A 142,205-nucleotide genomic window follows, 5' to 3' on the forward strand; every position below is an offset into this window, starting at 1 on the left:
AGGGTACAAAATCAACTTACAAAAATCAGTTGGATTTCTATACTCTAGTAATGAACTAACCGAAAGAGAACTCAAGAATACAATCCCAGGGGCCAAACCTGTGGCCAAGTGGTTAAGTTTGCACACTCCACTTCGGCGGCCCAGGGTTTCGCCAGTTCAGATTCTGGGCACGGACATGGCACCACTCCTCAGGCCATGCTAAGGCAGCGTCCCACATAGCACAACCAGAAGGACCTGCAACTAAAATATACAACTATGTACTGGGGGGATTTGGGGAAAAGAAGAAGAAAAAAAGAAGATTGGCAATAGATGTTAGCTCAGGTGCCAATCTTTTAAAAAATAAAAAAAGAAAAACACTTTAGTGCTAAAAAATTGCTAACCATCATATGAGCCCTCAGTGAGTCATAATCTTTTTTGCTGGTGGAGGGTCTTCTAAAATGCAGTTTCTGCAAAGCGCAATAAGCACAGCACAATAAAACAAGGTATGCCTATATTCCATGTTCTCCTTTGTTAACTTACTAGCAATAATTCTTTGTTTTGTTATTTTAGTGATTACTTTAAAGTTTATAATATACATTTTAAACTCATCAGACCTACTTTCAAGTAATAGGTAGGCACATCATGTATCGCATAAGAACTTTATAACATTATACTTTCATTTCTGCCCTTCTGGCCCATATGCTATTGTTATGTATACTTTACATATGATATGAACCCCACAATACATTATTACTTTTTTCCAGCTTTATTAAAATATTATTGACATATAACATACAGAAGCTTAAGGTGTACAATGTGATTTCATACATGGATATATTGTGAAATAATTACCGCAATAAGGTTAGTTAACCTCTCCATTCCCTCACATAATTACCATTTTTTGGGTGTGTGATGATAGTATTTAAGATCTACCCTCTTAACAGCTTTCAAGTATATAATACAGTATTCTTAATTATAGTCGCCATACTGTACATTAGATCCCCAGAACTTATTCATCTTACACCTGGAAGTTTGTACTCTTTGACTAATCTCTCCCCATTTCCCCCACCCCCCAGCTCCTGGCAACCACCATTCTACTCCCTATTTCTATGAGTTCAGCTTTTTTAGATTCTACATGTAAGCGAGAACATACAGTATTTGTCCTTCTCTATTTGACTTATTTCACTTAGCATAATGCCTTCAAGGTCCTTCCATGTTGTTGTAAAAGGCAAGGTTTCCTTCTTTTTTTTTATTGGCTGAATAATATCCCATTGGATATATGTGCCACATTTTCTTTATCCCTTCATCTGTTGATGGACACTTAAGTTGTTTCCATGTCTTGGCTACTGTGACTAATGCTGTGATGAACATAGAGATGCAGCTATCTCTTCAAGATAGTGATTTCACTTCCTTCAGATATGTACCCAAAAGTGGGATTGCTGGATCATATGGTAGTTCTCTTTTTAAATATTTTTTATTGAGTTAATGATAGATTACAATCTTGTGAAATTTCAGTTGTACATTATTGTCTGTCAGTCGTGTTGTAGCTGCATCCCTTCACCCATTGTGCCCACCCCCCACCCCTCCTTTCCCCTGGTAGCCACTAATCTGTTCTCTTTGTCTACATTTTTAAATTCCTCGGATGAGTGGAGTCATACAGAGATTGTCCTTCTCTATCTGGCTTATGTCACTAAACATAATTCCCTCAAGGTCCATCCATGTTGTTGCAAATGGGACAATTTTGTTCTTTTTTATGGCTGAGTAGTATTCCATTGTATATATATACCACATCTTCTTTATCCAATCATGAGTTGATGGGCACTTAGGTTGCTTCCATGTCTTGGCTATTGTAAATAATGCTGCAATAAACATTGGGGTGCATGGGACTTTTGGAATTGCTGACTTCAAGCTCTTTCGATAAATACCCAGTAGTGGGATGGCTGGATCGTATGGTAGTTCTATTTTTAATTTTTTGAGGAATCTCCATACTGTTTTCCATAGTGGCTGCAGCAGTTTGCATTCCCACCAGCAGTGTGTGAGGGTTCCTTTTTCTCCACAACCTCTCCAACATTTGTTACTATTAGTTTTAGATATTTTTGTCATTCTAATGGGTGTAAGGTGATATCTTGGTGTAGCTTTGATTTGCATTTCTCTGATGATGAGCAATGATGAACGTCTTTTCATGTGCCTATTGGCCATCCATGTATCTTCTTTGTAGAAATGTCTGTTCATGTCTCCTGCCCATTTTTGATCGGGTTGTTTGATTTTTTGTTGTTGAGTTGTGTGAGTTCTTTATATACTATGGATATTAAGCCTTTGTCAGATGTATGACTTGCAAATATTTTTTCCAAGTTAGCAGGGGTTTTTTTTGTTTCAATCCTGTTTCCCTTTGCCTTGAAGAAGCTCTTTAGTCTGATGAAGTCCCATTTGTTTATTCTTTCTATTGTTTCCCTTCTCTGACAAGACATGGTGTCCAAAAAGATCCTTTTAATACTGATGTCAAAGAGTGTACTGCCTGCATTTTCTTCTAGAAGGCTTATGGTTTCAGGTCTCACCCTTAGGTCGTTGATCCAGTTTGAGTTATTTTGGTGAATGGTGAAAAAGAATGGTCAAAAACTGGCTTTCCAGTTTTCCCGGCACCATTTGTTGAAAAGACTTTCTTTTCTCCGTTGTATGCCCTCAGCTCCTTTGTTGAAGAATAACTGTCCAGAGATGTGTGGTTTTATTTCTGGGCTTTCAATTCTGTTCCATTGATCTGTGCACCTGTTTTTGTACCAGTACCATGCTGTTTTGATTACTCTAGCTTTGTAGTATGTTTTGAAGTCAGGGATTCTGATGCCTCCAGCTTTGTTCTTTTTTCTCAGGATTGTTTTAGCAATTCGGGGTCTTTTGTTGCCCCATATGAATTTTAGGATCATTTGTTCTATCTCTATAAAGAATGTCATTGGGATTCTGATTGGGATGGCATTGAATCTATAGATTGCTTTAGGTAGAATGGACATTTTAACTATGTTTATTTTTCCAATCCGTGTGCATGGAATGTCTTTCCATCTCTTTATGTCGTCATCCATTTCTTTCAGAAAAGCCTTGTAATTTTCGTTGTATAGGTCTTTCACTTCCTTAGTTAAATTCACCCTGAGGTATTCTTTTTGTAGCGATTGTGAATGGTATTGTGTTCTTGAGTTCTTTTTCTGTTAGTTCGTTATTAGAGTATAGAAATGCTACTGATTTATGTAAATTGATTTTATACCCTGAAACTTTGCTGTAGTTGTTGATTACTTCTAAAACTTTTCCAATGGATTCTTTGGGGTTTTCTATATATAAGATCATGTCATCTGCAAACAGTAAGAGTTTCACTTCTTCCCTCCCTATTTGGATTCCTTTTATTCCTTTTTCTTGACTGATTGCTCTGGCCAAAACCTCCAGTACTATGTTGAATAAGAGTGGTGATAGAAGGCATCCATGTCTCGTTCCTATTTTCAGGGGGATGGTGCTCAGTTTTTGCCCATTGAGTATGATGTTGGCTGTGGGTTTTGTCATATATGGCCTTTATTATGTTGAGGTAGTTCCCTTCTATGCCCATTTTGTTCAGAGTTTTTTTTATCATAAATGGCTGTTGGATCTTGTCAAATGCTTTCTCTGCCTCTATTGAGATGACCATGTGGTTTTTATTCCTCAATTTGTTGATGTGGTGTAGCACATGGATTGATTTGTGGATGTTGAACCATCCCTGTGTCCCTGGTATGAATCCCACTTGATCATGATGTATGATCCTTTTGATGAATTGCTGAATTCGGGTTGCCAAAATTTTGTTGAGAATTTTTGCATCTATGTTCATCAGCGATATTGGCCTGTAGTTCTCTTTTTTCATGCTGTCCTTGTCAGGCTTTGGTATCAGTGTGATGTTGGCCTCATAGAATGTGTTAGGAAGCGTTCCATCCTCCCTAATTTTTTGGAATAGCTTGAAAAGGATAAGTATTGAAGCCTCTCTGAAAGTTTGGTAGAATTCCCCAGGAAAGCCATCTGGTCCCAGGGTTTTATTCTTTGGGATGCTTTTGATTACTGTTTCAATCTCTTTCCTTGTGATTGGTCTATCCAGATTATTTCTTCTTGATTCAAGTTTGGGAGGTTGTAAGAGTCTAAGAATTTATCCATTTCTTTTAGATTGTCCATTTTGTTAGCATATAGCTCTCCATAGTATTCTCTTATAATCCGTTGTATTTCTGTGGAGTCTGTTGTTATTTCTCCCTTTAATTGCTAATTTTGTTTATTTGAGCTTTCTCTCTTTTTTTCTTTGTAAGTCTGGCTAAGGGTTTGTCAATTTTATTTATCTTCTGAAAGAACCAGCTCTTTGTTTCATTGATCCTTTCTACTGCCTTTTTCGTTGCAATAGCATTTATTTCTGCTCTGATTTGTATTATTTCTCTCCTTCTGCTGACTTTGGGCTTTGTTTGTTCTTCTTTCTCCAATTCAGTTAGGTGTAGTTTAAGATTGCTTATCTGGGATTTTTCTTGTTTGGTAAGATGTGTCTGTATTGTGATGAATTTACCTCTGAATACAGCTTTTGCTGTATCCCATATGAGTTGGTATGGCATGTTATCATTTTCATCTGTCTCCAGGTATTTTTGGATTTCTTCTTTAATTTCTTCAATGATCCATTGCTTGTTCAATAGCATATAGTTTAATCTCCACATCCTTGTGCCTTTCTCAGCTTTTTCTTGTAATTAATTTCTAGCTTTACAGCATTATGATCAGAGAAGATGGTTGTTATTATTTAAGTTTTTTTAAATTTGTAGAGGCTTGCCTTGTTTCCCAACAAGGTCTATCCTTGAGAATGTTCCATGCATGTTTGAGAAGAATGTGTATTCTTCTGTTTTTGGATGGAGAACACCATATATGTCTATTAAGTCCAACTGTTTTAGCTTTCCATTTAGCTCCACTGTTACTTTGTTGACTTTCTGTCTGGATGATCTGTCCATTGATGTGAGTGGGGTGTTGAGGTCCCCTACTATTATTGTGTTATTTTTTTAAAGATTTTATTTTTTTCCTTTTTCTCCCCAAAGCCCCCCAGTACATAGTTGTATATTCTTCATTGTGGGTCCTTCTAGTTATGGCATATGGGACGCTGCCTCAGCATGGTTTACATGAGCAGTGCCATGTCCATGCCCAGGATTCGAACCAACGAAACACTGGGCCACCTGCAGTGGAGCGCACTAACTTAACCACTCGGCCACGGGGCCAGCCCCTATTGTGTTATTTTTGATATCGTCTTTTGGGTTTGTTAATAGTTGCTTTATGAACTTGGGTGCTCCTGTGTTGGGTGCATAGATATTTATAAGCATTATTTCTTCTTGATGAAGTGTCCCTTTGATCATTATATATTGTCCCGCTGTGTCTCTCTTTACCTGCCTTATTTTGAAATGTTTTGTGTGATATAAGTACTATGATACCTGCTTTCTTTTGTTTGCTTTTAGCTTGGAGTATTGTCTTCCACCCCTTCACTCTGAACCTATGTTTGTCCTTGGGGCTGAGGTGTGTTTCCTGGAGGCAACAAATTGTTGGATCTTGTTCTTTAATCCATTTTGCCACTCTGTGTCTTTTTATTGGAGAGTTCAATCCGTTTCCACTGAGGGTGAGTAGTGATGCATGAGGGCTTAATGCTGTCATTCTCTTGCTCGTTTTCCAGTTTTCCTGTGTGTCCTTTGTTTCTCGTCCTGTGTGTTTTAGCCTACCCATTGAGTTTTGCAGTTTCTTATGCTTGGTTTCTTAGATTTTTCCTTATTTGTGTTTTGTGTCTCTGTTCTGTTGTTTAGTTTAGTGGCTACCCTGAAGTTTGTATTCAGAATCTCGTGTATAACATCGTCCATTTTCTGGTGGTCTCTTACTTCCTTAGCCTAGACCAATTCAGTCCCTTTCCTCGTCCCTTCCTAAATTATTATTTTCATCTCTTATTCCAACTTGTGTTGTGAGTTTGTGGTTAGAGTGATAAGATCGTCTTTGCTTTGGTGATTTACTTCCCTTTATCCTAATACTAAAGTTGAATATTTGCTATCCTATTCTGATTCTATCTGTCTCCCTACTCTGTGTTTTGTGTTCCCTTTCTCCCTTTTTTTCTTTTTTCAGGTATGAGAACCTTCTTGAGGATTTCTTGTAGTGGGGGTCTTGTGGCTACGAAGTCCCTTAGATTTTGTTTGTCTGGAAAAGATTTAATTTCTCCCTCATATCTGAAGGGTATTTTTGCTGGTTAGAGTATTCTTGGCTGAAGATTTTTGTCCTTTAAAGTTTCAAATACATCATTCCAGTCTCTCCTAGCTTGTAAGGTTTCTGTAGAGAAATCTGCTGAAAGTCTGATAGGGGTTCCTTTGTAGTTTATTTTCTACTGGCTTGCTGCCCTGTGTATTCTTTGTCATTCATTTTTCCATTTTTACTACTATATGCCTTGCAGTAGGTCTTTTTACATTGACAAATCTAGGAGATCTGAAAGCTTCCTCCACACACATTTCTCTCTCAATCCCTAGATTTGGGAAGTTCCCTGCTATTATGTCATTGAGCACACTTTCTGCTCCATTTTCCTTTTCCATGCCCTCAGGAATTACAATGATTTTTAAGTTGCGTTTCTTCATTGAGTCTGCTATTTCTCAGAGATTTTCTTCAGTTTTTTTAATTCTTAGTTCTCTTTCTCCCTCTGTCTGCAGCCATTCAACCTGTCTATCTTCGATTATGCTAATTTCCTCCTCTGTGGTGTCTACATGGGCATTCAGGGAATCCGTATTCTGTTTTATCTGATCCATTGTATTTTTCATCTGTAGTATTTCTGATTGATTCTTCTTTATAGTTTCAATCTCTTGTGTGAAGTAACTCCAGGACTCGTTGACTTGTTTCCCTATATTTCCCTTTACCTCATTGAGTTTTTTGATGATAGTTATTCTGAACTCATTTTCACTTACTTTACCTATTTCCAAGTCCTCAGGACATAATTCTGTTTTTATTGTTTTCCTTTTCGACTGGAGCTTTTATAAATTGCTGGATGGTAGAGGAGTGGTTTTTGTGCATGATGCTATTATTTGGTTGCAGTTACAGCCTGTCACAACTAGATGGGGGGGGTCGAGAGCCATGCCTTCTGAGCCCTCCGCCTTCAGCCACGATGGTGGTGCACAGCGCGGCAGGTTGGGGGAGGAGGGGAACTTTCTCTCACACGCAGACCTGGATTCTGATCAGCTCTCACTTTCTGATTTCCTGGGGCCCTGGCTTGATGGGGTCCCCCCACACGAAAGTTTTCCCCCATTAGAGGGTTTCCACTGCATGGGTGGTGGGAGTCCTGGACAATTCCATGGATGCGTGGCCCCTCCCCCACTCCTTCCCTCACCCATGGCTGCAATCCTAGTCTCTGGGGGACAGAGCAAAGTTCTCTCTTACCCCATTGCAGCTCCTCCAAGGGGGGCTCCAGCCTCTCCATCCTCTGTTGTTTGGCTGCTGTGGGTCTCTGACAATTTCTGTTATTAGGATTTGTTTTTTGGTTGGAAAGCAGTTGCTCTTTTTGGTTGTAATTAGGAGGGGAGAGAGTTCCGGGTGAGCTCACTCCGCCATGTCGCTGACGTCACCTTTTTAATTTTTTGAGGAATTTTCTATAATGGCTGTACCAATTCACATTTCTACCCACAGTACACAAAGGTTCCCTTTTCTCCACAGCCTCACCAACACTTGTTGTCTCTTGTCTTTAGATAATAACCATTCTTACAGGTGTGAGGTGATATCTCATTGTGATTTTGGTTTGCATTGCCTTGATGATCAGTGATGTTAAGCATCTTTTCATGTACCTATTGGCCATTTGTATGTCTTCTTTGGAAAAATGTCTATTCAAGTCCTGTGTCCATTTTTTTTAATCAGATTGGTTTTTGCTATTGAGTTGTATGCTGCCACAGTGTGGCTTGACAAGCAGCACTAGGTCTGTGCCCAGGATCTGAACCTGCACACCCTGGGGTGCCCAAGCTGAGCACATGAACTCAACCACTACACCACCAGGCCAGCCCCAACCATTTTAACTGTACAGTTAAACCAATTTTAACCAATTTTAACTGTACAGTTCAGTAGTCTTAAGTATATTGACATACTTGTGAAAAAGATCTCCAGAACTTTTTCATCTTGCAAAACTGAAAATCCATATCCATTAAACAACAACTCCCTTTTTTTCCTTTCCCCCCAGCCCTGGTAACCACCATTCTACTATCTGTTTCTATGAATTTCACACTTTAGATATCTTATATAAGTGAATCATAGAGTATTTGTCTTTCTGTGACTGAATTATTTCACTTAACATAATGTTGTCCTCAAGAAACACCCGTATTGTAGCATTGAACAGAATTTCCTTCCTTTCTGAAGCTGAATAATATTCCATTGTATGTAAATACCACATTTTGTTTATGCGTTCATCTGTCGGTGGACATTTGAGTTGCTTCTACTTCTTGGCTGTTGTGACTAGTGCTGCTGTGAATATGGGTATGCAAATATCTCTTTGAGAACCTGCCTTCAATTCTTGTTTGACATATACTCAGAAGTGGGACAGTTGGATCCCCATATGGTAGTTCTATTTTTAATTTTTTTGAGGAAATGCCATACTATTTTCCATAGCAGGTGCACCATGTTACAATCCCACCATCAGTGCACAAGGATTCCAGTTTCTCCACATCCTCACCAACATTTATTATTTGTTTTTTTAAAATTATTATTATTATAGGAGCTGGCCCCGTGGCCGAGTGGTTAAGTTCCTGCTCTCCGCTGCAGGCGGCCCAGTGTTTCATTGGTTCGAATCCTGGGTGCGAACATGGCACTGCTCATCAAACCATGCTGAGGCAGCATCCCACATACCACAACTAGAAGGACCCACAACAAAGAATATACAGCTATGTACCAGGGGGCTTTGGGGAGAAAAAGGAAAAAAATAAAATCTTTAAAAAAAAATTATTGTTATTATAGCCATCTTAATGGATGTGAGGTAATATCTCATTGTGGTTTTCATTTGTATTTTCTTAATGATTAGTGATGTTGACCATCTTTTCATATGCTTGTTGGCCATTGTATATCATCTTTAGAGAAATGTCTATTCAAGTCCTCTGTCCACTTGCTAATTTGTGTATTTTTTAAATTGGTGTGTCGGTATCTGGTCAAGTTCCTGCTTTCCATTTTTGGAGGCATTTACCTAGGAGTGGAATTATGGGGTCATATGGCAATTCTATGCTTAACCTTTGAGGAACTGCCAAACTGTTTTCCACAGCAGTATATGAGGGTTCCAATTTCTCCACATCCTCACCAGCACTTATTTTCCTTTTTTTAAATTATAGCCATTATGATGGGTATGAAATGGTATCTCATTGTGGTTTTGATTTGTATTTCCCTAATGACTAATTATACTGAGCTTCTTTTCATGTGCTTGCTGCCCATTTGTATGTCTTTGGAGAAATGTCTGAGTCCTTTCCCCATTTTTTTTTTTTTGAGGAAGATTAGCCCTGAGCTAACATCCACCACCAATCCTCCTCTTTTTGCTGAGAAAGATTGGCACTGCACTAACATCTGTGCCCATCTTCCTCTACTTTATATGTGGGACGCCTGCCACAGCATGGCTTGGTAAGTGGTGCATAGGTCCGTGCCCAGCATTCAAACTGGTGAACCCTGGGCCACTGAAGCAGAGCAGGTGAAGTTAACTGCTATGCCACCAGGCTGGCCCCCCTTACCCCATTTTTTAGTTGGACTGTTTCTCTTTTTATTGTTGAGTTTTGTTATATATCCTGGATATTAAACCCTTCTCAGATATATGATCTGCAAATATTTTCTCTCATTCTATGTATTTTCTTTGCACTTTCTTGATAATGTCTTTTGATGCACAAAAGTTTTTAATTTTGATGAAGCTCAATTTATTTTTTCTTTTGTTGTTAATACTTTTCTTACAAAATCCAAGGTCACGAAAATTTAACCCTGTTTTTTCTTAAAGAAGTTTTATGGTCTTGGCTCTTATATTTAGGTTATTGATCTACTTTGAGTGAATTTTTGTGTATGGTGTGAAGTAGGGTTTCACTTAATTTTCTTTCATGTGGAAATATAGTTGTCCTAGCACCATCTGTTGAAGAGACTCTTCTTTCTCCACTGAGTGGACTTAGCACCCTTGTCAAAAATCAACTGACCACAGATGTATGGGATTATATCTGGACTCTCAATTCTTTTCTACTCATCTATATATCTGTCCTTATGCCAGTAACCCACACTATTTTGATGACCATAGCTTTGTATCAGTTTTGAAATTGTGGAGCATGAGTCCTCCAACTTTGTTCTTTTTCAATATTGTTTTGGATATTTAAGGCCCCTTGCAATTCCTCAAATATGAATTTGAGGCTTGGCTTTTCCATTTGTGCAAAAGAGACTGTTGAAATTTTTATTGGAATTGCATTGAATCTGTATATCACTTTGGGTAGTATTGCCATCTTAATAGTATTAAGTATTCCAATCAATATAGGATGTCTTTCCATTTGTTTAGGTCTTAATTTCTTTCAGCAATGTTTTGTAGTTTTCATTGTACAAATCTTTCACCTCCTTGGTTAAATTTATTCCTAGGTATTTTATTCTTATCTTAGATGCTATTTTAAATGGAATTGCTTTCTTAATTTCCTTTTGGGGTTATTTATTGCTGGTAAATACAAACACAATTGATTTTTGTAAGTTGGTCTTATACCCTACAGCTTTGTTGACTTTACTAGCTCTAATGCTTCCTTGTGAATTCTTCAGGATTTTCTACATATAGGATCATGTCATCTACAATAAAGATAGTGTTACTTCTTCCGTTGGAATTGGATGCCTTTTGTTTCTTTTTCTTGTCCAATATCTCTGGCTAGAACTTCTAGTGCAATGTTGAGTAGCAGCAGTTAACATGTGCGTCCTTGTCTTGTTCTTGATCTTATGCATACAGCTTTCAGTCTTTCACCATTGAGTATGTTATTAGCTATGGAATTTTCATAAATACCTTTCATCATGTTGAGGAATTTTCTGTTTCTAGTTTTCTGAGAATTTTTATCATGAAAGGATGTTTGATTTTGTCAAATGCCTTTTCTGCATCAATTGAATTGATTTTATGTTTTTTCCTTCATTCTATTAATGTGATGTTTTACATTGACTTTCATATGTTGAACCAGCCTTTCATTCCTAGGATAAATCCCACATGGTCATGGTGTATAATCCTTTTTTACATGCTGCTGGATTTGGTTTGCTACTGTTTTGTTGAGGATACTTGCATTTATCTTCATAAAGGATATTGACTTTAATTTTCTCTTCTTCCGACATCTTTATCTGGTTTTGGTATCTGCCCTCAAAGAATGACTTAGAAAGTGTTCCTTCTTCTTCTGTTTTTTGGAAGAATTTGAGAATGGTTGGTGTTAACTCTTCTTTAAGTGTTTGGTAGAATTCACCAGTGAAGCCATCTGGTTCTTGTCTTTATTTTTGGGGAGGTTTTTGATTACTGATTCAATCTTTTTACTTGTTATAAGTATATTGAGGTTTTTCATTTCATCTTTAGTTGGTTTAGGTAATTTGCATATTGCTAGGAATTTGTCCATATCATCTAGGCTATCTTATTTGTTGGTGTACAATTGTTCATAGTATTCTCTTATGATCCTTTTTATTTCTGTAATGTTGGTAGTGATGTCTCCATTTTCATTTCTGATTTTAGTTATTTGTCTTTTTTTTGGTCAGTCTATCTATAGGTTTCTTCATTTTGTTGATATTTGCAAAGAACTAAAGTTTCGGTTTTATTAATTCTATTGTTTTCTGCTCTGTATATCATTTATCTCCACTCTAATCATTATTATTTCCTTTCTTCTGCTGGCTTTGTGTATAGTTTGCTCTTTTTTTCTAGTTCTCCATGGTGTAAAGTTGGGTCATTAAGATCTTTCCTCATTTTAAATACATTTACATCTACACATTTCCTTCTGAGAACTGCCCTCACACCATCCTATAAGTTTAATTATGTTTTCATTTGAATTTCATTTTCATTTGAATTTATCTATAAGTTTTTTTCTAATTTCCCTTTGACTCATTGTTTGTTTAAGAGTGTTAACGTCCAAAAAAATTAAAAAAAAAGTGTTAACGTCCACATACTTGTAATTTCTTTTCAGTTTTCCTTGTTAGTGATTTCTACCTTTATTCCATGTGGTCAGAGAAAATACTTTGTGCGGTTTCAGTCTTTTAAAGTTTGTTGAGAACTATTTTGTGGTCTACCTTATGCTCTAGCTTGGAAAATACTCCATATGTACTTAAGAAGAATATGTACTCTGCTGTTTTTGAGTACAGTACATATTTCTTTTAGGTTTAGTTAGTTTATAGTGTTGTTCAAGTCCTCTACTTCCCTATTGATTTTCTGTATAGATGTTCTATCCATTGAAAGTAGTATATTGAGGTCTCTCAACTGCTATTGTAGAACTGTCTATTTCTCCCTTCAATTCCTTCAATTTTTGCTTCATATAATTTGTTGCATATGTTTATAATCATTATATCTTCTTGATAAGATTGGCCCTTTATCAATAGTTAATGATCTCTTTGTCTCTTATAACAGTTTTTTACTTAAAGTCTATTTTGCCTGGTATTAGTATAGCTGCAATCCCCAGATCTCTCTTGGTTACTGTTAGCATGGAATATCTCTTCTATCCTTTCACTGTCAACCTATTTGTGTCTTTTCACCTAAAAGTGAGTCTTTTGTAGACAGCACCTAGTTGGATCATGTTTTTATCCATTCTGCCAATTTCTGCCTTTGATTAAAGAGTTTATTTACATTTAAAATAATTACTCATAAGGAAGGACTTAATTCTGCCTCTTTGCTATTTTTTTCTGTATGTGTTACACTTTTTTTGTCCTTCATTTTCTCTATTACTGCCTTCTTTCGTATTTAGTTGATTTTTTGTAGTGAACCATTTTGATTCCCATCTCATTTATTTTAGTTCATATTTTGTAGATAGTTTTCTTTGTGGTTATCATGGAATTATTTAAGATCCTAAATTTACAAAAATCAATTTTGAATTGACAACAACTTTAATAGCACACGAAAACTCTGCTCCTATACCACGCTACCCCCCTTGTTGTTGTTGCTGCACCAAATTACATCTTTAAATTTATTGTGCCCAATGCAGACTTATAGTTACTTCTTATGCATTTGCCTTTTAAATCGTGTAAGAAATAAAATTTGGAGGGGCTGGCCCTGTGGCCGAGTGGTTAAGTTCGCGCGCTCCGCTACAGGCGGCCCAGTGTTTTGTTGGTTCGAATCCTGGGCATGGACATGGCACTGCTCCTTAAACCATGCTGAGGCAGCATCCCACATGCCACAACTAGAAGGACCCACAATGAAGAATATACAACTATGTACTGGGGAGCTTTGGGGAAAAAAAGGAAAAAAATAAAATCTTTAAAAAAAAAAGAAATAAAATTTGGAGTTACAAACCAAAATACAATAATACTGGCCTTTATATATGCCCATGTTTTTACCTTTACCAGAAACCTTTGTTTCTTCATATGGCTTTAAACTGCTATTTAATATCCTTCATTTCCATCTAAAAAATTCACTTTAGCAGTTTTTATAGGAGAGGCCTAGTGTTATCAAACTTCAGCAGCTTTTGTTCATCTGTGAATAAGTTAATTTCTCCATTTTTGAAGGATAATTTTGCTGGATATAGAATTCTTGATTGACAAGTTACTTCTTTCACTTTAATTTTTTTATTGAGATATAATTGACATATAACATTGTGTAAGTTTAAGGTGTACAACATTTTGATTTGATGCATGTGTATATTGCAATATGATCACCACCATAGTGTTACCTAACACTTATATCATGTTACATAATTATCATTTCTTTCTTTGGCGAGAACAACTAAGATCTAGTCTCTTGGTAACTTTGAAGTTTATAATACACTATTGTTGACTATAATCACTATGCTTGATGCTTGCATTAGTTCTCCAGAACTTGTGTATCTACTAGTTGCAAGTCTGTACCCTTAAACAACATCTCCCCAATTCATCCACCACCACCCCCAGCCCCTGGTAACCACCATTCTACTCTCTGTTTCTGCAAGTTCAGATTTTTTGGATTCCACATATAAGTAATATCATATAATATTTGTCTTTCTCTGTCTGACTTCTCTCACTTAACATAATGCCCTCAAGGTCCATCCATGTTGTTGCAAATGGCAGAATTTCATTTTCTCATGGCTGAATAATATTCCTGTGTGTGTGTGCGTCTGTGTGTGTGTGTGTACCACATTTTCTTTATCCATTCATTTGTTGATGGGTGCTTAGGTTGTTTTCATATCTTGCCTATTGTGAATAATGCTGCAATAAACAGAGTACAAATATCCTTCACCACTGTAAATATATCAGCTCATTGCCTTCTGGCGTCCATGGTTCAGATGATAAATCAGGTGTTAATCTTATTGAGGATCCCTTGTACTTGACAAGTTGCTTCTCTCTTGATGTTGTCAAGACTGTCTTTCAATAGTTTGATTATAATATCTCGGTGTGCATCTCTTTGAGCTTATTTTATTTTGAGTTTGTTGAACTTCTTGAATGTGCAGATTCATGTCTTCCATCAAATTTGGACCTTTTGGCCATTATTTCTTCAAATATTTTTCCTGCCTCAAATATTTTCTCTTTCTGAGACTCCCATAATGCATATGTTGGTCTTCTTGATGGTGTCACAGATCTCTTAGTCTCTGTTCACTTTTTCTCATTCTTTTTTGTTTCTGCTCCTCAGAGTAGATAATTTCAATGGCCCTATCTCCAAGTTCACTGATTGTTCTGCCTGCTCAAATCTGCTCTTAAAACCTTCTGATGAAAGTTTTATTTCAGTTAATGTACTTTTCAGCTCCAGAATTTCTCTTTGGTTCCTTTTTATAATTTATCTCTTTGTCAGTATTCTCATTTTGTTCATACATCATTATCCTGATTTCTTTTAGTTCCTTGTCCATAGTTTCCTTTAGTTCTGAGCATATTTAAGACTTTAAATATTTAAGTTCTTTTGAAGTCTTTGTCTGGTAAGTCCAATATCTGGGCCTCCTCAGGGAGAATTTCTGCCAATTTATTCTGTTACTTTGAATGGACCATACTGTCATGTTTCTTTGCATGACTTCTGATTGTCACTGAAACCTGGACATTTGAATACTATAATGTAGTAACTCTGGAATCTGGTTCTCCCCCTCCAAATGTTTGCTGTTTTTTTTTTTTTCAATTAAATCACTGATGTGTAGTAGCCTATTTGTTTAGTGACTTTTCCAAACTATTTTTGTAAAGACTGTATCTTTCTTGTATGGTCACTGAAGTGTCTTACTCATGTTAGCTTGTGTTCAGCTAATGTTTTAACAGAGATTTCCTTGAACACCAGGAGCTAAATGTAGAAAGAAAAAAACCACTTCTCCTAGTCTTTGCAGATTGCCTATGTGCTACGGCTTTTCTTCAACCAAGCCTGCACTGATCCTAGGGACTAGTCCACCATAAAGCTTAGGGTCTTGTCAGGTATTTTCTGAGCATGTGTCTTGCCCTGGGCATGCATGTAGCCTTCTAAATTCTCTCTTACACATGGATGATTATGAATGCCCTGGTTTCCCAAAGAAACTCTCCGGGCTTACCTCCAGCACTTTAGGCAGTCTGTGTTAGTCTACTAGAGGACTGCCATAACAAAATGCCACAGAGTGGGTGGCTTAAATAACAGAAATTATTTTCTCACAGTCCTGGATGCAGGAGTCCAAGATCAATATCTGGCAGGGCTGGTTTCTCCTGAGTCCTTTTTTCTTGGCTTGCAGACGGCTGCCCTCTCACTGTATTCTCACATGGCCTTTTCACTGTACATTCACATTCCTGGTGTCTGTACTACTTCTTCTATGGACACTAGTCATATTGGATTAGGGCCCACCCATATGACCTCATATAACCTTAATCACCTCTTTAAAGGCCCTATCTCCCAATACACTTATGTTAGGGATTGGTGTTCAACATATACATTTTGATGGAACACAATTCAGTCCATAACAGCAGTTGATGGTGTGACTCAACTATAATCTTTTGCCCCAGGCATCTGTGGTTGTTTGCCTTACAGTGTTTTCGAGCAATGCCCGCTGCTTTTCCAGCTTCAGTGAGTTCTAAGTTCAGCAAAACAGAGACAAGTGCCTGTGTCATTCCTTCAGGTAACCCCTGTATAGGTTAGAGCAGACATACACAATAATTTGTGCATAAGGTCTGCTCTGCTCCTCTGGCACCAGGGACCAGGGGCCCAAACTAAGAATCCAAGTTTCTGTCTTCAAGCTTGCTGCTAAGCCAGGGAGTGGGTGGGAGAAGGGAAAGTAGAAACCCCACAAAGCTTTCCACTACTTTTAAGTTGCTGTTTTCTTGATTCAGAGTTTATTTGCTTGTTGTAAACCTTTTGACTGTTTTCCAGAATTCTACTAAGGTTGGTTCTAACAGTTACTGCTTGTTTTTTTATGTTTCTCTAGGGGGATGGGAACTTGAAGCTGCCTACTCTGCTATTTTGCTTACATCACTCAGTTATGTTTAAAAAGTATTTAAATAATAAAGGGGGAAAGTCATAAATATTTACCTATGTGGTTATCATTTTCAGTGCTCTTCATTCTTTTGTGTAGATCTGGACTTCCATCTGGGATCATTTTCCTTCTGCCCAAAGGACATCCCTTAACATTTCCTGTAATGTTAGTTTGATGGTGATGAATTCTTTTAGCTTTCGTATGCCTGAAGACATCTTTATTTCACCTTGTTATTTGCACTGGGTATATAATCCTAGGTTTACCATTTTTTCCTCTCAATATTTTAAAGTTGTTACTCTACTGTATTCTCACTTGCATTGTTTCCAATGAGAAATTTGGTATCATCCTTATCTTTGTTCCTCTGTAAGTAATGTCTTTTTTCTCTAGCTATCTTTAGGATTTTATCTGTATCACTGGTTTTGAACAATTTGATTATGATGTGACATTGTTTTCTTTATATTTTTGTTCTTGGGATTGAGCTTCAGATATGAGTTTATATTTCTCATTATGTTTGGAAGTTTTTGGCCATTATTCTTATATTTTTCCATATCTCTACCTCACTTTGTGAACATATGGAATGCAGGTAAAATAACTTTTTTAATGTTGTTCTCCACTAATTTTAACATCTATGTCAGTTCTGGGTCAGTTTTGATTGATTATTCTCATGATGGATTGTGTTTTCCTGCTTGTTTGGATGCCATACATTGTGAATTTTACCTTGTTGAATACTGGTCATTTTTTATTCCTGTGCATGTTCTTTTTTAAAATTATTTTTTATAATCTTTTCTTTTTTCTTTTATTTATTTATTTATTGCTGAGGAAGTTTTGCCCTAACATCTGCTGCCAATCTTCCTCTTTTTGTATGTGAGCCACCAGAACAGCATGGCCACTGAGAGACAAGTGGTATAGGTCTGTGCCCAGGAACCGAAGCTGGGCTGCCAAAGCAGAGCGTATCGAACTTAACCCCTAGGCCACTGGGGCTGGCCCTCCTGCACATCTCCTTGAACTTTGTTTTGGAATGCAGTTAAGGTCCTTGGAAACAGTTTGATCCTTTCAAGTTTTGCTTTTATGATTTGTTAGGTAGGTACAGAGTAATGCTCAGTCTACCGCTGATTATTTCCCATTACTGAGGCAACGCCTTCCTCAGGACTCTACCCAACGCCCTAAGAATTATGAGTTTTTTCTGGCTGGTGGGAACAGACACTATTCCTGGCCCTCTGTTAGCGCTAGATTCTATTTCTTCTAATCCTTTTGGATGTTTTTTTTCTTTGGCTTTGGGTAGTTCCCTCATAAGTATGTACTAATGAGTACTGTGCTGAATACTCAAGGGAGAACCTCTATAGATCTCTGGCGATCTCTGTGCACAGCTTTCTCCTCTCTGGTATTGTCTTTTCAACTTTAGCTGCTTTGGTCTCCTCAAACCCTTAGCTCTATCTGCACAATTCAGGAAGTCCATCGGGATCTTCCTCAGTTCCCTGCCTTTCTGGGCCACTGCCCAGAAACACAACAGTGAGCTGAGATGATCGTAGGGTTCACCTTGTGTCTCAACTCTCAGTGATCACTGCCCTTTGTTGTCCAACATGTAGTAACTTGAAGACCACTGTTTCATGTGTTTTGTCTGATTTTTGTTGTTTTTGTTTTAGGTGGGAGGGCAAATCTGGCATCCCTGTTGTTCCATCATTGTCAGAAGTGGGAGTCCCATTCCAGAGATTTTGATACAGATTATATTTTTATTTTAATTCAGTTTAAAATATTTTCTGGTGTCCATTGAAACTTGCTCTTTGACCCATGGATTATTTAGAATTGTGTTGTTTAATTATCAAGTGTTTGGAGATTTTCCTTTATGTTTCTGTTATTGATTTCTAGTTTAATTCTGTTATGGTCAGAGAACATACTTTATGTCAATCTTTTTAAACTTATTAAGGCTTGTTTTATGAGCCAGAATATAGTCACTATTGAACATCTTCACACTTCAGTTTCCTATTTCAGCATACCCCTTCTCATGTCACACCTCGCACTTCAAATGTCCCACTTCCTGCTTTCCACCTCATGCTTCCCATATCACAAATGTAATAACCTTATAATAGTATAAATGTATTTATCCTCCCCACAACCCAGCTTTTGGTGGTGATTATTATATCTTTTACTTCTATATTTGTTATAAACCCCACCTCACAATGTCTCTACTATTTTTATTTGAAACAATCAGTTCTTAGAGTAAATCATGAAAAAACAAGGTCTTTTATATTTACTCAGTTACCATGATGGTCTTCATTCCTTCCTATAGTTCCAGATTTCCATCTGGTCTTAGCTCATTTTGGTCTAAAAGGCAAATTTTAACATTTCTTGTAGTGCAGTTTTACCAATGATGAATTCTCCTAGATTTCATTTATCAGGAAGTGTCTTGATTTCACCATCATTTTTGAAGGATATTTTTGCAGAAGATAGAATTTTGGGATGACAGGGTTTTTTTCCCAGCATTTAAAAGAAACTGTTTGTCTTCTAGCATGCCTTGTTTCTGATGAGAAGCTGCAGTTATTCTTTTATTAGTTTTGTAGTTTGTTCAGGTTCATGAATCTTTACATTATTTTTCACATTTGGGAAAGTCAGACATTATTTTAAAAATATTTCTTTATGCCCCAATCTCACTTTTCCTTATGGGTCTAGTTATACATATGGTAGACTATTTTATATTGCCTCATAGGTCTTTATGAGGTAATTTGCACTGATCTGTCATCAGGTTCACTGACTTTATTTTGCTGTATCTAATCTGTTGTTAAGCCTATCCAGGGAATTTTTTCAATTATTTCATTTTTTAGTTTTAGCACTTCTGTTACTTTGTTACAACTTCTATTTCTCTACAGATTCCTTATCAACTCACTGGGACCATGTTTTCCTTTAATCCTTTGGACATATTTATAATAGTTCCTTTAAAATCTTGGTTGGCTAAGTCTAAGAGTTTGACCATCTTGGGTTCATTTATATATACTGCTTTTTTCTTGACTATGGATCACACTTTTTTGTTCCTTTGTATGTCTAAATGATTTTTTATTGAATACTGTACATGTGAACAACACTCTGGATTCTGATATCCTTCCACAAGGCATATGGATTCTTTTTTTTTTTTTAAGATTTTATTTTTTCCTTTTTCTCCCCAAAGCCCCAGGGTACATAGATATGCATTTCAGTTGTGGGTCCTTCTAGTTGTGGCATGTGGGACGCTGCCTCAGCATGGCTTGATGAGCGGTGCCATGTCCGCACCCAGGATTTGAACCAGCAAAACCCTGGGCTGCTGAAGCAGAGCACACGAACTTAACTACTTGGCCACGGGGCCAGCCCCATGGATTCTTGTTTTAACAGGCAGTGTACTTACTGGCTGATGACCTTACACTTATTTAGGCTTCGCTTTCTGTTTTGTTTTTAGAGATCAGCGGAGAGCTTAAAGTGTTTCCCAAGCCCCTCTAACCTGGTAAGATTCAACCGCCAAACTCTTTTCCTGTGGATCTTGTTATGCTTTGATTTTAGGCTTTATTAGGGCAGATCTAGAGTAGGTCTTACTCTAGAATATGATCATTACCCCAAGTTGTAACCTTTCTGCCGTTTCAGCTAGATGCTAAGGATGTTAAAGATGTGTTTACAAGAATTCCCCTAGCAACACTCTCATTCGAGGGCTGCTCTAACTCTAATATCTCTATCCTAATCTTAACTCCATATAGTACCTGCTTTCTGGTAAGCCTCAGGTGGTCTTACTCTGCATATATAGCCCAGCTATGTTAGTCAGAGTTCTCCAGAAAAAGAGGTCCAATAGGATATATTTATCATTATCATTTTTAGGAATGGTGCACACAATTCTGGAGGCTGAGAAGTCCCAAGATCTGTAGTCAGCAAGGTGAAGACCCAGGAGAGCTGATGGTATAGTTCCAGTCCAAGGCCAAAGGCCTGAGAAGCAGAGAGCCAATCGTAAGTTCCAGTCCAAGTCCAAGTCTGAAGGCAGGAGAAGAATGCTGTCCCAGCTCAAAGACAGTCAGGCAGAGAGAGAGAGAGACTTACTCAGGCTTTCTGTTCTAGTCAGGTCTTCAACAGATTGGTTGAGGCCACCCACAGTGGAAAGGGCAATCTTCTTTATTCAGTCTACCAATTCAAACATTAATCTCATCCAGAAACACTCTCATAGATACACCCAAATATAACGTTTAACCAAATATCTGGGCACCCCAGGGCCCAGTCAAGTTGAGACATAAAATTAACCATCACCTCAGCCTTCAGCCATGGCTTTGTGGGGGATTCACACATAGACTTCTGGAACCCCCCCTTTGCATGGTGCCTTCCTTTCCCTTGCACTGCCCCATGGTTTCCAGCCATTTCAACTGTCTTGAAGTCTGATCTCTGCCTCCTCAGCCCAGTTGGATCTCCTTACTCTGCTCAGACTCTCACTTTGTGCATAACAGTTGGGAAACTGTGCCCAAGTAGAGGAGCTAGGTGATTTGGGGGCTCACCTCATGAGTTTCCTTTCTCTTAGGATCGGTCTTGTGCTTCCTTTTGTCCTGTCTGAAAGTAGTTACCACAGAAATTTTGTCCATTTTTATAGTTGTTTATGGTGGGAGGAATAACCTGGTACCACTTAATCATTGCTGGAAAAGTGGTTAATTTACAGCTCCTTTTATAGGGGAGTATACAATTGGGTCATCTTTTTGTTATTGATTCTTAGGGGTTCCTTATAAATCCTAGTTACTAATCCTCTTTTGGTTATATGAGTTCATTTTTCTTAGTCTTGGCTTATCTTTTTAGCTGCCCATGTTGTCTTTTCCCATACAGAAGTACTAAATTTTAATGTAATAACATTTATTTATATTTTACTAAACGATTTGTGCTTTTTGTGTGTCCATTTCCTCAGCTTCTGAACACTGAGCCTTGAACAGGCTCAGGGCTCAGACTTCTCTATCTACATTAATACCCAAGTAATCTAATCTTGTTTCTTCTGTACACTGATGGCTTTTATACCTAGCTCCTCCTCTGAATGCCAGCCATATACAATAGTTTAAAGGACCCCTGCTGAGCTAGATACTATCTTTCTTCTCTTATTACCCAAGTTTCCTGAATGGGAAGTCTGCAGTCACTGCCTCCATTTCCTCGTTGTCCACTCACTGTTCAGCCCACAGCAGCTTGGCTTTTGTCCTACTATTCCACTGACTGATACTGTTGAGATTTTTTCTTAAGCAACACAGCCCACTCCCTTTTCTTTTCAAATCAAGTCTTAGGTGAAATCACAATATATTAAACAGATAGAAGCAGCAGTGCCTTGGCAATAGCTTGGGGAGGATAAGAAATGCTCACTTTTCTCATCTCTCCAAGTTGCTCCAGAGGCACCTTTACTGAGCCCTGCTTATCTTTCCAACCTCTCTATTCCTGCAAACATCCTAATCTCCAGCCATACTGAACTATTTGGAGACTCTTGTATCCTTTCCATCTCTGTGCTTCTGCACAATGCTCGTTCATCTGCCTTGAACTTGCTTTAGCCAGTTCTCTTGGCTCAAGTAGCACCTCCCAGCCCACCTTCCTCTTTATCATTCCTTCTTTTTTTGTATCTCTATTATCACACTTAACCACACTGAATTGTAACCTTCTATTTACACATCTGTCTTCCCTACTAAAGTGAGAATTTCTATAGATCAGAGACCCTGTCTTTTCTCCTTTAATCTCTTTAATGTATTATCAACAATGGAATGAATAAATCAATGAATGAATGACAGAGGAAGCTGAGCTAGGCCAAAGTCAGAATTGGGAGACCACCAAGTTTTTAAAAACAGTTTATTAAGATGTAATTCACATACCATACAATTCAGAGGGTTGTACAACCACCACCATAATCTAATTCTTAAAAATTTTTGTACCCCACAAAAGAAAACTCTACCATTTAACAGTCACTCTCCATTCTCCTACCCCCAACACATTCCCCAGCCCTAGACAACCACTAATCTACTTTCTCAGACGACCAAACTGAACATAGGTAAATTGACCACAAATCCTCAACATCTACCCGATTTTGGACGATAATATGAAATTTGGCAGATAGTTGCCCCACTTTACCAACTTGCACTGCAGAAATTTAAACTTATACTGCAGTTTCAGGTATGATCTACTTTTTATTAGACAGATCGGGAGTTTATTAAAACTAGATCCACATTTAACAAAGATGGTTTGGGTTGGTCTTGCTTACTCATTGTTGCTTTTGAAGTAAACCCCCTTTAGCTGGTTATAGTTTTGGCAGAAAAGAGGGTAACTGAAAAGACTCACAACCTCTGGTAGCAATTGTGAAAAGTGCCTGATAACTAGAAAATACCGTGGATTAAGCATTACAGGAGTGTTTATTTTTGGAGCTTTTATTTTTAACGCGATTCTTCCACAGGCTCACCTGTGGACGGCTTCTGTGCGGGTGAACACGCGGGAAACCTCCAGAATCAGAACTCGGTGTTCCAGGAGGCCGCATTTTTCGAATCGGGTCGGGCGTAGCTCGCGGCCAGGCTGCGGCGTTTCCCCTCGCGGCCGCGCATCCAAGTCGCGTGCGCAGTGACGCAGCCGGCGCGCGGTGACGCGGCGCGCGGCGCGGTGCACGCTGGGATATTTAAGTCTTCTCCGCGGCGCGGAGCCGCGATGTCTCCGGCGGCTGCGGCGGCTGGAGGAGGCGACCGGCGGCGGCCGATAGCGAGTGTCAGGGAGGCCCAGGGCCGGGGCTGGGGCTCCGGCGGGCCGGCTGGGGCGGCGCTCCTCGGGCTGTCGCTGCTTGGCCTCGTGCTGTACCTGGTGCCGGCGGCGGCCGCGCTGGCCTGGCTGGCTGTGGGGGCTACCGCGGCCTGGTGGGGGCTGAGCCGCGAGCCCCGAGGTTCGCGCGCTTTCTCCTCGCTCGTTCGGAACGCGCGGCGCCAGCGAACGCTGCTCGTCTCGCCTCCGGCCAAGTCGGCAGTAAACGGAAATCTCCTAGAGCCGCGGACGCTGCTCGAAGGACCCGACCCCGCTGAACTGCTCCTTATGGGCAGTTACCTGGGCAAGCCCGGCCCCCCGCAGCCTGCCCCCGCTCCGGAGGCCAGGGACCTGCGAGAGAGGCCTTGCCGCCGCCCACCCGTCCGCTCCCCGCCGCCCGCTCCCTCGGCGCATCGCGTTCGCCACATTCACCCCTCTCTCCCCACCCCTCTTCTCCGATCCCCTAGGAGGCCTTCCCACCGGTAAGATACGCTGACCCTTCCCCAGACCCTCCTTTCTGTCGACTGGCTTTGAACTGAGCACTTGACCTTTGAATCCGATTTTCTTTTTCATTAAGTCCAAAGTGGCTTGTTTCGTTTTGTGCTCTTTAAACACCTTGGTGGGTGTCACCCATCTCCTGCCCCCCTTTAACCTTTGGAAGGAGATGTAATGGCAAAGCTGTTGCCTTCTTTGCGGTTCATAAAACTGTCTACATTTCAGTACAGTAGAGATTTAGCAGTATACTGGTAAACCGCTAAAATACCCCTACTTCGGGTGAAAATATCTTTATCTTTCCAGTGTATTCACATAGTATGTTTTGTTAATATTTTTTTTCTTTGGACCAATAAGAGAAATTCTATCCGCCGAACTCCCAAGAAACACCTCTTTGATTGGTAAAACTTGATTGATAAAGATGTTCAAATTAAAGAGACATTTTCATTTAGTCCAGATAGCTGAGTGATACAAGAGAACACAAAAATTTGGTGAAAATACTAGATTCTTGAAAAATACATTTAGTTGAGAAGATGAACATTTAGGCGTTAAAAATGTTTGACTTTGGGTGTGTATTACTGATGACTTGGCATGAAAGATTGAAGGATTTGAAAAGCTCCCCCCTGCGTGTCCTAAAGCACACTTTTCTTCCATTGTAGTTTTACGTGTGTGGGCAAGGTTTTCAATTTCCCTCTCAAATTGTTGAAGTCCATTGTAGAGACAGCTGTTAAGCAGCTGCCGCTTTATGCCCTTAGATGGAATGGGGGAAAGTTGCCATAAAAAGACTGGTTCTGTGTTGCTTAGAAATAAGTTTAAACTCTCCGGAAAATAATCTCAACCCACATGGTTCTTTCGTTAGTCATTTAAATTTTCTGATATTCTTTTAATCCTTCTTTGGTTCCATAACGTGTCTCGTTCTCCACAGGGATTGTGGGACTTTATCAAATCGGTTTGTAATAACACCTCGAAGACGATATCCAATCCAGCAGCCCCAATATTCCTTTCCGGGGGTGCTTCCCACCGTGTGCTGGAATGGTTGTCACAAGAAGGCTGTGCTCTCTCCTCGGAATTCCAGGATGGTGTGCAGCCCAGTGACGGTGAGGATAGCTCCTCCCGACCGCAAACTGACTCGTTCTCCAAGGTGAGTATAATTGTTGGGAGAATTGACTCCTGTTTTGTCTACTTTATTCTTCTGTGGTGGTTCCTCTGACAAAACAACTTATAAAGCAAAAAAAAGGAAGTAGCTGCTTATCAAATGAGAAATCCCAAATTCTAGTTGAACTATCTTTTATTTTTTTGCTTTTTGCCTTCAACTGTAGCTTTAATTACTCAGGGCAATTTCTCTGAGTGTATAAATTATACTTTTGCTTGTTGATTAGCTTCTGATTTCCAGTGACTGAAGTCTATGCTATATGGCATGATAATTAAAATATCTTAATGCGAGAATCTTGTCTTTCATTGCAGACCAGAGCAGATGATCAGCTCAACACTGTCCTCACCATCAAGTAATGCCCCAGACCCATGTGCAAAGGAGACTGTACTGAGTGCCCTCAAAGAGAAGAAGAAAAGGACAGTGGAGGAGGAGGAGGACCAAATATTCACTGACAGCCAGGAAAATAAAAGAAGGTAACAGACCCAGCAGAGTACTACACCAGCTTCCCGCATGGACTGCTGGGGTTTATTGAGCTAGAGATCACTCCCAGAGGGACACAGGGGCCAGCTGCAGGTGATGAGCTTTAGTAGGGTCCCTTCTTTGGCTTTCATGGAAGAGCTTGGTAATAGGGCTTTAATGCTGTTTATTTCCTAATGCACAGGTTAGATGAATTTTATAATTTATCTTTTCCATAAGTACTAGAGATAAGCCAAGAAGTCTTAGCCACTTTAGTCTTGTACTTTTGATGGAAATGTGTTAAGTTTTATTTTTGAGGGAGAATGCTGAAAGTCTTCCCCCACAATCTTGTGTTGTTCAATTATTTGGGTAATCACCAGTTTAAATGACATAATTGTGCTGAAGGGAACGCTTGGCAAAGAAAAGTAAAGATTAGAGCATGGTGGATTTGTCAGTAATGAGAGTAAAACCAATTTCATTATTTGGTTTTCTTTAACTTAATGAAAATGGAGTAAACAATCTGTTTCCTAAGTTTGGAAAGAGAGGAGGTTAAAGTCACTAATTAAGCTGCAGAATTGCTTGTGGCTTTCCAAGAAGTCAGCTAAGGATTCCGCTCATCTTTTAATTCAACACATTGAGCAGCCACTACATGCCAGAGCCTATTACAGGTAACTGGATAGAGCAGTGGACAAGACAGAGTCCTCACAGGACTTGTTGAGGGAAAGAGACAAAAAAAAAAAAAAAAAAGATAAAATAAACAAGGTCATTATAGATTATAGGTGTATGGAGATAAAAAAAAAACCAGGGTGATATAACCAAGGAATGAGAAGGGGGCTTCTTTGTGTAAGGTGGTCAAGGAAGCCTCTCTGAGGAGACAGTGGATCCGACAGGTTCAAAGTTGACCATCTTTGATACTGTAGGTGACCAAATTAAGTAGGGAAATATTGATCAGTGCAAGTGCATTTATGTATCATAGAAAGATCAGGTGGTGATGACTAGGTTATGATTTACAAGTGAGCCATTTGAGCTAATGTCAGCTAGCTAAGCAGGAGTTGTGGGGAGAAGAATAACTATTCCTGTGTTGTTAGGTTCTCGTGTTCTCCAGGATGCTAATTTTTCTTGATCCTAGTCAGCCTATAACTGAGGATTCTGTAATATCTTTCCCATTATTGGAATAAGCAGTGATTATGTGCACCATGCGTAGACGCTTCTATGTGGTATGTAAAGTTTTTCCCTGACAGATTTGCCTTATTGACCTCCAGAGCACTATGGAATGTGTGGGTTGGTGCCTAAAGTGTTTCATTTTTAATTGTGGATGGTAGGTTAAATTTGTGATTGTAATACTTTGGTGAGAAGTTAGCAAATAATTGTTAACCTGAATAGTTCAAAAAGTCTTGAAGTATTTTCATACTTTCCTTATTGCCAGGACAATCTTAGAATAAATTTACCTTTCAGAATCTTTGGGATTTGAAGCAACGTTTTCCTTGTCTAGCATGAAACCTATGCTCTACAGAAATAGTGAAAGGTCCCAGGAATGTGACACTATACTTTAGGAAAAAAAGTCATTCAATTGAGAGTTTTTTGATTTGTCACAGGCGCCATGATAGCAGTGGGAGTGGACATTCAGCGTTTGAGCCCCTGGTGGCCAATGGAGGCCCTGCTTCCTTTGTGCCTAAGTAAGTAAGAGTCCATCTGGATGGGAGAGACTGTTTGGGAAAAGGTCATTATCAGAGTTATTGACCTGGAGATTTTCCTTTGGTTTTTGTGTTGCTTTATTAGTTCAGGGTCAAAGCTTGGAAATGAGAGAGGAACATTTTCAGTAATTTGCCACAATAGTTATCTTCTAATTCCTTTTAATATTTTTTCATTAATATGGATAAAATATACTAAGGCTAAGAGGATTTGTAAATTTATTTAATATATGAGTATATAAACAGAAAGAGCACAAGGTTTGTGCAATGGATAAAATGCAACAATATGAAATTTAAGATAAATGTTAAGTTTCTACGTTCGAGAAAGAATCGAATGGAAGGGAAAGTGGCTCAGAAATATGTTTGAAAGGACTTGGGGTAACTTACATGCTTAATTTGAGTCAGCAGTATGATATGGCTGCCAAAAAAGCTAATGTGCTCCTAGTCTGTGCCTAGAAGAACAAAGACTAGAATGAGGCAGGTAAGTGGTAGTCCTGCTTTCCTTAGTTGCCTCAGATTGTCCGTGGGATGTTGCCTTTGGCTCAGTGTACTACACTTGGAGAGAGGAAATACACAAACTGAAATTCATTCTCAGTGAAGTAACTAAGGTGTTAAGGGGGGTGATGGTGGCTGAGGGAGTTTTGAAGGTGTAGAAGTACTAGCCCAGAGGAGAAAAATCTCAAGGGAATAAGGAAACAAAGGAGGGAAGGATATTTGGTCTCCAAAAACTGAAGGACTGTCACATGAAAGAAGGAAGACAACTTACTTGGTTCAGCTCCATGGGCAAAAGTTGGAGGAAATACATTTTCGTTCACCGTAAGAATAAAGTGGTCCGTGGTGGACATCCATCACTCTAGGAGACAGTGAGTTGTCTGCATTGTAACAGAGCGTGGATGACTATTCCACAGGAAAGATATGGGGAAGTTCTGTTTTAGGTGGTGTGTTTTGACACATATACACCTGTGAAACCTTTACCGCAGATAATGAACATAACTATCACCTCCAAAAGTTTCCCCATGCCCCCTAGTGATACCTCCTTCCAGTCCTTCCACCATGCCCAGGCATCCTCTGATCTGCTTTCTGTCACTATAGATTAGTGTGCATTTTCTAGAATATTATGTAAGTGGAATCATACTTCTAATTTTTAAAATATTTGGCTTTCCCTTTCTGACTTTGGTCAGATATATTTAGCCAAATTGTTAACAATAAAATTCAGAGCAGTATGCCTTTTTATTAAGTTTATTTAAGAAACTTAAATGTAACCGTGAATGAAGCCTTAAAAGAATGTTGCCTTCAATAGCACATCTAACTATGTTTTTCCCTTTTTTAGGCCTGGGTCTCTGAAGAGAGGTCTCAATTCCCAGAGCTCAGATGACCACTCGAATAAGAGATCCCGCACCTCCTCTGTGAGCTCCTTGACAAGCACGTACACGGGTGGCATCCCTAGTTCCAGCCGCAATGCCATTACCAGTTCTTACAGCTCGACTCGAGGTTTCTCTCAGGTTCGTTCACCCTGTGGGCTGGGAGAAATGGGTTCCCAGCGTTCATTCATTGATTAGCCAGTGTTTACTAACCACCTTCCATCTGTCAGATGTTGGGATTACCTCTAAGCTAACAGAAGATACAAATCGTTGAATGATAACTGTAGACAAATGGGCAGAATAGAAAGCCCAGAGAGTAAATCCCTGCATCTGTGGAAACCTGATGCAAGACAGAGCCATGATTGCAGATAAATGGACACAAGATGAATAATTCAATAAATGATATTAATTTGAAAAGGTAGATCGAGTCCGGATTGCATTGAGTCATAAAAGAAATTCATCCTATAGGCATTGAGAATTTAGTGAAAGTTTTCTAGACGAGAAGTGGTTGTAATTTTTTTTTGGAAAGAGAATTTGGTATAACATAGGGAACCGAGCACCCTTTGCTACCAGACGGACTTGGGTTCAAATCTTTTCTCCAACACTTAGTAGCTATAGGGCCTTGAGCAGTAAATCACTTAAACTCTCTTTTTCTCATCTCTAAAGGATTGTTGTAAAGATTGGAAGTAATGTTTGAAAAGTGCCCATTACAGTGCTTGTCGGTAAGTGGGTACCCAATATATAGTAGCTAGGAAAAAATAAAGCATGTGTGGAGGAAGATTTTCAAGGCGAGAAAAATTTTGAGATAAGTTAATCAATCCAGAAGGCTCTTACAGTAATATAAATGAAATATGAAGGCCCAAGACAGAGCAGTTGTGGGAATACAAAGAAGAGGATGATAGTAACCTTTACCCTGAGCACTTATTCTATGCTAGGCATTATGCTGTGCACTTTACATACATTTATTCATTTAATCATCACAACAGACCTATTAAGTACATACTCGTTATCCTTATTTTCTAAATCTTTTTATTTTGTCGAATTTCAGATGTACACAAAAGGAAAGAAAATATCATGATGAACGTCCATTTAGCTTCATAGTTAACAGTATTTTGTCAGTCCTGTTCCATCAGCGTTACTCCCCCCACTCTCCCGTCCTGCCCCCCATTTGTTTTTGCTCTTCTGTTTTAAAGTAAATTGCAAATGTCATTTCACCTATAGGTACCTCAGTGTATTTTTAAACTTTTTTGTGTGTCTGAGAGGAAGATTTGCCCTGAGCTGACATCTGTGCCGTCTTCCTCTTCTTTGTACATGGGATGCCTCCACAGCATGGCTGATGAGCAGAGCAGGTCCACACGCAGGATCCAAACCTGCGAACCTGGGCCGCCGAGGCGGAGGCCTTGCAGCTTTAACCACTCAGCCATGGGGCCAGTGCCTTAAATGTTTTTTTTTTAACATTAATAACCACAATATCATTATTCCTCTTAAACAATTAATAATGATTCTTTCTATTAGTTAATATCACCCCATGTTCAAATTGCCCTTATTACCCCAAACTATCTTATTAGTTACTTTGTTTGAATCAGGGACCAAAACTCAATTCATTCCATTTGGTTCACTTGTCTCTCAGGCTCTTTTAATCTGTGGTACTACTACATCTCTTTTTTTCATACTTTGGAAAAAACTGGATCATTTTGTTATGTAGAATTCCCCACATTCTGGATCTAGTTTGCGTCATTATGTTGTCATTTTAGCATACACTCTATCCCCTGCTTTCTCTGTAAATGGGTAGTTGGACCCTGAGGCTTGGTTACATTCAAGTTCAGCTATTTTGGCAGAATGTTGTGTAGGTGGGGCTGGGTACTTCCTGTTGCATCACCTCAGGAACACATGATGTCTGGTCACTTCCCTTTGGGGATGTTAATATTGATCACAGCATTCAGGCGATGTCCGTCTGATCCTTTCATTTAATTTTCCTGTGAGCTTTTCATCTGATGATTTTAGCAGCCATTTATCATCTTTGCCTAGGTCCATTGTTTGCAAAACAATCGTTCCCTCTGCATTTTTAACTGAAATTCTGTATAGAAGAACATGCCCTACCTGTAGGAATGACGGGATAATAAGAAGGCATTGATTCTGTAGCTACCTCCATAGTTGGCCAATGAAGGTTTTGCTGCTGTTATTGATTGTCTTTATGAATTTATGAACTTTTGTAAAGTTCATGATCCTTAATACATGATCCGTAATACATTGTAGTTGTTCTTTTTGATGTGCAAACTTTTCTAACTTTGGCCAGTGGGAGCCCTTTCAAATTGGCTCCTGTATCCTTTTGACCTCAGTAGTCTTAGATAGCTTCATTGCTTTTTGCCCCTCGCCCCCAAAATCCTTCTTGTACATTTCCAACCCAGACTTATGTTGGCTATTTCTTCAGATAGCCTTGGTTTCTTTCAGTTCGAGATGATATTTAGAGACTACCAGCTGGATTCTAGGAGAGTTAAGATATACATATCCTCTAGAAAGAGGACTCTAAATCATTAATTCTTATTGATATTTCAAATTCAGATTTAGGATTACAGAATTTTTTACATAATTTCTTTGATTTTATATTTTTATGTACTCTTATACAAAAAAATGTTGGTTCATATTATTTGCTTGATCCTAGTACACACAATTTCAAAATAACAATGTAGTGTCATTATTAAAAGTAAGACTTAAGAAATCAGCTTAAGAAGTATTTGTAGTTCATTTTGTTATTAGTGTATATCCCTCTACAGATACTGAGAATGTACAATCAGAGTATGTTTTTTAAAGTAACATGAATTAATTTGTTCTCAGTTGGTTACATGACCGCCTTGATATACAATGAAGTTCATTTGTTCAGTAGGTTTCAACATTTTAGGGATTTCTATGTTTTTCTTTTTGATATAGTTTGTTTTCAGTTATGTAAAATACTTAAATTGTTCCAAAAGACATGTAATAAAACAAGATAGACTCGAAGTCCAATTTCTTCTCTTTTCACTCCACGTTGTTCCTGTCTTCTCTATTTTTATTTTTATTATCCTTCCATTGTTTGTCTGTTTTTTTAAACTATGTGCAAATCAGTGTCCATCTCTAAACCCCCACCTTCTAATATCTCAGGTTGTAATACATACAAGTTTGAGCCTTGCTCTTTTCACTTACTGTATACTAGAGGTCACTCCGTAGGCAGTATATATAGAAATTCATTCTTTTTCTTTTTTTTTTTTTTTTCCAGCCATGTGGTTACTCTTGTCCTCTATTGGTAAACAGTGGGTTGTTTCAATCTTCAGCTCTTACAGATAGTGCTACAGATAATACTTTGGTTCATATGTCATTTCACACTGTGGCCATTGTACTTCTGGGATAGATTCCTAGAAGATAGATTCCCAGGTCAAAGATTAATTGCATGTGTAATTTTGCTGGATATTGTTAAATTCCCCTCTTTAGAGTGTGTACCACTTAGTGTTCCCACCAGCATGGTTTGAGAGTGACTGCTTCTCTACAGTCTCAACCAACAAATTAGGTCGTCATACCATTGGGTTTTTATCGGTTTGACAGGTGAGGAATCGTATTTATTTTGTGTCTCTTCAGTGAGTTTGAACAGCATTTTATATGTTAGAAAAACATTCCAAATGAACTACAGATTTAAACTGTACAAGTGTTTGTGAAAACAGGCTTCTCATGCATTGCTGGTGGGACTGTCAGGTGGTACAGTTCTCTAGAGGGCAGAGTGGGAGTACTTACCAATGTTAGAGATGCACATGCCCTTTAATCCAGCAGATTTACTTTTAGGAATTAATCCTACACATGTACTCAAAGACATATACAAGGATGTTGATTGTAGCATTATTTTAATAGCAGAAGCTTGGAAACAATGTAAATGTACCTTTTCAGGAGGCTGGTTGAGTAACTAACTTACAGTATTTCCAGTATTTCCAGTAAGTTGAAATACCACGTAACTATTGAAAAAATAAGGCAGCTTAATGGGCATTGATGTGAATGATCTCAAAAATACATTGTTATAAAAACAAGGTGCAGAACCACGTGTATAATGTTCTCTGTTATTTGTGCTGCTGGTTTCTTTAATCTTTTAATGTGCATGGAATACTTCTGACAGGATATATTGGAAGCTGGTAGTAACTATTGAGATAGGAGGGAAACTTAATTTTTACTGTATGCTCTACTTGTTGGAATTTGTAACATGTGCTACAAGTATTACCTTTCCTCGTTTCAAAATTTTTTAAGTATAGATAACTGTTAAGTAAACAGTAAAATCCCCCTGTCCTGACTATCCCAGTCTCCATCTCATAGGTACCTATTGTTAATATTCCTACTGTGTGCATGAACATAGTATAGAGAGTTTTTGGACTGTTTTACACAAATGGGATCATGGCATATGTGCTTTTTTGCCATTATTTTAATCATTATATATTGCATAACATTACATGTCGTGTAACCTGTCTTTTTTTAATGGCTTTTTTTTTATTACATTATAAGTCTGGGAAAGCAAATATCATAAGTGTATAGCTCCGTGTAACTACCACCCAGGTCAAGTAATAAATCATTTTCAACACCCTAACACCCTTCTCATATCCACTTCCACTCACTACTCCTTCCCTCCTGAATATTAGCACCATGTTTAGTTTTCCCTGTTTTTGAACTTTATATAACGTTGGGCTTCTTTCACTCAACATTTTACTTGTGAGATTCATCCATGTTGTTGCATGTAGCAGCAGGTCTTTCATTTTCAATGCTGTCTACTGTTCTGTTATATGAATATACCACAATTAATTTATCCTACCATTGGCCAATTGGCTTTCCAGTTTGGAGCTATTATGCATAAGGCTGCTATGGACATTCTTGTATAAGTCTTTTGCTGCACATATATAATGTATGTGTATGTTCAGTTTTAGCAGATGCTGTTGAACTTTTTTTTAAAGTGCTGTTTCTGTAGATACTCCTGCCAGTGCAGTATGAGATTTTGTTCCTGTGGTTACATGTCCTCACTAACATTTAGTGTAGCTAGTCTCTTTAATTACCCATTCCAGGGGGTGTGAATTAGTATTTCATTGTGGTTTTAATTTGCATTTCCCTGATTAATAGTGAAATAAAAATATGAACTGTTCATTGACCATTTGTACATCCTTTTTTACAAAGTGCCCATTCCTGTTTCTTGGCTGTTTTCTATTAGATTGTCTGTCTTTTTCTTACTGATTTGTGTAAGTCCTTTATATATTCTAGATACAAGCTCTCTGGGAATTATGTGTGTTGCAACAAATAAGTGTCCTACTCTCTGGCTCACCATTTCACGCACTTTCAATCTTTTCACTTACAGTTAATGTATTTGGTGTACTGTTTAGGAAATTTTTGCCTGCCTAAGGTCATGATGATATTCTTTTATGCTACCTTCTAGAAGCTTTATTCTTTTTCCTTTCACATTTGGATCTGTAATACATCTGAAATTGATTTTTGTGTATGGTGTGAGGTAGGGATCAAAATCTGTGTTTTTCCATAAAAATATCTGTTTGACTTAGCAACGTTTATTGAAAGGACCATCCTTTCCCTATTGCTCCACAGCACTGCCTTCGTCATAATTTAAGTGTCCATAGCTGTGTGGATCCATTTCTAGATTCTGTTCTGTCCCATTGGTCTGTTTTTCTACTCTTGTGCCTGTCTTTTTTCCACCCTATGCCACACAGTCTTTAAGTTTTGATATCTAGTAGAATTAAGTCATCCAACTTTCTCATTTCTGTCATTCCTCTTCAGAATTGTCTTGGATCTTAGCCCTTTGCATTTCTGTATAATTTTAGAATGAACTTGTCAATTTCCACCAAAAAAAAAAAAACTTGCTAAGATATTGATTAGGATTGCCTTTAATCTGCCATTATTTTGGAGAGAACTGACATTTTTACAGTATTGAATCTTCCAATCCATGAACATGGTATATCCTTCATTTATTTACATCATCTTTAATTTCTCTGTAAAGTGGTTTTTACATAGCTTTAACAAGTTTATTCATAGGTATATGTTTTTGCTGCTATTATAGATAATACATTACAAATTTGACTATTGCTGATGTATAGAAATACAACTAATTTTTGTATTCAGAAAATTTGCTAAATTCTGAATATTCATCTGTATATTCTTTAGGATTTTTGTGTGTACATCATGTTGTCTACAATAATGACAGGTTTTTTTCCTTTCTTTCCAATCCTTATATTGTTTGTTTATGCCTTGTGGCACTTGGACAAGACCTCCAGTACAATAAAGTAGGCCTCTGTCCTTGAGTAGAAATGATAGGAAACATCCTTGTCTTATTTTTCCTAATCTGAGAGGGAGCATTTTCCATGTTTTGTGTTACATATGACATTTGATGTTGGTTTTTTGTAGATAGCCTTTATTGGATTAAGCAAGTTCCTTTTCTAAAGTTGTATTGCCAAAAGAACCAATTTTAGAAGCCACTCTATTATGTGTTTTTCTATTTCTTTAATTTCTGCCCCTATAGATATTGTTTTCTTTTTCTCTTCACATTTGATTTTCTAGGATTTCTTTCTGATTTTAAGATTTTATTTTTCCTTTTTCTCCCCAAAGCCACCTGGTACATAGTTGTGTATTTTTAGTTGTGGGTCCTTCTAGTTGTGGCATGTGGGACACCACCTCAGCATGGCCTGATGAGCGGTGCCATGTCTGCACCCAGGATTTGAACCTGGGCTGCTGAAGCGGAGCATGTGAACTTAACCACTCAGCCACGGGGCCGGCCCCTCTTTCTGATTTTTTAATTTGGATTGTTAGATTACAGTTGTTTGTTCAGCCTTTTCTCCTTTCTGATATATGCATTTAGGTTATGCATTTCCTGTAAACTCAATTTTAGCTGTATCCCACAAGTTTTGAAATAGAAGTACTTTTCATTTTTATTCAGTTCAAAATATTTTCTGATTTCCTTGTGATTTCTTTGACCTCATCAGTTACTTAGGAGACCATTGCTTAATTTCTAAACGGTTGGGAACTTTCTAGTTATCTTTTCGTTACTTGTTTTTCAGCTTAATTCCACTAGGTCACAAGATGTACTCAAATCAATCCTTAAAATCTTTGGAGATGTGCTTTATGGCCCAGCACATGTTTAGCTTTGGTAAATGTTCCAAGTTCACTTGAAAAGAAATTTTATTATGAAGTGCTCAGCTGTGGTTTATCTTCCTTGGCATTTGTTGTGTGGCTTGATGTCTTTTGATGATTTTGAAAAACTCTCAGTTGTTCTCTTCAGATACTGTTCTGCCCTATTTTCTCACCTGTCTCTAGTATTCCAGGACACATTAGGCCTTTTCATTGTGTCCCATGTGTGTCTCTTCTTGTGTTTTCCATTATTTTGTCTCCCTAACTTCAGTTCTTCTGTTACCTAATTTACTAATTTCCTTCAGCTTTGTGGAACCTGCCATTTAACCCATCTATTGCATTCTTAATTTCAGTTATTGTATTCTTTTTTTAGTTAGCATTTGTCTGCCAAGATTCTCCATGTTGTTGTTTAATTCTTATAATAAACAATTACTCTAAAGTCTTGTTCAATAACTGCAGTGTTTGAATCTTCTGTGGTCTGTTTCCCATTTCTGGTTTTTCTTCTCTTGGTTATTGATCAAATTTATCGTTATCTTTTTATATGCTTGATTTCGTTGTTTTGTTTCTCATTTTCTGTCGGATATTGAAAAACACATGTAACAATGACTTGAAGCTCTGAATGATGGTGTCTTCCTCCAGGGAAGGTGCTTTTGCCTCTGGGCAGCTAGGATGGGGCAGATTGCCTCTGTCCAGTCGGAACCGACGTGATTGTGAGTCGGTTGTCAGTTGTTGTCAGGGCTAGTTTATTTCTGATTTGCCCTGTATTCTAGTGTGTAGCCTTTGGGATCCCAACCAAAAGCCTGAGGTGTTTATTAGGGCCTCTCTACTTTGGAAAGCCCTGAATTCCAGTTTTTGTCTTTCTAGCCTTGTGAGACTGCCAAAAAGTTTTCTCAGCCTCTTAGCTGCAGCTTTTACTTTTGGAATTGGCAATCACCATGAGGGAAAAAGTCAACCGGAATGTGGGGCTTACCTCTTGGCTGCTCTTCTCTGTCTTGTCTCCACAAGGCCTCATTGCCTTGGTAGCTCTTCCATACCACCATACCTTCAAACAGATGTATTTCGTGTTTCTTCAGCGTTTTCTGCTTGTCCGCAGCAGGAGGGTTGGTCTAAAACAACATAATCAGCCATTGCCTGAAACATGATCACATTTTGTTCTAAGCACCATTCCTTCCAGGGGAGCCTGTGATCTACTGCAAGAAATACACACACTGACACTAATGCTGGTGGGCAGTCTATTGTGAGTACTTACCGGTCCCCTATTGATGTGTGTTATTTAAGTATATGCTAAATTCTCACAAGTAAGTCTTAGGAAGGGGAGATTAACGTAATATGAAAATTTGTTATGTTGAAGCTTCTCTTTGAAAGAAATGTGCGCTGAAGTAGTGAATATCCCCAGTAGTCAATATAGATGACAGCCCTTATATTTGGTGCAAGTGGTAGTATGGATAGGTGCAAGTGGTAGTATAGATATTTGACTTAATTGTATTTTTCCGGAGGAACACTAGCAAAGACCCAAACTACAGCGGCTCAAACCAAAAGTTCTAGCTTTGATATTATAAAATCATTACAAATGTTAGACTGGTACCAATTCTAGGAAGTGAACCCTCCTCTGACCTCCTTGTGCATGGCATTGATATTTCCATGTGTCTTATAAGACTTGTCATTTTCCAAAGTAGGAATATTTACCATGGCCTTTAAAACTTTAAACCTCTAGCTTGCGTTTCTGACCTTGTCCTTTATTATTCCTTTGTATATACCCTATATTTAAGCCAAACCAGAAAATTGATTATCTTCTAAGAGCACTTAATAACTTTTCTGCTTCCTTCTCTTTGCTTGTTCTCTTCTCCATCTGGAATGATGTGTCCATCCCACTACAGGTCCGGAAAGTTTGTCTTTCTTCAAGTGTTTTTTGCCAAATCATGAAGAGCCATCTCAGATGTCACCTTCGTCCTTTATTGATTCTTCTAAACAAAGTCTGCGTAATCTGTTTCTTCTTGGGCTCCTTTTTAGAGACCTCTTTTATCTTTTGGCTATTATAGTCAATTTGTATACCATTCTATCTCTTTCCAGCTTGTAAATTTCTTGATGTTGGGAATGGTCTTGCTTATCTATGCATTCTTTGTAAAGTATAAAGGTGTAGTGCCTGTGTGAAGTAGAAACTCGACAAAAACTGAATTACAATCCAGAACTAAATGGGCTGCTAGACACATGGACTGTTTCTTTTTATGACTTGCCTTGTTGTAGTCTTTGCCCACTTTTCACTTGATATGTTTACTGTATGTATATGTAATTGCAAGACTCCCATTTTTACATGTTAAGGATATTAACTCATCACTTTAATTGAAAACATTTGCCTTTTAATTTTATTTGTGGTTTTGTTTTTGTTTTGGGGTTTGTCTTCTGCCCATGTAGATTTTATTTCTCTTTTATGGAAACATTAGTATGGTTGAAAATTCAAATGGTACAAAGGGTATACAATAAAGTCTCCTTCCCGCGTGGCACTATTTTTATATGGAAAGGTTCTTAGTTTTTATGTAACAGTCTGTCTGTTTTCTTTTGCTTTTGGAATAGAAAGTCGTTTTCCTACCCCAAGTTATTTAACAACTTCTATTTTTTTTGTATAGTTCTTTGTTTGTTACACTTGTTACATGTAAATCTTTAGTATACCTGGATTGTATGTATGTACAGTTCTGTGAAGTAGAGATAAAACATTTTTCCCCCTAATTATTGAAGCAGGTTGTCCTCAACCCTGGCTAAACATTGGAACCCCTTGGCACTTGGTTAAAAATGGAAAGTGTGAGGCCCAAGCATTTGTTGTTTTTCAAATGCCTGTTCTTCACCTAAGAATAACATAAAAAACTGTTATTAATTTCAGCATTTTTCTCAAGGTCATTCTGAGCCTTTGGTTTTCTGATATGGAACTGTTCTACTGTCTTACCACTTGTCTTTGATTTTAAATCCCTCTTTTCCTCTTTTGAACTTTATTAAGTATTGTTGTCTTCCTGTGCTTAAGTGAGTAAGAAATCAGTAGAGGCTTGTCTAGGAAAAATGTCTACAGTGATAGTTTAGTATTTTTGTAATTAGGTTAAAGACTTATTGAAACTCTTTGCAAAATGCTTGCTGTTTCTCAGTTACTTTGCTGCTGGGCCCCTATGAAGGAGGCAGAGATGAAAACAGACACTCTGCTATCAAGGGACTCAGCCTAATAGAAGAGACAGATGTATGGACAGTTACACTGTAACAATAAATACCATAGATGTTGCAAAAGTCATAAATGTCATGATAGCATATTTTTAAAAATGAATAAGGTAAAACTGGAAATTTAATGAAAACAAGACTAAATTAGATTTACTGGCTTATCTTCACTGGAACAGTTTCTTAATTTATTTTTATTATTTCCATAGGCAGTATAGAGTAAATGTGCCTGCATCGTAGCTCTAAACCATTATGAATGTAATATTCCACTTTTTAGTATATGCAAAAAGTACGTTCATTCCTTCTACATTTATTAGTTAGCATTCCATTACTGTTTCAGACTTTTTTTCCCATAGCTAATACTGGCAACTGACTTCTTTTTCCGGAGCATTTCTTCACAAAGAAATATTTTTTAGTCACTTAAAAGGAGACTTTATATGCAGTGATGACCAGAACCATAAAATTATATTGCCCGAGCGAGCTCCAGGTTTGCTTTCACTTCATCCCCTTGCCCGCTCCTACCTGCCAGGGCCGAACTGGCCCACCCCCTCAGAACGGCACGGCAGGCCTGGGAGCCCAACCAGTTAGCAGTCATCAAGTGAGACGAAAGACACCCCAGACTGTCCCCCACCTTCCGCACGGGGGAGCTCCCTGAGCCTTTCCCCCCTCCCCTCTCCAAGGTTAAAAGCCCGGAGCCGACGCCCCACAGGCCCGGGGTCCGGGCCCAACCTTGGGGCGGGTGGTGTGTGCAGAAAGTTCTAGTCAGGGTTAACTTCTGGCTTCGCGCCCTCCTCCCTACCGCCGCTGTCCTCCTGCGATTCCAGGCCAGCCTGCATGCCCCCAACTGTTCCACAGTCCTGGGCAGGGCAGGAAGCTGGCATGGCCGCCGGCTGGGCAGGCGCCACTTGGCCGGGCCAGTTGCTCTCTGGAACTCGCGCGGCACCTTCGTGCTGAGTCGGGTTCCCGGGTCTCCCGCCCGGTCACCCTAAGTGGCTTTCCCCCACTCTGTCCGTCGTGCTCTCCCCGGGAGTCTCCCTGTCTCTGCCTGCCCTGTCAGCTTTTCACCTCCTTGGTAAAAAAATATATATATATATATTATATTGAAGGTGGAATGCTAAACTATCAAAACTAGAGTCAGTCATGTTACTTTTATTTGACTTTTTAGCTGTGGAAGGGAAGTGGTCCCAGTTCATCACCCTTCTCAAGCCCAGCCTCATCCCGATCCCAGACTCCAGAGAGGCCAGCAAAGAAAATAAGGTAATCAGTTATTATTTACTGTGTGGATTAATGAGAGGTCAGGAAAGGAGGGAAATTTACTTGGCTCTTAGCCTTTCTGCAACTCTGATTTGGAGAACCAAAGAAATTTATTTCCAGAAGGATGGTGAAGTAGCAACGTGAGTGGCTCTCATCTCTTCTAGTTCTTATGTACTGGCTGTAGAGGCCTCTGGCTCTTTTCCTCATACTGCAGTGTGAGTGACGGGGGTGTGAGAGTAGAGGCCACACAGAATAGACTGAACAGAGTGAATAATGTCAGCGGGCAGTAGACTTCATGTTTTTGAGTCTAGCCGACCCTTTAGGTACATACAGTCAACTAGAATGCCACTCTAAGGGACCAGATCTGTGACTAGAACTCTCAGGAACTTGGCAGGTTGTAAGTAAGGTTTTGAAGATGATTGTTTTGTGCTTGTTTTACGACAGAGGTTTTACCGTGGCTTCCATGAACTGCCTCCCTTCACTTCTGTAGGTTTTCTTTTGACTTTTTTAATTTTTTGTCCTGGCATACTGAGATTGTAAATCATGGTTGTACTAGACTTTGGCCAGTTGGTAGTTAGGAAGGCATAAGAAATTATCAAGTACTTTGTGTCAGAAAATCTTTCTAAACTTAATTCTGCCTTTTCCTCCTATAGAGAAGAGGAGCTTTCTCATCATTCTAGTTCTTCAACTCCATTGGTAATAGACAAGGAGTCCCAGGGAGAAAAGGGTGAGTTGATAAATGCACAGGAGTGGCTCGTGGTGGTGGTCGAAGTGTTTATGGAGGATGTATGGACTTCTGCCAGTTTGAAAACACGCATTGAGCATTATTGGTATATGTAAGGTCTGGTAGATAGAGAGATAGAGGTTCCTGTCCTCAGAAGTTTATAGTCCGGCAAGGGAGAAAGGTGGCACAGACGAATACAGTAAAACCCAGGATAAGTGAGGGAAGGACAAGCTTAGGTTGGGATATCTGTGAGCAATCCAGGTAATTACTGTCCAGTAAGTTACATGCATGCATTTGGAGCAATTTTCTCTTTATATTCTCATGACTGTTAGAATAATCTTGCAAACACCATCCAAGAGCCCAAACCATGGAAGACAGAATCTTTCAGAGATACTCAGTGAAAATTCAACTTTAAAAACCAGGTGTATAGACAAACCTGTCTATTTCTGGAAGAGAGAAAGAAGAAAACAAGTCTGTATTTTTCTTTAGTTGCAGATGCAACTGCATGGAAGAAACAAAACTCGTGGAATTCCCCATCTACACCTGGCAGCTCTGGGCAACGTAAACGGAAGATTCAGCTGCTGCCCTCCAGGCGAGGGGACCAGCTGACCTTGGTACGGTCTTGTTTATCTACTCTTGCTCAACACAGCTTAGGTTTTAGCTCCCAGCTTAGCTCTCCTAAGTCTTCAGAGGGCTAAATACAGGTTTCTTCTAGTTTCTTCTGATTGACTTGACTTCTTTCTCTCTTTGGTAGCCTCCACCTCCCCAGCTTGGTTATTCAATTACTGCTGAAGACCTAGACTTGGAAAAGAAAGCTTCGTTACAATGGTTTAACAAGGTCTTGGAGGACGAGACTGGTAAGGAATATAGATCCGTTACACACTCGAGAGCGTTTGTTTCCTTTGGTCTTTCTCATCTGAGATATCCATTTGGGTCCTCAGTGGAATCTGAAGAAGAATGACTATTGAGACTGAGGGGAAGCCTTTCTAAATGAATTATAGTGAGACCTGAGCATCCCCATGCTCTGTGATACGCCACTGGAAAGACTTCCCAAACAGTGGATGATGATTTAATCTTTTCTTTCTTCCTTAGACACTGCCTCAAACTCTGTCACTGAGAACCCACCCACCACTCAGCCTTCTTTTCCTTTTACCCTGCCTGCTGCTGGGACTACTTCCTCCCCAACCTCCCTCCCAGCCCCAAGTGCTAACCCACTGTTGGAGAGCTTGAAGAAGATGCAGAGTTCCCCGGGCTTACCATCCTTCCCAGGTTAGTGGGAGAGCGTCCTGCGGAGCATATAATGACCTCAGCCTTTGTTTAGGTTGAAGTAAAAGCATCACTGGGAATTGTTGTAAGGGCAGAACCTACCCTGGCTTACCAGACCTGAGCTGGTGCAAGCCTGAGAGCTCAGAATTCTCTGGTCAGGAAACTGTAGGGAAACGGGCTGCGATACTTACAGCTGGGGATGGCAGCTCAGTTGTGGTAGTCAAATGGCTCTTGATTTGAAACCCAGTTTCTTAGCTGCTCCTGAGTCTTACTCTCATCATCTATAAAATGAGAATAATGCTGACCTCGTGAGGTGTCTCTGAAGTGTAAATGTGGTCACATAGTTAAGATGTCTTGTCACGTGCTTATTTGACCACAGGCACAAGATAGTATTAATTACTTTCCCTCTAGGTTGCCAAGGGTCTCTTGCTTATGCCAGCCCCATGCGTATGGCCCTGCATATGTACACACTCCTGTTATTGCACTTTATCATAAAGTAGTACATGTTAGGTATCAGCCTCTCCCAGGGCTCAAGGCAGAGACTGTCTCATTCATGGTTACGTGCTCTGCTTAACACATGGTGGGCAAAGATAGTAAATCTTTGTTAGATGAGTAAGATGTATGTAGGTAATTAACTGGACCTCAGTTCAAGTGATTGGATTTTTCTTGGTTTTCACACATTTAGCCCCCTCAATTAGGGCAAATTTTATCCCCTTCCATCTTTCTTATGATCTGTGAAGGGTAGAAATAATGAACACTTCCTTGATGTTAAAGAATGAATACGTTAAGGGCCTGTGGAATAGATTTAGTCATATTTGTTAATCAACTCTTGAATCCCTAGCACTGTGCTAGGCACAGGGTGGGATACAAAAGCATCGAATACTGTCACGTTTGAGTTACAGACCTTCCTTGATTTAACGATGGGGTTACATCCTGATAAACCTATCATAAGTTGAAAATATCCCAAGTCAAAAATGCATTTAGGGGCTGGCCTGGTGGCGCAGTGGTTAAGTTTGCATGTTCTGCTTTGGCGGCTCGGGGTTCACCGGTTTGGATCCCAGGTGCGGGCATGGCACCGCTTGGCAAGCCATGCTATGGTAGGCATCCCACATATAAAGTAGAGGAAGATGGGCACGAATGTTAGCTCAGGGCCAGTCTTCCTCAGCAAAAAGAGGAGGATTGGCAGCAGATGTTAGCTCAGGGCTAATCTTCCTCAAAAAATAAAAAAAACCTAAAAATAAAAAATGCATTTAATACACATAACCTACCGAACATGATAGCTTAGCCTAGTATACCTTAAATGTGCTCAAAACACTGACGTTAGTCTCCAGTTGGGCAAAATCATCCAACACAAAGCCTATTTTATAATAAAGTTGAATATCTCATGTAACTTACTCAATACTGTACTGAAAGTGGTTGTATGGGTGCAGGATGCTTGTCAGTGTATCACTTGTTTACCGTCTTGATCACGTGGCTGACTGGAGCTGGGGCTCGCTGCTGCTGCCCAGCATTAGGAGGGAGTATCACACCGCACATCACTAGCCCAGGAGAAGACTCAAATTCAAAATTCTAAGTATGGTTTCTACTGAACGCGTATTGCTTTCGCACCATCATACACCATTGTAAAGTCAAAAAATTGTAAGTCGAACCTTTATGAGTTGGGGACCGTCTGTATTCCGAATTCACTTTCTCTGTTCTTCTTCCCAGAATCTGCTGGAGTGGCAACCACTGTGGCCCATTTGCCTCCGAAGACACCCAGCCTTCTGGCCTCTCTTGGGTCTTCACAGTCAGGGCCCCTTCCAGGCACCTCTTCAGACTCCAAGTCCACGGTCACTTTCTTGGGGCTGACCCCTGCTTCTTCCACGATACCAGTCACTGACACCACCAAGTCACCTCAAGCCCCTCAAGCCGAGACATCTGCCAAATCCCAAGCCCTGTCTGCCCCATCCCCCACCCCCAAGCAAAGTATTCTCTTTGGAATGCTGAGCACCCCGCCTGCTAACCCTTCTGCCTCTGCGGCTCCTGCTGTGTCTTCAGCATCTCCCATGTTCAAGCCCATTTTTGTGGCCCCAGCTATCAGTGAGAATGAGGGCTCCTTGCAGGCTAGCCCTTCCAAGGTCACCACCACCACAACTTCCACGTCTGCCCTCCCCATGACTACCAGCACCCCTCCCCCGACTTTTAAGCCTATCTTTAGCAGCATGGGTCCACCTACATCTGTGCCCTTATCAACTCCCTTCTCCTTCAATCAGACAACTACTCCAGCCACTACCACAAGCGCCCCTCTATTCATTGGCCAGGCCAGTGCCGCTTCAACAGTGGCTTCTGTGACTACAGCCAGCACATCCGCAGACTCTGCTCCAAAGCCTGCATTTGGCTTTGGTGTGAGCAATGTGACCAGCACCCTGAGTAGCATGACTAGCACCACCACTTCCACTTCACAGTCTTTCCTCTTCGGGACTCCCCCTGCCTCTGGGGCCAGCTTTACCCCAGCCGTGGGCTCCATATTCCAATTTGGCAAGCCTTCTGCCATGCCTGCTTCTACGACAGTCACCACCTTTGGCCAGTCCCTACCCAGTGCCGTTCAGACAGCCGCCAGCAGCAGCACTGCCGGCTTTAGTGGTTTTGGTAACACCCTTACCACCTCAGCCCCAGTCACCACCAGCCAGCCGACGCTGACATTCAGTAGCACTACCACCCCAGCATTTAACATTCCCTTTGGCTCAAGCACCAAGCCTCTCCCAGCATATCCAGGAGCCAATGCCCAGCCAGCGTTTGGGGCCACTGATGGGCAGCAGCAGGGGACTACCAAGCCAGCTCTTGCCCCCAGCTTTGGCAGCTCTTTCACTTTTGGAAACTCTGCAGCCGCAGCCCTGACTGCAACTCCAGCACCAGCCCCTGCCCAGCCAGCCTTCGGCAGTGCTGGGCAGTCGGCTTTTGGTGGTTTGAAACCCGCAGCCTCTGCCTTTGGTGCCCCTGCCAACACTCAGCCAGCCTTTGGCAGCACCACGGCTGTTTTCTCCTTTGGTGCAGCCACCACCTCTGGCTTTGGAGCTACAACCCAGACCACCAGCAGCGGGACCAGTAGCTCAATGTTTGGCAGCACAACGTCATCACCCTTCACATTTGGGGGATCAGCAGCCCCAGCTGGCAGTGCGGGCTTTGGGATCAATGTGGCTACCCCAGGCACCAGTTCAACCTCTGGAGCTTTCAGCTTTGGAGGAGGACAGAGCGGGACCACTGGCAGCACAACCCCCTTTGGGGCAGGCTTGAGTCAGACCACGTTGGGCGCACCCGGCCAGAGCACACCCTTTGCCTTCAATGTGGCCAGCACACCTGAGAGCAAACCTGTGTTTGGAGGTAAGACTAGGAATTGGTCTACTGTGCCAGGCGCTGTGGTAAGTGCTCACATAGCCTCTGCTCTTATGGAGCTTTATGTGGTGGTGAAGAGACAGATGTTAAATATACAAATAGAATGTCAGGTAGCAATAACTGTCTTGAAAAAATAAAATACGCAATTAATGACTGGAGGAGCTATTTAGAGAATCAAAGAAGGCCTTTCTTAGGAAATAAGTTTAAGCCAAGACTGTGTTTGTGACAGAAAGGGGTTAGTGTAGGTGCGTGTGTGAGAGCGTGCTTTTCAGGCACCAGAGAGAGCCAGTGCAGAGGCTTGGAGGCTGAAACAAGCCTGGTGTGTTCACAAACAGAAAAGCAGGGGGTGGCGAGAGGGTTCAAAGCGGAGATGGTATAAAATGAGGTTGAGAGGCAGACGGAGTTGCGATCATTCACGGCCAGGGTTCAATGTTTGGATTTGAAGTACTGAGGGAAATCACTAGAATTTCAAGCAGAAGAATGAAGCGATCTTAATTGACATGTGGAAGATGGATTATAAGGAGTTTTGATCCTGATAACTTCTGTCGTCTTCATTAAATGTGAGAGAAGATCTTGGGAGTGGATTAGGGTGAAATGTATACAAAGAAGAGCCTCTTGAAATAGTCATTTTGGAGAGTGGAGAAAGTAATGTAATGAGAAACTGCAAGAGAGTTGCCAGGCAGTTTTGAGGGCTGGGAAACTGGTTGTGAATTTAAAGTGAGGCCAGTCAGCACTGTTGTGTGTCTTTCCCAAGTAGCTTCAGCCGTCGAGGTGTCGACGTCAAATGAGTGGACAGCTGGTGAGACCCAGCCTGTTTAAACTGAAGCAGGGGTAGCAGGAGGGACAGTGGAGTGTTGGTGTGCATGAGGTTGAGGGGACAGAGGGGAGGGAGCACTAGAGAGAGCGAGCTGGAAGAAAGTCAGGACTTTTAAGAGTGGAGATTTGGGAGCTAGACCAGTTCCTGGTGGTGACAAGTGACCATAGGAGTGGATGGCGGAGGCAGCATAGAAAAGATTGAGGTGGCAAGGCCAGGGCCTCAGGTAGCAAGAAAGATACCTGCCCAGCCCAGGCTGAGACAATTGCACGTGAGTACGCAGGCTGTCCTGAGAAGGGGCCACAGGGAAAGCAGCATCAGCACTGAACATCAGGGTTTGGTGAGGGCAAGGGAGGTGGTGGCTGATGACTGAGTTCCGGGGGACCAACAGGGTGGAATGGTGAGGAGTTTGGTGGAAGGCTCAGGTGTCTGGAGGGGAGGGGACCAATAAACAGGGAGGAGAGGCATAAAGCGATTAGTGCCGATGGAAGAAGGGAGGTAACCTGGTCAAGCTAGAAGGTTGGAGTCCACCTGGTGTCCCCCTCTGCTGTGCTTTGGTGGCCAAGGGAACACAGAGACCTTACTCCTTAGGTGGCCAGAAGGCAACACCAAGAGGCCTTTTTTCTGGTGCAGCACAGTGGTTAGCAGGCTGGGAGATGGGTAGGCTCCCCTGGAGCACCAGGTGTTCAGACTTAATTATCCCACGCAGTTCCTTACGGTGGGGCGAACCAGAAGAGTGGTCCAGGGTGAAGGTATCCTCTGGGGAATGGAATGCCCCCAAGGAGAGCAGACCTCCCCGCTAGGTTTATTACCATCTGCTTTGATGCCCTCCGCTCACAGGCCTATTCTCTACAGTTCTCTGTTGCCTCTTCATTCTAGGCACCTCCACACCCACCTTTGGTCAGAACACCCCTGCCCCTGGGGTGGGCACGTCGGGCAGCAGCCTCTCCTTTGGAGCGTCCTCAACACCCACCCAAGGCTTTGTTGGAGTCGGACCTTTCGGTAAGCAGCAGGTCTCTCTGTTACCAGCATGACCTGCTTATTCCTCTTGGAAGAGGGAGTGGGTTGGGACAGCAGGTTCCTGGCTCTCCAGGGAAGGTCAGGCTCATAAGCATGAGAAAGATGCGGCTGGGCTGAGCATCCAGCACAACCCAGGTTTGCAGTTGGGCAGCAGGAGTCAGTGAGGAGCCATCTCAGGCACAATTTCCCAACCACTGGAAAGCCAGGTAAAAATGCCTTCCTGGGCCTCACTCCCAGACTATCTGGGACTCTGGGATTTTGCATTTTAAATAGGCCCCTCCCCCAAAGCGATTGCTACAGCTCAGGAAGACCTATTCCAGCACCCAATGTTCTGCTGGCTAACCTGGGGATTAGGGCACCCAGAGAAGTGTTCTCAGGTGACAGCTGCCCTGATGAGATCTTGTTGAATCTTTCCAGGCTCGGCTGCCCCTTCGTTTTCCATTGGTGCCGGATCCAAGACCCCAGGGGCTCGGCAGCGCCTGCAGGCCCGAAGGCAGCACAACCGCAAGAAGTAGACTTTGTCCCTTGCCCCCACCCCCCAAAACCCCTACCCAAATCTGGACCTCATCACCTGCTAGGAAGAGCCTCTGATCCTTCTAGTTCCATAAAGCAATCCTACCCCAGATTCCTGGCTTCAGCCACCAAGGAGGCAGTGGCAGCCCTGGGGGCTGTTTCCCTCTCCTCGAGGAAGCAGAAGCCTCAGGCCTCTTGAGGGAAGGGAAGGCAGGATGTGGCAGGGCAGACGCCTGATGCCTGTACTTGAACAGTTCCACCGGTGAGGCTGGAGAGAACTAAGGAAACATCTGTACATAGTGTCCCTCACTCATTTAGTGTGTAAGCTTAGTCAGGCAGCCTCCCTTCCCGCCCCCCCCCCCCCCCCCCCCAAGAGCCCATCTTTGCTGGAGGGTAGCAGGTACCGCCCTCGCCCACTTGATCTCTGATATGCATTTGATGAGATTCAGGGAAATGGGTTATCCCTAAAGCTTTACCTTGCTTGGCTTGGCTATAAAAAGTGGTTCTCCTCTAGTCCCTTTAGGGGACTCTGTTTCCCCATTTCTTGCTGCTTTGTCCCTCACTGGTTCCTTGCAGGATCGATTCCTTTTGAAATGACCTTGAATCTGCTTTGCCTTGGAAACCCCAGTGGGTGCTGCTCCTGCTGTTCCACTTCCTGCTCAAGTCTGAGTCAATGTTTTCTCCCCAACCCTCTGCCAGTTTGGCCCCTAAAAGCTTGGTGGCCCAGACTGTTAGCCTGGCAGATTCAGGGTGATACCTCGCTCCAGGGAGGGAAGCTCTTGGAGCAGGCAGGATGCCCACCGCTTCCAGCTGCCTCCTCACCCACCTGCCCCACTGGCCTCATTGGGCTCCTCTCTCTCTCTCCGGGATTGTATGTTAAAGCCTTGTCCTGTGTTACTTTGTCTGATGCTCATGTCTATTGCTCTTTGAATCGAGTTTGGAGGAAGAATTGAATTGTATGAGTGGCGGCATGTTGGTAGTGCCGGACTTACTGTTCCAAGTTCTGGGGCCTAGCTAATTGAATGTGGAAAGGAGCACCACTTTATGGCTGCAGGTGCTGGCTCCTGGATTTCAAATGGTGTTTTGACTTTAAGGGCTGGCAGCCCAGGAGGATGGGGCCGAGGGGAAGCAAAGACCTCCTGTCTCTCTCCCACCTACCTGACCTCCATGGAGGCTAGATCACCCCTCGTATGCTAGGAAACCTAAACTAACGAACCACACTTTAAAATTCTTAGTTTTTTCCCCCCAACAAAGCCTCCAACCCTTCCCCTTTTCTTCCTTTGTTCCCAAACCATGTACCCCAGGCCCAAGAGCCCTGCTGCCATGTCCATCCTCTTTGGGAGAAGTATGAATGCGTGTGTCTAAATTAAAAGAAAAAAATATTTAAACATTTTTTAACAAAATAAAAATTTATTTTTGTATTTAAGCTAAATTGCCTTTAAATTCCTTCAAGCTTGGTTCATTGAGGTGGTTAAGTGTAAATGCTATTGACTAGGAATTAGCTGTACAGTTAAGTTATGCCTGTGTGAAGAAGCAGCTCAAATGCTGTCCCAGGCAGCTTTCCTGAGGGACGAGAGCTCCTTCTGAACACATTATATGAAATGTACTTCTTATTTTATGAATAATGTGACGTAGGTGTAAGTAGTCCCCCCTCCCTTTGTGACTGAGGTTGAACATTCTGTCACAGGGCTGCACCTCCCCACCCCCAGGAAGAGCTCTGTTAAGACTTCACTGTGCGTGATGCTGAGGAGGGGCCTGACCTCAAGTCCCAAACACCTGTTAGGATTGGAGGGGTGGGGGTGGGGCACAGGTCTAGAAATCAAGCTTCTACCTATACCTTACGTAAGGTAGATCCTCTTAGTTTTAGTACTCTGAGCTAGTTTACCTCAGTTCCACAGGCAGGACAGCTGGTCCAGGAAAGCCCCGAAGAGGGTGTCCTGGCACAGCCTGAGTGTGCGTGTGTGGAGTGTATGTGTGCATGCACGAGCACTGGACTGGAACGGAGGCTGGGACTCCCATTACAAATGGACTTAATTCCTGGTGAGTCTAGTTGGGATTTTTAGTATGAATGTGACATTTTTCTCCTTGCTTATGTCATTAAGAATAAAAAAAACTGTGATCTATCATAGACCATGTCCTGCTTTTTATTTTGTGGGCAGCACTTCTCTCGCCAGCAAGAACACAGCCCAGGGAGGGGACCCAAAGGACGAGGAAATCCACTCTGTCTGTCCAGCTGCAGAAACAGGGTTACCAGTTTCCTTCCTAAAGCAATAAAAAGAATAGAACCTTTCAAAAACAAAAGTGCTGCCTGGGGCTGAGGACCCCAGGCTGAGTTGAGGGGAGAACTAGTATCTTCCTTTCCTCCCGCGCACCCAGCTTGAGCACCTGCTATGTGCAAGGCAACGTGCTAGGAGCCGCCGCTGCTTTTCGCCGCCTCTTCTTTCTCTTTGGGGCGGAGCCGGGTACAAGTTCCGGTGCTGATGCTTCGGCCTGTGAGACAGAGCTACAAGAAAAGTACATCAGTTAGATGTGTCCCCATCTGCCAGCATCTTCCAAGCAGGCCCCCTACTCACTCACCCTGGCACCTCTACCCGTTCAAGCACAGCAATGAAGAAGCCACCAGTGAGCGTGGTCTCGGGGGAGGCCCGGAGGCAGTGCTCGGCACCTGGAAAAGTGCAGAGACCTCGGTGGGGCCAGGAGGGCAGCACAGGAGCCAGCCTGTGGAGAAGAAATAGCACAGGCTCGTAGGCAAAAGAGAGCAGCCTCCCGCCCCGAGACCCTGGGAGAGAGCCACCACCTGAAGGCTCCTGGGCTCTGCTGCAGGGCATCGCGTACCACATCTTCATTCTCCTCTTGGCAGAGGGAACATGTGGAGTAGACGAGGCGCTGCAGGGAGGGGAAGGTGAGTGCGTGGCAGAGAGCACGCTGCTGGAACCCCGCCAGGGCATGCAAGCGCTCCTTGCTAGGTGCGCCTGCCCCGGGCTCCTCCAGCTGTCTGGTCAACATACCTAAGGAAAACGGTGTTTTCATCACAGACTGCCTTATTTTGAAATCCCCACTTTTGACACGATAACATTTGCCCGGGATCACAAGATGATTACAGTCAGAACTTAAACCCAAGGCCAAAATGAACGACTACCCCTTCCCCTCTAAGGTTGCTCGGGTTCTGTGGGGCCACCGGCCATGCTTTCTCCGCATCTCACCAGAGCCACTACAAGAAGGATCCAGCAAGATGTACTGGACCTGACGATAACGCTGGTCTGAGGGCGAGACTGCCAGGAAGTCCTCCTTGGCCAGCTCACAGCAAGAGACTCCAGCCCGGGCCAGCAGAGTAGCCATGGATGCTAGGCGTTTGGCATCCAGGTCAAAGGCAAAGATTTTTCTAGGGAAGAGGGCAGAGTAGAGGTTACCTGAGAATTTATGGAGCAGCTAAGGGCCCACAGCTCCAACATATAATAACATGTACATTAAGTCAGGATGCACAGAAAATATTTAAATGGCCTAAAAAGATAAGCAGTCAGAGGTAACTGGCCTGGGGACTCGGCCTGAAGGGCTAAAGGATTCACATCTCACACCTGCAACCCCCTGGGAAGCTCAGCTTGGGGCTATACCATGAACTGGCCTAGGTCTAGAAGGAAGTATTTAAAGGAAAAATCCTCCTTTCAGCCTTCATGACCTATCAGGAATAAAGAGTTCCTGATATCTTCATACAAAGTACAGGCGATCAGGCCCCATCCCCTTCCTCTGTCTGACCACAGCACTCACCCTTGGTTCTTCAAAAGAGCAGCCAAATGACTGGTCTTATTGCCTGGAGCAGCACATGCATCGATGACATGCGAACCCGGTGGTGGAGCCAGCAGCATAGCTGGGAGACAGCTGGCCTGGCAGGCAGAGCACAGCAGCGAGGTGAAAAGGCTCGTCACTCCCATATGCTCTTCCCTTTTCCACCCATCTTCCCTACCTTATCTTGTAGGATGAGGTGACCAGCTTGGTATAATGGATGTTCATGCAGATCTGTTTGGGCAGGAAACACAAGCAGCTCTGGCAACAAGAGATCCAGAAGAAAACACTTCCCTTTGAGGGCCCTTAGGTCCTCGAGGCTGCCAGGAAATAAGAACCATTCATTCAACATTTTCAAATTCCTCCATGCCAGGCACCAGGCTAGACATTCTACACTTTACCTCTCTTTAACTGTTCACTCATGCAACAAATGTTTAAAACTGCTATGAAGAAATAAACAGGGTGATAAGATAGAGGCAGGAGTTAAGAGTATGGGCTCTCATGCCAGACTCCAGGTTCAGGATCCCACCTCTACCATTTACCAGTGGCAGGAACGTGGGCAAGTGCCTTCATCTCAGCTTCTGTTTGCACTTCTGGAAAATGGTCATTGTGAGGATTAAATGAGTTAATACATGCAGAACACTTGGGAAAACATTTGGTATAAATTACGCACTCAATATTAGCCAGTACCATTAAAACATAACCTCGGGGAGAGGTTACATTATGCAAGGGGAGCGCTGAGCTAATTTCTGATGAGAAATTAGTAATGTGAGGAGCTGAGGTGAAAGCTACATTCACTAAACTCTGCAGAAGAACACTGTCCACTCCAGCGGACCAACGTAGACACAAGCCTAGAGAATAACATCTCAGTTCAAAAAGCTATCAAGTGGCAGAGCTGGAATTCAAACCTAAACAGACATTCTCTACTCTACCACCTGGTCTGCAAGCAACATGTTAGAAGCAGAAGGAACATCTAGAACAGATGGAAGGAAAGGGAGGGAGCAGAGGCAGCTTCCCAGAGCTGTCAGGGTACAGACCAGGAGGCAGCTGAGTCCATGGGAGAATGTGGGAAGAATGGGGCGGAGAGCGGCAACCACTGTGGGAACACGAGGGGCATGGAGCACAATGGCAAATGGGCCTGGAAGGGAAGAGGCAGCAGCACAACAGAGAGCCAAGAAAGGGTTTTCAGCAGGTAAGTGACACATCAGATCTGGCTTCAGATCTGTCTGCAGCCAACCACAAGGACAAACAGCAAGAAAGTCTGGAAGTGAGGAGACCAGTTTAGATTTTTCTGCCAATCATGAAGAGTGTGTAAACCTAGGCACTGTCCAGGAGGACGAAAAGAAAGGAGTGGATCTGAAAAAGATGCAGAAGGCGGAGTAGTAAATGACTGTAAGGAGAGGAGGGAAGCATCTAGGATGACTCAGTTTCTGGCTTGAACAAATGGCCACATAATGGTGATATCTGTTAGGTTAAAATAAGGAATGCAGAAGGTGCAGAGTTCAGGGATGCAAGGATGGTTCAGAATCCACAAATCAATCAGTGTGATACAGCACATTAAGAAAATGAAGGATACAAATCATATGATCATCTCAATAGATGCAGAAAAAGCATGTGACAAAATTCAACATCCATTTATGATAAAAATTCTCAACAAAGTGCATAGAGAGGGAATGGACCTCAACATAATAAAGGCCATATATGACAAGCCCACAGCTAACATCATACTCAACGGTGAAAAGTGGAAAGCTGTTCCTCTAAGACCAAGAACAAGACAAGGATGCCCACTCTTGCCACTTTAATTCAACATCGCATTGGAAGTCCTAGCTAGAGAAATTAAGCATGAAAAAGAAATAGCCATCCAAATCGGAAAGGAAGAAGTAAACCCGTCACTATTTGCAGATGACATAGTATATATAGAAAACCCTAAAAACTCCACAAAAAACTTAAAACTAATAAACTAATTCAGTAAGGTTGCAGGATACAAAGTCAAGATTCAAAAATCTGCTGTGTTTCTATATACTAACAACAAAGTAGCAGAAAGAGAAATTAGGAAAAGAATCCCATTTACAACTACATCAAAAAGAATAAAATACCTAGGAATGAATTTAACCAAGGAGGTGAAAGACCTGTACACTGAAAACTACAAAACAGTGATTAACTGAAGAAGACAACAGATAAATGGACAGATAGTCCATGTTCATGGATTGGAAGAATTAATATTGTTAAAATGTTCAAATTACCCAAAGCAATCTACAGATTCAAGGCAATCCCTATCAAAATTCCAATGGTATTCTTCATAGAAATAGAATAAACAATCCCAAAATTTGTATGGAACCAAAAAAGATGCAAATAGCCAAAGCAATCTTGAGAAAAAAGAAGAAAGCTGGAGGCATCATGCTCCCTGATTTCAAACTATATTACAAAGCTATTGACACATAGGTCAATGGGTCAGAATAGAGAGCCCAGAAATAAACTGATGCATATATGGTCAGTTTACAACAAAGGGGCCAAGAATATACAATGAGGAAAGGACAGTCCCCTCAATAAACAGTGTTGGGAAAACTGGACAGCCACATGCAAAAGAACAAAACTGGACCATTATCTTACACCAAAGACAAAAATTAACTCAAAATAGATGAAAGACTTGAAATGTAAGACCCGAAACCACAAAACTCCTGGAAGAAAACACAGGCAGTAAGTTCCTATACATCAGTCTTTGCAATGATTTTCTGGATTTGGCAACAAAGAGCAAAAATAAACAAGTGGGACTACATCAAACTAAAAAGCTTCCACACAGCAAAGGAAACCATTGACAAAATGAAAAGGCAACCTACAGAATGGAGGAAAATATTTGCAAATCATTTATCTGATAAGCAGTTAATATCCAAAATATATAAAGAATTCATACAATTCAGCAAAAAAAAAAATCCCATTAAAAAATGAGAAGATCAAATAGACATTTTTCCAAAGAAGACATACAGATGGCCAACAGGTACAGGAAAAGATGCTCAACATCACTAATCATCACGGAAATGCAAATCAAAGCCACAATGAGATACCACCTCACACCTGTCAGAATGGCTATTTATCAAAAAGACAAGAAATAACAAGTGATGGTGAGGATGTGAAGAGGGAACCCTTGTGCACCACTGGTGGAAATGTAAACTGCTGCAGCCACTATAGAAAATAGTATGGAGGTTCCTCAAAAAATTAAAAATAGAATACTACATGATCCAGCAATTCCTAATCCAAAGAAAACAAAGACACTAACTTGAAAAGATATATGCACCCCCACGTTCACTGCAGCATTATTTACAACAGCCAAGACATGGAAACAACCCAAGTGTTGATAAATAGATGAATGAATAAAGAAAATGTGGTACATATACAATGCAATATTCCTCAGCCATAAAAAAAAAAAACAATGAAATTTTGCCATGTGCAACAACATGGATGGACCTTGAGGGCGTTATGCTAAGTGAAATAAGTCAGACAAAGAGAAATACCACATGATCTCACTTATATTTGGAACCCAAAAAAACCCCTGAGCTCATAGATACAGAGAACAGATTGGTAGGTGCAGGGAGCAAAATGGGTGAAGGTGGTGAAAAGGTACAAATTTCCAGTTATAAAGTAAATCAGTCATGGGGATGTCATGTACAACATGGCAACTATAGTTAACACTACTGGACTGTATGTTTGAAAGCTGCTAAGAGTAAATCATAAGAGTAGTCATCACAAAAAAAAATTTTGAAACTATTATGTGGTGACATGTTAACTACACTTAATGTAGTGATCATTTTGCACTATACAGAAATAAAGGGGGGGTGATGTCAGCACCATGGCAGAGTAAGTTGTTCCCTTTGTCTCACCCCTCTAAGTTACAACTAAACAGACATCCATTAACCAGCAGAGGATTCCCTACACAACACAACAGGATGCCTGAGAGATCCATGCAGCCATACATCTGAAGGTGAGTGGACTGGATCCCCAGGAAGCAGTGGAACTAGGTGAGCTGACCCCTCCTCCTCTCCAGCGCCAGCCATTCAGGCTCTGGATCCTCACACAGCAGCCAGCACAACTGTGAGTGGAGGCAGGAGCAGCCCCACCTGCAGGAGCACCCACCTACCGAGGCAGCCCCACACACACGAATGCGCCCCACTGAATGGCAGCGGCCAGCCTGCAGGAATGCAGAGCGGCGAGATGGGCCCCTGCCCCCACCCCCAGCAGTGGCAGGTGGAATCTGCAACCTGATACTACCACAAATGCGCTGGCAGAGAAGCAATTCATCAAACACCATGAAGAACTACAGTAACACTGCAGAACAGAAAGAAAATGACAACTCTCCAGAAACCAAACCAGAAGTCACAGAAGATTAGAATCTAAATGCCAGAGAATTCAAAATAGTTGTCATAAAGAAACTCAACAAGTTACAAGAAAACACAGAAAGACAGTTCAATGAGCTCAGAAATAAAATCAATGAGCAGAAGGAATACTTCACCAAAGAGATTGAAGCCCTTAAAAAAACCTATATAGAAACTGTGGATATGAAGAACACAATCAATGAGATAAAAAAATAATGCAGAAACCATACAAAATAGAGCAGACCTTACAGAGGACAGAATTAGTGAATGAGAAGATAGAAATATAGAAATGCTTCAGGTGGAGGAGGAGAGAGAACTAAGATTTTTGAAAAATTCTTTGAGAAATATCCAACTCAATTAGGAAAAGTAACATAAAGATTACAAGTATCCCAGAGGGAGAAAGGAGCAGAGAGCTTGTTCAAAGAAATAATAGCTGAGAACTTCCCAAACCTGGGGAAAGAACTGGACTTCCAAGGACATGAAGACAATAGAACTCCTAATTACATTAGTGCAAAAAGACCTCCTCCAAGGCATATAATATTAAAAGTGGTAAAAGTCAATGACAAAAACTATTAAGGGCAGCAAAGCAGAAGAAAATAACCTAAAAAGGAGCCTCTATCAGCCTTTCAGCAGATTTCTCAGCAGAAACCTTACAGGCTAGGAGAGAGTGGAATGATATATTCAAAATATTGAAAGACAAAAACTTTCAGCCAAGAATACTCTATCCAGTGAAATTATCCTTGAGATATGATGGAGAAATAAAAGCTTTCCCAGATAAACAAAAGCTGAGGAGGTTCTTCACCACTAGACCCGCCTTATAAGAAACAACGAAGGAAGCCCTCTACCTGAAACAAAAAAGCAAAGGTTTACAAAGCTTTGAGCAAGGAGAGAAACAGACAAAATCAGAAAATTACAGCTCTGTATCAGAACAGGTTAGCAAACTATTATAACACAAAAGATAAAGAGAAGGAAACCATCAAAAATAACTAGAGGGGCCGGCCCCATGGCCGAGGGGTTAAGTTTGTGCATTCTGCTTTGGCGGCCCAGGGTTTCACCGGTTTGGATCCTGGGCGTGGACATGGCACCGCTCGTCAAGCCATGCTGAGGCAGTGTCCCACATGGCACAGCCAGAAGGACCTACAACTACAATATATGCAACTACGTGCTGGGGGGCTTTGGGGAGAAGAAGAAAAATAAGATTGGCAACAGATGTTAGCTCAGGTGCCAATCTTAAAAAAAAAAAACTATAAATACTTCAATTTAGTCACAAAGTCACAAGATGAAAAAGAATAATTTGTGACAACAATAACACAAAAGGGGAAGAGAAATGGGATGGGTCATGCTTAGGCTAATGGAAATAAGAGGCTACCAGAAAACAGACTATTTCACCTATGAGATCTTTTATACAAACCTCATGGCAACTACTAAACAAAAAATCAGAGCAGAGCCAAAAATCATAAATAAAGAGAAAACTGAGAAAACCATCACAGAAAATCACCAAACTGAGGCGCTGGCCCCATGGCGAAGTGGTTAAGTTTGCATGCTCCACTTCAGAGGCCCAGGGTTTCACCGGTTCACATCCTGGCACCACTCATCAGGCCATGCTGAGGCAGCATCCTACATAGCAGAACCAGAAGGACCTACACCTAGAATATACACTACGTACTGGGGGGCTTCAGGGAGAAGAAGAAAAAAAAGAAGAAGATTGGCAACAGATGTTAGCTCAGGTGCCAATCTTAAAAAAAAAAAAAATTACCAAACTGAAATGTAGTCAGAAATACAAAGGAAAAGATACAATGGAAATATAAAACAACCAGAAAATAAGAGATAAAATGGCAGTATTAAGCCCTTAGTGATTATATAAGTGATTATATCAATAATCACTCTAAACGTAAATGGGTTGAATTCACCAATCAAAAGACAGAGTGGCTGGATGGATTAAAAAACAAGACCCAGGGCTGGGCCAGTGGTGAGTGGTTAGGTTCACATGCTCCACTTTGGCAGCCTGGGGTTCACAGGTTTGGATCCTGGGTGCAGACCTAGACATCGCTCATCAAGCCATGCTGTGGCAACATCCCACGTAAAATAGAGGAAGATTGGCTCAGGGACAATCCTCCTCACCAAAATAAAAAAAAAAAAAACAGAAAGAAAGAAAAAAGAAAACAAGAGCCAACAACATGCTGCCTCCAGGAAACACATCTCAGCCCTAAAGACAAATATCAAATCATTATGTTGTATACCTGAAACTGATATGTTATATGTCAGTTATGCCTCAAAAAAAAAGAGAGAGTGCTGCAAAATAACCCAATAACACGTTCAAGAATATTGTTTGGGATTTCTCTTAAATCTTGAATAAACATGATTTAACAATTAAAAAAAAGAAGAAAGTGCAAAGTTCAGAGGGAAGACGAATTCAGTTTGACCCCTGCTGCGATTGTGGTGTCTGTGAAGCACTGATATGAATCTGAGGGTAGGAAGAGAAGTCTAAACTGGGACACAGGAATCATCAGGTGAGAAGGAGGAGTTAGAGCTAGAGAAGAAATTGAGGGATACATGAGAAGAATGTAGGATGGGACTCTAGGAGAATCAGCGCTTAAGGGATGGAGGAATAGTCCTTGGAAGGAGATGGAGAAACTGCCGGAAAAGTAGGTAGAAAACCCACATGCAATCACAACCACCCTGCCTCTCTTCCTGTGGATTGCTGTTTCCCCAATGCCCCAAGGCACCTTCGTGGAGGAGGGCGGCCAGGCAGAGTTCTAGGCTCACCTGGAAGCCTGGCCCTGGTAGGAGAAGCCTTGTCTCTTGAAATAATCAATTGCATCATCCGAGCAGGTCTTGAGAGTGTTCACCCGCACAAATCTAGGCACCTGCACGGCTAGAGGGCAAGCAGCAGTGAGTGGGCAAGGACACGGCCCTCTCCTCTAAGGGCCCGATGGCTATCCCGCACCCCCACAACTCCTTCCAGCTCACCTGGGCCAGGTCTGCATCCCACTTCCAACAGGTCCTCATTCCGGCTCACACCTCGATGAACCTTGAGCCGAGCCAACTCGGCCTTCAGCCTTGCCTCGTGCCGGTGCAGCAGACGCTTCCATCGGCCCCTGCCCCCTCTGAAGCCTCCTCCCAACAGTAGGTCATACACTAGCACCTGGGGATGCAGAAACAGAGAAAAAACCCTAAGCACTAATGCCTTGGAACTCGAGTGTCGGAACTGGAAAGGCTAGCGGACCACCGGTGCAGACAGTAAAAGTGAGGTACCATGTCCAAGATCACAGCAGAAATTAAGAGCAGAATCAGGATTTGAACCTGGTGTCCTGCTTCCCAGTCCTGAACCCTTTCTCCATGGCTGCTCACCTGCAGAGCTCTGGATCCCAACCCACCTCTTGGTCAACATCGCCCTTTTGTTTTACCTGAAGAGTCCCTGCCGTTGCTACTTTGCATTTCTGTTCTTATTTAATCTCTCACACGAGGCTGGAAGTTAAGGCATTTTCCTCCCATCTCAATTCATAACCCAGCGAGGGGCTGCTCTGACTCATTTCAGGGGCTCGACTTGCTAAAGTCACACTGAGGACGGTGCGCAGCTGGGACCGGGTCAGGAGAGGCTCATGGCCCGCCCCAGCCCGCGCGTCACCTTGGCCAGGTGCGGCCGCAGCTTCTTCTCGGCTTGGAGGAGGCCGGCGTTGGCGATCACGGCGTCCAGCACGGCGGAGTAGCGCCGCGTCTCGCACACCAGGGCGTACAGCTGCTTCACGTTCTGGCGCGGCCGAGAGGACACAGGCTGAGGCGGGGGCCGGCCCGGGCCAGCCCCCCGCCCAGGCCCGCACCCGCCACCCCGCTACCTGGAAGCCGCTGGCGTACACCAGCCCTCTGATGGAGCCCTGGCGGCTCTCCACGCTGGCCAGCACGGCCGCCGCCACCCCGTACACAGCCATGCTCCGCTCCCGCGCGCCTTTACGGCTCTGCCGCGAAGCGCGCCCAGACTTCCGGGGTCAAAGGGCACGGAGGCTCCAGACCCGGAAGCTCCAGTGCTCAACCAAGTGCCCCCAGGGCGTGCGTGTGTTCACGCTCCTACTAGGGCGAGGAGGGCGACGCTGGCAGCGCAGTTCTCCACTTCTTCGCCCGCTCCTCGCTTTTTTTTTTAATGATTTATTATTCGTCTCTCCAGCTAGCTCCATGAGGGGAAATCCTTGTCTATCTGGTCGGTCATGTGTTCCTACCTCCTACACCACTGTCTTTCTCGCGATAAGGACCTAATAAATACCTGGTGAAGGAGCGAATGAATGAATGGACCGCAAAATGATGTGGCGCTGGACAGCCAGCTGTGGCAGAGTTGACCCATCCTAAGACAATCCCCCTCCTTCAGGGGAGTAACAGGTGCACCGATGTTGACACAAGGCCACCGTTTATTCAGATTTCCTTTGTACCTACTGTCCTTGACTCTCATCTGGGATACCACGTTATATTCAGTCGTCATGTCTCCTTAGGCTCCTCTTGGCTGTGACAGTTCCTCAGACTTTCCTTGTTTTCGATGACCTTGATGGTTTTGAGGGGCCTGGTCAGTATTTTGTAGAGTGTCCCTCAGTTGGGATTTGTCTGATGTTTTTCTCATGGTTATGATGTGGATTAAGGCTGCCCCAGCTAGAGAAGCCCAAGGTGACCTGGCCTACATGCCAAACTATATGACCCGGTGGATTTTTTTATGGTATGAATTAGGATTGCCCCGGGGAGAGAAGCCAGGGCATCCTCACCTACATGCCGATCTATATGGCCAGATTCGTATCTAAAAGTTATATGACCGCACAATAACCAGACCCCGTCTGCACTGAAATCATTTAATGGCTTTTTACATCATCTTTTCTTTTTCCAGTAAAAATAAGTCACGTACCCATGCCTTATAAAATTAGCCCTAACCCTCAACTCAGGGCAGCAGCAGGAGCTCTGACTGCCCATGGGTCCTGTCCCCATGCTATTCCACACTATTCTCTAAATAAAACGAGCACTACTGCCAGATCTTGAGAGTCCAAGAAATCTTTCTTTCGACTCCTCAGCTCACCGACCCCGCATCATTTCGACTGGGGTTATGGGTTTGGGGAGGAAGACCACAGATAAAGTACCATTCTCATCTCATCATATCCAGGGCACATAGTATCAACATGACGTCCCTGTCAGCGTTGACCTTGATCACCCTGCTGAGGTGGTGTTTGTCAGGTGTCTCCACTGTAAAGCTACCCTTTATCCCTTTGTCCTCTCTGGGAAGAAGTCACTCTGGGCAGCCCACACATAAGGAGTCGGGGTTGTGCTCCCCCTCCCTGAGGGTGGAGTAGCTACATAAACTATTCGGAATTCTTCCGCACAGACTGGTCTCTTCTCCCTGTTTACTTAATTGGTCGATCATTTATTTATATCAGTATGGACTCATGGATATTTATTTTATACTTTGGGTTACAAACCAGTACTACTTGATTTTGTTGCTCAAATTGTTCCTGGGAGTGCTTTCAGTTGGCTCCTAAGTCCTTTTGAGAGCCCCCATCATTGTTTGTTTTTGAGCACTTCCTTGCCTCTGGCACAAGAAGATACTCAAGGCTCATCTTGTGTATGTCCTCTCTAGTGCTAAAATCAGCCATTTCCCCAAGGAGCTGTGGCTCCTTTTATTGGAGAGTGATATTAGAAACCAAGATCTGGGTACTAGGTGACCTGTTTCTTTTAATTTTTTAAATGTGACCATTAGAAAACTTAAACATACATATATTTATATGTATGGCTCATATATTTCTATTCTGTTTGAGAGTCTCCTCTATCCTAAAAATGCCTTCTCTTAATCCCACCTTCTCTCAGACTCATGACCCAGTTCTCTTCTTCCCTTCACCATCAAACTTTCTAAAAAGGGAATCAGCAATCATTGTCTTTACTTCTTTATCACTTGCTATTTAACTCCCTGCAGTCTGTCTCCCAACCCACCGCACTGAAATGCCTCCCTCCAAGGCCACCAAGAGACTCCTAATACTCCTCAGGCCTTTCGTGCTGAATCTGGGATTTCATGGCACTTTTGAGCACACGTTCTTTGTTGAAAAGCTTTGGCTTCCATGACCTCTCCTGCTGGCATACTCTCCCATTTCTAAGTTTCCTTGGCAGCCTTGTGTAAGCTGCTCCTTAGCTTCTGGTGTCCCATCTCCTGACCACCTTTTCTGTCAGTCTGATATTTTCTCCCTGGGCAGACTCACCCACTCCCACACTATCATGACCACACAATAAAGTCCATATACACTGAAGTAGCATCAATGGTTCTCCGTGGTCCAGCCCCAGCTGCAGCATCCCTCTGCAAACCTAGACTCCCAAAGGCTCTTCTCCTCTGCCTGTATTCCACTTCTTTCAGCCCAAATGCCAACTCCACATGAAGAATTTCCTTTGCCTTCTCCATATGGATGTGGATCAGTTAAGATCTTTTGGTTGCAAGCACAAACACTAAGTGGCTAGCCAAAAAAAAGGGGGGGATTTATTAAATAGGTGCAGAGGGATGTCATTGTGTCTGTTAGGGTCTGGCTGGAGGCAGAAAGGTGCACACAAAAGATAGCTGAATAGAGTTTAAAGAGGGGCCTGTTTAAAAATGGTCAGAGTTAAGGGAACCTACAGGAGACAGTGCAGCACTCTGGGCTAGCGACAGCACTGTTCACCACCGGGCCTGAAAGAGCAGGAAGGAGTAACAGGAGAGGGCTGCCTGCCAGGAGTCTTTGGCTGGCAAGCCGTAGACCAGCAGGCAAGAAACCAGGAAAAGAAGCACCTCGAACTCCCTCCTCCTGCCCTCAGATCTCCTGCCAGTCCCTCCCATCAGTGGAATCCAACAGGGAGCCAGAAGTTTTGCATTCCATTGGGGCCCGCCTCCCAGGACACAGAGCAGGGTGGAGAAGCGTGCGTCTAGAGGTGCGACACTCTTTAGCCCAATCATGGAACTGAAGGAAGAGATGCATCCAAAATCCAGGTCTGGAAGGTATCAAGCGCACAGCTTGTGTGAATGTCCCATGGGGATAAGGAGGTCAGTGGAGATGGCCCTGAGGTAGTGCGTCACAAGCCTCCCATCCTTTCCCGTTCCTGGAGGGTCACTCAGCTAGGCTGTGGGTCAAACCTTTGCCCATGTGGCCCATGTGGATACATGCCAGCACACCAGGGAAGAGCCATCCTCCGTGGAAGGCCCTCAAGCAGCTCCACAGACCTCAGGAGCACAGGACTGAGGAGCTTCTCTCTAAAGCACCAGGCTGCAGATGACTCAGCCCCAACCATGCTCTCTCTTCCAATTTTCAGATTCTTGGGAGAGAATTCAGCTGTCCCAGCCTTGGCCTGGGTTGACACCATCAACTGTGGCCAGGGGCAGGCTCCCCATGGATGACAGGGTCTCTGGGCCCACTCCCATGGTCAAGAGAGGTCTTCGAGGACAGAGCAATGACGGAGCAGTTGATGTGACTCTAACCGTAGACCAATGAACAGGGGTGGAAGCAAGATCTGGCTCCACGAGAGACTGGAGCTGCTTTTAAAGCCCTGAGCATAAAGCAGTATGTAGGGACAGAAAGTGGCAAATCATTTAAAGAGAACGAAAGAATGTCAAATTTATTAAAGTTATTTTAAGTTCACAATGATAAGGAAAAAGTACGTGTGGGAATGTTTCCATCCTCACCCGGAAAAGTAAGCAGAGAGGTTACTCTTTGGTTAGGAGGGACCCAGGGAAGCCCAGCTTGACCCGTGGACACCAAGGCCTGACTTTGCTGGTTAACAAGCAGGTTAGTAACCTGGCAAATGGTTAATAACCACGCCCCTGGCTGATGGGGAAGGGGTTATGGTCCTTTTCTCCTTATCATTAAATGTTTTTAGGGACACACAGGCATGAAGACTTTCCTAAACAGTAAAGACGTCACCTCTGCTGGCTGGACCCAGCGCAGCCTCTGAGTCCCCCTGCCCAGCTGGGAAAGCCTGTGGTCAGGCAGTGCCGCGAGCAGCCCTACAGCTTGGTGGGCTGTGGGAGGGTGAGGTGGCCAGGCCCACTGGGCGGGGGCAACACCATGGGCAGTGAGTTGCTGCCCCTTTCGTGCCAGCATGTGTCCAGGATGGGGTAGAGCTTGCCCTGGAAGTCAGCCTGGAATGTGTAGAGTGGCCGCAGGTCATCAGGGCGGTCAGCATCGAAGAAGGTGAGCTCTCCTTGCTCATAGTGCAAGTAGATGCCAATGCGGTGGGGGTGGCCAGCCACAGGCAGGGGCACCCGTGGGCAGCCGAAGGCCTCGTACACCCGGCCCTCCTTCAGGCCGATGAGCCACATGCCATGCTCTGGGGACTTGCTCAGCTTGCCCTTGCGGCTGGCTGTGCCCTTGATGACCCCCAGGCGCCAATCACTCTTACTGCCCACCACCACCTCCCAGTAGTGGTGGCCGCAGGAGAAGCCCCGGCTGGCCAGGACACAGGTACTGTAGTCGAAGCGCTCAGGCTGGCTGGCACGCCGCTGGGCCAGGAGGCCACACTGCACCACCGTGTTGCCCTTGGAGAGCTCCAGGAGAGGGTGGGCAGTGGCAGGGTCCAGCTTGAGGGACTCCGGGGCTAGGAAAGATCAGAGAAGGCATGTTTTCAAGCCACCCAGAAGGCAGCAGACCCTGCCCCGAGGGAGGCTGACTGGAAGCCTTGAGCTCCTCAGGAGTGGAAGTGCGTCAGCCTCATCTCTGTATCGTGGGGCCTAGAAGGGGCCAGGCACAGAGGAGGCACGCCAAGGATGTTTGCTGAATGAATGAATGATGCCTGAAGGATGGAGGAAAGGGACAGCTGTGAGCCGAGGCAGTCTGGGAAGTCCTAGGGCAGAGGTGCTGATGGGAGGATCTGGAAGATAGCCCATGATGTGTGCTCCAGGGCTAAACTCCTCTGGCTTTTTAGAGAACTCGTAACAACGGCAGTTGTTTTCTCTGATACCCGAGCAGCCTATTCAAGGACAAACTATCCCAACTGACCTCTTTGCCAGCTGCCAGCTAATCAGTTCACACCCCAAATGTGCAAACAACATTCACACTTCAGACAATGTCTGCAGTCTTTTCTCTCCTCTCCCCATTTCTCTTATAAGCCCTATTTTTGCCTTTGTTGGATGAAATCAGTCTATTGATTGACCTCCCTTATGTGCTGGTAATGAAGGGGTTAATTAAATGTCTCTGAGATATTTTTTGACCGAGAAATAACTACCATTTATTAAAGCACTAAACCACACACACACACACACATATGTTTGCATATTTATAAACTGTGCAGCCCAGCAAGGTGGGTGTTAATAGCCCCTCTTTACAGATGAGGAAACCGAGGCTGAGAAATCACACAACTCACCCTGTCACCCAGCTGGTAAGGGATGGAGCTGAGCTGGAGCCCAAGCTGTCTGGGGCAACCTCCTCCCGTGCGCTCCCCGCCAGCCTATGCAAGCCTCACTTCCAGTTCTCTATATCTTAAACTCGGATGCAATTGACAAACTGCTGCCCACCCTTGGGGGCAGCCCTCAGGAAGGAGGATGGGCCGGTGCCTCACCTGGCAGAACCTTGCGGAAGAGCCTTTTCCACACAGTCAGCTTGATGTCAGCCTGGTGGAGGCCTGGCTTGAAGGAGATGGGGCTGAACACGCCTTCCAAGGGCCGGGCCTGCTGGAGCTCTGCTCTGGGGGCGACGGTTCACAGTGATGGTGGAGCTGCATCCTGTGCACCCCACCCCCGCGTCCGGATGCAAGTCCATCCAGCCAATCCCAAGCCCAGAAGACCATACACTCAAGACACCCATCATTTCCTCCCGCCACCCCACTCTCAGAGGACCTGCCTCCTTCCCAGAAGGGTAAACACCACATCAGTGGTTCTCAAACCACTGGGACTGGCAACATCACCCGCTAGTTAGAAGGGGGGCTTGTTAGAAATGCAGATTTTCTTGGGTCCCACCCCAGACCTGCTGAATCAGAAACTGATTACTGGGACGCAGTGCTCAATGCTTTAATGAGCCCTCCAGGTGCTGATGTACGCTAACCTCTCTAATTCAGGTGACCCCAGCTCCTAGCCACAGCTGGAGTGGACACCTGCTCCAAACTCAGCCAGTGAGATTCTGTCCATTCATTTAAACCAACGCTCCTAAACGGGTTGTCCTTAGAACTAAAGGAAATTTGAGGAAACAAGAAGACTCTCCTAAACGGGTTGAGGAAGGCCCAGGAACTCATGGATTATTCACGTTAGGGACTAGAACGTGCATCCCATTCCTGCCCACCAGCCGCAGTGCGGGTTTCGAGGCCCCTCATTCCGCCCATTACCCACGTCTCATCTCGTACCTCATCTCCCATTCTGCCCTGCGTCATACTTTATGCCTGGGTACAATGAACTTCTCACAATACTCTCAAGTCTGTACCCTACTTCACCCTTTCATGTGGCTCTGCTTGCCTGGCAAACTCCTGTCCTCTGCCCTTCTCAGCTCTCCGTCCTGGGCACTGTCACCTCTTCCTCTGGATGTTTCTGTAGCTTGTGTGAACCTGTACTGTTCTAGTGCCCACGGTGGTGTAGCCACAGTTCACCGTCTGCCTCCCACCAGTCTTTGAGACCCTGAAGGCAGGGACATGTCTTTCATCTCTGTTTCCCTTGGGCTCAGTACAGAGCCAGAAGTAGGCAGCTGCTCCCAAGGCCCTGGGGAAACTGAAGGAGGAAACTAGTGGAGATGAGATGCCCGTGCCCGCAGCCACCAGACCCTCACTGAGAGCTCCCTCCGAGGTTATTACCTGGAGACCATGGAGTGGTACTTCTGGAAGACAAAAGAGAGGTGGGTTAGGGTATGGGGGAGACTAGGCAGAATCTGTGGGGAAGGGGGAGACTCTTGGGACCCTGGGGGCCTCATCATGGGGGACTCTCCCTTGTCCACTCACCCGGATGAACTCGTGGTGACTCTCGTTACTGAACTGCTCCAGCACAAGCTTGGTCTGGACCAGCCGCTCCTGAGTGCCCCGGGCCTGCTCCAGCTGCATGTCCAGGGAGGCCACGAGGCCCCGGGTGTGACCCTCCACCCCCTCCAGACAGTGGGCCTTCTCCTCGTCTACCAGGTGGTGCAGCTCCTGGAACTCTCGGCGAATCACCCAGCTGAAGACATCGGACTCATTCTGGGACAGGGAGGGGCTGGTCACAGCTGGAGCCTCAACGAGCCACCTGGCTATGACTGACAATGTCACCAGAGCCTGGCAGCTTAGGCCTTCCTGGGCCTTCCTGACTGGGCTGGTCCTGGTACCTGAGTCCCAGGGCCGACTCCTGCCAGGGTGTTCACACTGTGCCTGGGGATCCCGGATGTGGCTGTGGGGGGAGGGCAATAGTGGCAGGAGAGAGGCTGGGCCCCAAGCTCCCACTTCAAATGCAGTGGCTCTGCTTTCATCTGTCTTGACTGTTAAGTGTGCACATAAGATTTTGCTTTATCACAGGGTTCCACAGCTGAAAAGAGTCTGGAAGGCTCTGGGAGAGCAGGCTTTGGAGTGAGAGAGCCCTGTGTGGCCGTGAGCTCTGCCCCCATCAGATGGGAGTAATGCCACCTCCTTTTCAAGGGTGAGGAGGGTTAAATGAGATAATGTCAGGGGACACCGTCTCCTGCTCCTGTTTTATGACCTCCTGCAGAGCCGGGACTCCACACCCTCCCAGCCCCAGTGTGCCTCTCATTTAGGAAAAGCAGCCAGCCACCAAGGGCTTCACACCTTTCCACGTCTGCACTCCAAGGTACTGGGACGGCACCACATAAGCTGTCAAGGTCAAGCAGACACAGGTGGCAGGGGGCGGGCAGTCACTCCCACGCTTTGGGCTGTTTACCTCTGGGACTTGGGTTCTGGGTTATCTCAGTCCCAAGGACGTGGAGGACACAAGCTGACTTGGAGACAGTCCTGACAACTGTGGTGAATTCCCCTAAGAGGATTTGCACGTTCCCCACCCCGCCCTGGAATGCTTTGAATTCTGGCTTTATATGGAAAGGATTTCTGCAAAGGACGAATGAGAACTGGGCTCTGCAGGAAAGGGGAGATGGCCAGTCCCAGGAGAGGGACAGAAGGAAAGGGCACTCACGACAATCCGGGTCCTGTTGTTCACCAGTTTGGCAATATGCTCATCCACCTTCTGCTGCTCCTGCTTCAGGTCAGAGATGAGGGCCGCAAGCTCCTCCTGGAGGCAATGTGCCATGGCCCCCTGAGCAACTGATCACTTCACCCTCTCAGCTGCATGGGGCCAGCCCTGGGCTTCACCTTCTTGGGAGCATCCCAATGGCCATAAGCACTCCTAGTGGAACTAGGAAGCTATCCAGGTACACTTCACCCCAAAATAGGCAAGACTATTCAAGAATATTTTTGCATTGACAGCAGGAACCACCCAGGCATGGAGAGGCATCTCTCCATGATGTGAAGAGAGATGCTAAACATTGTTACAGCCACCAGAAGTCACCACACAACATCCAAGAGGGGCGCCTGCCAATCTGAAGCCAACGTTCCCTGCATGGGATGGCGCCTGTAGGGAACCCACCAAGTAAATTCTCTGGTCACCAGCCCGTCCAGAACTAGCAGTCATCTGATCAAGAGTCAGCACAGAAAGGCTGGCCCAAGTGAGGTCAACAGCGCATAAGGGCCCAGGCTACACCTGGTGATTCCCCCTCGCTACAAAGACCTGCATCCATCCCCAGCAGGCTCGGACCCAGCCTGGATCTGGATCTGGGGCCTCCCCAGGCTGAAGTAAACTCACTTCTCCTGGGCGGCCCTGGCCCCTAGTCTGACCTAGGCCCACCATCTGGCTGCTCTACCTGCCCAGAGCCCCGCGGGTCTGCGCCCGTGGAGTGTACGGACTCTGGCTTAGACAGTTTCCAAGCAGAAGTCAGCTGCAAGAGCCTTTCAGGAAAGGAGCTGGGAAAAGAATGAAGCCAGTGTGGGGATAAACGGACACAGAGACCTGCTCGGGATCACGAGGCATCAGATCTCACAGCGGCCCGAGAAGGGCATTCCAACGGTACCTCTCTAGAGGAGTCAGAGAGAGGTGGGACTAATTCTCTCCCGTCACCTGGGCCACAGTGAAAGGAAACAGAATTATGCAAATAAGTAAAGTAAGTGTCCCCAGGTCTCAATCAGTAGGAGAAAGCAGGAATGTGTGAAGAGCTCTGATAAAGGAAGGGAATTTAGTTGCATCACAGAGAAGAGTCTTGGGATCACAAAAAGCCAGCTCTAAAACTGGGCCCCAAGCTGTCCCCAGCTCCTAGCCAGAAATGATGAGCAAGCTCCCCCGTGTCTCCTCTACTGGGCAGCCCTCTGCTAATAAAACGTGGGCTCGATGTCATTGCAAAGCAATTTAGCTTCTTCCTTCCACACTCCCCTAAAACTACTCTGGCCAAGAGAATCAGTTCTTACTGCCAAATCTAACAGACTCTTCAGTCCTCAGCAGACAGTTCACACAGGGGACCTCGTTTCCGGTAACGTGCTGGGTTCCTCTGATCCCCAGACAGCTGTACTCAGGCGGTGTTCCTGCTCCCTCTGTCAGTTCCTTCTGGGGTTCTCTCTGTACCCAGATCTTAAACCCTGGTGCTCCTTGGGGCATCATGTGTGTCTTCCCTTATCACTCTGCAGACTCTCCTCGTTGGTCTTCTCCACTCCTGTGGCTTCAGCTACCACCCATAAGTAGAGTATGCCCACTCAGCCTCACTCTCCATCTTCCCTCCTGCAGAGGGATCGGACCATATCACAAGCCTGCTTAAAACCCTCCAGTGCCCCAACCCCTACTATGGCCCACAGAATAAACCCCCAGTCCCTTCGTGTGTCACACAGGCCTTCGATGGCCTGGCTCCTGCTTACCTAGCCTGCCCCATCTCACTTCCAACTCACTCTCCCTTGAACTTGATGGAGCGACTTTCACTTCCTCAAATAGCCATGCTGTTTGCCTCCTGGTCTTTTGCACGTGATGTCTTTGTATTTGGAATGCTTTTCCTCTTCTTTTCATATCAAGTCCTCCTTGTGGTTCAGGTCTTGGCTTAGCAGCCCACTTCCTCCAGTAAGCCTTCCCTGACCACCCGAGACCATGCAGGATCCACATTCCAGGATCTCACCATTGCCTGTATTTAACCTGGACAGCAGCACCCGACACGTGGGACTCTCTGTCAGACCGCCAGACTGTGAGCTCCCCCAGGGCACTAGCACATCCTAGAGGCCCCGTAAACGTCCATGGGTGGGAGCGGCTGGTGGACCACCTGGCTGGCCTTGTGCATGTTTCCTACTTGCCTCCCAGGGTTGAAGGAGCAAAAAGATGCTGCCCAGAGCGCTCAGCCAGAGAAGCCCTGGATCAGCTCCCAGGGGCCCTCTGCCTGCAGATCCCCGGCTCGTTCCTCTTCCTGCCCCTCGCCTGTATTTTGTCATTCCTCACCTTTCCTCTCCCCGCCCAACACCATGCCAGGTGCCCTGTAACGATGCAGTCCCAAGAGCCCCGCCTGCCCTTCTTCATCGTTAGCGGAGGAAAGAAAACCCGCCTTCGTTTGAGTCCTCGCTCTGCCACTGACAAGCTGTATGACTTCGGGTGAGACGCTTACCTCCTCTGAGCCTCAGTTTCCTCATTTGTAAAATACAATAATAACCCCACCCTTCATAAACCTGAGATCAATGTATTAACCCAAGATGCTATCATCATTATCATTATTCATCTTAAATGACAATCTGCTAGATCTGAGGCAAAGGTCCAGGAGGGCAGGAATCCACTGATTCCACAAACACACTCTGAGCGTTGACTACGTGCCAGGCACAGCTCTAGGCTCAGAAATACCCCAGGGAACAAAGCAAAGTCCTGCCCCCATGTGCCTGAGAGTGTGGTCCGGGGAGCGCTCGAGAAACACACGAGAGATACAGAGAAAACTAAAGCAGCAGGAGGAGCTGGCACCTGACGCAAGGGGGCGCCCGCTCATGCCAGCGCGGTAATCCCCAGCACCCAGGCATTCGGGCAGCTGCGCAAAACGTGATGAATGAGTGAAGGCTTCGGGTTCTGCTCCAGGACAGGGCTGGAGCGAAATCGAGTCCCGACCCAGGACCCTTCTGTGCCGGGCAATGGCGCCAGAGAGCGCGGGAGCTGGGCTGGGTGGTCCCCCGGGGCGCCGGGCTCCCCGCCCCGCAGCAGCCTCCTTACCCACCTTCATGCGGCTGTAGACGGTGGAGACTGGCGTGACCCGGTGCTGCTGGTGGGAGCCCAGCAGGCCGCAGAGGCCGCAGATGAGCTCCTGGTCCTTCTCACAGAAGAGGCTGAGCGGGTTCCGGTGGTGTGCACAGACCGTAGGCTCTGGGTCCCCGGGGAGCTGCAGGGCTTCGATCACCCGTGCCAGGGAGACGTTGGGTGGGGAGCTGCTGCCATCCACCTCCTGCCGGCACACGGGGCAGCGCAGCTCCGAGTCCAGGTGGCGGGACAGGGACACCAGGCAGCCCTTGCAGTAGGAGTGGCCGCACTGCAGCATCAGGGGCTCCTTGAAGACCTCCAGGCAGATGGGGCACTGGAGGCGGTCCTCCAGCTCGGGCACGCTCACCTGCCACGCCATGCACGGGCCGGGTTGCAACGCAGGGCAGCCTTAGTCGAGCCTGCTCCCTGCGATCCTCTGCTTCCAACCTCCAAGGGCCCCTAGACGTTAGAGGCTCTTAAGGCCACCAGTCCGGGATTCCAGTCCTGCCCCACTATGACCTGGAGCCTGTTTTCCATCTTTAAAACAAAGGACTTAAATGAAAGAAGTAGTCACTTGGAGACACGATTCCACGTTTTTTACTCAGATTTGGAGGTCAACACAAAAGGGGCCATCTTCAGGGTCATTTGGAATGACACTAATAATGCAAACTCCAGCCCAGCAGGCATCCTGAGCTGGAGCTGGACAGCAAAAACAAGCGAAGGTCCTTCCCACCTTCTAGATCGGTGCTCAGACTGGTGGGGAACCATGGGAAGCATGGTTATAGAGATTCCTGAGTCACCCCTTCACACGTCTCCAGTGAGACCCGGAAATCCACATTTACACAGACAGCCCCAGGCCGTTCTCAGGCAGAGAGTGCTGTCTTAGAACACTAGTCCAGAGAACCTGGGACCTAGCAGGGCTCTCTCCAAGTCTCCCACCCTGCTCCCCTCTGAAAACCAATTGGCACTGAGAGAGGAGAAGCACTGAGCCAGAGTCAGCAGTAGACCCCAAGAGAGCCCCCTCACTGGACCACTTGGTTTCCCACAATCCCCCAAGCCTCCCACTGGGACCTCAAACCAGCATCACTGACCTGATCCAATGGGCCTCTTCTCCCCAGGACGGGACAGCAGGCACAGAGACCTGGGGACCGCAGCTGGACGCCTGCTCCACCACCTAGAATCTGCCCCTTTCCTCCTCTGCTTTCCCAGCAACACCCCCGTGTCCTCAAGGTCATACAGAATCAGGTGGAAACGGGGTCACATCACGGGACTGGGGAGGCAGCCTCTGCCGGGCCGGCTCTGATAACTGCAACATGCAGGTGCTCGCCTTGTCCAGGCAAGAGGGAGGGGCGGGGACAGGGGGACTGGGCACCTGTCCACACCTCACAGACCCCAAACAGGAGTAGACTTGTGCTTTGACACAATTCTCTCTGAGTCTCTCTCCTTTCTTGAAGGTATTTTTATTTACTGATTCAGATTTGTTAATTGAGGTATAACTTCTATAAAGTGCACAAATCTTATGCATACACTTGGTGCACACTTTATAGAAGTATACTCACTCTCCAGATCAAATACAGAACATTTCCAGCACCAGAAGGCTCCCTCATGTGCCCCCAGTCAGAACCCCTAACAAGGGCAGCCACTATCCTGATTCATATCATAGATTAACATGGCCTGGTTTTGAATTTCAAAGAAATGGAATTGCATACATAGTATGTACTCTTTTGTGTCTGACTTTTTACTCAATATTATTGAATTATGAACTTTTTCATATAAAGCCTTTCAAAGGTTTAGAAGTTCAATGACATTTTGTTATAATTAATAAATATTATGGTCATAATAGACTACACATATCATAGGGGGAGGTGGGAAATGATTAACTGGAAAGGACAGTGGTGGGAGAGGCTGTCCAGGAATGTGGAGAAACAAGGCACTCTGGGGCCGGCAGGCCACGACCCCCACAGGCCCAAGTGCCCAGTCTGCCAGCAGGGGAGGTCTCTACCTCATAACAAGGGAGACCTGGCAGAGGCAGGTAAAAGCTAATTTTATTTGTTAATTCAACAAATATTTGTTGATAACCTGTTATGTGTCAAGCACTGAGCTGGGTATTAAAGATACATTAGAGAACAAGACAGACAGGGTTTCTGTCCTTTTGGAGTTTATAATATAGTGGGAGTAGGAGTGGGGTAGGGTCATAAATAAACAAGTTAATACAATAGTGTGAAAGGTTATGCAAGAAGTAAACAGTGTGGTGAGAAAGGCAGGGGTTGGTGGGTTTGTGAGGTACACTTTAGACAGGGCAGGGCAATGTCTTTGAGGAAGGATGGTTGAGCTGTGACCTAAAGGATGCAAAGACGCCAGCCACCTGAAAGGCTGCAGGAGGGCAGACCAGGCAATGGGCCAGCAAGTGCAAAGGCCCTGAGGCTGGACAGAGCTCGGTGTTGGTGAGATACACTTGAGCGGAGACCTGGGCAGCTGGAGCACAGTAAATGAAAGGGAACATGAGAAGACGAGGCCAGAGGGATTAGCAGGGGCTGCTCTGTAGACCAGGGCAAAGGCTTGGATCTAATCTCAAGAGCAGTGGGCGCCATTGGAGGGTTTCAAGGCAAGAGAATATCATCTGAGTTATATTTTTAAAAGATCACTCTGGCCGCTGGGTAGATAATGGATCACAGTGACTTGAGCCCTTGCATGGACGGACGCTGAAGCCAACAAGTGATATAGGAGATCGCAGCAAAAAAGGTAGATGGCGGAGCCCAGAGTCAGATGTCTGAGGACCCTGGGGAGAGACCGAGTAGCCCCGTGGTCTACAGACTTCAGCAAACAACAGAAGCCATCTGGGAGGCTTGTTAAAACCCAAACTTCTGGGCTCCACCCCCAGAGTTTCTGATTCAGGGGCAGGCAGACGCCAGAGATACTGCAGGTTCGGTTCCAGACCACCACAATAAAGCGAATATCACAAGAAAGCGGGTCCCGTGAAGCTGTTGCTTTCCCAGGGCATATAAAAGTTACGTTTACACTATACCGTAGTCTATTAAGTATGCAATGGCATCATGTCTTAAAAACAACATACATATCTTAGTTAAAAAATACTTCATTGCTAAAAAATGTTACCCATCACCTGAGCCTGCAGTGAGTGATAGTCTTTCTGCTGGTGGAGGGTCTTGTAAAAACTGCGATATCTGCAAAGCGCAGTAAAACGAGGTGTGCCTACAGGGATGGGCTCAAGAATTTGCATTTTTAACAAGTTCCCAGGCAACACCGATGCTGGTGGGGAGTACACTTTGAGAACCACCGAAAAAGGCAACTGGACACAGGCACCTGGAATTCTGGTGCTCGGGGAGGCGCTACGCTGGTCACCTAAGTACATCACATATGTAAGCCTGTGGGAATGGTCGGGACCTCTCAGGGAGTGAGACTAGAGAAGGGCAGAGGTCTAGGAGCAGGGCCCTGAGGTTGCTAACGTTTAGAGGTCAGGAAGAGGAGATGACTGAGAAGGAACAGCCAGTGAGGTAGGAGGAAACCAGGAGAGTGTGGTCACAAGAAAGCTGTGGCAGGCAGAATGGCCCCCAAAGATATCCATGCCCTAATTCTGTGAGTCTGTGAATGTGTTACCTAACATAGCAAAAGGGACTTTGAAGACGTAATTACCATCATGGACCTGAATTATCCAGTGGGGCCCATCTAATCACATGAGCCCTTAACAGGAGAGAATTTTCCCTGGCTGGAGTCAGCAATTCAGCAGAAGAAGAAAAAAGAAAATTTCAAGCACCAGGAGGACTCGGCATGCTGTGGTTGGCTCTGAGATGTAGGGGCCCCTGTGCAAGGACCAGAAAGAGGCCTCTAAGACCTAAGGGAGGTCACTGGCTGACAGCCAGCAAGGACACAGGGACCTGTGGCCTTGAGCTGCAAGGATCTGCAGCGGCCAACAACCTGAAGGAGCTTTGAAGTGAATTCTTCCAGAGCCTCCAGTAAGGCTAACAGCTTGATTTTAGCTCAGTGAGACCAGAATTGGACTTTTAACCTATAGAACCATGAAAAAAGAAACAGGTGTTGCGTTCAACAACTAGTTTTGTGGCAATCTGTTCTAACAGTGATAGAAAACTAATACAGAAGCCAAGAGAAAAAAGCATTTAAAAGTCAGAGTTGGGGGCTGGCCCCGGGGCCAAGTAGTTAAGTTTGCTCGCTCCGCTTCAGTAGCCCGGGGTTTGCAGGTTCAGATCCTGGGTGCAGACTTAGCGCCGCTCGTCAAGCCGTGCTGTGGCGGCGTCCTGCATAAAATAGAGAAAGTCTGGCAACAGATGTTAGCTCAGGGCCAGCATTCCTCACAAAAAAATAGAGAAGTCAACTTCATCAAATGCTGACAAGAGTCTAGTAATCTGGTGTCTCACGGATCTGGCAACCAGCGTGGCGTGGGTGGCAGGGAGCAGGGGAAAGCGGTGTGGAGGTGGGCTGAAGAGAAAATAGAGGGAGAGGAGGTGGAGACAGAAGAGTGAGAAAGCCTCCGTAGCAAGTCCTCTGAGAAGTTTTTCTGGGAAGAGTAAGAAGAGGACCACCTGTAGCAGGAGAGCGATGCAGAACAAAGGGAGGCTTGTCCATTTTAAGCGGAGCTCTTACGACACACAGCAGCTCCAGTAGTCAAGGCAAGGTTGGTGCAGGAGAGCGGAGGTACCCAAAGGAGTCGAGCCCTTGAGCAGGCACCAGCGGAAGGACCAGGCACGAGCAGGCGGGGGTGGGATCCAGGCCACTCTTCCTTCGCACCAGGAGGGAGCAGGTGCAGCAGATTTTGTGGATTTGGTGATGGGAAAGCGAGGAACATCACCTCGTTTTCCCAGGAACTGGGCAGTTTAACTTTAAAGTCCTATCTGCGTTGAAACTTCTCTGGAACGCAAAGGAGAGGGGAGGGAGGGTGGAAAAAGGTCTGTCGGAGGCCTGACTCTTCCGGCAGCAGGCAGGTGCTGAGGCCTCGTCCTCAGCAGCGAGCTGCCGCCACGTGCCCCGCCGCCTGCCGCTCCGGCAGCACGTGCCCCGTTGCTAGTCCGCGCCACCTGCGGGTCTGCTGCTCTGCTCCTGTGCCACGTGCCCCATCACGCTGCGCATATCCCCGGGACAGGCCCCATCACGCTCCTGCCGTGCTTCTCACGCGCTCCATCACCCTCCGAGCATTCCGGCAAGTGCCACACAGGGCTCCTCGTGCCGCTGTCACGTGCTCGGGCGCCCGCCGTTGGCCGGCCGTTGGCGGCGGTTGGAGCGAAGGGCTGCGCGCCCCCTCGCGCTCCCGGCCGGAATGCCGCCGGCGGAGGCAGACGGCCGGGTATAAAAAGGCAGCTGCGTCACACCTTCTGGAACCTCCGAGTGACCGCCGGGGTTGGGCCGCGGGCCGCGCGGAGATGGGGGGCAGCGCCCCCGGCCAGGTGAGGCCCCAGGGCCGGGGAGGTGGTGGGGGCGCCGCAGTCGGGGCGCGACCCTAGGGCTCTGAGGTCTGCTGTTTCGTTCCCCCCAAGTCTCCGTACCAGCGGCTGAGTCAGAGGATGCTGGACATCTCCGGGGACCGGGGCGTGCTGAAGGACGTCATCCGAGAGGGGGCCGGCGAGCTGGTGACGCCGGATGCCTCAGTGCTAGGTACCCCCTGCGCCTGGGACCTCTGTCCTTGGGAAGCTGGCGATGCAGACAGACTGGGGTCACCGGGTAGCCAGCTTCCCGGCCCTTGATCCAGGGAAGGAGGGAAGGCTGTGTTTCCAAAAATGTGTATATATTTTATAGGGTGGAACTTGCTTTCTTAAAATCTGACTTAAGAGAAAGCAAGGGAACCCATCTTCCCTTTGCGTGAGGCCACTGTGAGCAAGGGACACTCCGGGGCCCAGCAGCCAGGCTCTCCATCCTCAGAGCCAAAGGGCAGGCATCCAAATGCAGAGCAAGGATTTTTCTATCCCTCGAGGTTAGGGGCGTTTTAAGCGCATCCAAGTCCATTTTTTTTCTGTGACAATTAGATTTGATATAGAGATGTGGGTATCTTTGGTCCATCTTCCTCACAGTGTGTCTCTCTTCTGTCCTAGTGAAATATTCTGGCTATCTGGAGCACATGGACAAGCCTTTTGATTCCAATTGCTTCAGGAAGACTCCTCGGCTGATGAAGCTTGGAGAGGGTGAGTTCCGGTTAGAAGCCAGAAAAGAAGGGGTTGCTCGGGGAGCTGATGAGGGACGGTGCCCCGGGACTGAAAAACTGGCCAGAGCCCAGATTCTTGGAGTTGGTTTGTCTGAGGCTGGGTTTTTGCTAAACCAGCTGTGTTCTCTCCCATGTTCTCTTTGGAGACCTAGGTATTTGGGAGATGGCCCACCTGGCAAGCTTATGTTTGCATTCCAGACTTGAGCATCAGGCCTTGCGTTTTTCTATGTTCATATATTAAGTAGACATGTATTGAATGCTTACTACCTACAATGTACAATGAAAAGAGGATAATCAAGTGATTAGAACATCTTGGCCACTGTGGTGGAGGAGACTGATCTGCATCCACAGGACTAACCTGAAAGAGTTGGATGAGTGCCTGGGAGGTATAAGCAGTGTTGTGGGAGTGCTTTAGTAAAGGCACAGTTAATTCCAGCTGGGAAGATCAGGGAAGGCTTCGTGGAAGAGGAGGCATTTGCAATGAGCCAGGCAGTTTGAATAAGATTTCAGTCAGGGTAGAACTGGGCGTGGGGTGAGGAAGACATTGCAGGAAGAAGGAACTGCATGAGCAAAGATGGTGAGGCCAGAATGGTGCAGAGCCCAGGGAAGGGAGAGTTTAGGAATGGTGGTGGTCGTCAGAAACAAGCCTGGAAAGCAACTTAGGACCACCATCCAGAAGGCTGGGAATATCGTGGAGAGATTTGGACTTGAAGGGGGAAGCAATCGATAGCATCGGAACAGGACGCAGGCAAGCTTCCGGCTCTTTACCCCTTCCTGCAGATATTACCCTTTGGGGCATGGAGCTGGGCCTTCTGAGCATGCGGAGAGGGGAGCTGGCCAGGTTTCTGTTCAAACCGACCTATGCTTATGGAACGCTGGGCTGCCCACCGTTGATACCCCCAAACACCACCGTTCTGTTCGAGATCGAGCTGCTTGACTTCCTGGACTCTGCTGAGTCAGACAAGTTCTGTGCCCTCTCGGCCGTAAGTTCTGGAGCACAGATGACAGCCCTTTAGAGACGGGGGGAGGGGGAGGGGTTTGTGTGTTTGATAATTATCCTGTCCTTTGAGGGCCCTCTGCCCCAGGGTCCATCCCCAGGCTCCTGCGTGGTGGTGGTGGAGGAGTTCCCCCACTTTCTAGTACCTGTCCAGCTTAGTAATGACTCTTGCATGTGGGTGAATGTTCTAGGCCAAGGTCAAGCTGTAGGTTTGTTATGGACCAGCAGTTTGAGCCGATCTTTCAGTCACCCTTTGCCTAGTTCTTCCTGCAAGTCAGTGAACGTTTCCTTCCCAACACTGTTTGGTTTCCAGCAAGTCAAGTGTAGGTCTGAACTGGGGTGACCATATAATTTGCTGTCCAAGCCAGGACGCTTGTGAGTGAAAAGGGACTGTTAACTGGATGGGATATGAGGACATCAGGTGTAAACTGGGACAGTCTCAGGCAAATTGGGATATATGGCCTCTGTGGTCATAAATTAAATGTTGCCTTTTCTTCGTAGCCTTTCCCTTAAGACATCCCATAGAGACAGGGCTTCTCATCTCATCAGCATCGTATGCATTCTTTGTCATGCTGTCTCACACAGACTGTATATGTGGCCTGAGATGTCCACCCCAGGATGACATCTGTATATGATGCCTCCCCAGCTAAACTGTCGCACCCCAAGTGAAGGATCTTACCCTTTTCTCATCTTCCCACAAAACAGAGGTCCTTGGCGTGTGGTGCTGAGACATCTGTGTGTAAAAAGAGGTGGTTTGGGTGATTGTCACGTATACCCAGTGTAGAGCATCATGGCCGTAAGGACCAGCAGGGCCCTGGGCAGACCACACCTGGTAAATGCCCGCTGGATAAGTGGTAGTCGTGAGTCCTGATTTCTGTGCTCAGCAAGTTCGATCAGTTCCTAAACCCATGGCAAACTGCTGCTTTAGGGAGCACCTCTGGGAGGACTACAGAAGGAGATCTCCCTTTGGCTCTAGTCTGTATAACAGGGGCAGTAATGACACCGACCTGCTGTGGCCTCTGTTGGGATTCACGGAGATGACCTCTGCAGAGGCACCTGGCGCACACACGGCAGTAGACAGAAGCCCACAATCTGTAGGAGGACTAGAGCTGTGGTCACGCTTGCATCGTGGTTTTGTGGCTTTGTTTCCTCACTGGTGTCCTTGTCTTTGGTCCTCAGGAGCAACAAGATCAATTTCCACTTCAGAAGGTCCTGAAAGTGGCAGCTACTGAACGGGAGTTTGGCAACTACCTTTTCCGCCAAAATCGTTTCTATGACGCCAAAGTGAGGTATAAACGGGTAAGACTTTCAAAGGATAGGTTTAGACCCTGAAACTTCCTTGTTTGAAAGATAGACTTTGTCTCTTTCCCTGGTCTTCCCTGGTCATATGCAGCCATTGAGAAAAATCTCATTAAAAAATCCTTGTGCCAGAGAGCTAATGACTAAGAGAGGGGACCCAGGATTTGAAGGAGCCTGGTAATGTTCTGGGTGTGGATCTGGATGTGGTCACATGGGCGTGCTCAGGCAGTGAAAATTCATTGAGCTGTTGAGCTGTACACTTATTTTTGTACTTATGTGTGTGTGTATAAATTTGCACATATCTGTGTGTATGTATATACACATATACTTCAATAAAGAGTTTTTAAAAATCTTCCCAGTGTTAGGTCCTCTGCCAGCTGATTTCTCCCTTCGTTTGCCTCTTCATTTCATGTCTCTCTGACAGTGGAGATTCACCTGGCTCTCCGAGGTGACTCCGTTCTCACTCAGCTTCTGATTGTGACGTGGCTTCTCGAGCAGGTTATGCTGACAGGAACTCACCGTTTGCCTTGTAACTCCTTCAGCAAATATTATGAGCACTTTCAGTGTGCCAAACTCCATGCCCTGGTTCTAGAAGCCAACAGGACGGAGTTTAGAGTGTAGGGGCGTTCTCGTTGTCTCATCTGCATACTGAGCCTAAATCATTCATGACTTGCTTTCAGCTGCAAGCAGCAGAATCCTGAAAACCGCATGTGCTTTAAATCGACTAGAGACTTAATTTTCCCTCACATGAGGAGGGAGGCAGCCAAGGCGGGTGTGTCAGTTCCAGAGCCATTAGCAATCCAGGTTCCTTCCGTCTTTCTGCTCAGCTACCCTTAAATGTGTTCCTGTTGTCTTTGTTTTCTCCCAAGGTGGTCGTTCGGGCTATAGCATCACGTGGTCATCTGGGCAGGAAGAAAGGAGGGGAGAGGAGTCTGATGTATTTATGTTAAGAACTTTCCAGAAGTACCTCCTTCACCTGGTGATTTCCCTTACACTTCATTGGCCAGGCTCACGTTAAAGGGTCGCCCTTAGCTGTATTGGAAGCTGGAAAATGTGGTTTAATTAGTACGTTACTGCTTTGAGTGGAAGGAGGCTCTGTTAGAGGAGGAGGGAAATGGGTACTGGGTAAGCAGCTAACAGCATATCTGCCACATTCGCTTTATGGGAACCTGCTTGAGAGATGGGGCGGGGGGCGTGGGGGCGTGCATGTGCTTGTCTCTTTTGGAATGCTGACAAAATCAGGTTCTTCCACTTGGAAGGTACAGGTTCTGGCTCACAGGTTGAATCACGGATGCTATTACTTTGCAAAGCTGCTTGAGTGAGCACCTGCTCACTTGAAAAAAGTTTTTCCCATAAAAACAGACCCCTTAACTCCTTGCAGGGTTAGTCCCGTTTCCTAGGTCTGCTCCCTGTGGCAGTCACTTTTAACTGTATCTGCTGTGCTCTCCATTTATAAATGGCATGCTTCAGTTGCTCTTTTTAACAGTCTTTGTTTCTCGTGATAGAAGGTGAGTCTTCAGTTCTCACTGTCGCGCTCACTTCTGTCTTCCCAGTATTAAGGGATCATTTTGAAAGTCACTGTTGTTTCACGTTATTGAGGTTGTATGATGGATGCCTGAGCCGCGCGTCCTCCGCTTACACCTCTTCCAGGCGCAGCATCCCCTTTTTGCCCTTGAGTTGCCTCTTTTTGGGCTAGTTTTCTCTGTACCTATCACTGTTTCTTCCAGAACTTTCCTACAGTAGTGGAAAGCCCGTTTCCCCGCTATTCTCCATGTGATCAGGCCTCGGTGTCCAACAGTCCCGTGTTTTTGGGGGGATGTCCCCACTGGAGCCCTGAGTCAGATGGGAGCGCTCTGGGCCCTGCACAGCTCTTGTCCTGGGGCTGCCCTGTGATTCTCTTTTGTGGATTTCCTGTTGTTTCGCTCAGTTTACTCCCTTGCATGTCTAAAAATATTCTTATACTTTGTATTTACCTCACATTTAATAAGTAGCATAAAACTGAGTATAGAATTCTAGGATGCAGTCACCATCCCTCAGATTTTGAGGAAGAATATTCTGTTCTAGCTTTCAGAATTGCTATTAAGAAGTCTGCTACCATTTAGGTTACTGTTCCTTTATATGTGACCTTTTTTTTTTCAGTAGAGATTTAAGGATCTTTTTTCCTATGGTGTTCTTAAATTTTTCAGTGGGGAATGTGAGGGTATTTTTAAACTTGTACTGTGCCCTTGGTGAATCATTTCATTCAGGAAATTCATCCTCAGCTCTCAGATACTTTCCTGAGCTATTTCTTTGATAATTTACTCTCGTTTCTGTTTTCTGCTTTTTCTGGAACTCCTTGTTAGTTGACTATCAGACCTCCTGAATTGACCTTCTAGTTTTCCTTTTTTTTTTTCCCTCCCAATTTTCATCTTTTCTCTTTTTTGTTCCACTGTATGGGAGCTTTCCTTGACTTTATTTGCCATCTCTGAGTTTTTCTTTAACTTTGAAGGGCTCTTTGTTTTCTTTTTCCAGCCTTCTGTTCTTTTTTCATGCGTACATTATCTTATCTCTTTAGACATTGATTATAATTGTTTTCTTCCCTCTGCATCTGAGATTTTTTTAAATCTCAATTCTTTTTATGCTTGATTTTTCTGTCCATTAGAGACTGTCTTTTTATATTCGGTTTGGTGGCGAGTCACAGAGACTGATAACAGCAGTGACCTAAAGACAGGTCCTCCTTTCTCATGTGAAGTGCTTGAGGTGTACCCACAGGGGCTGGTTGGTTTGTGCTCCGCAGTGTTCTCAGGTCCCCGGGCTGCTTCTGTCTTACTGTCTTCCCATTTCTGGTGGGGGACCCTGCGCTTGTGGGTCAGGATGGGGGCCTCTAAGTTCCAAGCAGCAGGAGGGGCGAGAGGGCTGAAGGCATGTATCTATGACACTCATACTGAGTTATGTCTTCCAGAAGCTTTTCTCCTGGCCTAACCAGCTGCAAAGAAGGCTAGCAAATATCTATATTCTGGTTGAGTTTGTGCCCAGCAAGAAAATCCTCTCCCTGTGGAAGAAGGGGAGAATTGCTTCTACAAGACAGGAGGCCACCTCTCCCACAGGAGCTTTCCTCAAATGTCTGGTGATCTCTGACTGTCCTCTGGGGTTTGAAAGAGCATCAGAAGTAGACTGGAAACTCTGGGGCTTGGTGGGGCAGACAGCAGTGCTGTCAGATAGCACTGGGTCAGCGTGCATGCGTGTGCAGCGTTTTCTCTGGGGGGCGCTCACCTCTCCTGCGTCTGCTCAGTGTAAATGCCTGGCTACCAGTGTTCTGGGAGCTGAGCCGAGGAACAGGAGAGAGGGTCACAGTGGCTGTCATTGAGACTGTCCTCTAATACCCATTATCAGTATTCCTCCTTCTTGCCCTCTGCTCTGTCTGCTCTCCCTGAGTCGAGAGCCCTTGGGTTCCGTTTCTCCAGAAAATAGACTTCCTGATTCCTGAGTTTTGGGACGGGGTGGCCATCTGGACGCATAGGGACAGGGAGGGGGAGGGAACATTCACCCTGTCCTCCTTTATTCAGCCCCGCTTCTACCCTCAGAAAGCTCTGACTCCTAGTTCCGTTGGTTCCCAGAGCTGTCAGGGCTCCGAGCTGCAGACCAGCCCCTCGTATGCTGGTGCTTGGCTCTGCCAAGTGGGTCACGATGCTGCCGTCGCCCTGACATGTCAGCTTCGTTACTGGTCCCCTCCCCATTGGTTGTTCTTGGACAACGCCTTTCTGCTCCTTAGGACAAGAGAGAGCAGAGGATGTGTGTGAAGTCAGCCTCGCTCAGCCAGAAGCTTTGCATATCTTTTTAGAAATGTCCTCAGTCTTTAGAGAAGCAGATGAGCATTGATTGAGCGCCACTTTGTTTCCAGGCTTTTGCTCAGCCCTGTGTGGGACACACACAAGTATCAGGCAGGGTCCTTGTCTCAAAGGATTTTGATCTAGCTAGGAAGACAAAGTGTAGCCCAGACAACTAAGGCATCCCTGTGGTACCTAGTGCTGGAGCTTTTAAGAGAAGAGGAAGCTTTTTGGGGCTAGAGCATCTAGTAGCGGCTTCTTAGAGGAAATGGCACTTGATATGAATCTAGAGGGATAAAATGGCAGACAGACAGAGAGGAGGAGAGTAACTCCGGGCAGGAGGAAAGAATGAGCAAAGGTACAGAGGTGAGCAGAGCCTCCTCGGGCCCGGTGGAGACCTCGTCTCAAACACAGCTTACGGTGGAAGCGTAGCAGGGAAACAGGCGAGGGAACTGCATTCGGGAAGGTGTTTAAACATACATGGGTGGCTTTGGACTTCATGAAGAGGATAGAAGGGACCCACTGGAGGAGAGGGAGTTGATAAAAGTAATATCTGGGGAAGGGGCGCTAGTTAGTAGCATGCTGGGCGCGGCGTGCTGGGTTCACGGGAGCCAGCTGTAAAACGTTCAGGAATTTTTGACGCTGGTTAGTGTTACTTTGGGAGCTTGAAATCGGCCATGGTGGGAACAATGACCCCACAGGAATAGGCAGACACTACCGGGCCCCTTCTCCCACAGGAGCTGGTTGTTGCACACTCGCCAGCACACTGCCACGTGTGGGATGTGTCGAAGGGGCAGACTCCGTTAGTGAGTGTCTGACCGTGTCAGGCCTTGTGCCAGGTGGGTGGCAGCTGACAGCCTTGCAGGGATCCAGGAATGTGTTTAAGATAGTGTGAGTTGTGCAAATTGAAGAAAATTCTGGAAATATTTTTTAAAAATGCGTGATTAGACTTGATGAAGTTTTATATATAAGTAACGAAGGAAATGAAGAATGGCATTGCTTCATGCTTTGTGGTCTGAGAAAATCTTAAAAACAGGAATAACTGAGAGAGAAAGTGTTCATTTCAGTTTTGGTTACTAATGAGAATGGCTGGTACCGGTGCCTTGTGGAAGACCGTCTCCGGGGGCAGGTTGCTTCATGACTCAGCTTAGGTGTGGGAGCAGGGTGCGGTGGGAGCCTGGTTGGTGACAGGGGACCTGAATCAGTGCAGATGGTGTGAGGGCGACTGACAGGAACTTGTGTGATGGATGCCCAGGCGGAGAGATGAAAGGGAAGACAAAGGAGGGCTCATCACTGTCTGCCTAAAATACCATCTTCTGACATATTTCCAGGTTCCAGCATCTTCCAAGTGGAGTCTTCTCTATTAGCCACATTCACACTACGCAGACTCTGCCTTCATGGCTCTTTTCCTTTACTGTTGTTGTTGAGATATGATTCACGTACATTTCACACTTTTAAAGTATATAGTTTAGTGGTTTTTAGCATATTCACAAGTTGTGCAACTATCACCACTATCTAATTCCAGAATGTTTCATCACCCCAAAAAGAAACCCCGTACCCATTAGCAGGTACTCGCCATTTTCCCCATACCCACTGCCAACTCCTGCTTTACTTTCTTTTTCTATGGATTTGCCTATTCTAGCTATTTCTTGTAAATAGTCATCAAATATATGGTCCTTTGTGTCTGGCTCACCCATGTTGTAGCGTGTATTAGTACCTCATTCCTTTTTAAAAAGTATTTGTGTTTTAATTGTGGTAAAATATACGTAACATAAAATTTGCCATTTTAACCATTTTTAGGTATATACCCAATGGCATTAAGTACATTCACAATATTGTGCAACCATCACCAGTACCCATTTTCAGAACTTTTTTATCGTCCCAAGTGGAAACTCCTTACCCATTAAACAATAATCGCCATTCCCCTCTCCTCAGCCCCCGGTAGCCTCTCTTCTGCTTTCTATGAATTTGCTTATCACAGATACTCATAAGTGGAGTTATACAATATTTGTCTTTTTGTGACTGGCTCCTTTCACTTAGCATGTTTTCAAGGTTCACCCATGTTGTAGCGTCTACCAAACTGCATTCCTTTTTAAGGCTGAATAATCTGTTGTGTGGATCCGACCACCTTTTGCTTGTCCATTTATCACTTGGTGGACATTTGTGTTGTTTCCTCTTTTTGGCTGTTGTGAATAATGTTGCATGAACATCTGTATGCACGTTTTTGTGTAGACTTTTCAGTTCTCTTGGGTGTGTACCTAGGAGGGCAGTTGCTGGGTCATATGGTAACTCCATGTTAACTTTTTGAAAAACTGCCAAACTGTTTTCCATAATGGCTACAGGAGTTCACATTCCCACCAATACAAGGGTTCCTCACCAAAATGTATTCTCTATTTTTTAAATTAGAGCCATCCTAGTGGGTGTGAAGTGGTAGCTCATTGAATTTTCAGATCAGCTTGACCATTTCTGCAAGAAAGGTGGTTGAACTTTTGCTAGTGGTTGCGTTGAACCCGTAGATGAATTTGGGGAATATTGCCATCTTACAACATTGTCTTGTGATCCATGAATGTGAGATGTCTTCATTTATTTGGATCTTCTTTGATTTCTTTCAACAATGGTTTGTAGCTTTCAGTGTACAAGGCATATGCTTTCAATTTATTGCTACTTATTTGTGATGCTATTGTAGATGGAATTATTTGCTTAGTTTCATTTTTGGATTATTGCTAGAGTATACAAATATGACTAACTCTCATGTCTTGAGCTTGTGTCCTACAACTTTGCTGAACTCATTTTTTAGTTCTAATAGTTTTTGGTGGATTCTTAGTTTTCTGTGCGTAATATTGTGTCGCTAACCTTGCCACCCGTCCTTCCTCTCCGCAGGCCTTGTTGCTTCTCCATCGGCGGTCGGCACCCCCTGAGGAGCAGCACCTGGTGGAGGCCGCCAAGCTTCTTGTTCTCCTCAACCTGTCCTTTACGTACCTGAAGCTGGAGCGACCCACCACGGCCCTGCGCTATGGGGAGCAGGCTCTGGTCATTGACCAGAAGAATGCCAAGGCCCTCTTTCGCTGTGGACAGGTGCGTTGGAGGGCAGGGACTTGGAAATGAAAGCTGCATTTGGGCACTGCAGAAATGCTGTCTTTCCTGACTTAAGTGTGTTGTTAAGATTCTGACCTTTGACAGGCCTGTCTCCTGATGACTGAGTATCAGAAGGCCCGGGATTTTCTAGTCCAAGCCCAGAAGGCACAGCCCTTCAATCATGACATCAATAATGAGCTGAAGAAACTGGCCAGGTGAGATATGTGTTTGTGGGAGTGCGAACAGGAAGAGAGGTGTGATGCGCCCGCAGGTCCGTCCGTCCACCTGGGCGAAGGGCTGTCTGGGAGTGTGGCCGGCGCGCGTTGTGAGGCAGCGCCCCCTGGAGCTGGCTTCAGGAAGTTCTCAGTGCTCTAAGTCAGCAGCTCCCAGCGGCAGAGGCGAGGTGGGACAAATGTCCAAACTACACGTCTGGATCATTTCCCGCCTCCCTGTTCCCTCTTCCCGTGCCCCAAATTAGCGCATCTCAAAGGGTGAGCCAGCAAACTGCTTAAAAAGGGCCTTCGGGTACTCTTCCCTACCTACCGCCAGCGGAGAAGCACTGTTCTCAGCCGAGCGCGGAAGGGGGTCTTGGAGATCCTGGTTTGATCTGAAATGGGTCATTCAGGTCTGATTCACACCCAGAGGGGACTTTCTTGTTACCCAAGTGACATCTGTACTGGCCCTTTGGTAATGTAACCTCTTCTGATTACAGCAGTTCTGTGTTCGTTGTAGAAAACTTTGAAAATATCCACACACACACAGGAGTCACCCATAATGCAGTGACCTTTGTAATATTTCTATTGTTTTTTAGGTATTTCTTTGTTATTCTGTATTGGTGAGATTCTCTACTCCTGTTGACATTAAATATTCAATCCAGATTGCTTTCTTGACATTAAAAAAGTCTGAAGTGTGTGCGCCTCATGTATTTGGATTCCTTTGTTACATGTCAGGCCTTTTAGGACTGTCCAGCAGTTTCCTTTCTGGTATTTAAAAGTATCCCGTCAGGTTAGATGTAGGAATTTTGAAATCTGACCCTTCTTTAGCAAGAAAATCTCAAGATAAGTTAGAGGCCATTGTGTGAGGGTCACTTGGCGACATTCAGCCTGGCAGCCTCCCCAACAGTGGCTCCCCGCCATCAAGGCTACTGTCTTTTCTGATGGTGGGCTGCTTGTCTGAGGGCTTCCTGAGCACCCCTGGGGAGCCTGGCCTGTCTCCCCGACCCCCCCAGCGTGGCTTCCACCCCCTCCTCACTCAGTTCAAGGCCTGCTGGATTTTCAGCATTTTTGGTCCTGAGTGGAGAATTCTAGCCACCAGGTGTCACCTCCTACAAACACAGGCCTTCTCTAACCAGTGTGTTTCTCTCTGTAGCTGTTACAAGGACTACACGGATAAAGAGAAAGAAATGTGCCACCGAATGTTTGCCCCTTGTGATGATGACTCTGCAGTAGGAGAAAACTGAAGGTAACCAAAGGGCTGGAGCATAAAAGGCTTTGGGGTTTTGAGCAGTCTGTAGAAGTACGGTGGTCCTCCTCAGCGCTAGTGAACGGTACCTGTCTGCAGCTGAGGATGGGCGAGAAGAGTAGACAAATTCCTTGCTGAAGCTAATGACACAGTTATAGTGCAGAAGGCACAGACAGGGGCCTTCTCCTGGAGAAGATCAGAAAGTCCATCCAGAGCTGGAGGTTAAATGTATAGGTTTGGGAAGCCTTAAGCTTTCAATTAAAAAAAAAGAAATTTCTGTTAACCTCTCCCTCATAGTAGCTTGGAACATGAAACCATGAATATGGTCATTAATGTGATGGTTTATCTGGGCTTTGAAATGAAGAGTAATGCTTTTCTTAATCTGTTTTTTCCTGAAAACCTGGAAGCCTCCAACCTCACTTCACATTTAACAGATTGTTAAAGACAAAATCTAGAGGTCGAGGGCTGCGGTGGGCCGCCGCTCCTCAGTGCTGCCCGCTGAGTCAGCAGGCACAGGGTTAAGGTTCCCCGCGGTGCCTGAGCTAGCTCTCCAGTCTGGTTTACTGTTACTGCAGAAAATTAATGGAAACAAAATCACCTGCCTTAAACACCTGCTTAGCCGGCGAGATAACTCCGCTCTCTTGAGAGAAGTTAAACAAGGGACAACAAGGAAACAGCTGCCGAATGGGCTCTTGGTGATAAATCTCTCCTTTGTTGCCACCTTCATCTCTCCACAAAAGAGGCTTGAGGGGAGAGGGCAGTGAAAAGGCCCATTCATCCCAGATGTTTCCACAAGTGGGCTGCAAACCGCGGCTCCCCGCCCTGTCAGAAACACCCAGTCGGTCTCAGAAGTAAATGTCGCCTTCATCACTGACCCTGACCCTGTGCCCCGGCCTTCAGGTCTTTTGGGGACACTGGAGTATTTGCAGGTCTTCTGGACTGAGACGTGAGCCAGAGGACTTCTCTTGCTTGGCGACTGTTAAGATCCCCTAGAAGTGGAGGCCTGGCCCTGTGATCTGGCATGTTCTGCCATTTAATGAAGATCCAGCTCTTCCAGCTCCGTGTCAGAAACAGACCTTGGAAAACCCAGCAGGGCAACGCGCTTCCTCTCCGTCGTCATTACTCAGCTTTCTAAGTTTGTCAGGTTCTTTGGAGCCTGATGATTTCGCATCTATTCCTAAGTCTGGACTCTTTTCTTGCCCCCAGCAGTGACTGTACTGGGGTCTCACATGGCCTTGAGCGTGCTCCCACCACTGCTGAGGTTGTAACGTACTTTGGCTTTTGTTTTGTTGGGATTCTCTCTGCTGCCCTTTTTTCTGTTGTACTTGTGCCTAGGTCGTCATTTAAAATGTCCAGGTTTCTAGATTCTTTTGACAACTTAGTTTTGACCAACTAGAGCCATTTAAAATTTGTTCTTGTCTTCCAAGATGTTCGATACTGCTGACCTGTCTTCATCTCATCTTCTAAGATGTTGGACACTTCTGGTGGAACACGTGTGCTCTTGAGTCTGTTCTTTAAGCCTCGGTTATAGTAGACTGAATTTTTTGAGATCAGAGGCCATTTCTTTTTCATCTTTGTATTTTCGAGCATTTGGAACCATGTCTGGCACGTGATTGGCACTCAGTAAATGCTGGTTGGATCAAGTATGAAATAGCGGAGATGCCAGACCAGCATCTTTGAAACCATGCCTTCCGGGCCAGCTCTTGTATTGGCTGGCAGGACTCTTGTTATTGCCAGTGACAGAAACCCATCTTTGGTGTCAGCTGAAAAAGAGATTTGCTGAAGGGATGCTGGGGTGGCTCACAGAATCGAAGGAGGTGTCGAACATCCAGTACTCAGGCAGTTAGAGACCTGAGGCTCTGAGTGCCTCCGGGACTCAGTCTCCTCTCTGCTTAATTCTCTCCCACCGTAAGGAGGGCCAGGCGTCCATTTCCACAGCCTTTCCACTCAAGAGAGGACTCTTCCTTGCCCCCGTCTCCCTCCTCCTCTTGTACCAACCGTAGCTCCAGTTTGCAGGATCCTGAGGCAGGACTCCGGCCTGGTTTGGGGCGTGTGGAGTCCCCTGAGTGGCACACCCCTTCCTAGCACCGCATCGTGGGAACTGGGGGAGCATGATCGTCCGCAGTAGGAAGGCTGCTGTTCCCAAACAGCAAGCGCACGGAGACGATGGGGAGCTGCCTGTTGAGGATGTTTAGCTGTTGCCACCCTCGCTGCCCTGTCGAGTGTGACCGTCAGTCCTGCCGTAACGGAGCAGTAGGTCACTTGCCAGCCTGGGGAGTTGGGCCTCTCTTGCACCTCCTGCTGCTGGCTCTCGACAGCGGAAGGAGCAGTCGCGTCCCTAGTTCTGCCACACCGTCGTTTTCCTTAGTTTGGATTTCCAGAGGGCGTGGTAGACACACACACCTCTGGATGGGAGTATTCTTGGGAATAATCTAAAAGGTCAAGGCAGAGGTCAGTGTTTTAACTCATGTGCATCAGAAGACTTGAACGTTTTTATAGCAAAGGCCATGCTAATGTTTGATAAGCTGCAAGAAGCTGCTTTCCCTGTGGTTTGCAGTGCAGTGGAGGCAGCATTCCTGTGTGTGTGTACGCTGCAGTCAGACTTCCGTAAGTGAGCATCTTCTACCTACCTGCGTGGTTGAGACCTCATCGAGCTCCGTCCACAGTAGTAGCAATTTCACCAGGGCCACCAAGGAGCTCTTAGAACAGATGCCGTCACGTTTGGAAACACTGGAGTCGTGTGCTAACGTTTTCCTTAATTCTGTTCCGTGCCTTTGTCATCTTCAGTGTTTGAGTTGTGTCCTTCCTATCGCGGCATGCTAGTGTCTGAGACCTTCGCCCTGCTTTTGTGATGTCTGGAAAAGAGAGAGAAAGTGAGCACTTCAGCTGTTTTCAACCATGTAAGAGGTTGATGTACAGTAGGTGAAGTTTATTCTGTGGTTTCCAAAGGGCGGGACCAGCAAGAACACCTAATAGGAAGACAAAATTTGGCTTGATATGAAAGATTTACTAATTAAATGTCTTACCATAGTGACATTAAGCTCTTCCAACATGGCGAGCACACAGACAAGGTGCCGCTGTTGGCTGCTTGTGGAGAATGGCCTTGCAGGGAGCACCTGCTCCCAGACCAAGCTTTCCCACTGTTTGGGTGTCGGTCGTCTTGGGAGCTGGGGCATTCCCTGTTAGGCTCTGTCTGAGCAGCTCTAGAGGGCCCCTTAGAGGTGGGTGACCTATGAGGTTAGATGACCTTGTTTGTCCTTCCAACTCGAATGTTTTGTCATCAGGCCCTTGCAGACTTGCAGAGGATGGCAGCTCGCATCCTTAAAGCACCTCTAGTAGAGAGAAGTACGAAGTCCTACACTCAGCATCGAAAACAACCACACAGGGAAAGAAGTGGGAGAGACCCGGCCCAGGAGCTAAGCTGTTGGTGCCCACTGGTCCAGAAGGTGCCAAATGTAAGGCATGGCTCCAAAGAAAATGGTGCCCTGAAGGAGGGTGGAGGAGGTCCTGCTGCACCACCGACGGCGCCTTCGTTACCCACGCCTTCCCCAAGAACCCTTGAGAGCTGCCTGTTTTCAGGCACCATGGGGGGTGCTGTGCGGTGGTGAGGAGATCTGGTCAGCAGGGGGTGGTGCTCTGCTGGGGGAGGGGACAGGACAATCAGTGGAATCAGAGTAGACAAGAGGAGTGCATGAGGGGAAATACCTTGATCAGAGAAAAGCTTTGCTGAGCCAGTCCTGAAGGAGCGACAGACTGGGCCCAGGGAGGGAGGAGTGGGGGTGGGGGAGGGGAGCAGAGAAGACAAGGGGCTCAGAGCTGAGGTCATTGTCCTGGCATTTCAGTTTTCTTGGGAGTACAGTCTGTGCTCTGCAGGTATCAGAGGAGGGCAAAGATGCGTTCAGAGCTGAGGTGATCTGACAGGCTTGTGTAAGAAAGTTCTCAAGGGGCTGGGGAGGGCACATTGGAGGTGCAAGTTCTGGCAGGTGGCAAGTGTGAGAGAGGTGATGACAGCCTGGAGGTGGAAGCACCAGCAGGGACGGAAAGGAGGCAGGAGCATGAGGCCTCCCAGGTGGGACAGACGGGAGAACGCTTTCTCTCACAAGAATTCTGGTGACAAACGGGAATCTAGCTGAAGGAGGGTGACCATAATGCCAAAGGGTCTACAAGGTGACCTGTGGTGATGGAGGAAGGGACCGAAGCTATATATTATGAAGAAAGGCAGCCTTAAGTTGGGGGAGCGGGGCGTGGTGGGGAGCGGCGCAGAATTAGCAGTTCCAGGATGATGTCACACACTGAGAGTGGTGGGGAAAGCTTCCCGGAGGAGGCGGAGCTGGACAGAGCTCACGAGGCAATTGGTAGCGTTAGACCGAGGGGACTCACCAACATGGTCCTCTTACCTTCACGTAGTTTTATTTTTTTTGCTTTTGGTTTGTCATATTTTGCTTCTAGATTGTTTCAATAACATTGCTGACCATTTTTGTCTTAGTTTATTTTTATTAACTTTGATCAAAGTATATTTATTAAACATTTTATATGCCAGGCATTCTTTTACATGTTTGTGGATTGTTAACATAACATCTCTATAATGTAGATATTATCTCCGTTTTTTGGGTGATGAATTACACATGAGGAAGCTGAGTAACCTGCCAAGGTGACAAAGCTAGTAAGCGTTAGAGCTGGGGATTCACGCTCTGGCCACCTGGCCCAGAGCCGCCAACTGGAAAAAAAGAATCCATGCAAAGGGTCCACCAGAGGAAACCAATTTTAACTTTTGTTTCTTCTGAGGATTCTTCTGTATAGCTGAATATTCTGTATTCCATATGGCCAAATACTATGTTTCTATCACCATTTCTGGATTCTTACCAGTTTTGGACATGTATCTGTTGACTTCCTGCTGTGATATGATATGATGCCATCTCTTTCCTCCCTTATGGTTATATTACTACTTTTAGAATCTCTATTAATTATTGTAATGGAAATAATACTTATATCTGTGTCTGATTTCATAAGCTGAAGACAATATTTCCCATGCTCCACTTTGCATGATGAGAATATTACTAACTGAAAAGCCAGGGCTATGCTTTGCTTTCCTTTTTTTTTTCTTTTTTTTTGGTGAGGAAGCTCGGCCCTGAGCTGACATCTGTTACCAGTCTTCCTCTTTTTACTTGAGGAAGATTGGCCCTGAGCTAACATCCGTGCCAGTCTTCCTCTATTTTGTATGTGGGACGCCGCCACAGCACGGCTTGATGAGTGGTGTGTACGTCCACACTGGGGATACAAACCTGTGAACCCCAAGCTGCTGAAGCAGAGCACATGAACTTAACCACGATGCCGCCAGGCTGGCCTCCGTGCTTTTTTTTTTTTTTTAAGCTTCTGTCTTTCCTGCAGTTTCTAATTGCATTTCTTTTTTCTTCTTCTTCTTCTTCTTGAACTGTTTACCTTATCCTTATCTCTTTGAAAACTTGTGGTACCATATAGTCTGTGAATCTCCTTTCTTCTCAGGGATCTCCCCCTTGGAAATCTCCCTATCTGTGTAACCATCGGTACAGATTGTCCTGTGGGCCTGGTGCACAGCTGCCGTTCTGGGAGCTCTTTTATCTCCTGGGTTGAATCCACTATTTCCTGGATCCCTTTTCTTGGTTTACCTCATTGTTCTGATATTTTTAAGTAACATATAAAAATTGTATGTATAAGAGAGAAATTTTCCAGCTTTTATATAGCCATTTCACACTTGATTAAAAATATGTAGGCTGGGTATAGATTTTATCTTTTTTTTTTTTTTTTAAAGATTGGCACCTGAGCTGACATCTGTTGCAAATGTTTTTTTTTTTCTTTTTTCTTCTTCTTCTCCCCAAAGCCCCCCAGTACATAGTGGTATATCCTCGTTGTATGTCCTCCCAGCTCTGCTGTGTGGGATGCTGCCTCAGCGTGGCCTGATGAGCAGTGCTAGGCCCACGCCCAGGATTCGAACCAGTGAAACCCTGGGCTGCCAAAGTGGAGTGTGCAGCCCTAACCACTCAGCCACAGGGCTGGCCCCTAGATTTTAAAATGAAAAGAGCCTTCCCCCAGCTTAGAACCTATGCCCCAGTCAGAAGCTCCCTCCCCCATTAGAACTATGTCCCTATTAGGACCTGCCCCAACTTAGAAGATCTCGCCCCCTCAAACCTTGCCTCCCCTTCAGACCTCCCTGCCTCACAGCCCCCTTCCGACCCCTCCTGTCGCACCCCACCAGAACTCATCTTTCCCGTCAGTCTTCCTGTCGCCTCCTAGAACCTCTCGTCAACTCCAGATGCTGGGTACAAGTCTGAGGACAGACTGTCTGTTGGATGTCATGTCTGAGAAATCTGGTTTGTTTGCTCTGCCTTGAATCTTTTAATATCTCTTTACTGTGAAGTTTTAGATGAAACAACAATAATGTGTCCAGGCCCCCCCAGATGCTCAAGTCCTTTAGAAGGGCACCTTAATTCTAGAGGCTCAAGTTCTTAAGAGCTAAGGAATTCTTCTATAATATTTTTTTTTTTCTCCCCTGGGAAAGATTCACCCTGAGCTAACATCTGTTACCAATCTTCCTCCTTTTTTCCCCTCCCCGGTGCCCCGGTACGTAGGTGTATACTCTAGTCGTGAGTCCCTCTAGTTCTTCCATGTGAGCCACCACCACAGCATGGCTGCTGACAGACAAGTGGTGTGACGCCTGGGAACTGAAGCCGGGCTGCCAAGGTGGAGCACCCTGAAGTTTAACCACTAGGCCATCAGGGCTGGCCCCTGATAATGTTTCTGTGATGGCGTTTTCCCCTCTCTTTCCCTGTCCTCTGGCTCTGGGACTCCTGTAGGCTGTTGTTGGTCCTCCTGCAGGGGCCTCTCTATCTTTTCTGCCTCTTTAAATCCCGCCCCCACTGGACATGTATTTAATTTTCCAATCTTACATGGGCTTTTTCCTTTCAGCAATCAAATATTTGAATCCACAAGCTCTTTTCGGATCTCCCTTTTTCATAGTATCCCAGTCTCTTTTCACATTCTACGTATTATGAAAAATCCCAGTCTTAAGTAGAGAGACTAGTATGGTGACTGCCCCATGGACTCACCCTTTAGCTTTAACAATTAACAGCATGAAGCCAGTGTTTTCATCTTTGACTGCACCCATGCCCTCCCACCCAGCACTGCAGGATTAATTTGAAGCAAATCCTAGTAGTCAAATCGTTTCATCCACAAGTATTTCTCTATGTATCTCTGAAAGGTAAAGACCCTTTTTGCACATTTCTTTGAACTGTTTTTCTGCTTATTTGCTTTGGCCTTTCCCTTTGCCATGTTGTTGTAGACTTCCCACAGATGGTTGGGGTTTCTTGGTTGCCTGTTCACATGTAAGAATGAAACAGGTGGAAAAGTTGACCAGGTGCTCTATGTACCTGGGCGCAGCTGCTTGACTCATTCTTCAGGCTGAGCAGGTAGAATCCTTAAATACCAGAAGGAAGGGGCTTGGCATTGGGTATCGTCTCTTACCCTAGCTTCCCAAATTTTCCTTGGGTGGATCTTTTTCCCCATAAAATAAAATAGTGGATACAAGTGCCGTATCATTTTTAGTGTGCATATCCCCAATTTCTAGTGAAGTTGAGCAGCATCTTGTACATAATGGCCAGCTGTATCCTTTATGCAAATTGCCTCTTGATATTCTTTGTCCACTCTTCTTTTGGGTCTTTTATATTGTTGATTTGTAAAAACTTTTTTATGTGAAGGATGCGAATTTAAGGTCTGTTATGTAAGTTAGAATATCTTCTTCCATTTGTTTTGAATATTTACATAGTTACACGTCAGTGTTTTCTGTATGGTCTCTGGAATTCACGTTATGCCTCCATCTGACCCTCGGGAGTCAGCAGGGTCTGTAATGAGTGAGCAGGAGTGCGCAGGGTGAAGGATTTCTTAACAGTTCTTCCTAGAGGCTGAGCATCGTTCCGTGTCTGTGGTGCTTCGTAATGTCTGTAAACCTGTTTAATCTTCCCAACGTTCCTTTGAGGGAGAAATTATTTCCATTTTACAGATTGGGGAGGGAATCAAGCTGAGAGGATTAGAGCCTGTCCCTGTGGAGGTCTTTGTGCATATGTGTAACCAGCTGTGACCACTTTCATTTGATTTGAAGTGTAAACTCCATATGAGATGTGAAGCTTGAGATACATTCAGCTTCTTTCTTCAGTTGGAGTGTTACCACTGGGTGCCCATGGATGTTTCTCTCTCTCTTAGATGTGTAGGAATTTCTTCCCTCTTCTCTGCTTTCCATGCTTGAGAGAGGCTGGAGCCTTTGAGCGATAGAATTAAGAGGACTGAGCCATGTTGCTTGGCCAGCTCCAGGGAAAGAGTGTCTTAACAGACTTTAAAAATGTTTTCTGCGACGTCAAAGCAGCTCTCAGGGGCTCAGGTGGAAATAAAGGCCAGGCTGTGGAGAGTACACGCCTGTGGTTGAGATTCCGGGACTCAGTCCTGCTTCAAAGAGTTGGCGCAAAGTGAGCCCTGGAGCAGCACGCCACACAGAGCCTGGTGCCAACGCTGAGGCTAGAGGTGTCCTCTGGGGTCAGAGGTTCCCTTGTTCCAAAATAGCCTTCCTGTGTCCGAGCCGGGCTGGTGGGTGGCCAGGAAACCCTAGGAGCAGCTCATCATCTCGCACGGTCTGTGACTGGATCTGCACAGAGAATCTCTTTGATCCCTTCTTCCCAAAGAGATTAAGAAGAGACTTGCAAATCTACCATTGAGTCGAAAGATATTTCATGTCTCCGGTTAGACTTATCTGAGTCCTAAATGAATAATAACATGCTTAAATGTATTTTTCTAATTTTATATTTTATTAATTTTTCTTTCTCTCCCAACACCTCCACTTTTTTTTTCTGCTCAAAATGGAGTTTTGTTTTCTCGAGGGTAACTGGGCCAGGCAGGCATGTGCTTGTTGTCCGATGAGGGCCATGTCATTCTCCAGGCAAACTGTTAGACAGTCTCTTGATCTTTTGGATATCTGTGAAATGCCTTTTCTCCCAGCTCAGGAGGTGTCATTGAAGTCATCCCTTTGTTGTGTGACTATAAATAACTCTACTTGGGTTGGCACCTTTTCATTATACCCCTTTCTGGGAAAGCATTTCCCCTGGTAGAGTTTCTTTGGCCCCTTCACCTCTCTCTGCATCCTCTCTTGGCAGCCAGAATGGGCCCCAAAGCTGCCTCCTCCTCAGGTTTACTTTGATGGAGTCTGTGTTCTTTGCGCTGAGGTATCGGTGAGAATTTCAGGAGATAACCAGGTGCCTTTTTCTAAACTTCAAAATCAGTGATGATTGAAGTGCCCTTTGCCATTCATTACAGGGCTGAGGAGTGGGAAATTTGGATTCTCAGTCTTAGCTCTCTTGCTGTGACTTCAGCCCCATCATCTCCCCTCTGGGCTTCGGTGTCAGCATCTGGAGGATAAAGCGATCGGATCTTTCAGTTCGCTGTGTGCTTCCTTAGCTTCCATCAGATGTTGGCTCAGTCTGTTTTTAATTTCTTGTGTTCATAATTAGGTATATAAACTCTGCCTCCAAGCATATGTCATCCCAGACACCGATTTAGATAAACAAGGGTACAAACAGTGAAAGAACTGAGCCTAAGCAATAAGGAATTAACATCAAGTGAGAATCTCACTGCCTTGAGATGCTTGAGGGAGAAGATGAGGAGCCCGGCCTGGTTTTCTCACCGCCCTCCGTGGGCTTCTGCTGGGGACGTCACGGACCCAGGGTGGAGCGGAAATGAGCTGGGATGAGCCTAGGAGTTTCAAGAACCCAGAGAAGGGTTCTCAGATCTATCAGATAAAGGAAGTGAATGGCTGTGAGCAAAAATCATCTCTGCCACGTAGGACAAGCATGTGTTCACCAGAGTGTGGCCTGCCCTATCACTGTGACAGCATCCACAGCGGTCATTGTCACACTGTGAAGAAAAGGCCATGAAAGACAAATGCAGACCTTTGCTAGGTAATTCCTCTTGGCATCCTGATACGTTGTAGGGCCCCTCCCCAGAGATTCTGATTCAGCGGGTCAGGTGGGGCCCAAAGATTTGTATTTGTAACAAACTCCTAGGTGCTGTGGATGCAGCTGCTGTGTGGACCACAGTAACACAGACTGCTTTCTCAGCATGTCTCCATGAGGAGAGGAGTTGGATGGTAACTGGAGACGTAATATGTTAAATAATGTAAACCTTGTTTTGAAACAAGGGTGGCAGTTGGGTGGCACTTCTGCCCCTTTTTTGACCACATATCGTGCTGCCTTCACTGTGGCTGCCAACTGTCATAAACTCAGACAGTTGTCTGTCATAGGCAGAAGGGCAGCAGGGCTGTGCTGAGTCCTGGCCCACCCCCAAGTGGGGAGAGGGGCCTGGCTGCTCTGGTTCAGGTGAAGCCTGGAAAAGGTGGGCTTCAGGGTCGACTCAGAGCTTAACGTGTATTCCAGTAGATAAGGAGCACCACAACGTGAGGCCTGACTCATGCCTGTGGTGAAAAGAGGTAGAGGGATGTGGCCAAGGGAGGGAGCAGATTGCCAGGCTCGAGGACTACACGGGGGCTGAGGGGCTGTGACAGGAAGTCAGTGTGGAATGGGCCAGCGGGGAACCAGGGCCAGGGTGGGTTGAGGCAGATGGAGGGCCCAGCAGTGAGAGTCAGCTTTGACAGCTGCGAGGTGGGGTGGCGGGAGTGGGGTGTTGGGATGAAGGACCAAACAGGCCAGAGGACACAGCAGCTTGTGGGTAGCCAGGACATCACGTCATAGAGTGTGAATGGGCTTGGGCTCCTTATAAAGTTCTTCTGCCTCAGTTGGAGTTATTTGAGATACCCAGACTAGGTGCTTCCAATTGACTGAGTAATAATGGCTTCCGGGAGAGTCTGTGAATCTTCGCCTTTATGTGCAACATTTGTGCATTCTCTGGGATTTTGAAGAGGGACCCATCGCTTTCATCAGTTTTTTTTGAAGGACTATATGGCCCAAAAAAGGTTAAGACCCACTGTTCCAGAGCTTTCTCACAGATGATGTTCACGTCTGACAGTTTGGCTCGCTATTGTAGGACTAGAGGGAAGTGCTATGGGACAGGGCTGCGAGACAAGGCAGGGCTGGTACAGGACGCCGTGGGAACTCTGCTCACCCTGCCCTGATCCTCAGCCCTCTGTCCTCGGATTTCCAACGTAAACATCCTGGGCTCTGCAGCCTCCGGCTCGCGGGGCCAGGATTCCATCACTTCTCTGTCTTCTCGGTTACGTTTTCACACTCTTCTTTGATTACTGCTCATTGTGTTGTGCAATTATTGTGGACACCGATCATATTGTTGCCTGAGTTTCTGTTTCACATCGACTCCGCCTTTTCCCCATGCCTGGGGTTTACTCTCATTGGAAGCAGCTTGTTTAGCATTAATATATTCCGCTGGAGTCTGCCTTCACGGACCTTTGTCTGCGTTTCCTGCCCGAGTCTAACTTCTTTTGTCTTTGTAGGTCTCCAGGCGTATCTTTCCTTGAGCCATGGATACATGACAGCTGCTTTCTCTGACTTTGCACCTCTGTGTGCTAGAGTATTGAATTTGCAAAATGAAATGTGAATTTTTCTACTTTGCTACACTTTCATTTATACTAAAGTGTTACTTTTTATTGGTTTCAATTTGAAAATTCAACTAACTGAACCTCATAAAATCCCAGTGTCTGACCTTGGAGGTCATCTCTAGCCGTCTGCATTCCCAGGAACATGTTCATGCTGCGTGAATATTGATTACAGGATTTATTTCTCAAGTCGTTTCGTGGGACACAGAGTAGATTGAAACAGTTTTTCTGTTTTTCACTTGATTAGTAGTGAAATTTTAGTATGGACATTTTTAAACCTATTCAGAGGTGGAAAGAATAACATGACGATCTGCCCACATACGCATTACCCACATGTGACGATTAGCAGTATTGTGCTGTTCTGTTTCCTCTACCCCTCCCGGCAACTTTGTGTCAGTATTTCAGCTTAAATTATAAAAACGCTGCATGCTTAAAGTTTAAACAAGAAAGGTAGAAAGTGACAGCTCCCAGGCCCGAGCCCCCTCTCCAGAGGTGCCACTGTTGATGTTTCATTTCCTTCCTGAAGGGTTTTTTGTGAATATTTGAGAATGTGGGTGTATATATAATCTTCCCCAGAAATGGAATTATACATTTGATACTATAATATGTTTTTAATGCATTTGGGGTGTTTTCTAAGCACATAAACAACTGCTTCATTTTAACAAAGTAACTGAGTAGCCTTTCCATCCTAGGAGGGTATGTCATCTTCTTAATAGTAATGAATAGAGAGAGAGGAGGTGATGGGCTGTCCCCCGGCCTGAGTTCTCTGTGACTTATTTCAGTACCATATCAATTTCGGTGTCAGTGGTGATATGTGTATCTTCAGCTGGACTAGCTGTGGCTGAATTGATCTCTCGAGTCGCTGTTCCCACTCACGGCCCCTTTGCTAGTGTCCGAGAGTCCGTTCCATAGCTTTGCCATCATTGGTGCGTTTAGACTTTTTAACCTTTACCAGTTTGGTTTGTCTGAAGTGGGATCTCATTGTTCGAATTAGCATGTCCCTGGACAAGCATCTTTTCACATGGTTACAGAGTCAGGTGACTTTTTTTTGTAAATTGCCTGTTTTTTCCCTCTGTAACCAAACACCTTTCTGAAGTTTTTAGTTTTTTGATAGTTATGTCAGTTGCTTCCCTGAATATTCTAGCCATATGATCATCATATACAAATAATGGGAAAATTGTTGTCTCCTCTCCACCACTTACATCTGTTGTTGTGTTCAGGGCCCATCTAAGCGTTTGGGCTAGTGCTTCCAGAACAGTGCTAAATAGCAGGGCCGCTCTGAGCATCGCGCAGCTTTCATGACTGTGATGAAACTGTTGCTGGTATGCAGTTAAGCATGATGCTGACTTTTGGTTGAGATATATTCTTTTTTCATGTTAAGGAAATGTTTTTTTACTAAAGGCTTTTATCAGGAATGATTGTTATCAAATGCCACAAAGAGACACTTTTCTTTTTTTTTTTACCTTTTGACCTATCATGGCTTACAACATCGAATATTTGATGTAGCAGGGAAGAAATATTGTGCATTTTTAATTGGTTGCTTTGGGAGAGCAGCAGAGTTTCTCTCACACAAAAGAACAAATCCTTCCCTAAGAAAACGTGTTAATGGGACACTTTGTAATAACCTTTAAAGTCAGTAGGAGAATTTGAGGCAAAAGGGAACTCAATTTGCTCTTCATCATAGGTTAACAGAAATTTTTCGTTTTCCTCCAGCTGCTTGATGCTTGAGAGGGAAGAGTTTGGGGGGACTTTTGGGCTTGGGAAGAAAGCAAAAAGAGAGCCCATGAGCCCGGCGAGGGGCAGAGGGAGCCTGAGCCCGCCATGCTGGTGGAGCGCTCCCGAGCCGCCGCCACGGCAGCTTCCCCAGGTTCACGGCTCAGCGCCAGTGCTTCTGCTCCTGTTAGTGAGGTCAGGAAGTGGGATCCCCCGTGGGAGGGGCCTCGTTGTCCCTTTTCCATGTTTTCATGTTTGTCTCCTTGATACCAGTGAAGTTAAGTATCTTCTCATTTGCTTATTGTGCATTTGCATTTCATCTTAACTGACAAGCCCTGTCTTGTTTCCTTCTTATACTTACAGTTTTTTTCTGTTTCTGCCCCCACTCATCCTGTGTGGTTGTGCCCCATCCAGCTGCTCTGTGGCTCTGCTCCATCCCATCCGCTTCTGGATGCCCGACAGAGTACAGGAAATGTTACCCACTTCAGTGGCCGGGGTGCCCTCATTGCAGTCAGGCGTGTGACTGGACTGTCAGCTGGAGCCCACACGGCCTCTCCAGCATGATGGTTCTAGAATCATTCGACGTACATGGCAGTTGGGTTTATGGAGGAATAAATGGGAAGTGAGGTGCTGCAGAATGAAGAGTGAAGCTGCCCGTTTCCGGAAGCCTGGACCAGGCGGCTGGCCCCCATCACGACGTCCCCCCGTGTGCCTGGGGCAGAGCAGCCTGAGGGCCCGCCCGCCCAGTGAGGGGGCCACTCGCCCTGCCACTCTTCTTATGCCCCTGCGGCCTCTTCCCTACGAAGCAACCAGAATAATCTTTTCTTTTTCTTTCTTTTTTTTTTTTAAGATTTTATTTTTTCCTTTTTCTCCCCAAAGCTCCCCGGTACATAGTTGTATGTTCTTCGTTGTGGGTCCTTCTAGTTGTGGCATGTGGGACGCTGCCTCAGTGTGGTTTGATGAGCGGTGCCGTGTCCGCGCCCAGGATTCGAACCAACGAAACACTGGGCCGCCTGCAGCGGAGCGCATGAACTTAACCACTCGGCCACGGGGCCAGCCCCTAATCTTTTCTTTTTAAAGTCATTTCTCTGTTCGGAAGCGCCAGTGGCTTCCCGTCACGCCGAGGAAAACCTGAAGCCCTCCCCAGCCTTCGCCTTCACTACGAGGCTCTCAGTGCCCGGGGCAGCTTCTCCCTCTGCCCCGCGCTCCCCCACCCTGGCCGTGCTCTTCAAGCGTGTTTCTGATCCTTGGCCTTGGCATCAGTGTCCCTACCGCCTGGAAAGCCCTTCTCCTAACTAGCCACGGGGCTCAGCCTACTTAAATGTCCCTCCTCAGGGGGCCCTTCTGCTTACGTTGTGTTAAATAGCAACCGGTGTCATTCTGCATCTTCATATCCCACTTACTTTTCTTCAGTGCACTTATATTTTTTTGTTTGTTCATCTCTTTATCCCACTAAAGGGTTCCATAAGGGTGGTAACTTTGAAATTTGTAAGTTGAATTTCACTGGTGCCATCTTTTTCTATAGTTTGTTATAAGGGGCAGCCAACAAAGGCTTACCTAGCAGAGTGCCTCAGTATTTATAGCAACCAAAAAAAGCACTCTTCATACTACATCTCAATGAGAAGCCAGATGGACAACTTCGAGGAAGCGCTGGCCTCCCCTCGGCCCTGCGCTGTGCCCACCGGCGGCTGCTGCCCGTGGGGCAGCGTGGGCGGTGCAGGCTTCTCGCCTCACCTCAGACACTGCTGCTCTGCAAGAAGAGAGTGAAGGAAGGATTCTCACTCAGCCCCTGGCCCCCAGCACGGCCGCACAGCTGCTCACACCAGTGTACCAGCGTGGGGAGGCGCGTCCGGCCAGAGCCAGTGTTTGGCTCCAGGGGGACTGGGGAGGAAGGGGGTGGGCAGGCTGTTGTCACAGCTCTCAAATGCACCCTTCTTGAGATAACTGTCACTCTGGGCCTGTGACAGCTCAGTGAGGACGTGTTAGCACACACTGGCACGTTGTGTAGGTGAGGAAACCAAGGAGGCGTGACTTGCCCGGGACCACAGAGCAGGAAGCAGTGGAGCCCAGGGTCACCTCGGGTCTTCTGGTTCTGGATGAAGTAGCTCGCTGTCTCTGCTGTCAGCACACGCCCGCAGTCTGTCGTGGGGCGTGGAGCAGCCTGTGGAGGTCGTCTGGCCTTCCTGCAGGTCACATCCGCGTGGCTGGTGCTGCCTCAGCATGTGTCGCCGGGCTCTGGTGCCCCACTGAAGAGCAGCTGCTGAGCTGTTTGGCTGTTTGGGGTGTTTTTCACATCCTTAAATGGTTGAGGAAGTGTCACTCCCTATGGAACAGTTGAGAAAGTCTAATGAATAAAGCTCTACCTGCACTCAGAAATTAGCCACTCATTTTGGGGCCTTGTCTGAAAAATGAAGTTGAACTAGATGATCTTAGAGTTATTTCTTTCTGATTTTGAGACTGTATCCTGTGTTCTTGATTTCAAGGTTCAAAGCCACCATATTAATTGGTAACCATTTCTCAGAGCCCATCCAGTAGGAGCTGAACTGCGATGGCATCTGTCCTGATTGCCATCTGGTGTCATCGCCCCAGACCCAGGACTGGCTTTGGCTTCCTTGTATGCGTAGCTGTGACTGCACATGGCACCCTCGGTGGCAGTCACCTGGCTTTGGAACGACTGAATCTTGTATTTCTAACTGCTGTGTTTGATTTCTAGATTCTTCCGCTAACTACAAGCAAGAGAAGCAAGGCTGCTGGAGCTCCCTGTTGTCACGAGTCTGGAGTACTTTGTAGAAAGAACGAACCTCCAAGGCAGGCAGCTGCTGTGACCTGCTCGGGGCGCGGGCTGGAGCTCCACAGCCCTGGCATTGCTGCCTCTGACCGACCCACTGAGATGTTTTCATAGGTGCTGTTTTCTGTTTCACATTTTCATACACAGGGTAGGGGAAAGTGTAGCTACTGACAAGTAGAAAAATGCTAATTTTTTTGAGGGAGTTTGTGTTTTTTTTTTTTTTTTAGATGGAATTAGTCCTTGGCTTTTCTCCTGGTCCCAACCCCCTTCTGGCTGCTAATGTCCCTGGGTAAATACAAATAGAGATTGCTTTGTGTATTTTATAGGGCTCTCTGTTTTGAAGAGAGGGAATTGTGTTACATGTGTTTTTGTTGTAAATAAATGAAACACTTCCTTGTCCTTGCAAGATCCAGTGTAAATTAAATGTGTGAAATCAACTGAACTTGTAAAGTGAGTAGGTGGGGCGGAGGGGCAGCCATTCCTTATGCCAGCGAGAGTGGGCCTTGGGTTTATCTTCTAGAGCCAGAGCAGTTCTTTTCCAGGTACCTGGCAATGAAATGCCATGTGTGTGGGTTGGGGGCTGCCTGAAACCCCCTCTCTGTGGGGAGCTATTGCCAGATGAGCTGATCGGAAACCTTGTGTCCCCGGGGCTCCCTGCCCCCCAGGACGCTCAGGCGCTGGCCCTGACGCCCTGGCAGGCCTCAGGGCCTCTCCTGTGTCCCCTGCTCCCTCCTGGCGCAGAGGAGGAGGGGGAGGCGCCCTCCTCCTGGGCTCGGCCCCCACCGCTCTGTGGGCCGGTTCTGCTTCCAGCCCCGCTGTGTGTTCCCATCACATGTAAACTGCCCGGTCTTTCCCACGGCACCCACGCTGCCCTTGGATCCTTTGATCAGCCCCATGCCCGCCCTCTTTACCCTCCCTGACCCTCTTCTTTCTTCCTGGACAACCTGCAAGGGTGTTGTCTACACTAGCTTTCTCCACACTCTTGCCGCCGGTTATTCGGTTATTCCTGGGCCCACTGCCTTCCCGCCACCTCCCCTCACCCGCCTGGCCGGCTGACCCAGGGGGCGTTGTTCACTTCATCACACTCGCATCGTACATCCTTCTTCCTGAGACACTATGTTCCCCGCATTTCCAAGTCCCACGCGCTGGGATTTCCTCCACCCCTGGGGCCACCCTTCGGTTTCGCTCCTCTCACAGCCCCTTCCTGCCCCTTACCCCTCAGAAAACACTGTGGAGCATTTCACCTGCCATTCAGACAGTCAGTGACCGCGGGCCTCGCTGGAGGGCTGGGTGTGCTTCTTGACCTGAGAGGCTCCCGCCTGTGCCCTCCCCCTGCCAGTGCCTCACCTTCTGACAGGACTGGCTTAGAGAACAGAGCCCAAGAGCTCCCGGAGCAGGCTGGGCCTGTCTCCCTGCCCAGGGAAGGAGGGCAGGGGGTGTTGCCAGGTGTTGCTGAGAGGCCTCCCCAGGAGAGTCCCGTCCCCTCCTGGGTGCTTCCTTCAGCCTGGGGTGATAGCCTCAGAAGAGTGGTTTTCTTGAAAGGCCGTGAGACCCTGCTGATGGTTCCTAGATCTGCGCCTCCAGACCTTATGGCCAGCGCCTGGGTTCACCTGGGGTCAGATGCCCCTCGGTCCCTCCAGATTCAGGAGGGCCCAGACCAAAACCATTGCCTTCCCCCACACCCACACTCCACCAGCCCGTTCTGCCAAGGTCACCCACCCAACTGCCCTTTCCTCTCTGGGTCTTCACTGTGGCCACACAGCCCAAATGATCTGAGGGTCAGTCCTGCTGTCCTTGCGTGCTGCTCTGGTGTCTTCATTCCTTAAGCCTTCATTGACCTCCTCTGCCTCAGTTCTTGCCACTTGACTCCTGTCCCCTGCCTTGCCTCCGGCCCCACAACACGCATAACACACGTGCACATACACACACAGGACCCTCCACTGGTGGGACCTGACCCGTCGCTGCCCGGCCTCCGTTCCGCCTCCTTTCCACGCTTTATCTTGGCGGATGGGTGCCAAAAGCACTTCAGCAGAGGAGTCATGGGACTGGCGCCTCAGGAAGATCCCTCTGGGGTAAACCTTTAGGGAAGGCACTTTGAAAGTATTAAAAGTTCAAGAATACACACTGTTCAACCTGGTAGTCCTGCTGGTATGACTCTGTCCTTCAGAACTGTGTAGACTGTGGACCGGAAGGGTGCTCGCCGCCCCACAGTTGGTGACGTGACAAAATGGAAACAACTGTAAGTCCTTCAAAGGGAAGTGGTGAGAGACGTCACAGCACAGCTGTCCTGGGGACACTTTGTGGCTTTGAGGACTAAGAATCTGGAGAAAAATACATGGGGTCTGAGTACATATATGTGTGTAATGAAGAGAAAGGACTAGAAGGATGACCTCCAAACTTGCTGGTGGCGCTTCTGGCAGGCGCAGCGTGGGAGACCAAGGAAGACTCCCTGTTTTGTTCTGAGGGCTTCTATGCGGTTTAAGATGTATCCGTGTTATTAGTGTAATTAAAGACTTAGAAGGAGTGGTACCTGGCTGCAGTGTAGACGGTGGAGGATGAATTGGAGGGGTAGGACAGGTGGCAATGGGATGGGCACAGGTTGGCACACGTGAGGAGCACTTTGAAGGAAGACCAGCCAGCTGCCCCAAAACCACCATGCGCGTGTGTCTGAGTGGGACGATGGTGCCTTCTGTTTCTGTCAGGGGGATGTGGCCCCTGGAGAACAAGGAAGCCACCGTGTATACTGATGATCTCCAAAAGAGAAGGTGGCTTTCAGGTGGCACTGGCCTTGTCTAGCCACGTGAGACAGTCTGGCCTCTGTAAACCACTTTTCCCCTGGGGTGAGTTTTGGGGGGGGTGTGCCCCCGTTTCAATCTCGGGTGCAGGGGATACAGTGAGTTATGCCCCTCCTCATGGCACCTCAGCAGCCCCCTCTGCGCAAGGCGCTCCTGTTTAATTTATGTGCTCCGCGTGTCCCCGCATCCTCTCCCACAAGCAGCCCTGTTACTGTGCTCCATGTGTATCTGTCTTTGAATGCATTCCTGCAAAATGTCTACATCGTGAGGTGGCGTGAAGCCGGCCTCCCCTAGCGTGTTGGAGAGCGTGGTGTCAGGGTAATGACAGCTGCCATCGGTGGGGCCCTCACAGCGTCGCTTCAGTTCAGTCTCACAAGAACTCTGAATCAGCAGTAGCACCCCACTTATGAAGGAAGGAAGCGGCTGGCTTGGCAAACTGAGGACCTGACCCAGAGCTGCCGGTTCTTCCTGTCACAGCCCGGCCGTCGTCACTGCCTTTCTCCCTCACTGGCCGCGGTGGCACTGGTATGGACGGTGCCTCTGGCTCTCCAACAGTCTTGGCTGTGGTCACCACTCGGCCGTGGTGTCAGCCCGTCTTCCAGGAGCCTTGCTCTCCTCACCCCCGCCTTCCCCCGCCATGGATCCACGGCACCCATGGGTCACTGTCCCCTATGGGAGAAGGTGGGGGTGCCGCCCGGGGAGGCAGGCCTGGCTGGGTGATGCAGGGGGAGCTCACTGGGGCAGCTCCATGGGCCGGCGGGCCCCCTTGCCGCACCCCCTCGGGGGTTGCTGTCTCCCGAAAGGGGATTGGAGCTCTTTTCCCTCTCAACAAAGGCCACGAGGCCCTGCTGCCAGTTGCTGAGTATGCCGGCAGTAGGTGGCGACATAACCCACTTTATGCTTTCTGAGCAAGCCCAGTGGCCCCTGAGAAACTGTGGCCCAGCTCAGCCACAGCAAGTGACCTGCGCTTGTGCCAGGGCAGCGCCTCTCACAGGAAGTGGAGGCCTGCCAAGAAGGGCGCCCAGCCTCCCTGTCTCCCCACCTGATGGTCACAGTCCCTCAGGAAGGATGGATCTGGGCTGGGGGTCGGGACCCACCGCCACGAGCTGGAAAAGGCCGCAGGTGGTCAGTCCCAAGGTCAAAGCCCAAGGGGCTGGGAGGCTTTGAGGGAGGTGATTCGAGCAGCATCGTAACCAGGGAGGCTGAGGAACCGCCCAGGCAGAGAGCGGAAGGCGCAGGGAGCCCCGCCTGTGCCTTCGGGACAGGATAGGTCCTCCGTGTGCACGGCAGGTGGGCAGGCGCCCTGATCCCAGAGGGCTGAGAAATGGGACTCCTTGTCGGCCCTGGGGAGCCCTGCAGGCTCCTCCCCACCAGGAGCACAGCGGCCCTGGAGACTCCGCTTCTCCCTGGGGCTCAGGAGCCAGCCGGTGCGGGGAAGGCTGTGCTCCGCCTCCCTCCTGACCTGGGTATGAAGCTCACCTTGACCTCTCCAATCGTGCTGGTCAGCTCAGTCATGACAATGACACAATACTGGTGAGCAGTCAAACTCAAGCTAAGGCACTAAGCAGAAATGCCCGTGCGTGTGTGTGTGTGTGTGTGTGTGTGTGTACACACACTCATGTTTTGGGCCTAGGAGGCAAACATTCTAGAGACAGATGGAAATGTCAGCAGATAGATAACAATACAATATGATAGAAATATTGTCATAAACCAAGAAATGTTTTATCTTTCTTATAAACGTAATATTCTTAGTTCACAACCCTTCAATCTAGAAGCACAGCTCAGGTGGAGAGGGACCTGGGTCCCATCTGCGCTTCCCCATCCTGCTGGCCTGTCACTAGCGCCCTCCTGCCAGCCTGCCCTCATGGCTCAGGTCAAGGTCCAAATGCCCTTCCGGGGAGAAGAAATGTGGAGACCCAGAAAATTCGCCATCCAAGAAGGGAAGGACTTGGGGAGCAGGTGTGGCTTTGCGGCTGTTTGAGAAATCTCAGGAAACAAAAGCGGCACCAGGAGACAGACTCCAGACAATGGCTGCTTTGGAAAAGATGGCTTCTAGGAAAGGGGCCACATGGCTCCCGAAGGAGCCTCACACTTTTCCTGTCAGGTGACAGCGTCTCTGCAGCGACCCTGGGGGCCGTGCCAGGAGCGGTGGTTCACTCAGGGAAGAGCTCACCGGATGCTAGCTGAGCCTGAATCCAGATTCCCGACAGGAAACCTCATGTTGGTTTCTGAGAACATTTTGTGGTAAACTGTGAGATGGATGAATCAGCGGAGGTACGCTGGGCCCCTTGTCTGTTCTTGAAGACAGCCTTGCCACGCTCTTCTTGTTTGTTTGGTTTGGGTTGGAAGCTCCAGTGTGGCTCACGAGACCCCACGTGCACAGAGTGAACCCCAACACCCTGCACATGAGGAAAGTGACAGTCATTCCCTCAAGCTGCTGCTGCTCCCATCCCCCTGCCCAGGCCCTAGAGCTGGGCTCTCGGGGATCTGCCGTCCCTCCCCCAGCTCAGCCTCATCCTATGTCACTGAGGAGGAGGGTTTGCCTCCCTACTGTCCCTGGTATCACCCCTAACTCTTCATCTCTGTGCCCTGCCTGGACCAGACGCCCATGACGTCCCCCTTGATCACTGCAACGCCCTCCAACCGGCTCCCCACCCCCTCCTGGGCTCCACCAACCCTCCTTGCCTGCTCGTCCTGTCCTGCCCTGGCTTAAATGCCTCAGTAGCTCCCAGCAGCCTTTGAGATAAAGTTCAAACTCCCTGATTTAGCACAGAAGGCCTGGCCCCTCTCCAGCCGCTCTCTGCCAGGCTCCTTGCCTTCCAGCCACACTGAGCTGCTTGCGTTTCCTAAATGTTCACACCATTCCATACCTCCGTGCCTCCTCGAGCGCTTCTCTCAGACTGCCTCTCCACTCCTCTCCCAAAGCTTAGCTTAAGACGGGATGCTGAGCCGAAGACCCCAAGGCTCACAGGCTACAGTGGCAGGACTGGGAGTCGAGACACATGTGTCCCCAGCTAACCATCGCTTGTCCCAACAATCATGGAGAAGGGGCCACTCAGCACAAGAGTGAATTTCTCTGTCCCCAATCCAGCAAATACAAATCACAGAAACTTTCCTCTTTACTTAGTATAAAATATTTCTTTCTCGTGTTTTAAAAACCATTTTAATTTCTTTCTACAAAAACCACACATATAAGATAGTTGAAAATACATGCATAAACCTGGAGTGGAAAAAAAATTTAGCTTAAGTTCCACCTCCTCCAGGCAGCCTTCCCTGAGCACCCTGGCTTAGCTGCCTCTAAGATGCCCGTGCCTCTGGTTCCATCACACCATAGTAATTAGATGGTCTGCCCCACTTCCCCAAGGCTATGAGCTCCTCGAGGGCAGGGACAATATTTCACCTGACTTTGGTCCTCCCTTCCCCTGATAGACAGTAGCCCTAGTTTGTTGAAGGAATACATGGATCTCATTTATAAGAGATGTCCACAAACCTCATGAAATCCTTATGGAAAAATCAGAAAGATAATGCAGACTAGGTGGCTGGGTATGAGGTCTGCATTGGTCTGCTGTGTCAAGGAAATCTGGGTCAAGGGCCCTTGATGAAGAAGAAAAAGGACAAACCCAGGTGACTGACTGAGCTCAGTAGGAGCCATGGGGTACAGTGAGTGCTGAAAAGGGCAGAGCGAGTGCTGGGGGGCAGGCTGGGGGGCAGCATCCATCAGGGAAGGTGGGGGCCCTGGTCTGTGCTGGCTCACACACCAGCCACGGGACCCCAGGCACGTCTGCAGGCTGCGGATCTGAGGATGGTCACCAACCCAGGGAAGGACCCGGGGCTCGTGGACAAAGTCAAGCTCCGTGCCTTGCTTCTCCACCTTCACAATGGGGCTAGCTCCCTCCATGCTGGTTGAGAAAATCCAATGGCGTCCTCAGGTGTCAGAAGAGCCCAGGGGCACAGCAGACAGCAACTAGTTGGCTGGCAATGCAGGGAGGGTTTCCAACTTAGTTGTGAATGGTTGTCAGAAAACTCAGAGTTGACTGGGAGGACTGAAGGCCACAGCAATGTCAGCCACCTCTTCTCGTGGCCCCAACCGATTCAGTCCCACCACAGAGACGGCATGACTGCCCAGGCCAGGGGTCACTCCCCAGGGCACCAGCGACACTGTGCTCCCCTGCTGGGGCAGTGCGCCTCCGCCCCTACTTCTCACGCATCCCTGCAAGGGGCCTGGCCCCACATGGGCCTCCCTCCCACGGGCACTGGAAGGCCCACATCCCCCACCCCACTCGGTGTTTGGAGTGTAAAGCAGACGCCTAGGTGGGCCGACCCCCGTATGACCACAGCCGATAGCTACCAGCCATCAATAGCACAGTGTCCCTCAGTGCACAAAGAGCCTTACTCAGGCTCCGTGGAATGGATGTGAAAATCACCACGGTGCGATTCCAACCTCAGAATTACTCAGCAGCCCTCTCCTGCGTCACCGGCACCTTTTTTGAGTCCATGAAGAGGCCCTTGCCAACCTCGCCCTGGGATCTCAGGCCCCCTTCCCTTCCAAGCGCCCCCCACTCCTCTCCCCAGACCCGGTGACCCGGCCGCCTCCTCCATGGAGAAAATAAAGGCCATTGGCGTGAAATAAGGCCCCCATCCCCTCACCCCACCTCTTCCGTGTCCTTACCCACCTCACCTCCTCCCTGGGTCCTTAGGGTAGCAGTGTCCCTTTCTGTGCCATCGATTGTGGCCCCATCCGGTTGGTTCATCAGCCATCCTCTATTGCTGACATGGGTTCCTTCCCTTCCACCTCCAAACATGGCCCAGTCTCCTCTTCCTCATGGAACACCTTCTCCAATCCTGTCTCCTCCTTTCCCCCCAGCCAGGCCCCTCTGTTTTGTTCTCTTCACTTACTTTTTGAAAATGTATTCCATTCGCATGGTTGGAAATTGATGTACAAGGACTTCCCTCCCCCCCCTCCCCCCCCCCCCCCCAGGCCCTCGCACTCTTGGTGGTTTCCTGTTTATCCTTCCAGAAGAGTTAACAATTTTTAGAAGAGGATGTCTTCATGTATTCTTCCTCCTTTTCAAAAAAGTTGAAGCATAATTCACATACCATGAATTTCACTCTTTCAAGGTACACACTTCCGTGGGGTTTCCTTTCAGCTTGTTCACAAAGTTGTGCAGCCATCACTCTAATTCAAGAATATTTTGATCACCCCAAAAAGAAAGGCCACACCCATTAGCAGCCACTCCCCATCCCCCTCTCCTCTCAGGCCCTGGCAACCGTCAGTCTCCTTTCTACCTCTAAGGATTTACCTATTCTGGACATTTCCTATAAATGGAATCATACAATATGTGACCTTTTGTGTCTGGCTTTTTTCACTTTAGCACAATGTTTTCACGTTTCACCCATGTTGTTGCGTGCATCAGAACTTCATTCCTTTTTATGGCCAAATAATATTCTTTGTGTGGAGAGACCACATTTTGTTTATCCATTCATCAGTGGACAGACATTTGGTTTATTTTCACTTTTTGGCCATTATGGATAATGCTACTCTGAACATTTGTATATATTTTTGTTTGAACATCTATTTTCAACTCTTTAGGCTATATTCCTAGGAATGGACTTGCTGGGTCATATGGTAAATCCACATGTCATTTTTTGAGGGACAGCCATACTGTTTTCCACAGCAACTGTACCATTTTACATTCCCACCAGCCGCATATGGGGGTTCTGATTTCTCCACATCCTCGCCAACACCTACGATTTTCTGTTTATTGTGATTATTATTATGGCCATCCTAGTGGGTGTGAAATGGTATCTCACTGTTGTTTTGGTTTGCATTTCCCTAATGACAACTGAAGTCAAGCATTTTTTCATGTGCTTATTGGCCATTTGTATATCTTTTTTGGAGAAATGTTCATTTAGAGACTTTGACCATTTGTTAATTGGGTCATTTGTCTTTTTATTATTGAGTTGTAAGAGTTCTTTATATATTTTAGAACTAGTCTCATATCGGATTTATGGTTTATAAAAATGTTCTCCCATTCTGTAGGTTGTCTTTTCACTTTCTTGCTGATGTCCTTTGAAGGACAAAAGTTTTGATGAAGTCCAGATTTACCTGTCTTTTGTTGCTTATGCTATTGGTGTCATATAAAAGAAACCATTGCCAAATCCAAGGTCGTGAAGATTTATCCCTATGTTTTCTTGTATGAATTTTAGAGTTTTAGCTCTTATATTTAGGTTGTTGATCCAATTTGAGTTAATTTTTGTATATGGTATGAACTAACGGTCCAACTTCATTCTTTTGCTTGTGGGCATGCAGTTTCCCAGTACCATTCGTAGAATAGACTATTTAAGACCCATTGAATGGTCTTGGCACCGTTGTCGAAAGTCAGTTGCCCATAGACGTACAGGTTTCTTTCTGGACTCTCAATTCCATTTCACTGATCTATACAACTATCCTTATGCTGCTACCACACAGCCTTGATTCCTGTAGCCTTGTAGTAAGTTTTGTAATAAGGAATTGTGAGTCCTCCAACTTTGTTCTTCTTTTTCGATTTTGTTTCAGCTATTCTGGGTTCCTTGCATTTTTCCGCGAGTTTTCAGATCAGCTTGTCAATTTCGCAAAAAGGGCAGCTTTGGGGGGATTTTGATGGGGATTGCATTGGGTCTGTAGATCAATTTAGGGACTCTTGCCATTTTAACAACATTACGTCTTCTCTCCCATGAACATGGACACCCTTCCATTTATTTAGGTCTTCTTTAATTTCTCTCAGTGCTGTTCCGTAGTTGTCAGTGTGTCTTCCTCCTCTTTGGGAAGCCCCCATTTGCCAGTCTTGGCTAAGTTGTCTGTGCTTGCTTCTCAGCATCTCCTCCATCGGTTGCTCCTTAGCCCACTCCTGTCAGACCTCAGGGCCACCACTCCATGGACACGACTCTGACCTGGATCCTCAGTGGCCCCTGAGTTGACTGTCCAGTGGGCACCTTCCTTCTGGAAAGAAGTCTTCTCTGCAGGACCTCTGAGATCATTCTGCTCTGGAATGGTCCTCTCTTAAAATTCCTTCTCATGTGGCTCTCACAAACCACTCTCCTTGCTCTCTCAGTCTCCTTCACTGACTCTCCTCCTCCTCCTCTTCTCCTCCCTTCCTCCGCTCCCTCGTCCTCTGCCAGTCCCTTAAATGTTGGGGTCGTCCTTGATCATCTTCTCTTCCACAGGAATAAGTTCATCCTGGGTAAACTCATCGGCTCCCAAGGCCCCAGCCTCCATCTTGACCTCAGAGCCTCCCCACCCTCCACCTCCAGCCCTGCCCTCTCTGGACCTGCAGCACTGGACCCCCAGGAGCCTTAGAACCACCCCTCCCTGGTTTCCCCTGGGTAACCTGGGCCTCCTTTCACGTTCCTGAGGTTGGTTAGTGATAATACCCCAGCCAGAAACAAACCTAGGGGTCACCATGCTTGACTCTCTCCTCTCCTGCTTTCACTTCCCAAATCTCATCCATTATCACATCCTGTGGTTTCTACCCTGAAAATATTCAAAAGGCAGATCTACAGTGGCATAGGACAGGTTCCTGCCTCAGCCCCTGACTGCACGAGGGGGAGCAAAGTGGGAATGCAGCCACCCAGCCCACAGCATCTGAGGCACAAGTGCCAAATGCCCAATGACCACTGCAGGCTCAGAGGACGGGGAGGCGGGCACACACTGAGCTGTGAAGGGCTGAGGTCAGCAGAGAGGGTGAGGCAGGACCAGAGCCACAGCGTGCTGTGGGGACGTCCAAATGTAGTTCAAGAGCAGTCAGTCCTAGGGGAGGGCACAGGAGGGCAGATGGGTGCTGTTGGGAGACTGGCTGCGGTGTGAGAGGATTTGGCTGCAATTCATCCACATCCCTTATGCCTATGTGACCTTGGGTAGGGCACTAATTCTGAAGCTCAGGTTATTTATCTGACTCCCGGGTTGTGGTGGGGATCCCCTCCGATCACGCTCGTGGAAGTCCTCTGCACGTGCTGAAGGGCTGGACATGCATAAGGCGGCCCGAGGCCAGCAAAGGAAGCAGGGGACACATTGTGAAGGCCACAGAGAGCAAGCGCAGGCACTCGGCCTCTCCTTTCAGGTAGGGTGAGGATATTAGGTGGGACTCCTTCAGTTCCAGCGGACAGAGACCAACTTAAACTGGCCCGAACCCAAAGAGAACGGATTGGCCGTTGTCTTGGGTGGTCCAGGGAGGCTCCGTCTGCAGCACAGCTGGATCCTGGGGACCCAGGATGGTGTCTCTGTCTCTGTGGGTTTTCCTCTTTCTCGCTTGCCCCCTCACCCGCTGCATCTCTCACCTTCCCTCTTGGGGACCAGGGACACCTGGCAGCCTCAACCTCACTCCCTCCAGGTACCAAGACCCAGGGCCTCGCCGTTGGCTTTCACAGGGAAAACTTTGATTGGCTCAGGGTGGGTAACTGCCCATCTCTGAACCAATCAGGAAAGTGGGTGGTGTTCTTTGATTGGCCAACAGGACTAGCGCCCTCCTCCATTGGGGCGCAGCCAAGTGATGTGGCGGAATTGGGAAGAACTGGTCCTCAGGGGCCAGGTTGTGGGCTGACACAGCCTCTCCCACTACAGGGAGTCTTGGGGCTTCTGAACAGAGTGATTAATCCTCCTGTGAGGCTGGGGGGAGGCAACTCGGGGGAAGGAGGGGAGGGCCGATCTGAGCGGTGGTCAGGAGCGCGTGTCTCATGGGGAAGGGCCCGGCCCCCTGCAGTTCCCGAGCTGCCTTAGCCCTCCACAGCCTCTTTCCACAGCCTCGCATGAGTCCTGAGAAACGGGGAAAGGGGACTTGACTGCGCCCACTTAACAGGTGGGATTGAATGGCTCTCCCAACATTAATGGGAGTTAGAGTCCCAGGTTAGCAAACCATAAGGCCACCCATCCTTCAAGGGGGTTTCCAGCGAGAGAACGCCGCGTCCAGGGCGGCGGCAGGCATGGACCATGTCTTTGCCCCACCAATATGTCTGGGCGGTAGAAGAGGTTCACACTGGGTGAGGGGCTGCAGGAGAGACACAGACCCTGCTGGGGGCTCGGGCCCAACAAGGGCCGCGACGAAGGCCCAGGAATGGCCTGTGGGAGTCCAGCGCAGGGATAACCCAGGCAGGCTTCCCGGAGGAGGCTGTCTTGAGCCCTCTGCGCACCCACGAGGCGCGAGCAGCCCAGGAGCCTGTCCCAGCGAGGGGAGGCAGGCAGTGGCGTGAACCCAATGGGAGACTCTGGGCCCCGCCCGGGGGCTCCCGGCGCGCAGATGAACCCAGCCCGGCCCTGCGGCGGGCGCTCCCCGTGCGGCCCCGGGGTCCCCGCCCCCGGCGATCGGGGCGCGTCAGCAGAGCGGAAACGGGCGCGGCGCCAGCCGGGGCGGCGGGGACGCGGCCTGGCAGCGGGCGGCTCCGCAGGTTCTGTTCCGCCCGCGTTTGTGTTGGCAGCTGCCGGCGGCGCGCGGCCCGGCGCGATGAAAGGGCCTTCTGTCTGCGCCCCAGCGGCCCCGCTCGGCTTTCATTCTGCATATAATCTTCACTTCATTTTTAACCGAGCAGAGGTTCTCTTGGAATTTTTCCCCTTCTTCCAAAAATACATATGCGTGTGTGTGTGTTTGCAAAAGTTCCTCCACGGTGAAGGTCGGGATTGTCCTGGAGAAGGGAAGTGCGAAACCCGAGGCGGACTCAGAACGAGACAGAAATGCCTTTCTTCCCGTGCAGGGGCCTCCGGGGGGCGGTTGGAGGGTGGGGTGGGGGGGGGGGAAGTGCCGCCTCTTCTGGGATGTCCCCGTCCCTGCCCCGGGGTCTAGGGGAAGAGGGTGGGGGTCCTTCGCCAACCACTGCCACACCCCAACCCCTGGATGAACGAGATGTTTGGAAACGGAGGTCAGTGGGGAGGGGGTGGGATGCCCTCTCAAGGGGTCCCTGCCCAGAGCTGGTCACAGAGCACTGTCATCAGATGTGGCCAACCTGGCCTGTCCTCCCAGAAATGCATAGGAAAGGACCTCTGGGTCCCACTTCCGCTTGTGGAGACCATACTCTGTACTGATCCCTGCGTGTGGCTTAAAACAGCCTGCAACAATGCCTGGAACACTGTCACATCCAGTCCTCCAACCAAATGGCTGGGCAGACGGTTACGTCTAGGGGAATGTTCCAGATTATACTGGAGACTGCCATTTGGAGAGACCCCCCCCCCCCCCCCCCAAGCATCACAGGGCCAGGGCTTTCCATACACGTTCCCAGGCAAGGCCCTCTGTGGCCCTGGGAGTTAGGTATGATTATCATACAGAAGGGAAAAAGAAGACTCAGAGAAGCAAAGTAACTTATCCCAAGTCACAGAGCCTGAGGGTGCTAGGGCTGGCATTGTGGAAGCAGGCGGCCGGAAGCCTGGGCTCTCCCTTCTGCATCAGTGGTTTTCAAACTGTGCCCTGCAGAGCTTCTACCTGCTTTGAGGGCCCTGAAAATTGATGATTCTGATTCTTAAAAAAAAAAAAAAAAAAACAATTTAGTATTTGTTTATATTTGGACTTCTTTTTTGTGCGATATAATAGATTGGATAACCTAAAAACCGTCACCTGGGAAAGCTAAGTTAAAACAACAACAACAGAAAACATCCAAATAAAAACGCACCAACAAACAAAAGGAAATCCCCTAGAGCCAGAAATGAAGAGGGTGAGGAGGGCACAGGCAGAAAATGGGGGCAGGTTGTCACCCAGAGAGGGTGAGGCCTTGGACCTACCCAAAGTGGGGATTGAAACAGAGACCCCCACTAAAGCTGGGGCTGTCTAGGGCTATACCCTCAGTGAACTAATGTGCTAGGAAAAAAAGAAAAAACATTTAGGCACAGAAAGACAAAAAGGAAATTTGTCTGTCTCAACCTTGGCTGGTAGAATTTTTTTTTAAACCTCTCCTGAGAGTTTGTTACCATGGGCCAGTGCTCACACAAGTTTTAGATTCAAATTGACTCTATCCTGTAACCCTAAAACTTGGAGATTGGTGCCAGGCTTAGCAATATCTTTGAGATACTTAACAGAAACAAACTCAAAACTTGCTCTAAGGGAACAGATCTTCAACTGAGGCCATGCAGGACTCCCACAGATATAGCCTTGCTGAAGATAAGTTCATTGTGCACAGAAGAAAGCTATCAACCATGATCAGAAGTCAGGAGGTACACAAACTGCAAGATTAAACACTTGAGAATAATCTGATAGAGACTATAAAATAAGTATGTTTAAAATGATAAAGGAAGGAGTAAAAAACATAAGAGAAAAATGCTCCTAGGAAAAAAACAGGCAGATGTGAGAAAAATTAAATAGAACTTCTAGAAATGAATAATATGGTCATTTAAATTAAAAGTTTGGTGAGTGGTTAAACAGCAAATTAGCCATAGCTGAAGAGAGATTTAGTGAACTAGATCATTTCTCCAGAGAGAAGTACAGAGTTTAAAAAACAAACAAACAGTGACCATGACAGGGAATATTGTAGATTGCTTGAAAAAATAGTCAAAATTACTCCACTCTGATCCCAGCCTATTCCTTGAAACAGTGGTTTATTCTCTAAACCACTATCATCTACAAGCTACAAATACAGGGATATAATAACTATCACTCTCTTAATTTTATGAAATTCGGTTTTCCTCCGTGTGGTTGTGCAGCTGCAGCTCCTGCCATCAAGAAGCAGAGTCTGCCCCCATCTCTTGAATCTAAGCTGCCTTTGCAACTTCCTTTGAGCAACAAAACGTGGCAGAAGTGATGTTGGTTCTGAGTTTTGGCCTCAAGAGGTCTTTTGTGCTTCCATTCACTCTCTTGAAACCCTTAGTGAATAAGCCCAGACTAGTCTGCTGAAGGATGAGGCACTATGTGAAGCACAAAATGGCCAACCCAATTGAGGCCATCCGAGCCAGCCAGGTGCTGGTGACCACACAGGCATGAGTGAGCTCAGCCAAGGCCAGAAGAACCACCCAACTGGGCCGAGCCCAAATGGCTGATGCACAGAATCATGAGCTAACAAACAGTTGTTATTTTAAGCTACTACATTTTGGGCTGATTTGTCATGTAGCAAAAGCTTACTGATACAGAGAGAGAGACATGAATAGAATGAGAAGATGCAACATATATCTAAAGGGAGCTCCATGGGGAAGAGAATAGGTAGATGATGAGACGACATAATGTCTACAAAATTCCAGCTTTTGTGAAAAATATAAATCCTCAGTTTCAAAAAGCATTGATTCCAGACAAGATAAGTAAATACACGTCCATATACATCACTGAAAAACTGCCAAACACCATAAAGAAGATCTTAAAGGCAATCAGAGAGAAAAGACAGTTTGCCTTCAAAGGAATGACAATTACACTGCCAAGAGATTTGTCAAAGGCAACATTAGAAGTCAGAAGATTATAACCACAACTAGAAGGACCCACAACTACAATATACAACTATGTACTTGGGGCACTTGGGGAGAAAAAGAAGAAGAAGGGGAAAAAAAAAAAAGATTGGCAACAGATGTTAGCTCAGGTGCCAATCTTTAAAAAAAAAAGAAGTCAGAAGATTATCTTGAAGAGTATCTTCAAAGTTCTAAGAGAAAATAAGAGTGAACCTAGAATTCTTTATTTTGCTAAATTAATATTGAAGAGCAAGACTAAAAAGAAGGTCATTTTTGACAAAGACAGAGAGTTTATTGCTAACAGATAGCTATAGACTGAATACATATCAATGTATATATCTGTGCATAGATATATAGCCAATATATATTTATCCTGTATATCATATGATGTATATTATAATCCAAGAGGATGTGGAGAAGAAAGAAGCAATAATAAATGAAAAAATTCAAACAAAAATGAGTAAATGTAAGTAAATCTACTGATAACAACAATAACCAATTTTAGAATATATAAAGATGCAATAAAAGTATTGGACACCAACAGGTGACTAAGTTCCTTGTATTAGTCAAGAGAGCAGTCATACACTGTAGACATTGTTAGTTCAAGAATACAAGTTAAAATTTTAAGAGTAAACTACAAAGGGAATGAAATAGAATGTATAACTTCCAAAGCAATATATGGAGTGGGGACTGGAGAGAAGAGAAAACAAAAAACTTAACCAATCTAACGGAAAACAATAAAGGAGAAAATGAATATAAATAGTACAATCCAAAACATATAATTAATCACAATAAATGTAAATGGACAAAATTCGTTGATTAAAGGAGAGTGTCAAATAATTAAAAGCCAAAGACATATAAATATTAGGATACAGAAATATTGACAGTAATGGAATGGGAAAATCTATACTAGTCAAATTCTAACCAATAAAAAAAAGATAGTGTAGCCATATTAATATTAATCAAAATGGACTTTAAGCTTCTGTTTCCAGATAAGGTGGCAGATAAGATGGAGCAACATACTCTGCCGATTATCTCCCACAAAATAAAGCTATAAAATGTGGACAGATCATATTTGAAGAAATAATGGCTGGCAACTTCCCAAATTTGGCAAAAGCTATAAACCTACAAATTCAAAAAGCTCAGTGAACAAACAAACAAGATGAACCCAAAGGAATCCACACCCAGACACATTCTAATTAAACTGTTGAAAACAAAAGACAAAGAAGAAAATTATGAAAGCTGCTGGAGAAAAAGTATACATTATTAGAGGAGAACAAAATTCAAATGGCTATAAATTTCTCATTGTAAACCATAGGGGCCAGAAGGAAGTGGAACATTTTTAAAGGATGGAAAGAAAAGATGTCAACCCATAATCCTATTTCCAATGAGAATATCCTTCAGGAATTAAGGTGAAATGAAGACATTCTCAGATGAAGGAAAACTAAAAGAATTCATTCCCAGCATACCTGCTCAAAAAAAATTACTAGAGACAAACAGAAGGGAAATAATACCAGAAGGAAAAAGAATATTAGGATTGATGGGAAAGCAACAGAAATGGTAACATCTGAGAAAACACAATAGGCTATTATTCTCTTAAGTTTTAAAACTATATTTGATGATTGAAAGGAAAAAAATTCTAACATTATTTGGTGGGATTTTCAATGTACGTTGATGTAATATATAATAACCAGAACATAAAGTGGGGAGAGTAAAGAAACCTATACGGTGGTAAGGTTTCTACATTCCATTTGAAGTGGTAAAATACTGATTGTAAGTAGACTTAAAAAGTATGTATACTATGCTCCCTAGAGCAACCACTAAAAAAAACATGCAAAGAGATATTGTAAAAAAAAAAAAAAATAGATGAATTAAAACAAACTACTAAAAGACATTCAAATAACCCAAAAGAAGACGGAAAAGGGGAAATAGAGAAACAATAAGAAAAAAACAGAAAATTAATAAAATGGTAGACCTAAATCCAAACAGATCGATAATGACACTAAATGGAGATGCTCTAAACACATCACTTGAAAAAGATGGTCAGAGTGAATAAAAACAAAACAAGACCTAACTATATGCTGTCTACAAGAAACTTACTTCAGACATAATGATATATTGGGGCCAGCCCTGTGGCCCAGTGGTTAAGTTTGGCGCACTCCATTTCAGCAGCCAGGGTTCAGTTCCTGGGCATGGACTTACACCACTCATTGGCCGCCATGCTGGGGCAGCGACCCACATACAAAATAGAGGGAGACTGGCACAGATGTTATCTCAGGGCAAATCTTCCTCAAGCAAAAAGAGGAAGATTGGCAACAGATGTTAGCTTAAGGCGAATCTTCCTCAGGGGGAAAAAAATAGTATATATGTATATCAAAGTATATATATCAAAAAAGTATATATATTTTATATATATATATATACACAAAATGATATAAATAGGTTAAAAGTAGAAGAATAGAAAAAGATATACCACGCAGAAGACATTCAGAAGAAAGCTAGAGTAGCTCTATTAATATCAGAAAAGTAGACTTCAAAGCAAAGAAAATTACAAAGGACAAAGTCAATTTACCATGAAGACAAAGGAATCCTAAATATGTATGCACCTAAAAACAGAGCTTCAAAATACATAGAGCAAAAGCTGTCGGAAATGAAAAGAGAAATAGACAAATCGAGAATCATAGACACTATAGCACCTTTCTTTCAGTAAGTAATAGTACCAGTAGACAGACAATCAGAAAGGCCAGTGAATAACTGAACAATACCATCAGCCAACTGGATCTCACTGACATTTAGAAAACACCGTGCCCAACAACCGCAGGATGCACATGCTTTTCAAGCGCCCATGGAACATTCACCAGGATGGACTATACCCAGGGTCATAAAACTAACCTTTACAAACATAAAGAAGGAAAACCATACAAAGTATGACCATAGTGGACTTAAACTAGATGTCAATAATAAAATGATAGGAAAATATTTGAACGCTTGGAAATGAAGGAGCATACTTCTAAATAATCCATAGATCTGAATGTCCCTAACTCATTCTATGAGGCCAGTGTTACCCTGATACCAGAGCCAGACAAAGACATACAAGGAAACTACAGATAATATCCTGATATGCAAAAATCTCAACAAAATACTGGGAAACTGAATCTCACAGCATTGATTTATAGGATTTATAGCATTTATAAAGGATTATACAGCATGACCAACTTGGATTTATCTCAAAAATATGAGTGGGTGAACAAACAAAAAACAGTCAAAATTAATTCAAGATGTATCAAAGAACCAAATGAAAGAGCTAAAATGATAGAACTCTCATCAGAAAACATAAGCGTAAATCTTCATGACCTTGGATTTGGCAATGGTTTCTTAGAAATTACACAAAAAGCTTGAACAATAACAACAAAAATAGATAAACTTGACTTCATCAAAATTAAAAACTTTTGTGCTTCAAAGGACACTGTCAAGAAAGTGCAAAGACAACCCCAGAATGGGAGAAAAGATTTGCAAATGATATCTCTGAAAAGGGAATTGTATCTAGAATATATAAAGAACTCTAAAAACTCAACAACAAAAAAAGACCAACACCCCAGTTAGAAAATGGGCAAAAGATCTGAATAGACATTTCTCCAAAGAAGATATACAAATGGCCAATAAGCACATGAAAAGATGATCAACATCATTAGTCTTTAGGGAAATGCAAATTAAAACCACAATGAGATACCATTTCACACCCACTAGGGTGGCTATAATAAAAAAAGAAGAAGAAAGAAAATAACAAGCGCTTGCAAGGTTGCAAGGATGTGGAGAAACTGGACCCCTCGTACTTGGCTGCTGGGAATGTAAAACCATGCAGCCTCTGTGGTAACAGCGTGATGGTCCCTCAAGAGTTAAACATAGACCACGTGACCCAGCACCTCTAGGTATATCACTAAGAGAAGTGAAGACATGTGTTCACACAAAACTTGTACATGAATATTCATAGCAACATTACTCATAATAACTAAAAATTGGAAGCAAAATTGATGCCTGAAAAAATAGAAAAGCTCAATAGACCTATAATCATTAAATAATTGGTAGTTTCACATCTTCAAAATAAAACACCAGGTTTAGGTGACTTTTTAGGTGAGTTCTTCCAGATGTTCAAGGAACATAAAATACTAATCTTGAAAAAGATATTCTGGAGAAGAAAAAATGAGGGAATGTTTAGCAACTCATTTTATAAGGCTGAGATAGTATTAAACTCAACACCAGACAAGCACAATAGGAAAAAAAGAAATCATAAATCAGTCTCTCTTAATAGCACGGAATATGTCACAAATGCAAAAATGCTAGGTAAACTTAGCAATTAAAAAACCAGGACATTATGACTAAGTTGCAAATTGTGCCAGGTATACAAAGATTGTTCAATATTAGAAAAAAATCTATTATTGTAATTCACCATATTGCCAGATTAAAGGAGAAAAACCATATGATCTTCTCATATGATTTCTCAATAAATGCAGAAAAAGCAGTTGATAAAATAAAATCCATTTGTGTTTTTTTAAAAAAAACTCTCAATAAACTACAAACACAAGGGTATTTCTTTAATCTGAGACTGATCTCCATCCCCCTAAATCCGTTCGTGCCTTCCTTGGTGGTAGAATTTTTGACTGGACACCTGCATTACCAGGTAAGGGCTAAGACAGTGTAAGGCTGACCTTGCAGGTGTGGCCTCTGTCACAATGCATCATAAGGGCAAATTCCGGGGAGCCTTCCTTAACAGAGAGCCAACGTGCCTCCTTTGCCTCTTCCTCATCCCTTCTTATCCTGTGTAGAACTCAGAGGCTGCCTTGGACCATGAGGACCAGGGCCACACCATAAAGACGTTGATCCCAAATGGACAAACCTGATAAAGTATGTCTACCAAAAGCCTAAAGCAACTGTTACACTTGATAGTGGAAAATTAGAAACATTACCTTAAAATCAGGAATTCCTTTCCAATCAAGAATGATACAAAGACGTCCACTGCCACAGCCTCTGTTTGGGATTATACTGAAATTCTTGACCAGTGCAGTAAGACAAGAAAAATAAATGTGATACTGTTCCAGGATGAAGGGGAATCATCTGATTTTCCTACCTATGACCCAACCATTCTGGTCCTGGTTAAATACCCAAACTCTTGCACGCATGCATAAGGAGACATGTACAAGAATGTTCATTACATCATTACATGACTGTTTTTGGTGAGAATGTGGAATCAAGCTAAGCATTTACCAATAAGCCAATGGTTAAATGAATCAAAGTATTTTCCCCACAGGATCAAGTTTTACATAACCGTTAAAATGACAGAACTGGAGCTACACACACCACATGGACAGATCTACAATACAGTGTTGGTGTTTTGTGTCTTTGCCCTTTAGACACACATACTGCAATGTTTACAGAGGAAATTACATGATGTCTGTTTTGCTTTAAAATAATTCAGAGGAGTGAGAGGAAGTGGGTAGGAGTTTTAATGAAGCACGCATAGCCGTAACCAATCACTGTTGAAGCTGGGATGTGGATACATGGGGGCTCATTATATCTCTTCTTTTATATACATTTGGGGAAAAAACACAGTGTGAAAAGAAATCAAGTTGAAGAACAATATATTCAAAATGGTAGCATTTACATAGTTTATAAGCATGCAAAACAGTACTGTATGTTGTATAGTGATATATATATATATACAGGTGGAAAAAATAAAAACATTCACGGGGGTAATAAACACTAAATTCAGGGAGGGAGAGAGAGAGAAATGGGATAGGGAGAGGTAAGCAGGAAACTTCAACTGGTTTTGTTATATTTCGTTTCTTAAAGGAAAAATCTGAAGCAAATAATGCAAAATTTGACAAAGCTGGATTGTATTAGCTGTTGGTTATATAATTTGTTTTCTGAATCCCTTTCTGAATGCTTGACACATTTATTTTTTTAAAAAAACATTTTTAGCCATTTACAAAAAAGCAACATGCGTATTCAGATGTATTTTATGCCAAATGTTTACACATTTGCAATCACCAAAGCAAAACTTATGACTAAGGTTAATTCAATAAGTGACTGCTGTTATTATAAGTAAATAAATTTGACACTATAAAAATATACTAATAAAATACCACTTCCATCTGTTCTGTGTATTGAGAATTTTATACAAAAAAAACTTTTAAAAAATATTACTAGGAATTGCATCATAAAACATCTCTATTGAGATCTAATTCACAAAATATACAATTTAGTGTACAATTCGATAGTTTTTAGTATGTTCACAGATACGTACAGTCATGACCACGGTCAACTATAGAACATTTTCAGCACCTCAAAAAAAATCACAACAACCTATAACCTTTAGCTATTGTTCCCCCATCCCCCATCTTTTCCAGATTTAAGCAAAAACTAATCTAATTATGTTATCTGTAGATGTGTCTGTACTGGACATTTCATAGAAATGGTATCATACAATATGTGGCCTTTCGTGACTAGTTTCTTTCACTTAGCATGATGTTTTCAAGCTTCATCCACGTTGTTGCATGTTTCAGCACTTCTTTCCTTCTTACGGCTGAATAATAGTCCACTGTATTCCATTTGTATAACCTCTTTTGTTTATCCATTCAGCAGTCAATGGATGTTTCATCAGTTGACGGTTTGTTTCCTTCTTTTGGCTATTATGAATAACGCTGCTATAAACATTTGTATACAAGTATTCCTGTGGACGTATATTTTCGTTTGTTTTGGGTACATACCCAAGAGTAGAATTGTTGGATCATAGGGTAGCTGAATGGTTAACTATTTTAAAAACTGCCCGTTTGTTTTCCAAAGCGACTGTACCATTTTATATTCCCACCAACAGTGCATGAGGATTCTGATTTATTTCCATCCTCACTAACATTTGTTATTATCTGACTTTTTTATTATAGCCATCCTAGTGGTGTGAAGTGGTATCTAATCGTGGTTTTGATTTGCACTCCCCTCATGACTAATGATGCTGAGCATCTTTTCAAGTGTTTATTGGCCATTTGTATACCTTCTTTGGAAAAACGTCTATTCAGATCCTTTGCCCATTTTTAAATGGGGTTGTCTTTTCGAGTTGTAAGAGTTCTTTATATATTCTAGATACAACTCCCTTTTCAGATATATGATTTGCAAAACTCTTCTCCCATTCTGTGGGTTGTCTGTTCACTTTCTTGATAGTGACCTTTGAAGCACAAAACTTTTAATTTTGATGAAGTCCAATTTATCTATTTTTTCTTTTGTTGCTAATGCGTTTGGTGTCATATCTAAGAAACTATTGCCTAATCAAGATCATGAAGATGGATCCCTATGTTTTCTTTTAAGGAGTTTATAGTTTTAGCTCTCATGTCTTTGGTCCCTTTTGAGTTAATTTTTGTATATGGTGTGATGTAAGGATCCAAATTCGACCTTTTGCATGTGGCTCTCCAGTTGTTCCTGTACCATTTGTTGAAAAGACTATTCTTTCCCTATTGGATAGTCTTGGTACCCTTGACAAAATCAGTTGACCATAGACACATGGGTTTATTTCTGGCCTCTCAGTTCTATTCTACTGATCTATATAGTCATGCCCCACACAACCCTTCAGTCAACAACCGAAATCTACGACAGTGGTCCCATAAGATTAGTACCCTATATCCTAGATATGTAGTAGGCTATACCATCTAGGTTTGTGTAGGTATACTCTTTAATGTTCACACAACAATGAAATTGCCTAACAACTCATTTCTCAAAACATAACCCCATTGTTGAGTGATGCATGACTATATGTCTACTCTTATGCTAATACCATACTATCTTGATTGCTTTGTAGTAAGTTTTGTAATCAGGAAGTATGAGTTCTCCAACTTTGTTCTTCTTTTTGAAGATTGTTTTGGCTATCCTGGGCCCCTTGTATTTTCATATAATTTTAGGATCCGTCTGTTCATATCTGAACAAAAAAGGCAGTTGAAATTTTTATAGGGGTTGCATTGAATCCTTAGAGCAACTTAATAATATTGAGTGTTCCAATCTGTGACTTAGCACTATTATTCTGGATCTCTTCATTTGTTCCTGTGGATTTGGGTTACATCTTGAGTCATTTCCTTAGCCAATATCACTTTGCTCCCACCCATCTCTTTTGTGCTGTTATTGGCAAAAATATTGCATTTCTATATGTTATGGGCCCAACAATACATTATATACGTATTGTTTTATACTACTGCTTTTTAAATTGTTTAAGAGAAAAAATATGCATTTATACTGTCTTTTATAATTACAAAATTACCTTTATGGGTTTTCTTTGCTTTTTTTCACATGAATTACCATCATTTGCTTCAAGGTCACTTGCTTTCAGCCTGAAGAACTTCCTTTAGTACTTCTTATAAGGCATGTCTGCTAGCAATAAATTATCTTAGTTTTTGTTTGGCGGAATGTCTTTCTTTTGCCTTGATTTTTGAAAGATAGCTTTGCTGAATATGGGCTTCCTGGCTGACAGTTTTTTCTTTGAGTACATTGAACATGCTATCCCAGCACCTTCTGGCCTTCAACGTTTCTGACGAGAAATCAGCTGTTAATCTTACTTGTAAGTGAGGAGTTGTTTTTCTCTTGCTGTTTTCAAGATTTTCTCTTGTCTTTGTCTTTCATTATTTATACCTCGAGTGTCTGCTTGTGGATTTCTTTGTGTTTAGCTTCCTGAAGGTGTAGATTAATGTTTCTCAAGACATTTGGGAAGTTTTCAGCCCTTATTTCTTCAAATGTTTTTTCCGTTCCTTTCTCTCTCCTCACCTTCCGGTTCTCCCATTATACATATGTTGTGTGTTTAATGACATCTCATATTTCTCTGAGGCTCTATTCCTTTTTCATTTTTTGTCTTTGTTCTTCAGACTGCGTAATCTCTGTCAACCGTTCTTCGAGTTTACTAATTCTTTCTTCTACCAGCACAAATCTACCACGGTGTTTCTCTAGTGAGTTTTTCATTTTAGTTATTGTACTTTTTAACTCTAGAATTTCATTTGGTTCTTTTTATAAGTTATGTCTCTTTATTGTTATTCTCTATTTGGCACAGCTTTGTCATCATATCTCCCTTTACTTCTTTTATCATGGTTTTATTTGGTTCTTTGATCATTTTTGTAATGGCTACCTTGAAGATTTCATCTGTTAAATCCAACATCTGGTCACCCTCAAAGGCAATTTCTGTTACCTGCATTTTTCCTGGTGTATGAGTCATACTTTCATGTTTCTTTGCATGTCTCATATTTTTTGTTGGAAACTGGACATTTTAGATAATACATTATAACAACTTGGTATGATACCCCTCCCCTGGGGCTTGTTATTGTTATTTACTTATTTATTTGTTACTGATTGGATGGATTATTTAGTGAAGTCTACTCCACCTTCTCCCCTCCTCAGTGTATGGCCTCTGATGCTGCTCCTCAGGGCGTGTGGCCTTTGGTGTGCCCACAGTCACCCTGGAGTGACAGTGGCTCTGGCAGGACTTTCTTTGACTGTCTCTTTCCCTGACCACATCCATTGGATAAGCTCCATTAATTGCTGGCTAATTACTCTATTGTTTTCAACAATGTCCTCTGACATAAATTGTTCCCAGACTGATCCAATCAAATTTGGGCTCTTTGAAAGGATAGTTCTCAGGGTCAGTGTTTGAGATTTGTTCTGACCCCACAAGGGCTCCTTCCAGTAGTCTCTTTCCCTGGTTCTCTCTGACAAACTAGCAGCCTACAGTTTAACCTCTATCTCCAGTGAATGTACCAATCTCCTCCCAATTGCCTTTCCCTACAACCTACACTGTTTTTGAGAGCACCTCTAGGCTTGAACTTCTCCACAGTCTGTTCCAAATGATGTCAGTTCCTTTAGGAAGAGATTGGGACTTCCCTGCTCTACAGCCTGCCTCTTCCTCTGGGCAAAATCTCTGTGCCATGACTTTGGAGCTGGGGATCTGACAACGATGTGCTTCTCTCTGAATAATACCTGCTTCAGGAGCTCAGTGCTCAGTGGAGGGGAGGCAGTAGCCTCAGTTCTTAGCTCGTGTTTCCCAGGATGGAACCTCTGTGTTGCAAGCTAGGGCAAGGAGACTGGGGCCCTGTATTCTCAGTGGCAGCATGCCCACAGTAAAGTGGGGACTGGGCAGAAGAAGGGAGCCCCACCTCTCAGCCACACTTGCCAAGAAAAATGCCTCAGCAACAGTTAGCTGGGGGCAGGCTGAGAAATGCTGATGTCCTGCCCCTTCTGGGAAGACGGCCCTCTGGCTGGGAGCTAGAGGGAAAGGGACCTCTATGTTCTGGGCTGCACCCGTCTGGAGTGGAGTTTCCATCTCGTGAGCCGGGGGTGGAGGTGGGGGAGAGTCTTGTTCAAATACCAGACTGTCTCTGTTCTTACCACGTTTTAGCAGAATTTTTGGAATAAATGTGCCTTCGTTTGTTACATGACTTTAGGGCCATTTCTAAAGGGTGCCTGAGTGCTGTGATGAGCAGAGTCCCACTCTCACCCCTGTGGAGAGGCAGTGTGAGGGGGAAACATTCCTTTGATGTTTTAAGCCCCTGAGAATAGGGAGTTTTTGTTACCACAGCAAATCTAGCTTAGCAGTTCTCAAACTTGAGCATGCATTAGAATCGCCCAGAAGGGTGGTAAAATGCAGGGATCTGGGCCTCACCCCCTGAGTTCTAATTCAGCAGATCTGGCTTGCTGCCAGAGAATTCACATTTCTAACCAGCTCCCAGGTACAGGCGATGCTGCTGATCCAGGGACCACGCTTTGAGAACCGCTGCTCCAGTCATCCTTTGCGATATTTGGGGATAAATAATAGTACAATAGTATCTACCTCATTAGAGAGTTGTAAAGATTATTGCATTAACGTCTGCAAAACATTTAAAATGCTATCTGGCACCCAGACAGCCTTAGTACCATTATTAAGATGTCCCACGGTTTTCTTAATATAAAGATTTCCTCAGGTGTTTAAATTTTAATACTGCATGACCTGTTACTGAAATCACCCAGATGACTGGACCTGCCAGCATTTTCAGCTGTCTCTTTTTATTACTCAGACCAATTGCTAGGAAAGACAGTCATCCGGGCAGGATTGTGCACTAGACACCACGCTCTTACCTGCTTCTCTCATCGTTCTCACCTCTCCAGGCTGGCAGCTCGGTTCCTCTCCATACACGAAGGTGCCTGGGCTTTGCGACTGCAGCCCTCTCCATCCCCACCAGGGCTGGAGCAAGAGCTCTCCTTTTTGGTGAATCAGCAGCACCCAGTACAAGACCCCCAAGGGATGCTAATGGGAAGGGAGAAGAAGATAAACAAATGGGAGATTTCCTCCTTGTAAGCAGATTATGTAAAGAGGGAAGACGAGAACTCAACCAAGCCAGGGAGAAGGGGTGTCCATGTTCTCCGCTGCTTCTTCCATGCACTTCTTCCAGTTTTCAATTGTTTAGGATGCTGTGGTCCAAGAGGAAGAGGCAAGGATGGGTCCCTTTGAATCATAGGAGGGAAAGAATGCTGGGACTGCCATAGTATAAATTATGGCACTTCACACTCTGATGCCTAATATCTTGTCATAATCCTCCCAGTGCTCCCTGTGAAGTCCTCAGGTCAGGCACTGACAGTGACGGCAGCTGGCATTCTGTGTCACATACCCGTTAACTCCTGTGGTTCTCCCAACAACAAAGCAGGTACTGTTATTACCCTCACTTTACAGATGGGGGAACTGAAACACAGAGAGTTTGGGTATTTTGTCCAGGGTCACACAGCTAGTTAAGAGTCAGAGCCAGGATCTGAACCCAGATGGTTCTAGAATCTCTGCTCTTAACCCTGTCACTGTGGCACTATGATATTCTCTGGAACGTAAGTGCCATGCCGACAGGGACCTGGCCCATCTCACCCCCTGCTGTGCCCCCATCCTGGAAGACAACCTTACCCATAGGAGATACTCCATAAGCGTTTGCAGAATGAATGAAAGATTCCCAATGTGGAGCTGGTAAGCAGAGCCTGTCTGGTGGATGTGGGCTCAGCAAGTACTGGTTGCACAAAGGAGCTCAGAGAAGAGTACCTCCTCCGAGGTCTCCCTGGGCATGGAGTGGCAGAACCACTGCCCTAGTCTAATTTGATGAATTAAGCGCCAGCGGTCCCCGCCAGAGCGAGAACCTCGCCCCTCAGCGCCCAGGGCGAAGCAAGGTTCTGCCAGGCAGAGGCCAGGGCCAGGAAGAAGGGCCGGGTTGCAGGGGGCAGTGCCCAGGGAGGGTGCGGGAGGCCACCCCAGTCTGGTCGAGGCCATCTGCCCACGTCCTGGACATCACAAGTGATGGACATTGGAGGCAGCTCTGCAACAATACTGAGCTTGGACATGAGGAAGAATCTGGGGTTTTCCATTGTGCCCTGGATCGTGGGTTGTGGTCAGAGAGACCCAGGTTCAAATCCCAAGTCTTGCTTCCTCAAGAGTAAAAACAGAGATACAACCTCCTGGGAGAGCTCATCATGCAGACAGATGGATGTGGTTGTGAACGGCACTGGCAGGACCTGCCCCCGTGGGGCTCCCCCCAAACCTGAGCCCAGGGCCTCATCCCCAGGAGGGCTGCTTCCCCCACCCCCAGAGGGGAGTGGATTTCCCAGAGAAAAGCTGGAACACTGGTGAGGTTCGATCATGCCTCAAATAGGTCACTTTTCCAGCTGTCACTTTTTCCTGCTGTTGCTGACCCAGAGACTGCTGGAAAACTGGCTTGGCCAAGGAGGGGAAGTAGAAGGGAGGGCAGTGAGGCGAGGGCCTTGACCCTGCCCTGCCTCCCACCTCCGGGGGCTCCAGTCTTGGGGGGGCGGGCATCTGATGTGAGGCCTGGCCTTAGGGCAGGGACAGTGGCCTCAGAGACTGCAGGGGGCTTGCTTAAAATGCAGTTCTGGCCCCACCCCCCAAGAGTCTGGACCCTGGAATCTCCATTGCAAGGGGCTCCCCAAATTACTCTGAGGCAGGCCTCAGACTGCATTTGGGGTGCACCAGCTGAGGGGTCTCCCCCAGCACCAGCCCTGGTTCAGGGTCGCCCTAAGTTCCTCCTTCCTATCCTGCCTCAGTTTCACCTGGTGTCAGTTAGTGGGAGGCCCAACAGTGCCGCAGGATGCTCGTTTGGGGTTTCCTGCTGAAGTCCCCCTGCCCCGCCCCTTGTTTCTCCCCCGCTGCCCAGCTCTGACTCTTTCCCCAGCTCGACTTGGCCAAGGATTTGTCTTGTGTCCTCTGCGGCAGGCCTGAGCCAGTCCACGGTTCTGCAGCTAGTGGACAGAGCCGCAGGGGGCCCACACAGCAGCTCTGTTTGGGGGCACCCCCCTCCATGGAGATGAGGGGCAGGCAGCAAGCCCGGCGCCTGGTAGGGAGGAGGAGGTGCACACCTCATCCTGATGGTCACACAAGGCTGGCCAGAGGGCGGGGACGGGGCGGAGGGGTTGGCGGGCCAGCTCTGTTCCGTGCACCAGCATGTGCAGGATGCCATGGGGCTATTTTTACTCCTGCCGAGGAAACAGCGTGATTTATGTGAGGCCTGGTCCCCTTCAGGGCTGTGTTATAAATACACCTGGCCCCACACTCTCATTCGCTTGGAGAGGAAGCTCGGCCCTGTCCTGAGTGGCCTCCCTCCTGCCTCCCTCCTGGCCTCGCTCAGCCGTGTCCATGCCTGTGTGGCTTCTCAGGGCATCCCCCGACATGACGGCCCAACTCTCCTCAGTCATCAGGGCCCCGGTGTGTGTGGGTTTATCAGATGCTCTCAGGAGTGACAGTTGTCTGGGATGTGCTTGGATGAGGGGAAGAGGAGAGAGGCTTGAATGTGGGGTTCACACTTCCTTCAACGGTCTGGGTAACAGGAGGGGGTGGGGTCACAGACGGGAGAGGCGAGCCTAGGAAAAAATCTGCATCTTTCCCAAGATGCACCCATCTGACCAGAGCCTCCCCCTGGGAAGTCGCAGACAAGGAGAGGGTGCCCGTAGACCTGTGCTTGGGGCCTCTCTGGGCCCAGCATTGGTCCCTGCCCTACCCCACTTCCTCCAGCTGCAAGGAGGCAGGCGGCGCCCTGTCATGGAAAGATCCCAGCCTCGGGAGTGTGGGCTGGGCTGTTCCACCTACCAGATGCGTCGTCTTAGGCAAGTCCCTCAACTTCTCTGACCCTCAAGTTTTTCTTCTGAAAATGGGTGCAAAGATGCATAGCTTCTGGACTGACGTGCGTGAGATCAGGCTGGACTGGCCCGACAAGGGAGATATTTGGGGCAGGCAGCCCCTTTCTGACGGCGCCCTCCTACTCTGAGGAACCCTGGTCCCTCACCTGCGAAGCAGGGGCACAACCACAATACTGATAAGAGGCCCCAGCCCTGCTCTGCCCGGGGGAAGGCCTGGCTGCTTCTCAGAGCTCCTGGGACGCTCCGCTCCTTTGCTCATGGAAGGCACAGATTATTCAGGCAGCATGCAAACCAGAGACGTGGATTCAAACCTGGCTGACCAAGGGCCAGGATGGGTCCCCTCATAGCCACCAAGAGCCACATGAGCTTCAGAGTTCATCTAATGGTGCTAGTCAGCTGTTGCCACGATAATGCTGCATAACACGCTACTCAAATACCCAGAAACTTAAAGCAACAAGCATTTATTTCTTGCTCATGCTTCTGCTGGGCGGCTGGGCTTGGGTCCAGCCCAGTTGGGTCCAGGACTGCCCCACGTGTCTCTCAACCTCCTTGGACAGGCCGGCTAGCTGGGGCTGAGGCGGGAGCCAGGGGCAAGCCAGATGCACAAGCACTTTTCAAGCCTCTGCTCACCTCACCTCTGCTTACATCCCATTGGCCAAAGCAAGTCACATGGCCAAGCCCAACCTGAAGAGCTGGGAGGGGAGCTGGCGGGGAGGGAGTGACTGTGGCTAGGCAGATGCCACGTTATCCGTGTGCTTTCCTCGTGTGCATTGCTGAGCCGCGTCATTTGCCTAGTCAGCCTGGAGAAGACCAGGACTTGTTAGGGAAGGCAACGCAAAGAGAAAGAGAAGACACGAGGGGACCTCTGACGTTCAAATATACAATTTTGCCATCTTGAAAAAGAACAAACTTAACACCAGTGTCTCCCACTGTCACTCGCCAAGGTCCAAGCTGGTGACCTACACCGGACCATAGAGTTTATTATGAGGAAAACCAGCCCGACAAGTTGGGAGTCCTCCACTTCCCGGCCATGGGAATTGTGGAGAGGAAGCGACTGGATTGGGGTCCTGATTCGGGCGTCCACACCTGTGCCCCTGGAGGGGCAGTTGGGGGGGATAAATGGAAAGGGCACCACAGACAGGGGGCTCTTGCCCTGCTACCCATCGGGACCATGGAGGAGGCCCTGGAAGGCTGCCTGCGCCGTCCTGGGCTCAGCCACAGCAAAGCAGACCGTGGCCAGTGTTCCGGCCGGGAAGCCCTCCACCCGGAGCTTGCCAAGGCCCCTCATGCTGGGTCCTGTGGGAGGAGTCCCTGAGCTCCAGGCCAGCGGGCCAGCTGCGGGGACAGCTGTGATGGGCAAGGTGCCGCCTCAGCAGAGGGAGGGCAGACAGCGACGCCAGGCCTGTGTCCTGGAGACTGGAAAACACCAGCAGGTGCCAGCGCAGAACCTGGGCAAGCGGGAAGCTGGACCCCTCACCCCTCGCTGGTCCCCACATCCAGGCTGCCCTCTCTGAGAGAGGCGTGTGTGAGGGGTGGTTCTCAGAGAGCCAGGGTTTGTTGGAATCCAGGAGAGACGAAGAGCCAACTAAAAGGAACTTGACAAATTACCCAAGTGGACGTACAAGGTTCCCGCTCCTCCAGCCCCTTCTAAACCCCACACGCTGCTGCTGCCACCGGTGTCATCCTCCCCCAGAATGAGTCTGAGCAGTTCACTCTCCTGCTTAATTAACACTTGTGGCCATCCGCTGTCCATGGGGCTGCCTCTCCCCCACTCTACCCCACAGCCAGCTCCAGCCCCTGAAGGTGGCAGAGACCTCTGGTAGTCCCTCAATATCTCTCCTCCCTTCTTCCATAACATTTGAACCCCTGAGTTTTAGCTGAGCATGTGGCCACCCGGAATAATCTCTTGGCTGTCCTTGCAGCTGGGTAATTACAAACAAGTTCTGGCCAACAGGTTATAAACACTATCACCTGCCAGCTTCCTTCAATACAGGGATGTGTACCCTTTGCCCCCTTCTTCTTCACATCTTCCATGCCATTGCCTGGAATGTGGGCATGATTGCTGGAACTCTGACTGCCATCTTGGGTCAAGAAGCCAAAATGCACATTCCAGGGGTGTGTGGGGAGCTGGAAACAGCCTGAGTTCCTGAGGAATTCATGGAGCTGAGCCACCAAGTCAGGCCTGCCTGCCTACCTCCAGACTTTTGCATGAGAAAGGGAGGGCAAGGGTTGGGAGAGAAACTTCTATCTTGTTGAAGCCACTGCTATTTCACATGTCTGTAACAAACACATTGAATTTCTCAGGGTTCCCAGAATGAGCCATATTCTTTCACATCTCCAGGTCTTTGCACATGCTCCTCCCTTTTTCTGGAATGCATTTTCCCCTGTCCCCACTACCACCCAAGAACCTGAAAATCTCCCATTTATCCTTAAAAACTCATGTCAGACGTCCTCTTCCCTGCAAAGCCTTCCCAACCCTCACAGAATTAGCTGCTCCCCGTTGTGGGTCCCCTACTCGGGTTCACCCATCGTCGGCACTGTTCAGAGGCCTCTCTCCAGGCGAGCAGCACGCTCCTCGGCAGAGTCTGTGTCTTTATCCTCTTGGTCCTTCACGAAGTTCAATTCATCCGTGGGGTCTGGTGGGTAAGATGCAGCGTGGGAGTTGTTCTGAGTCCCAATCTAGACTTTTCTGTCCTTCTGTCCCCCTCACACCCATCCCAAACTGGCAAGAGAGTGGGGAAATGGTGGGAGAAAAGCCCAGGCCAGGGGCCGGCCACACACCTGGCCTGTGCCAGAAACAGTGTTGGGCGGTGGGAGCCCCAGGTGGCGGCCTCCACTGTGTCCTCAGAAAGGCTCTGGGAAGAGGTTCTGGACAGAGAAGACCAAGGGCCCCAGACAAGGTGAGTGGGTGATGGGCGCAGGCCTGCAGGGAGAGGAAAGGACACTCCAGGAAAGTATGGCTTCCACTCACAGAACCTTATATGCTAGGACGTTGCTCCAGCCGTGGAAGGGCCTCCCGGCTGGCTCGTCTGCTCCCGGCTTTCCAGGTATTGACTGACAAGGGAGTCCTCCTTGAAGCCAGTCTACTTCATAGCAGTGATGTTATCAGACACCATCAGAGCGCTGGGCCCCTCCCGGATGCTCGCTTCCCTGCCTCTTCCTCTCTCTGTGCCCGGAGAGCAGGTGCCCCACTCAGAGGACTAGCCCTGTAAGGAAAGGAGAGAAGGGCCCAGGAGGGTGGGCACCTGGCAGCTGGCCTCGGGGCCACACATCTTGAGAACAGACAGAACCCCAACTTCCGACCTCACCCTTCCAGTCTGAATGTGTTGGCCTGGGGCTGCCTTGAAGTCAGTATGCCAGAGAGAAAATCTATCTGTCCCGGACATTTCTTTTTCACTGTCTGGTGCTTACAGAGTAACTAGTTGGGCAAACGAACCAGGTCCAATAAGGATATGTGGCTGCAATGAACAGAATGGGTTCCCAATGTCCCCTGGAGGTGGCAGAGACTGCAGGACTGGCTGCCGGACTGGCAGTGGGGAGTCAAAGGGATCCCCAGGTCTCCAAACACAAACCACTGGCCAGCTGTGATGTCATCCACAGAACCGAGGACAAGAAGGGAGGGGGAGGGGCAGGAGGGGTCGGGGGAAGGCAAGAATTCTGCTCTGGCCACGTCACCTGTGAGATGTCTGCAGGACATCCAAGAGGAGATGGATGTCAGGCACACAACTGGATGTCGGAACTCAGAGGGGAGGTCAGGTGGGAGATGAGAATTTGGCAGCCACTGGCACACAGAAGAGAGAGGTCACTGACGGGAATGAAAAATGGTGCCGCCCTCCGAGCGTTCAGGAAGTACTGGGGAAGTTGAGGCACGCTCACAAAGTGCAGCATCGCAGGGCCAGGTCAGGGAGCCAAGTGCCTTTTCAGGGACTTGAATGTCAGCTCACGGGGGCAGCACCCTGTCACTTGTCCCTTTCCCCTACCTAGGCCCTCCTGGGGAGCCTTCCAGACCCCTGGGGGTGGTGCTGACCCCGACCCCGCCCAGAGCACCCTGCCTTGGCGTGAGACATGCTTAGCTGTAGTGTAAACATCTTTCAAAGGAAAAGCATCATCAGAAACCGTGAAAACCACGCCCCAAACTCCCATGACACCGAAGATTGGAGGACGCGGATTTAAGAGATTAAAGCCTTAGTTTACACAGATGTATGATAATTGTGAGGGTTACTGTGAGAGAGACTTTTCATTGTAACTGATCATCTCTAAAAGTTATCACTGAGGGGCCAGCCCCGTGGCCAAGTAGTTAGGTTCACGCGCTCCGCTTCAGTGGCCCAGGGTTTTGCCGGTTCAGATCCTGGGTGCGGACATGGCACCGCTCATGAGGCCATGCTGAGGCGGCATCCCACATGCCACAACTAGAAGGACCCACAACTAACAATACACAAGTATTTACTGGGGGGCTTTGGGCAGAAGAAGGAAAAAATTTTTTTAAAAATCTTTAAAAAAAAAGTTGTCATTGAAATGAAAATTAAAAACGTGAATTCCCAAGGAATTTGTTCTCTCCAAATATGTCCTCAGACCCCCATTTTGAGAGACATCACCGGGAAACATACACCCACACAGCAAGCCCCCCAGGGTACATATATGTGGTCCAGAACAGTGCAAGCTCTTAGCAAACATTGTCCACGGAGTGAATAAATGAAGAAAGGGAGGATTTGGGGGTGGAGACAAATGCAAGGTATCAGTTCAGAAAGTGCCCCTCGCTGAAGGTCGTGAAGCCTGGGCAGCCGGGTGGATGGACGGAGGGACCAGGCCTTCTCGATGGGAGTGGGGTCGGGGCGGGGGGAAGAGAGGAAGGGGACAAGTGCCAGAGGCATTTTATCAGTCCCCCATTCACTGCTCCGTGCCCTTCTCACACCCACAGCCCAGGGCGGGCTCAGCCGGGACCCGGAGGGTGGCCGGGGCCTTGACAGAGGGGCAGTGGGGAGCTCAGTCTGAAACCTCAGCCCTGAAGGAAGCTGACGGTCTGGGCTTCCCCATGTCCCTCATTCTACAGACCAGAGAACCAGGAGAAGAACTGGCTGGGGCAGACACTGAGCGTCCACTCCTAACTCCACTGAGTGAACGGTGCGCCTGTGAAAAGCGGATGACCCATTTTAAAGCAGTGGCAACTAAGGCCCAGAGAGCTCACGTGACTTGTGCAGGTCAGGCAGCTGGGGCAAGGGGCCCTCCAGGCAGGCAGCCCCTCCTGAGCCCTTTCTGCAGCTGGAGGCGAGTTTCCTTCCCCGAGGTCACAGCCCTCCAAGGTGGCATGTCTGGGACAGGAGCCCGGGGAACTGCCAGGCACCCCAGAGCCCTTCCGCCCGTCAGCTGCTGTCTCCCCTGCCTGGGAATCCCTGCCGGGGGTCCCTGGCTCCCGGGCTTCCTCTCTGGGGGCAGCCCCTGGATGAGGGTGGGGACCAAGTGGGGCCCAAGCCCTCAGTGGGTCCTCTTCTCCCAGGGGGCAACAAAACTCGAAGGCGGGGGTCTCAGCCTCCCCCACCTGCCCCTGTGGCGACGCATCACCTATGGTTATGGGGTTGGGGTTGGGGGAAGAAAACCCCAACACCCCGCTTTCCAGCCCAGGCCCCAACTTCTCTGTATTTGTTTATTTACCTTGGAAAAGGCCCCACAGCCCAGGCAGGAAATGGGCCAATTCCAGGAGGCTCGGCCGGGCTGGGGAACAAGGAGCCACATTGTGCTGGGGCAGCCGCTCCCCACCCTGGGCCTGCCGCGGGAGCCTGGACAGGGGGATCTGCGTGGGGGCCCGGCAGGAAGGGGGCGTGGGGCCGAGGGCTGCCAGCGCTCCCAGCCAGCACCCCCCCGAAAAAGGGCTTCTGTGCAGGAGTGGGATGGGGGCTGCCGTGTCCCCGCCTGCCTGGGAGTGGAGGAGGCAAGGACGCCGGCAGAGGATGGCCCCTTGGCATGGCCTAGGGCTCACCTGGCACCAACCTGCCAGCCCAGGGTGAGGGGAGACCTGGGAGCTGCCCGGCCCTGGTGCCCCCAGCTTTTCCTGGGCAGATGCCGCCCCCCTGTGGGTGGACAACCTGCCCTCTGCCTCCCCTCCCCAGTCCACACTCCTGCCAGGCAGCTCGCCCATCCTCGGGCCTCCCTGCCCGGCGTGGGGCTGGAGGCTGGAGAGTCCTGTGGTCAGAGCCTTGCCCTGGCTGTCAAGGCCCAGGCTGGTGTGGGGCTTGATGGCGTCATGTGGGCACTTGGGGAGGGCTGACCCCTCCCCAGCCCTAGATTCTTCCTTACCAACAGGCTGGTGTCCACAGGGGCTGATCTTTCATTCATTCATTCATTCATTCACTCAACACACAGCTCCCTGTCTTGGCCTTACATTCCCTTCCTCTCTATTCCCGTCACCCAGATGAAGGCAACAGCCTCCTCCCAGCCCCTCCCCACCCCGTTCCCAGAATGCTGCTTGAGAAACACACATGCGATCCTGTCACTCCTGTCTCCAAAAGGCTTCAGAGACGTCCTACTACCTTCTGGGGAAAGACAAAGGCCCTGTGGGCTCAGCCCCACCTGCCCCTCAGGCCTCAGAACACCAGTGACTGGGTGTGAGGGACCTGGGGGCATCGGAAGTGAGATGGAGTTCTCCCACCCAGCCCTCAGTGGGGCTTCCAGATGGAGATGTCCTTCCCACTGGAAGAGAGTCCGAAGGACCTCAGAATTGGGATGAAGACCTGGGACGAGAAATGTGCACAGCAGTCACCTGGCTGGAGCTTCTATGTCCTTCCAGGACAGGCCCTCCCAGCTGAATTACCACCTCCCGCCCCTACTCGGGGCATCGTTCCTGCTGTCTTCACAGCCCGACGTGGCACTGTGTATGTGTTTATCTGGTGTTCTTCGCCCAACCGGATCATCAGCTCCACTGGCAGGGACCAGGTCTGTCTCCTTCACCGTCTCCCCAGATGTGAGCCATAGCAGGCACTCAATCAATGCGCATCGATGAAGGAAGGGAGGGCAGAAGGAAGGAATAGACCGGAATAAGGAAAGATGATCTGCTTCCAGATGGGTAGGCTCAATATTGTCAAGATGTCAGTTCTCCTTAAATGAATCTATAACTTCACTAAATTAATCTCTAAATCCAATAGGATTATTTCTGGAACTAGATGGCAAAGTTCACCTAGAATGAAAATGAGCAAGAAGAACCAAGACGATGATCAAAATCAAGAACAAAGACAAGGAGGCTGCCCTTCCAGGTAGGAAAGCGAAACACATGTTGACAAGAATTAAAACGAGCATTTCCTGTACATTTACTGCTGTTATAGCCAACAGTGTCATGCACTGTGGGGACACGCTTTTCCTGTGTTGACCCATCTGAACCTCACATGAATCCCATTTTACAGCTACTGTCATTTCCAGAGAAGGAAACTGAGGCACAAGTCTGGCTCAAGGCTAGCTTGTGTGCCCCAGGCATGTTCTATGCGCTTTGCATCTAGTATCTCATTTAATTCTCACAACAACCCCATGCGGTAGGTACTATTACTAATTCAGTCCAACTATAATACTTTAATCCTGTGTGACCTGCTGTGCCACAGCTGTAAAGAAGGCAGATTGAGCTTGACATGGGTCTAAGACCCATCAAGTGAAAAAAGTTCCAGAACCATACATATCATTTAAGGGAATCACCAGAACATGCCTATCCTGTCTACGTGTGTGTATCGGGACGTAAGTGTATGGAAAAGTGTTGGAAGGAAAGGAATCGAGAGCCCCAGTGTCACCTCTGCAAGGGACTCTCACTTTCTGCTTCACATACTTAACATGCTGTTTCCTTCTTAAATAGTAAAATATAACCCACAGAAAAGTGCACAAAACATAGGTGTTCATATTAAAACTTGCTATTAACTGAACACCTGTGTGACCCCACCCAGTGAAGGAGAGGACCAGTGCCAGCCCCTAGAAGCCCCCAACTGCCAGACCAACCTCGCTCCCTGCCCCGACCCTCACCACCACATCTCCTGACCCATGAGGACGTGTGCCTCTTTGCTGTGCTTTAATGTTTATCGTAAATATCAATCTAGTTTGGTTTTGCCTGTTTCCAAACTTGATATAAACAAACTCTGTAGGGCTCTGTGTGTGCTCTGTTGGGATGGTTTCTTTCGCTCAGCCTTATGATTTAAATTCTCCACACGTTGGTATACGTAGCTTTATTCATGCTTTTCTCTTGCTCTATAGATTCTTATTCTATGTACTCAAAAACATTTTTGTATAATGAAACAAGAACAGGATGATGTAAAAAAGAAAAAGAAAGGGCACTTGCAAATTAAAAATATAGTAGTTTGGGGCCAGCCTGGTGGCACAGCGGTTAAGTGTACACGTTCCGCTTTGGCGGCCCAGGGTTCACCAGTTCGGATCCCGGGTGTGGACATGGCACCGCTTGGTAAAAGCCATGCTGTGGTAGGTGTCCCACATATAAAGTAGAGGAAGGTGGGCATGGATGTTAGCTCAGGGCCAGTCTTCTTCAGCAAAAAGAGGAGGATTGGCAGCAGATGTTAGCTCAGGGCTAATCTTCCTCAAAAAAAAAAAAAATATATATATATAGTAGTTAAAAGTAAAAAAAAAGGAAGAAGAAATATAAGATTGGAAGATAAATTTGAGGAAATTTCCAAGAAGTAGCTAAAAAGAGAAAGAGGTAGATATGAGAAAGAAAAGATAAGACTGTTAGTGTCAATCCAGGAGATCCAAGATTCACTTAATTGGAATCCCAGAGAATAAGGGAGGGAGGGAATCATCCAAAAAAATAATTGAAGAAAATCTCCTGGAACTGAGGGACGAGTGTCCAGATTGAAAGGGCTCGATGAGGGCCTGCCACCTCAGAGGCAGAGACCACTGTCAAAGAGAAGCGAAGCCAGACATTAGGAAAACGGTGAGGACAGATTTTAATCGGTAATATT

At 46.1% G+C, this 142,205-nt stretch overlaps 4 protein-coding genes across 6 annotated transcripts; 2 read left to right on the top strand and 2 right to left on the bottom strand.

Moving 5' to 3' along the window:
- The first annotated feature begins 23,166 nt into the window (after positions 1–23,166).
- Positions 23,167–49,843, top strand: POM121C (POM121 transmembrane nucleoporin C). The gene is made up of 13 exons (XM_046666292.1): positions 23,167–23,758; positions 24,694–24,909; positions 25,233–25,394; positions 26,973–27,053; positions 28,399–28,570; positions 39,918–40,009; positions 40,660–40,733; positions 41,220–41,344; positions 41,485–41,587; positions 41,823–41,999; positions 43,704–45,356; positions 47,062–47,184; positions 47,620–49,843. The coding sequence occupies exons 1-13, from the start codon at positions 23,190–23,192 to the stop codon at positions 47,715–47,717; spliced, it is 3,645 nt and encodes a 1,214-aa protein (XP_046522248.1). The 5' UTR covers positions 23,167–23,189; the 3' UTR covers positions 47,718–49,843.
- NSUN5 (NOP2/Sun RNA methyltransferase 5) lies at positions 49,844–59,813 on the bottom strand. 3 transcript variants are annotated; one of them, XM_046666293.1, is made up of 11 exons: positions 59,699–59,813; positions 59,491–59,613; positions 58,833–59,007; positions 58,629–58,737; positions 51,677–51,815; positions 51,481–51,596; positions 50,919–51,097; positions 50,513–50,723; positions 50,293–50,433; positions 50,101–50,218; positions 49,844–49,977 (listed from the first exon to the last, which is right to left on the bottom strand). In XM_046666293.1, the coding sequence occupies exons 1-10, from the start codon at positions 59,789–59,791 to the stop codon at positions 50,104–50,106; spliced, it is 1,401 nt and encodes a 466-aa protein (XP_046522249.1). In that variant the 5' UTR covers positions 59,792–59,813; the 3' UTR covers positions 49,844–49,977; positions 50,101–50,103. The 3 variants fall into 3 exon arrangements, with proteins under 3 accessions (XP_046522249.1, XP_046522252.1, XP_046522251.1); XM_046666296.1 differs by having other exon boundaries at positions 49,844–50,001; positions 59,699–59,800; XM_046666295.1 differs by having other exon boundaries at positions 49,844–50,218; positions 59,699–59,800.
- A 4,033-nt stretch (positions 59,814–63,846) lies between these two features.
- TRIM50 (tripartite motif containing 50) lies at positions 63,847–71,410 on the bottom strand. Its single transcript, XM_046668605.1, has 6 exons — positions 71,012–71,410; positions 67,930–68,025; positions 66,759–66,989; positions 66,615–66,637; positions 65,397–65,521; positions 63,847–64,436 (listed from the first exon to the last, which is right to left on the bottom strand). The coding sequence occupies exons 1-6, from the start codon at positions 71,408–71,410 to the stop codon at positions 63,847–63,849; spliced, it is 1,464 nt and encodes a 487-aa protein (XP_046524561.1).
- Positions 71,411–76,421: 5,011 nt separating this feature from the next.
- Positions 76,422–87,833, top strand: FKBP6 (FKBP prolyl isomerase family member 6 (inactive)). Its single transcript, XM_046665335.1, has 8 exons — positions 76,422–76,445; positions 76,536–76,653; positions 77,088–77,177; positions 77,978–78,180; positions 79,374–79,493; positions 86,180–86,374; positions 86,480–86,589; positions 87,743–87,833. Exons 1-8 carry the CDS (start codon positions 76,422–76,424, stop codon positions 87,831–87,833), a joined length of 951 nt encoding a protein of 316 aa, XP_046521291.1.
- Positions 87,834–142,205: the final 54,372 nt, after the last annotated feature.

The sequence above is a fragment of the Equus quagga genome, chromosome 7 (genome assembly GCF_021613505.1).
Source record: "Equus quagga isolate Etosha38 chromosome 7, UCLA_HA_Equagga_1.0, whole genome shotgun sequence".
NCBI lineage: Eukaryota > Metazoa > Chordata > Mammalia > Perissodactyla > Equidae > Equus > Equus quagga.

Coding starts and splice junctions, on each gene's coding strand:
- POM121C (XM_046666292.1), top strand. CDS start 23,190: ATGTCTCCGGCGGCTGCGGCGGCTGGAGGAGGCGACCGGCGGCGGCCG. Junction 25,395..26,972: donor AGCCAGGAAAATAAAAGAAG/GTAACAGACCCA, acceptor GATTTGTCACAG/GCGCCATGATAGCAGTGGGA. Junction 41,588..41,822: donor GGTCTTGGAGGACGAGACTG/GTAAGGAATATA, acceptor TTTCTTCCTTAG/ACACTGCCTCAAACTCTGTC.
- FKBP6 (XM_046665335.1), top strand. CDS start 76,422: ATGGGGGGCAGCGCCCCCGGCCAG. Junction 78,181..79,373: donor AGTTCTGTGCCCTCTCGGCC/GTAAGTTCTGGA, acceptor TTTGGTCCTCAG/GAGCAACAAGATCAATTTCC. Junction 86,375..86,479: donor CCCTCTTTCGCTGTGGACAG/GTGCGTTGGAGG, acceptor GACCTTTGACAG/GCCTGTCTCCTGATGACTGA.
- NSUN5 (XM_046666293.1), bottom strand. CDS start 59,791: ATGGCTGTGTACGGGGTGGCGGCGGCCGTGCTGGCCAGCGTGGAGAGC. Junction 58,738..58,832: donor GGGATGCAGACCTGGCCCAG/GTGAGCTGGAAG, acceptor CTTGCCCTCTAG/CCGTGCAGGTGCCTAGATTT. Junction 51,816..58,628: donor TACCAGGGCCAGGCTTCCAG/GTGAGCCTAGAA, acceptor ATTTCCTGGCAG/CCTCGAGGACCTAAGGGCCC.
- TRIM50 (XM_046668605.1), bottom strand. CDS start 71,410: ATGGCGTGGCAGGTGAGCGTGCCCGAGCTGGAGGACCGCCTCCAGTGC. Junction 68,026..71,011: donor CCGTCTACAGCCGCATGAAG/GTGGGTAAGGAG, acceptor CATTGCCTCCAG/GAGGAGCTTGCGGCCCTCAT. Junction 66,990..67,929: donor ACAACAGGACCCGGATTGTC/GTGAGTGCCCTT, acceptor TCCCTGTCCCAG/AATGAGTCCGATGTCTTCAG.